General features: G+C 39.0%; 1 protein-coding gene across 9 annotated transcripts; it reads right to left on the bottom strand.

Moving 5' to 3' along the window:
* Positions 1–4840: 4840 nt before the first annotated feature.
* Positions 4841–104202, bottom strand: klhl5 (kelch-like family member 5). 9 transcript variants are annotated; one of them, XM_051701931.1, is made up of 13 exons: positions 104089–104202; positions 96599–96713; positions 88658–88757; positions 62719–62901; positions 48506–48642; positions 48009–48205; positions 35562–35774; positions 21611–21797; positions 18950–19174; positions 18501–18663; positions 18152–18364; positions 11376–11547; positions 4841–10797 (listed from the first exon to the last, which is right to left on the bottom strand). In XM_051701931.1, exons 2-13 carry the CDS (start codon positions 96630–96632, stop codon positions 10741–10743), a joined length of 1881 nt encoding a protein of 626 aa, XP_051557891.1. In that variant the 5' UTR covers positions 96633–96713; positions 104089–104202; the 3' UTR covers positions 4841–10740. The 9 variants fall into 9 exon arrangements, 8 of the variants coding, with proteins under 8 accessions (XP_051557891.1, XP_051557894.1, XP_051557892.1 ...); XM_051701934.1 differs by lacking the exon at positions 104089–104202 and adding an exon at positions 90243–90316; XR_007897660.1 differs by lacking the exons at positions 88658–88757; positions 96599–96713; positions 104089–104202 and adding an exon at positions 79401–80220 and having other exon boundaries at positions 4841–9364; positions 10601–10797.
* Positions 104203–109785: the final 5583 nt, after the last annotated feature.

Here is a 109785-nt window from a genome sequence, read left to right as displayed (position 1 = left end):
TCATAACGATGTGTTTAGGGGCTGGGAATGTATCATACCATAATAAAGACCGACATGGGGAAAAATTTTTTATAATGGCGCGCAAGTCTCCGTGAGCAATTGCACAGGAAACAAATGGGAAATTAGTGGAAAACGTGTAAAGAGACTAAGTACAGAACAGAAAACCTCATTACAGCGAATTTCACAGACATAACTAAGTAAACAAAGCAGATTATGCAGCTCTGCTCATGGATTTCCGTGGATCATGGATCTTTTTTATAAAGATTTTATGTCATTAACCTAGCAAACTTGGGCAAATTCTGTGATTATTTCATCCTCAAAAGTGCTCATTGTATCAATGCGGAACCTTGTGAACACAACTTGGCTTCCAGGCAGACTGATGAAAAGCCCTGTGTGCGTCTACTTGCGGAAGTTCCATCAAACCAGCCAATCAGATTTGTGCTGAGTGGTTTAAGCGTTTTCCAGTTTTATGTGCTATGTGTATCAGATGTAGCGCACGGAGTGTGGGTGGTCCATGGATGTGCCATCTGAGGCTGAGGCTAAATGAAGCGCTACCTAAGCTGCATCTGGTTGTAACTAACCTGGCTGAACTGGCCCCTGACACTGAAGCTAACCACTACTATCCCTTCTTGCAGATACCTGATATCATATACCCTAAGGGCGTGTGTTATTCGTGGACGATTCCCGATACTATGTGAATGGAAAGGCCAAACTTCTACTCATGCCAAACACAGAGCCACAGTGTTTACTATGAATGGCTTACTTAGATGTCTCTGCACATTAAAGGTATAGTTCACTCAAAAATATATGTATATGACTTTCTTCTGCAGAAAAAAACTAAGGTTTTTAGAAGAATATCTCAGCTCTTTTGGTCCTTTAAATGCAAGTGAGCCAATTTTGATTAAACTTCTGTGTGACCATTTTGAATGATTATGAAAATAATTGCAAATATTTTGAGAAATAAACTGTGAAACATTAATAAAGATTTGTTATTTGATTATTTATGTTTATGTTGTTTTATATTACTCATTACTAATTTATTAAATCACTAATTTACATGCAGGTTTTTAATTATTCATTTAACTTTTAACATGGGTGGTCTTAATTTGATTTTCTTTTCAAATTATATAGTGATATATAGAGTTAAAATGATGTAATGATATAGTCACAATATGACAAGAGAGATTTGCTGTTGAGCTTAAAGGACCAACATTCAGCCATAAAAATTGGTTTGGACACAGCACAGTAGTACTGTATTGGGCACAACTGAACTGCCTTTTATTGGTGTGCAATACACCTTTATACACTTACACTTATTATATAAATTGGTTTTTGACTTAAATAAAACCAGTTAATTTAAAATTTACAGCAAGAAGCACCTTTTTAGGTTTTCCTCACAACACAAAATTTATTTTGCAGTGTAGCAGAGTTTCTGCTGTGCTGGCCGTATGGAGAACTGAAGGTGACTGAATAACATAAGATTACATCAATCGCTGTGGTCCGCTGACAGCTGGGTTTGGGTGCAGTTGTCTCCACTATATATTAAAGATAGCACAACAAAAAGAAAGGATTATGTATGTAATGGATCAGAGATTGCATTGCAGGAGTGCATAGTTGTGCTCAACAATCAGCATATATTCACTTGCAGGTATTTGTTGTGATTGCCATCTTTAAAATTACGTTGTCACAACATTTACATTAATTAATTACAATAACTATAGCCACTGTGATTGTGCTTATTAAGGATTTCATTGTATCTGGTACGTTGTACTGTGTACATTTGACTATGTGTGAAATACAAGAGCCCCCAAAAGAATTTGGACAATTTTACCACTCTAAGAAATGTATGAAATGCATTATATTACCAAAGAAAAAGTATGTGAACCCTTTAGAATTACCTGCATTTATGTATAAATTTGTCTTAAAGTCTGGTTTGATCTTCAAAATGAACAAACACAATCTGTTTTATCTAATATCAAGCAAATTATTATATTGTTCATTTACTTATTAATACATCATGTAAACATTCATAGTGTAGGTTGGAAAAAGTATGTGAACCCCTAGGCTAATGACATCAATAAAAGTTGGCAAATCTGGCATCCAGTTAATGAAACGAGAATTGAGGTGTGGGTTAGAGCTACTTTGAATTATAAAAAGCACTCAAACATTTTGAGTTTGCTAGTCATAAGAAGCATCTGCAGATGTGGACCATACCTTGCAAAAAAAAAAAGAGATCTCAGAAGACCTGCAATCAAGAATTGTTGCTTTGCATAAAGCTGGAAAGGGTTACAAAGTTATCTCGAAGAGCTTAGATATTCATCTGTCCACATATAAACAAACTGTCTATAAATGGAGACCATTTAGTACTGTGGCTACTCTCCCTAGAAGTGGCCGTCAAGTCAAGATGACTCAAAGGGCACACAGCTGAACGCTCAATGAGGTAAAAAAAAAAAAAAAGAACTCTAGAGTGACAGCTAAAGACTTGAAAGAATTATTGGAACTTGTTAACATCTCTGTTCATGAGTCTATTATATGGAAAACAGTAAACTGGCATGGTGTCCATGGCAGGACGCCATGAAGGAAGCCGCTGTTTTCCAACAAAAACATTGTGCGTGCCTAAAGTTTGCCAAAGACACTCTACAACGCCTCTGGGAACATTTTTGTGGACTGATGAAACTAAGGTTGAATTGTTTGGGAAGAACACGAAGCACTGCGTATGGTGTAAAAAGGGCACTGCATACAACATGAAAACATCCCAACGCTGAAGTACAGTGGAGGGAGCATAATGATTTGAGGCTGCTTTGCTGCTTTGGGGCTGCTTGCATTCCCAAGTTTATCAAGATATCCTACAGGATAATGTCAGGGTGGCTTAGCTGAAGCTAGGGAGAAGTTGTGTGATGCAGCAGGACAATGACCCTAAACATCGAAGTAAATCCACTACAGAATGGCTTCAAAAAAAGAAATTCCACCTTTTGGAGTGGCCCAGTCAGAGCCCAGATCTTAACCCAATAGAGATTCTGTGGAATGATCTCAAGAGAGCCATTCACACCAGACATCCTAAGAATATGTCTGAGCTGAAGCAGTTCTGTAAGGAAGAATGGTCCAAAATTCCTTCTCAGCGTTGTGCAGGTCTAATCCGCAGCTACCGGAAACGCTTGGTTGAGGCTATTGCTGCCAAAGGAGGATCAACAAGTTATAAATCCAAGGGTTCACTTACTTTTTCCACAGCACTGTGAATGTTTAATGGATGTGTTCAGTAAAGTCATGAAAGATTATAATTGTTTGTGTTGTTAGCCTGATGAAGATGAGATCACATTTTATGACCAATTAATGCAGAAAACTAGCTAATTCCAAAGGGTTCACATACATTTTCTTGCCACTGTATTTAATTAAGTGATATTTATAGTAAAGATAGGTATCACAGCTATCAAACAAACAAACAAAATAAATCTAAAAAAAAGATTGTAAGTTTTCATTTTATGAAACTTTTATGAAACAATAGTGTTCAAAATTAATATAACAAGTACTATTTCGACACATTCTGGTTGTCAAACATATTGGAACCTGTCCAGTTATTGTGATGAACTACACCTTTCTTTACTTTGCCTGGGCAGAACGTCAATAGCTGATTCTGCTAAAGCTGCCAATAGGAATTTCTTGATTTTAAGTAATGTGATGTTCAATATTCTGGAAATCAAAATTAATGTCCTGTTCATACATTCACAGACCACACGTGGGCAGTATAAACCCCCAAATAAATCCCAATGCTGAAGAACTGATGAAGACAAGGTGCAACAGAAAGGGCTTGAATCAACAGTGATAAATTGGCCTAGTGTGTGTTGGGCTTGTAAAGTTATGAGGCAGGAAATCTGCTTATTAATATATCATAAATGTTATAAGATATTTTTAAATAATGCATAATTTTTTTTTTATTATGTCTTATAAGTAATACATAAAAATACTTGGTGAAAATAAAATAAGTTCTGTATAATTTGTTCCGAACATTTTAATTTGTTGTATCAAGAACATTAAAAATGATAAACTTGCATTTCAACCAAATGTGGGAATCGTGTATGTTTAAAGTGCATTTCAAATAAGACATGGCCCTGTTACATCAGCACAATGTTACACTGCTTCAGCCAATGTCCTTATAATAGCCAACATGAGTCACAATCTGTTTTATATGCAAACTAGCAAAAACATTACTGCGCATAGCTGCCCAACAAAGAAATATGACATAAGGCACTAGGCCACTAGGAATCATTCCATGAATAATTCTTCCATTCCTCCCTGCAGCTTCCAACTGATTTCTTATCTGTAAAATCATACAGAGTGTAATAAATAATAAATTAATGAAAAATCTTGTCTTCCTCACCTTATCTTTAACTCCTTTCTGGAGTAACAGAAAGTAACTAAAGATAAGTTAAAGTTAGGCTAGTCAGAGAATGATATATGAGCGCATGACCTCTGAAGCTGCAAGGTCAGGTGCTTGTCAGGCACAATGGCGAGGCAGCCCAGTTTTCTCTGTCAGGCCTAATTTAGTTCCTCAGTACCTCAAACACAGTGATAACTTATGGGTTGTTTGGCCATTGTCCCAGCAGACCTGCCACCAGCTCACACAGTGTTTGCTGATTCACATTCAGGCACACACACAGACTCACTCATGCTAAATCACTCTCACATGCACATGCATGCTCACTCACACAAATGTTTTTTTTTATTTATTATTATAGTGGGAACTACCATTGACTTCATTTAGTTTTTGGGGATATCTTGGTGCTTACAATGTTGGCAAAGCCTGACACACATACACACAATAAATGCTCAACGTAAAAAGACATTTAGATTTGTAGACTTTAATGACCAAAAATACTCATAAATCAAACAACAGACTGTGGAATGTACAAGAACATTTTTTAGGGGACAGCAATTCATTTTATAATAGTAATAAAAAAATCACTTCTGCCTCCCATCATCATACAGTATAGGTAGCAACCTCTGCTGAAAGTACAACATGTATATGACAATATGCATAACACTTCAGAGTGATTTCCCCCAGTGGTCAGCCACTTTTTTAACAGACACATTTTCCAGTATTTAAGATACAAAAGATGACATATAAAACAGTAGTGCATTCATTACACAAGATGTCACATTCATAACATTCAGATGTAATACAGCTTCATGAAGATATAAATATTCTAATCACATACTGTATGTCAAATCATAAACACCGATCAGCCACAACATTAAAACCACCTGCCTAATATTGTGTTAATCCCCCTCGTGCCACCAAAACAGCACCAACACAATATTAGGCAGGTGGTTTTAATGTTGTGGCTGATCGGTGTACATACTGTATATATATGTATGTGTATGTATATACCCAGACATAATTATAAATAAAAGGCATTCTCTTGTAATGATGCACAATGAAGATAAACTGCTGTGTAACATTTTTTTACAAACTGTTTACATTTTCCACAAGATTTCATTTAACACTGTAATGAATAAGTATATGCTCTATTGTACATTTTACACATCCACATGTGATTGTTGTCTTTTTCAAAGCTGTTGTCTCCTCTTATGTTATATGCTTTGCTTCTTCTATATTTATGATTGGCACAATGTATGGTGCCCAGTACAAATAAAATACACCTATGATTATCAAATCATGTATGAATATGTTGAAAGTTTGAAACAGAGCACACACTGAAATGTGTACCAAAATATGTTACATTGACCTATATAATTTTTTACAGGTGTAACCTGGAAATTATTGGATATAAACTTGCTTTTACAATTCGGTCCCCCAAGAAACCAAACGGAAGAAGTGATATTTCATACCCAAATCTTTCATTTGCTCATCTCATAACGCTTAAAATGTCATAGCTACACTGGCATGACCCAACCCAATGGACAGACATTACAACATAATGATAAAATATGATAGTAAGGCAACAGTATGGTGTTACAATGTTGTTATATTTCCATTTATATCTACTTAATGAAAAGAATCTAGTGAAAATATCCTATTGAAAATGTTATGTGGTGCTCTCTCTCCCTCTCTTTTCTACACCTTTAGTTTTTCCTGATCTCTACTGTTCTGTCACTACATTCTGTTTTTCTCCATACACTCTTTCTTCCATTTAAAACACTGAAATACATTTTGGGAGTTAAAAGAGAACTGGATATATGGATCAAAATCCCAAATCTATTTTCTGTGACTTTTGAAGCTGTACTTTGTACTTAGCATGGGGTTTAAGATTATGGCAGTAACACACACACACACAAACATACACAACATGATGTTCTCTCTCTACAAGCACTTCGATACACACCTGAATAAAAAGATCAAAGGGAGAAAGATATGGAAAATGAGACAGGTGAATAGAGACATTGCAGTAGTCAGGCAAAATTAATGCATGCAGTGAAGCAATCAAAAGGGTTTGTTAAATTCAGTTGTCTGCATCTAAATTCTCTTCTCTGATTCTGTATCTCACAGTAAATAAAAATGATTTGTCTCACCGTCAAACAAAATTTTCAAAGTAAAAGTGGAGGTAGGGTTACAAGAGATTCATTAAATTATATTTGAGTTGCATCCCTAATTTTCTTGTCTCATCCTGTTGGAACTAGCTGTTTATGCATTGTGTATTTTTCCATATACTTGCGGGTCATTGAAATAGAGATGTATTTTGGGATTTATCCACTCTACGCCTTAGTTCCATTTTCCTGCTCTTGGGCAGAATTTATTTCCATTAAATGGCTAGTGACCCAGAATATCCTCAGTTATTTTGAAGATGAATTAGAATAGAAACAATATGAATAGGACATCAAAGGGGAAACACAAGAACAATTTACAATTAACTTTTTCTAAATCTGGCAAAATCTCAACTCAACAGAGGAACCGCTACAGAAACAGTGCACTGTTAACTTCCTCCACTGCTGAGTACTGGATGTTTTTCCAAGTTCAAAAAATAGAAACAATGATTCAGAGGTTTTGAATATGCATTAGACCTATGATGTTCTTTTTCTGAGCTTGAAGCGCACTGTGAATAATGAAAGATTGTGTTGCTCCCTTGTATGTGTAATTATAATTTTCACATGCAATATTGCTGATGTACTCTGACTGTCTTTGTGCAGATAAAATACAAATAAATCGAAGACATGCACGCTTATAATGCACTGATAATGTCAAAGTGAATTTCTACTCTTAGCATAAATCTCAGTGGAATTTCTACTCTCACTTCTAATTTTTTTCTTCCATCCAAAGTTTTTGCCCAAGTTGTTATCTCTAGAAGCTCATTGTTCTATTTGTCTCTCCATTACTGATCAGTTTTGCAACCTCTCTAAAGATTTTATGTGATTTTGGTAGAAAGACTAATCAAGATGTTTCTTGATTAGAGTTTAGTACAGATTTGTTATCTTAAACTCTGTTATCTCCCCATGTTCATCTCTCTCTCTACAAATCACACTATAATTGTGATAGGGAGCATGCAAAGGAGAAAATTATATGTCACTCATTGCAAACCGTTTCTAAGGGTGCTTTCACAGTAGAACTTTTAATGTGGACCTGAGTGCTATTCACATTAGAATTTGGTTTGTTTGGTGTGAAAGCGTTTTCCCAAACCAAACTCTGACAACAAAGGGACTCGGATCTACTCTGATGAGCCAAAACATTATGACCGTTATGTGCCTTGTATGCTGTTGGTCCTCCGCGTACCACCAAAACAGCACCGACCCACCGAGGCATGGACTCTACAAGACCCCTGAAGGTGTCCTGTGGTATCTGGCACCAAGACATTAGCAGCAGATTCTTCAAGTCCTGTAAGGTGTGAGGTGGAGCCACCATGGATCAGACATTTTGGTCCAGCACATCCCACAAATGCTCAATCAGATTGAGATCTGGGGAATTTGGAGACCAGGGCAACACCTTAAACTCTTCATCATGTTCCTCAAACCATTCCCGAACAATGTGTGCAGAGTGGCAGGGTGCATTATCCTGCTGAAAGAGGCCACTGCCATCAGGGAATACCATTGCCATGAAGGGGAGTACCTGGACTGAAAAGATGTTTAGGTAGGTGGCACGTGTCAAATTGTCATCCATGTGAATGGCCGGACCCAGGGTTTCCCAGAAGAACATTGCCCAGAGCATCACACTCCCTTCACTGGTTTGTCATCTATACACAGTACATCCTGGTGCGATCACTTCCCAAGGTAAACAGCACACACGTACACGGCTGCACATGTGAGGTAAAAGAAAACGGGACTCATCGGACCACTTCTTCCACTGCTCCCAGTTTCGACGCCCAGGTGCCCATTTTAGGCACTTTCAACGGTGGACAGGGGTCATCATGTGCACTCTGACAGGTCTGTGGCTATGCAGCCCTATACGCAGCAGGGTGCGATTCACAGTTTTGTGACATATTCCTCCCATAACCATTATTGAAATTTTCTATGACTTGTACAGTAGATCTTCTGTCGGTTCTGACCAGATGGGACAGCCTTCGTTGCCCTTTCGCCGGTTTGTGGTTTGTCCCTCCTCGGACCACTGTCAGTAGGTACTCACCACTGCTGACTGGAAGCACCCCACAAACCTTGCAGTTTCAAATATGCTTTGACTCAGTTGTCTGGCCATAACAATTTGGCCCTTGTCAAAGTCACTCAGGTCTTTACTCCAGCACATTTCTCCTGCAATGAACACATTGACTACAAGAACTGATTGTTTGCTTACCATCTAATCTACCCAGACCTTGATATGTGGTCTTGTTAGGAGATGATCAGTGTTATTTGCTTCACCTGTGAGGGGTCATAATGTGTTGGCTCATCAGTGTATATTAAAAGCTTACTTAGGCGCTAATGGCATTATCACAGTTCGTTTGTAAAATTTGTTTTGAAATCTGGTGCCTTTCCTCCCTTAGTTTGGTTTGTTCAGGCATATATGAACATAGCAATCGCACTTGGATCCATACCAAAACAATCGGTCTGAGACCACCTCAATGTGGTAGTTTCTGTCCGATTTTAAATGTACTCTGGAATGGTACGCTTGTGTTGAGAATGCAAACCCAGCAACAAACATCCCTATAATAAACCATGAGTATACCTGATGGATCTTTGGAGAAGAGATATGTGGGTCAACACATCACTGTAATTCATAATATAAACCTAAATGCACATAAAGGCAGCATAAAAGTAATCTATGAGACTCCAGTGGTTAAATCCATGTCTTCAGAAGCATTTTGATAAGTGTAGGTAAATAACAGTCAATATTTAAGTCCTTTTTACTATCAACCTCCACTTTGACTTTCACACTCTTCATCTTTTGTTTTTGCTGCTTTGCATTCTTCGTGCATATCGCCACCTGCTGGGAAAGGAGGAGAATTCATGGTAAAAACTTAAACATTGATTAAACATTTCTAACCCACACTATCATATTGCTTCTAAAGATATAGATATAACCACTGGACTCTTATGGATTACTTTTATGCTGCCTTTATGTCCATTTTGGAGCTTTGATACCCATTTAGTTGCATTGTGAGGAACTACAGAGCAGAAATATTCTTCTAAAAATCTCAGTTTGTGTTCAGCAGAAGAATGAAAGTCATACACACCTGGGATGGCATAAGGGTGAGTAAATGATTAGAGATTTTTCATTTCTGGGTGAACTATTCCTTTAAGAATGCTTGCTTTTAAAATAGGAGGGAGGAAATGCACACACTTTTTCCTGTTCTCTCTCTCACACTCACACTTCCCCCTGAGCCACTAAACTGCACTCAGGCTATTCTTAGACGACAGATAATTTCTAGAGAGAACATTTGGCTGCACATATTCCAGTTATAGCACAACACACACTCATATTCATACCCTGAAGCAACATTAACACAGTAACAGTATACAGTCACCAGTCCTGTTTTAGAGTATGGTTATGTTCACACACAGTTTGGTTATGAGCAAGACTGACAACAAAAAAAGTAATGTCTCATAAATGACTCATGCACTATATTCCAAGTCTTCTGAAGCAATATGAGAACAAAATTTAAGTTGTTGCTCACTTTCAAATCAAGTAAAAAATGTGTTCCATGGAGCAACATGAGGGTGAGTACTGTAAACAATGACAGAATTTAAATTTTTGGGTGAAATATTCCTTTAAGATTTAACAGATGAATTTGCACCTCGATTGGACTTGTTTAATACATAATGTTGTCAACTGTTATGGTGTTATGGAAGTTGCCATCTTTAATATTTTCTTAGGTCACTGTCATTATGGTTACAGTACATGCGTTATTCACTGCTTTTAGGAAAATAGGAAAAGGGATTGACTTCCTTTACTCGTTTATACAGACATATTCTAGACACTCCTATAACTTGTGTGTACTGGACAATTTGAAAGTCACACCTGTTAATAAATACCAAACATTCCAATCTTAAACACTGTGTGAACGTAGCCAAAGACGAGAAAAGATGGGGTTAAATGGAGGGATTACAGATGAATGAATGGCCATTAAAATTGTTCAACCCTCTCAGCCACAGAAAAGGAGGAAGTCTAGTTCTTAATGTGCATAGCCATAAAATAGACAGATTTTAATAGATAAATACATACTAGGAGACCACAGTTTAGTACTCTGATATTCTCAGCTCTGGTCAGCAGATGTTCAGATCTGTCCATATACACTACATCAAAAGCACTGTAGGTTAATTCCGGGATGGTCACCATGGAGATGATTGACAGCAGGAGGCATTTCAAAGCTTCACGACAACCACGCAGGCTCCAGCTCGACCTAAACACAATGGTGCCACCTAGAGCAGAAATGCAAAATGCAATTAGAGAGAATGCATTCTGCTTCACACACACTTCTTCTTGGCAATGTATTTATTGAATTGATTTTCTCAATGATGAGTCAATTTCTCTCTGTCAACACACACACACTGCTTTATTTCCTACTCTCCCTCTCTCTCTCTCTCTCTCACACACACACACAACACACACACACTTAATATATACACAAACATACATTAATGCACACACCCTGTAGCTTGTTTTTTTTATGAGTGAAACAATATGAGCTCTCTTCATGTGGGAGAAGAAACATCGCCTAAAAACATAATGAGAAATGAAGCCCTGGAGAAATCAGCCGGTTGCCATAGCGAAAGGTAATAACAGACGCTACGATGCAGAGAGTAGCTGTGCTCCTGTCAAAATGATGGAGGCCCTGCATTTCCATAATGAACAAATAGCACCATAAACAAACAGCGCTGGAAGGAACGAGGCAGAATCACAACCGTAACAGAAAATGGAGATGTTATTTGCAAGTATGACTCGAATGGAGGAAGATATGAATGAATAACGTAAGCAAGCAGATACTATGTGTGTTTACCTGTGTCCACTCATTGGTTTGGGGGTCGTAGGCCTCCACAGTGTTCAGGTACACCTGGCCATCATAACCACCCACGGCATAGAGACGGTCCCCTAAAAGACACACCCCTACCGCATCCCTGCTAAGGCTCATGGGAGCTACTGCTGTCCACATGTCCGTCTTTGGGTCGTACCTGAAAGAGAAGGTTGAGTAAACAGATCAACAAAGTAAGTTTAATGCCTACAAACAACGTATGTTTGTGAATGAATCTAAATATTTAAAGGTGAATTTGTAATTTCTGGAGCAAATATCATCAACAAACTAAATTAAAAAAAGAATGCTTGTTTTTGTGTTACTCCACCACTACTCCTGTCTTTGACCACTGGTTGAGCCATTGTTGCTGTATTGGCTGCTCAGGATGCTCAATGTTTTTGATAGCACCAAAGTGCCATAGAGTTAACTTTTCAGGGATATTAAGCTACAAACAGCTTACTTAATAGATGCTGTAAATTTAACTGGGACGGGAGAAAGTAATTTAACCAAGTATTTTAAATAATTACATTAATAAATTTTAAAGGGGTCATATATTATAAAAACAGTCATATATTTGTAAACCATAATAATTTTTCACCCTCATTCTGACCCTCTTTCAGAAACACTCAGATTTGGTGCTTTTTGTCCTTTGAGACTTGACAGTACACTCCCACTCTTGATTGACCTGCTCTCTACTAGCCATCTCACTGCTCACCGCAACTGGGTGGGCTACGGAAGTGATAAGGTAAAGTAAGCATTGATGTGTTGGTGTGGAGTCGGTCAGATGCAAATGTCTACCACAGTGTGACATCACAATGTGGAGGAAGTAGAGAATGAGTTATTTTGGCAGCTTGGTTTAAATAAATGCTCTTTTTGCAGAGAAGAGGAAGTTTTGAGTTCTGAAACTTATGTACAATGGCCTTAAGTATATGTCAAAAAAATGTCAGACCCCTTTAATACGAAAAACATAATATCAAATGCTAAAGCTAACAGAGGTAAAATCAGACACGTTGATCAATAAATATTAACTAAATTAACATTTCCAAAAGCAAATACCAGTGCTTGAAAGGCAAACGTATGGTGTTAAAGTTTTACGTAAGGTTTAGGTTTCGAATTTAGGCTTTTTGGTTCTGTGTGAGATGGAGAATCAGAGCCACACTAAATGTGCTGTTGTCATGAAACTCAGCATGCATCATGTTTTCTATTTACTGTGCATGAGAATAAACATAACATAGCATTTATTCCTTCTTTGCAGTGTAGAGGCAGCTATAGATAAACAATTTAAGTCAATGGGAGATTTTCAAACTTTAATCTTAAAAAAAAAATTTAAGTATAAAATTAATTAAAACCAAAATTATCTAATACTGTTTAAGGTTAAGGCAAAAGGTATAAGTTCATCCAGAAAATGAAAATTCTGTCATAATTTACTCACCCTTATGTTGTTCCAACCCCATATGACTTTCTTGCTTACGCAGAACACAAAGGAGAAGTAGCGCTAAAGAACGTACATTTTAGAGTGAACATGCAAGCAACTGTGAATGAGTGCTCGTGAAATGCTTTTCACTGAAAAATTACTTGAATTTTGGGTTTGTTTCTCACCAAGACCTATCGTATGCCTTCAGAAAACATGTAATATGAGAAATGAGTCACATGGAATACTTCTATTATACTATTGTGTTCCTTTTTAAGCTATAAATGCCATTAAATTCAAAATTGGACTATTAATTTAAATTTCTCCTTTTGTGCCCCGCAGAAGAAAGTCATACAGTGTTGGAATGAGTAAAACATGACAAAATTCAAATTTCTGGGGAAACTATTCCTTTAATTGTTTGGGCTGAATTAATTATGAAGGAAAACATTTTGGAAGGAGGAGAAGGTGGAGAAGATGACGTGTATGTGTAAGATCTACAGGTAGAAAACATGTAACATTGTCTCCATTCTGTGCAGTCAAACACTCACAGAGTAAACGCTGACTGACTAGACAAGTGCAGGGTGCAGGAAATGTTAAACAGACAGACAGACAGACTGACAGCTCTTTTAAACAAAGATACAACAGGGGCAGAGACCGACAGCATGAGAGACAACTTGTTCACACAGCAGCAGAATATGGTTGTCAGTTCTGCATGGAGTGTTAAATATAGTAATGTTCATACACAAGCCGGTTAGTTTTGTAAAATTATAACCACAGTATACAACAAAAGTGACCTTGTGTTTTCAGGAATTATAGCTAACAACTGAGAATGAGTTTGGCTGATATGTGTTGTACAGAAAGAACCAAACTCAACTACTAGTTATTTGTTGTGTAAATTTGTTGGCACAACCGTCTTGAGTTATTCTTTGATGTCAATCACTGCTGTTAACCTCTCCCAGGTTATGAAATGTAGCATGGCTTTCCATTCAAAAGTAGCAGTGTATTCTGCCTAAATGCATTTGCACACAGAACAGCTCATAAAATCCTAGAAAAGCTTTTATCTGGTCAGTTATTTGGAATATTACTGAGACAAAAAAGCCACATTGCTTTCTTCACATTGCCATGTAATCGAAATTGGTGTTCTATCTTTTATTTTGTTTAAATGGTTTCTCTGAATATTTCATGAAAATACAAGATCTTTTTTTCTTTTTGATGTATGATTTGTATATTGTCTTTAGTAAAAAAGATTTGATGTCATGTGGTGCTCAGCTGGTGTGATGAAGGGATAATTGGCACCTCCTACATGAGCTTCATGCAACATGAAGTACGTGTTGCCCAAATCAATATAGTCAAACACGTAACACACTGGCAATTTTCAAAAGTCCAACTAAGGTAACATGATAATTTACTAATATGTGTCAAATATCTGAACTAAACTGATTCTGATTTGGTTCCTTCTGATCTCTAAAACCACTACAAAACTGGGCAAGAGTACATTGTTTCCATCTGGTCTCATTGAAACTTTGATAATCATTAATGAATGGATAATCTTGTTGAGTTCCTCTTGCCATCGGGATTAATCATTTTGATTATTATAATCTGATTGGAAAAGATTTTTCAGTTTGGAATATAACGGCTTCAATTAGCCACAAATACTCTGATCAGGGGCGGATTATGACTAGCAAGGGACCCGGGGCCAATTTTCATTTAGATTTAATTATCTTTTAAAGCTGAGATCCACGCAATCCATTTTTGTCTATTTATTTAAGTCTCTTTTACATAGCCGTGGGAAGTAGGGGTGCTGCAGCACCCCCTGTTAAATACTGTCAAACCGTCGTATTCTGTGTTAATCTTGTGAATGAAAGTAATGATGAAAATGTTAAGGGCTATTTTTGTTATTTCCGTTATTTCAAGTCATTAACATCATCAAACACTTTAAATAAAATAGAAAAATAGAAAAACCTAAAAAATAGGTTCTTACAACATCTATGCATGGGTTTGGTGAAACTCGGCAAAAAGTTCCGGCAGTTCTGGCTTGCGCTGCCATATCTTTTCTAAATCATCAGTGTTCCATTCAGAAGTGATAATCCCTATACCCTATTTAAAACAATTTAAAACTTTAAGACAAGGCTTTGGCAACTCAGCATTATATTTAGTCTCAACAAACTACACATCTAGTTAAATCAGTACACAAAATAAAATATCAAAATCGTATTTTTCCAAGTCTAATTAATTTTTAGTAATGTAGGGCAAACATGCAGTTATAGCAATGAATAGTCTATAGTTTGTGTATCTTAAAAGGGCACCATGGGCTTTTCAGAGATGCCAAATGTTTCAGAGTTTGGCCATGACAACTTCCTCTCCTTGCTCTATAGAAATGTATGACATTACAATTCAGCACCTCAAATGCAATATGTTTATTTATTTTTTTAAATCAATTATCGTGTTTTTATACACCAAACACTATACTGATGTTTGAAAAAAGTTAAACTGTAAAACCTATTTTTTTTTTTTTATAGAAAGATCACATTATAATAACAAACCTGAGATATGTATAAAACCCACGAGATCTAAATAACGACAGAGCAAGCTGCATATGTAAAATAAATCAGACTTCAAATATATCAAGTGGTGCCTATGGAAAAGGAACCATATCTCCGTCAAGACTAAAATACGTCTTTTCCGGACACTGATCCTGCCAATTCTTCTATATGGCTCCGACACGTGGACCCTGCTCAGGTCAGACCTCAACAAGCTCTAGGTCTTGCAAATGTGATGCCTGCAGCAGATCCTGGGAGTTTCCCTTCGGGGCCGACTTGAAAAGGAGACCATCCGTATAGGATGTGATGAACAAACGACGATTGAAGAGGTGACTTGAAACACCAGCGAATCAACACCCATGACGACAAGGCCATCGGCATGGATCGACAAATATAGGAAGACATTATGAATGAGGCTCGAAGTCCAGTGGCACCCACAGCAGCATACGGACTCCAGAGGCAACCCCGGCACGTCACCAGCTAGGGATCAAAGAAGAAGAAGAATGCCGCTGCTCTGTTGACACACTTAACACACACAGGCTGGTGAGGTGGTCGCAGCTATTTTCAGCCCTCAGAGCTCGCAGCTTTTTTCATATTTGAGTGCTACTCACGAACAACATCTCAGATGTAGATGCTCAATAGTTTGGTTCACTTTTAATATACATTTAGAATGGCACCGGAGGAGTATTTTACCAGAATTTGAATAAGAAGCAAATTAAACTACTGTGAACTAGCCTACATACAGACACTTACAGGACTTCCTGGAGTGTTCTGACCATCAAAATATTGTTAAAGGCGCACGACTGAATACATTACTTTTGTATTTTAAAAATCTAAAAGTCAATAATAATAATAATAATAATTTATTATATTATCATTATTATATGTTTACAAATTACAACCATATTTAAGTTGAATGGGTTCCAAAAAATAAGAGTCTGAATGAAAATTGGACTTAAATCTTTCAACTAAATTAAACAAAAAACCGATCTGAATCCTTTAAAGTCCAGATACAAGTTGAAAAAATTGTGCAAAGAAAACTGGCTTCTTTTCTACTGAAGACTTAGACTGGAATTACTGTTCATTTTAGTATACTAAAATTATACCAGTTAACAATATAGTTTTTCTTAATAGGCTATACATTTATATTGAAATAATGTGTAGTTAGAGGTTTGTGTTTCTTTTAATATAAAAGAGTACCCCCAATTAGTTTCACACAATGAGGTACAGATATACTAAATTGATTATGAAAACAACAACACTGGTATCGGATCGGGATTGGTATTGGCCGATACTGAGATTTCAGATATCGAAATCTGATCGGAAGAGAAAAAGTGGTATCAGTATATCCCTAGTTTTAACTCCATAATTAGTAAAACCAAAGTGGCTAGACCACAGACCTACCTCCTCTATGCAGCTTTCCACACATATTACTATTCTATTTTTTTCTTTTGCATTTTTCTAGACAGTTTAAATGGGTGTTTGGATGACACTAAATATATTTTGCTTGCCAAATGATGACAGGACATATGTTCTCCTTTGGTTTTGAGGCCTACACTGAATAAAATATTTTCTAAGAGTATTTTTGTCTTTTTTGCCATTAAAAATATCTAAACATTCTGAAAACAAGATCAATTAACTTGAGAAGCAAAATGACATAAGATATTTTGTCATGTTTTCAGAGAATTCTAACAATATTTAGTAACGTTTATGCTTATAAGACAAACTATTTGCCAATGGGTAAAGACAAAATAAAAAAAACTTGATTTAAATGTAAAACAAGTTTATTTTTCTCACCCCATTGGCAATTTTATTTTTCTTGTTTTAAGCATTAACCCCACCAAATTTAAGTCTACAATCTCTGAAATGTAGACTTAACATCTAATGTCATTTTGCATCTCAAGTAAATTTATCTTGTTTTAAAAATGTTTAGATATTTTTATTGGAAAACAAGACAAAAATACTATAATAATGATATAATAATATAATAAAATGAAAGATATAATGATTTATTAATTTATTTATTTTGCAGTGAAACCTTACCATGCAACTTATAGGCAACTTATATCCTGTTATTTGCCACTTACACATCATGCTAGGAACATAAACGTTGAGCCTGGACTACAGTACTTAAAAAACAGATTTAACCGTTTTCTCTAGGAATGTCCTTATATTTTGTGCTAAAACCAACTGTAACAGGGTTCACACGATGGGCGAGGAGGAGGTGGGAACCGGCAGAACAGTCAACGTAACTTTAATGGCATAAATCAACTTAAACAAACACAAACAAACAAACACACACACACAGTGGCCGCGTGTGTCTCTTTCTCTCTGGAACTGGTGCCTTCGGCTTATCTTTATCCCCCTACCGGCTGATTAGGACAATTCAGCACCAGGCGTGCATCCTCACAGCCCGGCCACGCCCTCCTCCTCATCACACCAACTGACTCTTTTTTTTTCTTTTTATATGCTCTCTCTTCACAAGGGAGGGATTCCCTGATATTAGTGGTACATTATTAACTGGCTGAAATTATTAACTTGCAGTTACTTCAGATGCAAACATACCATATAACACATTAGATTTTCACATTTTCATACACGTTGTTTGCAGTTCAGAGTAATAAGTAACTTTTACCTATCCAAAATAAAAGAGACCAACAAAACTTGTCTGATGCTGCTCAGCTCCCCACATTGAAAATATTTAAAATGGTAAGTAATATCATACATTTTTTTTTTACATATTTTTTTCCCTGAGGTCCACTTATAATGTTAGTCAAGGTTTTTTTATGCTAAAATGGTCATAATCCTCTTACCTTTCCACACAGTCTGACAGTCGTGATGCCAAGCTTGAGGCTGGGGCATCATGGCCACCAATAGCGTACAGGAAACCATTCCACGTTGCTACACCAACACCGCCTCTGCGTTTAGACATGTGTGCACAGCTACTCCATTTGTTGGTATGAGGGTCGAAACACTCCACTGATTTCAGACATGAACTTCCATCCCTGCCACCTACTGCATACAGCCTTAAAGAGAGAGACACAGTCAAAGAGAATAAATAATATTATTGAATACACAGACAGAAGGTATTTTAAGGGCAAAACAGAGTGGTCTTTTCAAATACAACTCACACAGACAGCCAGGATTTAAGTCAAAACTTACTTGCTGTTTAAGACTGCAACTCCCACAGTGCTTCGAGGCGTTGCCATGGATGCAACAAAGCTCCATTGGCGAGCTTGAGGGTCCCAGCGCTCTACCGTACTGAGATAACTCCATCCGTCATGACCTCCCACTGCATACATGGGGCCTTCTAACACGGCAACACCTACACAAATATAAATGGTCAGCTTTCATAATGATGAGAAAAATGGCAGAAATTAAACCAATGTGAGCACCTGTAAAATACAGCTGTTACAAACTATTTTTAAAGGTAAAGTGTGTATTTGTTTTGTTAAAATACTTTATTTAATGTGGAAAGACAACTATAAGTAAACATCATTTGCGATAGTTTGACCTTGAGTGTCTCAAGCAATCAATGAGATACAGCATATGTTTAAGGTGAATGACAAAAAAGTACTAAAGGTCAAAGGTCAGAGGATGCTATTCCTCACCAAGGCCATGTCTGTGTGTGGACATGGGCGGCATGACACTCCAGCTCTTGCTGCGGGGATTGTAACACTCCACCGTGTTGAGGGTCTTCAGACCATCTCGTCCCCCCACCACATACAAACGGTTGTCCAGGACCGCTACGCCAAACTGCAGCCTCCTCCCACTCATGACAGCCACCTGCCGCCAGGTGTCTCTCCGTAAACAGTACTGCTCAATACTGGTGGCCCCTTAAAACATCAATTACAGTAGTGACTGGCCCAGTAGTGACTGGCTAAAGGCTTTTTCCTACAGACCGTAAATAACTGCCACAAATACGAGCTGCACAAGACTTTAATCGAAACAATACATTTCAATGAACACTGGAGATGCAATTCGTCAAGTAATTCATTTGTTTAAACAAATGAAGAAAAAAGTGAAGCAAAAAGAATAGATATAAAAAACAATTGTTAACAGAATGGGAATGTTTTCAACATATATTTATAGCATAAATATTAAAATAGCACCATTTTATTACAACAGCTGTAATATTAATTACAGCCTACATCAGGCATAACACAGCCTCTATTATAGCCTACATCACTCTATCACTATCATTGTATTGAAAAATCTATTGGCACATTATTGCAGAATTGTCAGATCTGTTATATCTTGCATGTGAATGACCGGAGATGTCTTTAGCTTCACTCTTGGAGTAAATAAAAACATTAGACGATAATTGATTTCTCTTTTTCGTTTTGTTAGTGTGAACAAACCTTAAAGTACAGTTACAAAAAAACACTGCAAACACAGAAGACCATTTGAGTTAGAAAGAAATAAAATAATAAATTTTGTGAGGTTAATGTTAAAAATAAGTGGAAAAAAATCTGACAACAGAACAAGACTAAATGCACGTCTATACAAAACACGATATCTGAATACAAGTCTTAATATCAAATTAGCTTCTTATGTGAATTTATCTTGTAAGAACCCTTAGATATTTTTTCTAGAAAAGTTACTGAATAAGAACATAGCACATGGCTCTGTATTTTAATTTTTTTATTTGAGTAAGAAATAGCAAATCTTCAAGCTGTTCTGCGGACCTGCCGGCGGGTCTGTGGGGAGGCGCTATTTGGCAAGCCGTTTCAACACTTACCACCCTGAAGTCCCTGTATGCATAAGTTAGGCACATGCAGTATTATTTGAAAGCTTAGAATCTGAACCCCATCACTTTTGCATTTATTTACATAAAATAACAAAATAAGGCCGGAAAAAATGTGTCGCAAATTGGCCCCACCTAGAGGTTTTAAAAATGAATATAAATGTCCTTCACATAGCACTTAAATAGACAAGTCGTATATATTAAATGAAAGCTCTCAATCTCAGGAATGTTTTTTTTTTTTTTTTTTTTTTGCCATAATACCACAGTTTTTTATTTTACATTTTTTTACAAATATCACAAAGTTAAATTTTATTTCGTTAAGGCATAAAATGCAAATGTATCTTTTCTTTGCTGACCACTGATCTGCAAGCCCCAAAAAGCCTCAAAGTTTATATCAAATCTTAACTTGGGTTGTTATCTTTAAAATTAGATAAAGAAATTACTTGTTTGTTAACTTGCTTGGGTGAATAATCCAGTGTTGTGTCAAAAAAAATGTACAACAAAATATGAAATGTGGTAGAAAAAGTATGAGAAACAAATCATCAGCCAAATAGGATCTCATCTATAGAAGGTAAAATGTTACACATCATTGTAAAGCTGGGACTCTCTGCTTTCCAATGACAGACAACTCAAGCCAAGATATTCAACAAAACAGTGTGGAAGCTCTCAGCACTTCAAAAAAAGGCTTGTTGTCTATGGGTGAGCGTTTAAATTTGTTAGAGCAGCACCTACATTTCAGATCAATATAATGTGATGGAAGGTGATAAAGGAAACATTCTTTTTTCTAGTACTTCCTACCATCCAATGGAATAAAATAAGACCTTTTGCTTGAAAACTGAGGACACAGAACTGAAATGGCATGCTTTTAAACTTTAGACATTAAAAAAATATTTTTTGTTTAAAAAAAAAAAAAAAAATGTCTATCATAAAATTGTAAACATATACAATATTATTAATTATTTCAATAATTTCTTAAAATGTAGGGGGTTACCTGTAAAATTAGACAATTTTTATGAAATTAGTCCAATGTATGTGTGAACAGGGAGTTTTTAAATTTGAGCGTGAAACATTTCAGGCGGCAGCCCAAAAACCCTGCAGAGCTTAAGAGTTGAATAATAAGAGAGGGTATAACAGGAAGTATTAAGCACTAAAGGCTAAATTGTGGAAGTCCCCATTCCCATTTTCCTTTTCTAGTTTCCTCTGGACAACCACAACAAAACAACTAGTTTTGCCTTCTAAAAAATATAATTGCATGCAATGAATAAGCATTTTAAGCTCTTCTACTAGCTCTTCACAAAACCTTGTAAACACAGCCCAAAAAATCTGTCTTAAGAACTAAAAAATGTCTTTCCCAGCATCCAATGCACTAATGAAAAGAGACAGAGATTGACAGTAATAAAGAGAATGAGACAGAATATTGGGACTGGGAGACTAGAACATTTTTGTTGAAGATTTTGTTGTCCGATTACATTAAGCATAGGCAGACAGAACTATAGCACTACATCAAAAGATACATTAGAAATACCTTTTGTAGCGTCCATGCCACCCACAGCAAAAAGCGCTCCTACAGTGGCCTTGCGCGGCCGTGTCCTCGGGCTCTGGAGGAGCGGCCTTCTCTCTGGCAACAAATGATACTTCATGGCCTCCATCACCAACCGCTGACACTCCACACTGTCCCGTAACAATGGATTTGCCTCCATATCTGCCAAAAACTGCATGAACAAAAAATGTTAACTAACACGAACCCATAAGCACTCATACTATATACCATATCAATATCTGCCAAAAACTAGACATTATTAAAATCTACACATGCCTTGGGATAGGTATTCACCCCCGTTATTTCTTTCTCAGTCAGCTTTGTTGCCACGTCAAATTATAGCATATTTGACTGTTTCTTTTTTTCCCCCATAAGTAATTTTTTTTAATGAAAAATGAAGAAAAGTATTCAGAAGGTGAAGGGTGTAATTTCTGTGGCATTAGCATCATCAAATGGAATTGCAAAAATAATGATGGTTTTCAAACAGGTTCCCTCAACACTCCCCTCATCAACCATTAGTTGGTTACACCACCCCACCCCAATCATGCCATAGGTTGAGCCAATTTTAGCTATGTCGGGCTGGTCGGGATGCTGAATCGAACAGAGCTGTTTCGAAAGCTCCACAGAGCCACAGTGTTTGCACTTTTCGGGGTAATCAACCTATGAAAAGTTGTCTCTATAATAAGCTGGGATAGGAGAAAGAATTTTAACTTTGGATAAACAAATTACACATAACCTAAACTATACAGTAATTATTGAACTCTTTGTTTAAACAGCTTAAATTGGGTGAAATAGTCTATTATCTTCAAATCCACTACTACATACTAAATATCACTGACACTGTGAGGTCTCACAACTAAAACAGCAGATCAGATCTATCATGCTGTTATTCAGAACAAGGAGCATCTCTGTGGAATCTTAGGATGAACACTGTAAAAAAAAAAGTATTGTTGAGCAAACTTTAAAAAACATCAAGGCAACATTATGCAGTAAAATTCATGATTTATAATGAGTTCTCTCAACAACCATCTTAGTAATTGTCCTCAGTAACATTGCTTTGTTTAGTCAATGTGAATTTGTTTGTTCACTAAATGCAAAAATTCTTGTTGAGAGAACCACTAATTTCTTGTTCAGCCAACTTTTAATTCACAATGCAAGAACTGTCATTTTGTCACCAATTCAATTATTTTTACATGAAGATAATCTTTGCCTCTGAAGAGAGGTATGTCTTGCAAAGCAAGGTTGTACATACAACTGTTTGATAGACACACAATAGACCTAAAACCTTAACACACAAACCTCAATAACGGTGACAATCAACAAACCTCGATAAGTTAAAAAATGCGCTCCTAAGGGCCCAAACATACTTCATGCAAGTACACAAATGCAGATGCGAGCGATTCGCCAACGCATGGCCAACGCGTGGTCCTGTTGTATATACATCACATGCGGTCTTGCGTTGCTCTGGCGGTTACAAATCTTGGACCACAAGGGGGCGAATTAGTTTTTTTTAGGTGCCATGAAACTGGATGTGGTGGAGTCAACATGTTGACAGTTGAGGAGTGTGCTTTTGTATTTGCTAAAAAGACGACAGAATAATATGTTTGTATTATCTAACTTGTTTGGCAAGACTCTGCTCAAATTGTTGCTCTGCTATGACAGTTGCTGATTGAAAAAAGAAAACTCACTGTAGCGCCCTTTGCGGCAACGCTGAGAATACAGCGTGTACTTGCTTTAGGTTATGGATTGCGCTCTAACACATTTCACAATGCAACAATGCGTGAAATCAAGCTTGCGTAGCAAGCTGCGTCTGTGTTCACGTACTTATGTGGAGTATGTCTGGGCCTTAACATAACCACACAACAACTGGCTTACAGTGGCAACAAAAAACAACAATAACAGCATAAAGTCAACAAACAGCAAAAAAATAAGCATATAACACTAACCTCATAATTTATTCACGTTGCAATGCATGCTGGGAACTCCAATACCAAAATTGTTGGCAAAATTGTTTAACATGAAAATATTCGTTCAGACAACTCTGTTAGGCTAGTTGGGACAACATTTGGGGGAAAACTGTTGATCTAATTTGTGTTTACATATGACTTTAGATATTTTAAAACGTTTTAAATATTTAGTGTAATTTTTTTACATAATTCTTTGTGTTACATTACTCTACTATTATTTAAAACAAATAGTCACCACTGCTGCAATAGGATTAAAATACAGCGGCTGAGTTTGTGACAGTTAATTTGGTATCTTTTTCTCGTTTTACTGCCATCATCCACTACTCTCTATTTCTTTCCTCTTCTGGAAAGTCGTGGAAATGTAATAGTTTTTTTTTTTTTTTTTAGTTTTTTTTATTTTTTTTTTATTGTTGAAGCAAATGAGAAGGCAAAAGTAATATTTGCTCAGGTCTCCATTTGGGCTATAGAAGTTTACCCCATTGTCATTGGTGGTTACTCTTTTGTTAGGAGTAAAAAGGAGAAATTATAGCAAACCTTTGAAACTTACTTGGAGCATCCATTATATCAAAAAAGGGAAACAACCCAGACACTACTAAGATTAGGCTGTCTAACCAAACTGAGCAACCAGACAAGAATGGTAATTCTAAGAGACATGACCAGAAGACAGCCACAACACTGACAGTGTTGGAGAGTTATTTGGCTACAATAGAAGACACAGTCCAGACATTAACAATCTCATTACATGTTTGGCTTCTGCAAGAGAGAGGCAAAATGAAAACCTACATGAAGTGCTGGATTCTGCTAGAAGCCATGTGACAAAACCTGAAACCGTCTGAAGAAAATGTGGTCTATATCTGGCATAAACCATAAAGGTAAACTTATTACCAGCCATCAAACATGGTGGTGGCAACCTCACTGTGGGGCTGCTCTTCAGCAAGAGGAATTGGACAGCTTCTTTGCACTAAGGGCAGTATGGAAAGAGACTAATACAGTCAAATCACTGAGGAGAACTTGTTTCAGTCATGAGAGATCTGTGCTTAGGGTGAAGATGAATTTTCCAGCAGTTTAATGGAACAAAGCACACAGCAAAATCTATGAAGGGATTATCTGAAACATGAAGGTTAATTTTTTGTAATGGCTCAGCCAGAGCCCAGGCTTGAATCTAATTTCAAATCTGTGGTATGACAGAAGTCCAGATACACTCCATCTAATTAGGTACAGTTAGAGCAAATTTACATTGATCTAAATCTGCAAAGCTCAAAGAAACACACCAGAAAAGAATAATGGACTATGTAAATTGGGGGTGGAATACTGGAGAAATTAAAGTTCTTGAATAAAGCATATTTTTGCTTAAATTTTTGTGTTATTTATAACAGAAAGTACTGTGGCAGTACCATGGTACAGTGATGGTATGAAATGGTACCATGGTACAATACCATGGTACATTCTAAATTATTACTACATTCAAATACCATGGCATTTACATGATACTCCATGGTAGAGGTAGACTGATATATGGGTTTTACTGAATAATCGGTGCCGATAGTTGCTTTTTGGAACTATCGGTTAGCAGCAAAAATCAATGCCGATAGTAGGAAAAACTATTTTTTATTCCACTGTGTTCCTCTGTGGCCAGCGCTGGAGAATTTTGCCGTTAAAGCGGCTTGGTTCTACAGTAAAGCAGTGCCCTCTAGAGATGAAACAAAAACAATCATGTGTATCTAAATCTTTTATCATGAACAATATTCATCCATATTTTTGTCCTCATTCAATGCATATTCTGTTAGTTTTATTAGATAATGAAGTGTTATAAATTGAAGCGACAGCATGCAAAGAAATATGTGACTATATGGAAGCATGCCCTGTCAACTTTTGCATCATGTCTCTTACTTTATATCTGCCAGACTGACAAAGTCAACGGTAACTCAGATAACCACTCTGTATAATTGTGGTGAGAAGAATAGCATCTCAGAATGCTATTCTGAGATGCGGGATGGTGCTGGTTTGGCGGCATGAGGGGGACCTACACAATATTAGGCAGGTGGTTTTAATGTTATGGCTGATCTGTGTATACATACAGTTGAAGTCAGAAGTTTACATACACTTAGGTTGAAGTCATTAAAATGTCCTGGTTACTTGCGTAACCTCCGTTCCCTGATGGAGGGAACGAGACGTTGTGTCGATGTAGTGACACTAGGGGTCACTCTTGGGAGCCAGAGACACCTCTGGTCTTTGATAAAAGGCCAATGAAAATTGGCGAGTGGTATTTGCATACCACTCCCCTGGACATACGGGTATAAAAGGAGCTGGTATGCAATCACTCATTCAGGTATTTCAGCGGGTAGTTCAGCGTTGTGGCAGGAGGGACACAAATTCTCGTTCCCTCCAACAGGGAACGGAAGATATGCAAGTAACCAGAACGTTCCCTATCTGTCACTCACTCGACGTTGTGTCGATGTAGTGACACTAGGAGTCCCTATAAAAAAAGGCCGCAACAGGCTGAACTGTGTTACATGAAATGGCGGTGTGTGACGGGCAGACCACTGTGTGCCTCGTAGCCAGCGCACCAGGCTGACACATAACCTCCCCCAACACTGTTATGAGTGTCGAACGGCCCTTTGGGACAAGTTGACTACCCAAAAGATAGAGACGGGCTAGCCCAGTCATGGCCTCTTAAAGGACTGCTTCCCTAAGGACTTACCGTCCACTGTGTCATGGTGTGCCACTATAGCGGCTACATATACCTTCAAGGTGGAAGGGGACAGCCTCCCTTCCAATCTCTCCTGCAGGAAGGAAAGCACCAATCCAAATGCACATCTCTGGGGGTCTTCCTGTCGGGAAGAACACCACTTAGCGAACAGACGCCACTTAAAGGCATACAGGCGCCTCATAGAGGGGGCCCTAGCCTGAGTGATCATGTCTACCACCGCGGGTGGTAGACCGCTTAGGTCTTCCGCGTCCCATCCAGGGGCAAGACATGGAGATTCCAGAGGCCTGGTCGCGGGTGCCAGATGGTGCCCCGTCCCTGAGAAAGAAGGTCCTTCCTCAGGGGAATTCGCCAGGGGGGATGTCACGAGGAGCATGAGGTCCGAGAACCACGTCTGGGTGGGCCAGTAGGGTGCTACCAGGATGACCTGCTCCTCGTCCTCCCTGACCTTGCACAGGATCTGTGCAAGTAGGCTCACTGGGGGAAACGCATATTTGCGCAGTCCAGGGGGCCAGCTGTGTGCCAGCGCGTCTATCCTGAGAGGTGCCTCGGTCATGGCGTACCAGAGCAGGCAGTGGGAGGATTCTTGGGAGGCGAACTACCTGTGCCGGTCCGAATTGACTCCAGATCAGCTGGACCACCTGAGGGTGGAGTCTCCACTCTCCCCTGAGGGTAACCTGCCATGACAGCGCATCTGCTGCAGTGTTGAGGTCGCCCGGGATGTGAGTGGCTCGCAGCAACCGTGACTCCAAAGGAGGAGGTGGCGGGCGAGTTGTGACATACAACGGGAGCGCAGACCACCTTGATGGTTGAAATATGCTACCGTTGCCGTGTTGTCTGTCCGAAACTAACACGTGCTTGCCCTGGATCAATGGCCGGAACCTCCGCAGGGCAAGCAGAATTGCCAGCAACTCGAGGCAGTTGATGTGCCAACGCAGCCATGGGCCCATCCATAAGCCGGCGGCTGCTTGCCCATTGCAAACAGCGCCCCAGCCCATCTTGGAGGCCTCTGTCATGAACACGACCTAGAGACCTGCTCTAGGGGAACGCCTGCCCGTAGAAAGAGGCGGTGACAGATCGGCATGATCACCACGCGATGTGTCCCGCGGCGCCATCTCGGGACTCGAGTCTGAAGCCAGTGATGAAGCGGTCTCATATGCATCAACCCGAGCGGAGTGGCCACCGCTGAGGATGCCCCAGGAGCCTCTGTAAGAGTTTCAGTGGAACCGCTGTTTTCTGTTTGAACACCTTCAAACAGGTCAGCACCAACTGTGCACACTCATTCGTGATGAGTCCAACTCCAAACCGAGAAAAGAGATGCTCTGAACCGGGAGGAGCTTGCTCTTTTCCCAGTTGACCTGAAGCCCTAGTCGGCTGAGGTGCGAGAGCACCAGGTCCCTGTGTGCACACAACATATCCCGAGAGTGAGCTAAGATTAGCTAATCATCGAGATAGTTAAGAATGCGAATGCCCACCTCCCTTAACGGGGCAAGAGCTGCCTCTGCGACCTTCGTGAAGACACGAGGGGACAAGGACAGACCGAAAGGGAGGACCTTGTACTGATACGCCTGACCCTCGAATGCAAACCGCAGGAAGGGTCTGTGTCGAGGTAGAATCAAGACATGGAAGTACGCGTCCTTCAGGTCTACTGCCGCGAACCAATCTTGATGCCGGACACTCGCCAGAATGCGTTTTTGCGTCAGCATTTTCAACGGGAGTCTGTGTAAAGCCTGGTTTAGTACTCGCAGGTCCAAGATTGGCTGCAACCCACCGCCTTTTTTCGGTACAATGAAGTAGGGGCTGTAAAACCCCTTCTTCATCTCAGCCGGAGGGACAGGTTCTATTGCATCCTTCCGTAAGAGGGTAGCGATTTCTGCGCAAGGTAGCAGCATTTTCATCCTTCACCGAGGTGAAGTGGATGCCACTGAACCTGGGCGGACGCCTGGCAAACTGAAATCGCGAACTGGCAAACTGTCACATCGGGGGCGGATTTGTGCCACAGCTGGGCACGAAGGGGCGGGGAGACCGCCGCTGGATCGCTAACCCTGCAAGGATGAAAAGGTGAACGGTGGTCGTGAAGACAGCCGTGCGCACCAGTTATGTGACCCAGGGAATGAGGAAACCGCTCTTTTGCTGAACTGTTGGGTACCGCAGTCATTTAGGCATGCGGCGAAATTAAATGAAACAGCAACAAAAGATTCTCCTCCCAGCCCTCCACTGGGGGATTTGAGTGGTCTGTTTACCAGCTCCAAGGTGGGTTTCGTCGTCGCTGGGTTGCCCGTCTCAGGGACGCTTCGAAGCCACGACCGCAACGTTGCCATGGTCATGTTCTCGCAATGAGTACATGATCCATCCACGAACGCTGCCTCCGCGTGGGTCACACCCAGACACGAAAGACAGTGATCGTGACCGTCCGAAGTTGAGAGGAAACGACCGCAACCAGGAATAACACACAAACGGAAAGGCATCTTTAAAAAGATGCATCTTTAAAAAGAAGTTCCGTGTGTGCCGCTCTTTTAGAGAAATATACTCTTTTAGAAAAATATACTCTCTTTTTTCTGCCGAAGCGCCCAGGGGCATTCTCTTCAGTGCACCAGTGCAGAGGAGGGAGAAGCCGCTGAAATGCGCCGTTAGATCCAGCAGAGGTGAATGAACAGTCAGGTCAGTAAACATCGACCGTTCGGCTCCGAAGAGAAAATCTGAATGAGTGGTTGCATACCAGCTCCTTTTATACCCGTATGTCCGGGGGAGTGGTATGCAAATACCACTTGCCAATTTTCACTGGCCTTTTATCAAAGACCAGAGGTGTCTCGGGCTCCCAAGAGTGACCCCTAGTGTCACTACATTGACACAACGTCGAGTGAGTGACAGATAGGGAACTAGTTTTTTAACCACTCCACAGATTTCATATTAGCAAACTATAGTTTTGGCAAGTCATTTAGGACATCTACTTTGTGCATGACATGAGTAATATTTCCAACAATTTTTAACAGACAGAATGTTTCACTTTTAATTGACTATATCACAATTCCAGTGGGTCATACATTTACAAACACTAAGTTAACTGTGCCTTTAAGCAGCTAGGAAAATTCCAAAAAATTATGTCAAGCCTAATTAAGCTTCTGATAGCAGGTGTACTGAATTGGAGGTGTATTTTATGGCCTACCTTCAAACTCAGTGCCTCTTTGCTTGACATCATGGGAAAATCAAAAGAAATCAGCCAAGACCTCAGAAAAACATTTGTGGACCTCCACAAGTCTGGTTCATCCTTGGGAGCAATTTACAAACACCTGAAGGTACCACGTTCATCTGTACAAACAATAGTACTAAAGTATAAACACCATAGGACCATGCAGCCATCATACCGCTCAGGAAGGAGACGCATTTTGTCTCCTAGAGATTAATGTAGTTTTGTGCGAAAAGAGCAAATCAATCCCAGAACAACAGCAAAGGACCTTGTGAAGATGCTGGAGGAAACAGGCAGACAAGTATCTATATCCACAGTAAAATGTGTCCTATATTGACATAACCTGAAAGGCTGCTTATCAAGGAAGAAGCCACTGCTCCAAAACCACCATAAAAAGCCAGACTACAGTTTGCAAGTGCACATGGGAACAAAGATCTTTTTGGAGAAATGTCCTCTGGTCTGATGAAACTAAATTTTAACTGTTTGGCCATAATGACCAATGTTATGTTTGGAGGAAAAAGGGTGAGGTTGCAAACCGTAGAACACCATTCCAACCGTGAAGCATTGGGGTGGCAGCATCATGTTGTGGGGGTGCTTTGCTGCAGGAGGGACTGGTGCACTTCACAAAATAGATGGCATCACGAGGAAGGAAAATTATGTGGATATATTGAAGCAACATATCAAGACATCAGCCAGGAAGTTAAAGTTTGGTCGCAAAAGGGTCTTCCAAATGGAAAATGACCCCAAGCATACCTCCAAAGTTGTGGCAAAATGGCTTCAGGATAACAAAGTCAAGTATTGAGTACATATACAGTAAATGAACATACTTTCCAGAAGGCCAACAATTCACTAAAAATGTTTTTTTTAAATTGGTCTTATGATGTATTCTAATTTTTTGAGATAGTGAATTGGTGGGTTTTTGTTAAATGTGAGCCAAAATCGTCACAATTAAAAGAACCAAAGACTTAAACTACTTCAGTCTGTGTGCATTGAATTTATTTAATACACGAGTTTCACAATTTGAGTTGAATTACTGAAATAAATGAACTTTTCCACGACATTCTAATTTATTGAGATGCACCTGTATATATATATATATATATATATATATATATATATATATATATATATATATATATATATATATATATATATATATATAGTAAATATATAAACCCTTCTGTGGGGTGATATATATAGGCTATAAAAAGCTTAATTTGGTGAATACTTAATTATAGAGCATTGTAAAAAGTCAAGTCTCCATCATTTTAAAATAAGAGTCTCTTGTGTGTTCTGGGTGTGTTTATAGTTAAAAGTCCCACGTTATGAACCAAATCTTCAATTTTTTTCTTTATTTTTTTTTCTTGCTAAAACCAGCATTTTGGTTGAACAATAAACTGTATCTGGGATTTTATTCATTTTGGAGCCTTCACTTGTAGCCTCTATGTCTGTACACATCATAGTAAGGAAAGACTTTTTAATCAGTTATCGGCCTTTTCCACCAACTTGGTTATCGGTTCTGGCAAAATCCAGTATTGGTCGACCTCTAAATCCAAGGTACTTCCCAGAAGATCATGGCAAATGACAAAAAGGGCAAATACTTTTTTAAGGTACTGCAAGTTAGCAATGAGCTGTAAATTCCTCGATAACTCTCCAATTTGCCTCAAAACCAAATTGAAATATAACCTAGTTCTGGCACACAACAGCCAGAGAATAAATTTCCTATAACATAAGTCCATTTTTTTTTCTTTAAGATTTATATTCACAAAGAGATGCACAATACAGTGGGTCCCAAACCAAACCATTCACCTATTATACTTAAAGAAACACTTCACTTTGATAACCTGACAGTACAGATTCCTTCCCAGCTTTACAGCTGCTCAGAAGAGGATGAAGAGAAGAAACAAGCTTGAGATGAAACATCTGACAAAAGGTCCTACCTCCATTCCCATTTTAAAGCAGGGAATCCCATTGGGAGACATTGTTTGTGTCCCTCTGGGCGTCTAAATAGAATGCAGACTCTTATGTGGGTTACAACTCCAGAGCAAACATGCTTTTAAAGAAGCTAAAACAGCCACATGCACACACAACCCAATTTCCTGCTACAAGTTCTATAAAAACCAAATCATTACTACCTTATACATAAACATCACAGGGACATTCTTTATTCTCCTTCCTTTTTTGTCTCTCTTTCTCTTGTAATCCTTTCCAAATGACACCTTTTGTAGCTGTGTTAACGAGTCTTCGCCCCATGGGTATGGAATGATCTGTAAGTTACCGTTACTCTAGAATCATTTATCTTTTAAATATTTTTAAAAGTCTTTTAAAATCTGCACTGAAGGAATCATGTTGCTGTTTTTCATAATCTTTGAATGGTATGGCTTGTATTACTTTTTTATTATTTTTATGTACTATTTGTTGTTTAAAATGTGTAATTATGCTTTTTTATGTGAAATTGTTGGTGCAGCCATCTTGACCAGGACTCCCTGGAAGAAGAGATCTCGTATCTCAATGGGACCTTCCTGGTTAAATTAAGGGTAAATAAATTAAAATAAAAAAAAAAATAAAAAATAAAATAAAAAATAAACAAATCACACTCACACTCTCATCTGCCCTGTTTATCTCCTCTATTGGCTGGCTGGTAAATGGAGAGCTTCTTAATTAGAGGGTGTGTGGATATTCATGGCAATAACAGTGTAATGAATTTTGATGCAGTGCTATAGCCCCATAGAGATGCCCTGTACGATAGCACACATCCACATGTGTCAACAGTATCAGTACTTTTCTATCAAGTTAGTACTAAACTGAATGATCAAACAAATGACCAAAAAGCACTTCTTGGTGAGACATTAATGTAAACACATTTAGGTCTGCCTCAAGTGAATGTAATCAGGCAGGAAAACTCTGCATAATCTCAGTAAATCTGAAAAAACAAGCACGTCCATACATGCAGACACCCACACAACATATTCTGTATTAAAACAAAGCATTTCCATTAAGTATTTATTTTATACAGTGCTGCTGGAGGTATGAATCTGTGTGTGTGCACCAGCATACAGTACCATCTCATTAAATCCATAATCGCATCCATCACCGTGCTGGGAAAAGTGTTTTCTAGTTAGAGCTCCAATAATCCCCTCTTAAAACAGCACCTCCACCTCCTCTGTCTCTCCTTTCACCTCCCACACAGTGTTCATCCATCACCCCATACCTCCTTATCTACACTCTTCCCTTTCTTTTTCTCTTCTTTATGCTAAAAACAAAAGCTAATCATTTCCACCTCTCTCATAAAAGTGTCCATGTCACATAGAGTGAAGAAGTGCATCTGTTACTGGCCAAGATCGATCATCTCAACTGAATGTGAATACTGAGGAAATGTGCTGGGGAGAAATTAATGTGCCGGAGTTGAGACAGTGTGACCGTGGCTTAGAAAGAGTCTTTTTTTCCCTACTGGAAAGCATGGAACAACCTGTGATTTACATTTAGATGGAACGGAACAAACTCAGCTGGCCAGTCACGAGTGAGAAAATGTTCGTCTGGAATTATTAAAATAGTTCTCTTTCTTCATTATAGAAAAAGGGGTAAAAAGAGAGATAGAATGGTAGAGAGAGAAAAACAGAGGGGATGGAGTTCAGTGGAATTCATCATGCATTGAAATGAAGAGAAAAAAAGAGCAAAGAGAAAAGAAAGCTCTGAGGGAAAAAGGCTTAATTAAACTGCACATCCATGTGAATATCATGCCTTGTGTCAGACTGAGAGCATTGCACTGCAGTATTTAAAGGTGAAGTCTGTCCTTTTTTCAATGTTAAAATACTGCCTCCTATGCCAGCTTAATATGCAGAGACATATGCATGTATAGAACAGATGAACGGGGTCAGAGGAGAGGTTTTTATGCAGTTGTAGAAGCCAACAAAAACTTTAAGTGGAGTGTGTGTGTGCATGTGTTTGTGTGTGTGTGAGAAAAAGTGAGACAGGAAGTGATAAGGGAAAGAGGGAGACACAACAACATCCTTATCACACTCTCCAGGCTCCAAACGCATCCCATCATAAAGTACACATCCTTATAGCCTAGCAGAACAACACTGACCTTCACACACACACACACAAACCAGGGTCCTCATTTATAAAGACGTTTGTAAAATGATCTTAAATGTGAACGTTTTTGAAATGTAAACAATTTCCTAAATGTTCCTACGAACTATTTATAAAACGTCCGTACGCATGAAAAACATTCCTAAATGCATCACACTTTATAAATCGCAATTCATCTTTAAAACATGCGCATCTGAACGAGCACAAGGACTCCACCTACAGCACGTGCACAAATATCCTTATATGGTGAGACAGAATACAATAAAATTGCATGCACAAGTTATCGTTCGTTCATTCATTCATTCATACAGAATGTTCTTGTGTGGTTGGCAAGGTTTAAGGTTTTCTAAAAAAGTGAGTGCAGCTACCAGTGTCAGCCCATATAATGCAGCCAATTCAACAACTCATCATCAGTTATTCATTTTCATTTTCAATAATAAATCCATTCTTCAATCAATGTCCATATTCTTGCTAAACCAGTTCCAAAAAGAGGTTTACATGCTTGTTTACATATAATAAAATACACATAATCTAGATGGCAGTCGTGTTCTGTATAAACTACATGCATTCTTTTCCCGCTGTTCTCTTCTGCTCACTCTTGCCACTGATTATCCTGCATTTTCATCAAATTATATGTTTTTATTTATGTCCCCAACAACATCAGACAAAAGGCTGAATGATGAATTGATAAAAACAAATTAAAAAAATTAAAATGAGATGGTATATTGATTTGTTTAACTATATCTCTCCTCCTCCTCGCTCCAAGAATATGTCTGACATATATTACATACCGTATATTTCACCTGTCTGTTATCTCGTAGGTCTCAAAATTAATTTCATATGGAAACATGCAGATAGGGCTAAATAAATATTATTTTACAGAGGATATCCAAAATAAAACATTTACATTAGGCACACTAATGTAAATAAGACCACATTCTGACTCATATCAGAATATTCTTTATGTAAACTTGCACACTCATTTGTAATATATTCAGTCTACAAAAAAAAAAAAAAAAAGTCAGAGCGCACTGGCACACCAGATCATAAACACAAAAAACATTTGTAGGCATGCTTGTCATTTGACATATGCAAAACGTCAGTTTCGGCCTTTATAAATCCCGATTTGTTCCTCACTTTTGACATAGGATCAAATCAACAGAATTTTAGGATCAAATCTGATCGTACGAATGTTTTATAAATGATGCCCCTGTGTCATTATAAAGTCCGAAACATTCCCAGGTCACATTTCACCCACAATTCAAAAGATTAAAATAAAATATAAAATTTTCCAAAAATGAAGCCTATTTTGGACTATTAAGATTTTTTGCATTGTGACATTACTTTCATGACAATCAAGCACATTTCTCCTCAAACTCTCATTACTTTTTAACTTTTTTGTAATTCCCATTAATCTGAATAGTGATTCTCATTAGATTGTCAATACTGTCCAAGAGAAATCACAACTCTGAACATGACAACTGTATAAATGTCCCATTCTGTCATAAGCCCATGGACCACCCTAGAAAATACAGTTTTATAGCCTTTTTGACTATTTATTACACTGTAGCATTATTGTTAGTTTTTATTGGTGATTTGACATAGGTTTTTGAAACATAAGCTTGGCAGTAGTTTTGAAGATGTCTGACTTTCCCCATTCAATTACACAAAAGCTGTACTAGCATGACATAAAAATAGCTTCCTGGGGATTTTATTAAGATGGCTGCAAAAGCTGAAAAGCTGTTCAGCATTCTACTGCAGAACTTCAACCATGAAGCACTAGACCATGAATCACTGTGACTGAATTCCTGAATTACTAGCCTTACTGACTACTGAATTAACTGATTAGCTGATACCAGGATTAATGCAGATGAATGAATTTCTGATGTTGATTTATGGGTAGACATATCAAGTAACAGCACAGCAGAAGACTGAATGGCTGGCTGACTAATGGATGGGTGGGTGGATGGATGGTTGACTGACCTGTGGTTTAAGCAGGGGTAGGCGGATGTGAGAGAGGAGAGCAGGCAACTGTGATTGACGGGTGGGCGCATCATGCTGGACCCAGCTGAGGAGGGCCGTTACCACAGTTTCCTCTTCTGGCACATTCATGTCATCAGAAGCTAACAGCTTCTCCACCTCACATGCAGGCAAGAGCAAAAACTCCTGATGCCTCATGACCTCCATAAAGTGCTCCTAGAGAGAGAGAGAGGTTTGAAGTTTAAAGGAATATTCCGGGTTTAATACAAATGAAGCTCAATCGACAATATTTGTGGCATAATGTTGATTACCATACAAATTAATTTCAACTTGCTCCTTACTCATTTTATAAAAAAATAAAAAAATAAATAAATAAATAAATAAAAGTAAATCTGGATTATAGTTAGGCTCTTACAATGGAAGTGAATGTCGTGGTTACTTTCGTAACCTCCGTTCCCAGACGGAGGGAACGAGAGGATGTGTCGATGTAGTGACACTTGGGGTCACTCTTGGGAGCCCCAAACACCTCTGCTTTTTTGAAAAAAGGCCAATGAGAATTGGTGAGTGGAATTTGCATGCCACTCCCCCAGACATACGGGTATAAAAGGAGCTGGTATGCAACCACTCATTCAGGTTTTGTGCTGAGGAGCCGAGACCAGGTCCCGGCCAATTCAGCGGGTAGTTCAGCATTGTGGCTAGAGGGACACAATGTCTCGTTCCCTCCATCGAAAGTAATGGTTACGAAAGTAACCATGACATTCTCTATCTGTCAATCACTCTCCGTTGTGTCGATGTAGTGACACTAGGGGTCCCTATACAAAATGCCACAACTATCTGAACAGTGTTATGTGAAGTGGCGGTGTGTGACGGGCAGACTGCTGTGTGCCTCGTAGCCAGAGCACCAGGCCATCACGTAGCCTCCCCCAACGCTAAGTGTCTACGTCGGGGGGTGTCACTCCCAAGGGGAAGACACCGCGGAGACCACACCCCGCCTAAAAAGGGGGGAATACATCACATGGTCTTAGCGAGTCTTGTCGGAAGTATGTCATGTGGAGAGTCACATGGTAGGTCCTACCCAAGGGGGGAGGAGTTTCTACAAGCATGGCGACCGGAGCAGAGTGCCCTCTGCTCAAGGAAGACATAGTTTACCAAGAGGAAAACAATTTTATGGACGATATAACACATGGGGTTACCTATGGGGAACCACCGCATGCGGAGCACCTACCTCAGTACAGAGCCTTACCAGCGCACTTACTGAGCCGGCAGCGAGTTTCTCCGCAAACTCGACTGCCACAGGGCTAAGGAGGAAGTCATCCAGGGATCACAGTCTGTGAACACTACTGGGAGTCAAGAGCGCATGTCTTCCCCACAAGGGAGGGGAAAGGCACTATGTGCAAGTGGTACACCCGGCCAGCTGTCCCGGAACTTACCTGCTTCTGCCTGCCACTACACGGGATGAAACCGACTCAACCCGGAGATTGTAGAACCTTGCAAAGGTGTTGGGTGTTGCCCAGCCTGCTGCTCAAAGAGGCGCCACTGGCCAGGGCCCAGGAGGCCGCCACACTCCTGGTAGAGTGGGCTCGTAACCCCACAGGGGGTGACATGTCCTGAGCTTGATATGCCATAGCGATGGCGTCACCCAGTGGGCGATCCTCTGTTTGGAGACAGCGCTTCCTTTCCGCTGTCCACCAAAGCAGACAAAGAGCTGCTCTGAGCTTCTAAAGCTCTGCTTGCGATCCAAATAGATGCGTAAAGCTCGCACCGGACACTGTAGCGCCAAGGTTGGGTCTGCCTCCTCCTGGGGCAGTGCTTGCAGGTTCACCACCTGATCCCTAAAATGGGTCGACGGAACCTTGGGCACATAGCCCGATCGGGGTCTCAGGATCACGTGAGAGTAACCCGGACCGAACTCCAGGCATGATTCGCTGACAGAGAATGCCTGCAGTTCCCCTATCCTCTTGATGGAAGTGAGCGCAGTCAGGAGGGCAGTCTTGAAAGAGAGCGCCTTAAGCTCAGCTGACTCCAAGAGCTCAAAGGGAGCTCCCCGTAGACCCTGAAGGACTACAGAGAGGTCCCGCGGGGGAACAAGGTGCGGTCTAGAGGGGTTCAACCTCCTAGAGCCTCTCAGGAACCTGATGATCAAGTCGTGCTTCCCCAAGTACTTACCATCTACTGTATCGTAATGAGTCGAAATAGCGGCTACATACACCTTCAAGGTTGAGGGTGACAGCCGCCCCTGAAACCTCTCCTGCAGGAAGAAAAGCATCGATCTGACTGCGAATCTCTGGGGGTCTTCCGGTCGGGAAGAACACCACTTAGCGAACAGACGCCACTTCAAGGCATACAGGCGCCTCGTAGAGGGAGCCCTAGCCTGAGTGATCGTGTCTACCACTGCGGGCTGTAAGCCACTTAAGTCCTCCATGTCCCATCCAAGGGCCAGACGTGGAGATTCCAGAGGTCTGGTCGCGGGTGCCAGATGGTGCCCCATCCCTGAGAAAGAAGGTCCTTCCTCAGGGGAATTCGCAGGGGATGCTGTCGCAAGGAGTGTGAGATCCAAGAACCATGTCTGGGCGGGCCAGTAGGGTGTTACTAGGATGACCTGCTCCCCATCCTCCCTAACCTTGCACAGGGTCTGTGCCAGTAGGCTCACTGGGGGAAACGTGTATTTGCTTAGTCCAGGGGGCCAGCTGTGTGCCAGTGCATCTATATCGAGGGGTGCCTCGGTCAGGGCGTATCAGAGCGGGCAGTGGGAGGATTCCCGGGAAGCAAACAGGTCTACCTGTGCTCGACTGAATTGACTCCAAATCAGCTGGACCACCTGAGGGTGGAGTCTCCACTCTCCTCTGAGGGTAACCTGACGTGACAGTGCATCCACTGCGGTGTTGAGGTCTCCTGGAATGTGAGTGGCTCGTAGCGACTTGAGGCGCTGCTGACTCCAGAGGAGACGGTGGGCGAGTTGTGACATGCAATGGGAGCGTAGACTGCCTTGGTGGTTGATGTAAGCTACCATCACTGTGTTGTCCATCCAGACCAAAACGTGCTTGCCCTGGATCAACGGCCGAAACCTCCACAAGGCGAGCAGTACTGCCAACAACTCTAGGCAGTTGATGTGCCAACGCAGCCGCGGGCCAGTCCAAGAGCCGGCGGCTTGTGCCCATTGCATACGGCGCCCCAGCCCGTCTTGGAGGCATCTGTTGTAACCACGACATGCCTGGAGACCTGCTCTAGGGGAACCCCTGCCCATAAAAATGCAAGGTTGGTCCACGGGCTGAAGAGCCGGCGACAGATGTGTCCCGCAGCGCCATGCCCATCTTGGGACTCGAGTCTGAACCAGTGCTGAAGCGGTCTCATATGCATTAACCCGAGCGGTGTGGCCACTGCTGAGGATGCCATATGGCCCAGGACGCCTTCAGACAGTTCAGCACCGACTGTGCACGCTCGTTTATGAGGCGCACTGTCATCAAGACTGAGTCCAACTCCAGACCGAGAAAAGAGATGCTCTGAACCAGGGAGAGCTTGCTCTTTTCTCAGTTGACCCGAAGCCCCAGTCGGCTGAGGTGCCGGTGCACGAGGTCCCTGTGTGTGACTCTCGAGAGTGAGCTAGGATTAGCCAATCGTCGAGATAGTTGAGGATGCGGACAGGCTGAAGGGGAGGACCTTGTACTGGTACGCCTGGCCTAAGAAGGCAAACCACAGGAAGGGTCTGTGTCGAGGTAAGACCAAGACATGAAAGTACGCGTCCTTCAGGTCTACCGCCGCGAACCAATCTAGATGTCGGACACTCGCTATGCATTTTTTTTAATCAGCATCTTGAACGGGAAAGCCCGGTTCAGTACTCGCAGGTCCAGGATTGGTCGCAACCCACCAACTTTCTTTGGTACGATGAAGTAAGGTCTGTAGAACCTTTTCTTCATCTCGGCTGGAGGGACAGGCTCTATCGCGCCCTTGCGCAGATAGGTAGCGATCTCCGCCTGCAAGATAGCGGCATTCTCGAGGTGAAGCGGACGCCGCCGAACATGGGCGGGCACCTGGCGAACTGAATCGCGTAGCTGAGTCGGACGGTCCAGGCTGTGCTGAGTCCAGGGACATCGAAGCATTTACCTGGCTCCTGCTGCCCACCATAAGATTGGTCGAGCAGGGGGGAGGAGGAATCTCGTCCCCGTAGTCCACTGGAACCAATCCCGTGTGGGCGTGTTTGTGCCACAGCTGGGCACATAGGGGCAGGGGGTCCGCCGCTGGAGTGCCATACCTGCCAAAATGGGACAGTGGACAGTGGTCGTGATGACGGCCTTGCGCACCGGATATGTGACCCAGGAGACAAGGGAACCATTCTTTTGTCAGGCTTTTGGGTGTCGCAGCCTCCTGGACATGCGGCGACAAAAGATTCTCCTCCCGGCTCTCCACCGGGGGATGGAGTGGTCTGTCGACCAGCCCCAGTGAAGTGGATCTCCTCGCCCCTGGGTCACCCGTTTTGGGGTTGCTTCGAAGCCTTCCTCGGGTTCTTAGTGGCCGGCCGCAAGAAGGGTGGCATCTGCTTCCTGCGGAAGTCTCCACGCCAGAGCCGGGCCACAGGGGTGGGCTGTGGCAGAGCCGGTGTTGTTGCTGCAGGAGGACACCCTTGGTGACGAGCAGACAGGGTGCGGGGTCTTAAGCCGCGCCGGGGCAGGATATGTTGTAAAACCTCCGTCTGCTTCTTCACCGCCGAGAACTGCTGGGCAAAGTCTTCGACGGCGTTGCCAAACAGGCCAACCTGGGAAATGGGGGCGTCAAGGAACTGTGCCTTGTCCGCTTCTCCCATCTCGACTAAGTTGAGCCAAAGGTGGCGCTCCTGGACCACCAGGGTGGACACTGCCTGCCCGAGAGGCCGCACCGTGACCTCCGTTGCCCAGAGAGCGATGGCGGTCGCCGAGCGCAGTTCCTGCATCAACCCCGGGTCAGAACTACCTTTGTGCGGTTCTTTTAGCGCCTTGGCTTGGTGTACTTGCAGGAGAGCCATGGCGTGCAGGGCGGAGGCGGCTTGTCCAGCGGCACCGTAGGCTCCAGCCATCAGGAACGATGTAAACCTACAGGCCCTAGATGGGAGTCTTGGGCACCCATGCCAGGTGGTGGCGCTCTGCGGACACAAGCGCACCGCGAGCACCTTGTCCACCTGGGGATCACCGAATACCGCTGGCCACTCCGCCATCGAGGGTAGCGAGAGCGGGGGAGCTGAAAGACCGGGACCGGGCAGTAAATGGTGCCTCCCACGATCTTGTCAGCTCCTCATGCACTTCCGGGAAGAAAGGAACGGCCGTGCCCAGGAACCGATCGTCAAGCCGTGAGGGTTCAGGGGAGAGTGGAGGGTTCCACTCTAGCCCAATGCTTGCGGCCGCCTGGGAAAGCACGTCTGTCATTTCCGTGTCGGCGTGAGGCTGGGCGACCATTCCCGAAGGAGGAAGCCGAGCCAAAGCCTCTGCGTCAGACTGGACGAGCCCGCTCTCTGATGATGCGCTCGTTAACTCATTGTCTTACGGAGCTCCGAACGAGAAATCGAACTCACGCTGAGACGAGCCGCCGGTCTCGTGCGAGAGCCCGATCGGGGCAAGAGAGCGTGCTGGGGAATGGGAGGTCTGTGGGGGGATACCCAGCGGAGGTGGTCCCATTGATGTCCCCAAATCGCCCCCAGTGCTAACCGACGCAGCCTCAGACCTGTAGGTAGAAGGACCGGTGCGGGGAGCCGCTGGGGTGGCTTGCTTTCTTACAAAAGCAAGCCGCGACCGCAACGTTGCCATGGTCATGTTCTCGCGATGACGACATGACTCATCCACGAACGATGTCTCCGCATGGGCAGTGCCCAGACACATAAGACAGCGATCGTGGCCGTCGGAAGCGGAGAAATAACGACCGCAACCAGGAATAACACACAAACGGAAAGGCATCTTTAAAAAGACGTGTCTTTAAAAAGACATTCCGTGCTGCTCTTTCAGAAAGAAAATATACTCTTTTAGAATATATTCTTTTAAATGTTCTGCCAAAGCGCCCAGGGGTGTTCTCTGCAAACCACAGATGCAGAGGGGGAGAAGCTGCTGAAATGCACCGTAAGATCCAGCAGAGAGAGGTGAATAAACTCGGCGGATGAATTCAGCTCAATGAATAGAACCGCTCAGCTCCGAAGAGAAAATCTGAATGAGTGGTTGCACACCAGCTCCTTTTATACCCGTATGTCCGGGGGAGTGGCATGCAAATTCCACTCGCCAATTTTCATTGGCCTTTTTAAAAAAAAGCATGGGTGTTTGGGGCTCCCAAGAGTGACCCCTAGTGTCACTACATTGACACAACGTTGAGTGGGTGACAGATAGGGAACATTTAAATATTCATTGTTTTAAATGCAAAACCTAACCAATATATGTGTTAACATGATTTTAGTGTGACAAAATCAAGTACTAAACATTTCTGTGAAGTTATATCCAATTTTACAACTTAAATTGCTATGACAACAAATGAAAATACACAAGTTTTAACACAAGAATGCTTTACAAAATTATAAGCTTCACATTTCTGCATTTAAACCCTCCAAAAATTGGCCCCATTCACTTCCATTGTAAGTGCCTCACTGTGACATCAACATTATGCCACAAATGCTGTCAACTGAGCTTAACTTGTATTCAACCTGGAATATTCCTTTAATAATTGCTTTGCTACATTTCACATACATACTGTAAATCTCCAATACTCAAATCTTGCAATGTTTTCCAATACAATAACAATAAAATACGAAAAACAATAAATTAAATGAACATTTCAGAACCAGCTGATCATCATTAAATGCACATAAAGCCTCTTTAACACACCATATTTCACAAAAACCCATAACTTTATTTGTAATCACTTGAAAAAAATTTCAGGATCTGTAGTATCTAATTGCAGACCTTTATTCTTCCTTGTCTCCCACATCACGAGTTTTGTCATTCCTAACAGATAATTTAAATAATCTACTACATAATCTACTGGGATCTAATCTATACTACAGTCCCCCAATAAATACTTTCTATTAGAACTCATCAAATCATCCAAATCAACTACTACAGATATTTTAATCTTCCTCAACTTATTTCCCACCAATTCTACATTTGCCGCCCATTGCTGTGCCACATGCCTGAACACATGTAGCTTTTACTCCACAAAAAAATCCTGCATTGTAGATCACCTGGTTTATTCTCCACAGGACGTTTATACAGGGTCCTCCATCTGTTCTCTCACAAGGAGGTCTGGACACAATTATTCTGGCTACCTCAAGGCTTTTTTTGTCTCCTGAATACATCACGATATAAGACTTTGATTGTGGTAAGGTATATTGAGAGAGAGAGTGAGTGTGTTAAAGTTAAGGTTTGACTAATGGCCTTTCAACATTGCAAGGTCTTTACGAACAAAATACAGTTAATATGTGTCTATTCTGAAGACGAAAATACACAGTGAACGTGCACTTTCTTGTAAATTGAATTGACAGACAGAATCAGCCAAGAAAATAATTGTAAACATAAATGTAAATGGTGGATTAGTGGCATGCAATGTTTAGCTCAGGCGCTTGGGCTTGTTTAGCTACGGTAAGAAAATGTATGGCAGCGCAGCTCTGTATGATAACAAAATCCAAATACCGCACACTACAGGAAATATTTTCAAATGAAGCCAAAGCACGATCAACCATAGCATGTCACTAAGCAACTTGCACACAGACTTTTTATACTATTTATATTTATAGGGTGAATATGGCTAAAGTGGGACAAAGGGTAAAGTTTGGCAGTTAAGCTTGATTCACATTTAGCCATATGTATTTCCATAAATGGTTAAAAATCATTACTAAACTAATCTTTGAGAAGTAAACAATTAACTTTTTGAGATTTTAGGTTGATTATGTAACACCGGGATGAGTGGCAGAGCTCATTTTACGATCACCAGTGGGAAAAGCAATGGTAAAAAAATGACATAGAAATTTGAGGTAAATCGTGTTAAGGTTATAAAAAAGTTAAGGTTGTTTGTAAATGTTACATATAATCATTTATGATTTGAAAATGTATCAGAAAATGTAAAAAGTTATTCCAAATAGTTTCTATTTTCTATAGAATCATTTTTTGCTCTGTCCCACTTTACCAGAGGCATATGGGCAAAGTGGGACAGTTTGATTCTTGTAAAGTGGTACAGCACATCAAGACATTTCAAAAAGGAGTTAGGACCTTACACATCAATAATAATGATTAAATGGCAGTTTAGTGAAGTGTCCCACTTTGACATCTGGGATTTGGTTTAAAGAGGGCCTTCAAAGATTTTTCTTCCCAGTATTCAGTACTTTTTCATTTTTGGTTTTGACTAAGGTAAGAGACAGCCTACGCTTTCCATCAAGGTATAATATCAGGTTATATGGTTTTATATACACTTACTGAACACTTTATTAGGAACACCTGGGGCCGGTTGCATAAAACTGTTTTAGACTAGTCTTACTAGTTAGTCGTCTAAAATGTTGGTCTTAATTTTTTCAGTCAGTTGCATAAAAACTTAGATCAGTCTAATTTAAGACCAAAATGTAAGACAGCACACCCCCAGGCTAACTTTTGCTTACATTCCATGTTGCCATGGAAAATAACTGTCAGCTGAGCCAGTAGTGGCTGAAAGGGGCTTGAGTTGAGACTTTGTAGAAGACTTTGACTTCAACAATGGTAAAAAAAAATGTCATGTGTTTTTTTTTTAATCATTTTGGTTAAAATTACTAAATTTGTTCATTAGAATAAATTTTGAAGCACTGTAGTCCTCTAATAAGCAAATATTTTCAGCGAATGAAACTGTATTGAGCGGCCATTTTTCAAGCTGTTCGGTGTCTTATTTTTCCCACAATGCTATGCAAATTAGACTGTCTTACTTAAGACAACTGTGAGCTTGTTTTATGCAACAGGCTTTTTATGGCATCTTTAGCTAGTCAAACTAATTGTTAGATGCAGTCTTAAGTTAATGGCTATGTTTATGCAACCGGCCCCTGTACACCTACTTGTTCATGCGATTATCTAATCAGCCCATCGTGTGGCAATGCATAAAATCAAAATCATGCAGATACAAGTAAGGAACTTCAGTTATTTTCCTATCAACCATCAGAATAGGGAAAAATTTTTATCTCTGTGAAATTACGACCATGGCATGATTGTTGGTGCCAGATGGGCTGGTTTGAGTATTTCTGTAACTGCTGATTACTGGGATTTTTACACACAACAGTCTCTAGAGTTTACTTATAATGGTGTCAAAAACAAAAAAACATCCAGTGAGCCTTGTTGATGAGAGAGGTCAACGGTAAATTGCCAGACTGGTTCGAGCTGACAGAAAGGCTATGGTAACTCATATAATCACTCTGTATAATTGTAGTGAGCAGAATAGCATCTCAGTATGCACAACATGTTGAATCTTGAGGCAAATGGGCTACAACAGCAGAAGACCACGTCGAGCAATTTATTAGGGCCATAGAGTTCCTAATAAAGAGCTCAGTGAGTGTACACTGAATCACAATTAAAAGTGCCAAGAGAAGTAAAATTTCCAAAAGTGTCCCATTTTGCCCATATTAACCCAACTAAATATCCACACTCTTGGAACACCGCTTGTCTAATCAGATTAGAGGGCCATCCATAACTAACTGTTGTATAATACAGAATTCCATTACAATACATTTACCATACAGCTAAAACATTTAGATTTTAGAGTCAGAACTATTTGCATATTCTACATATTAACTGTACGATACAATAAGACCAGAATATACAATTACTGACAGACTACACAGCATAATCATACATCACAGAAAGAGAGAAGAGAGACTGTTGGTACAAAGTGGACATCATCACATTGCTGAGGGAGAGGGGAAAATGAAATAAAAAACAAGGTCAGGAAAGACAGATAGGAAACAGAAACAATGATGGAAAATCAAGCAAGTTTTCAATGCAGTCTCCATGACAACCCCCCTGTAGTGAACTGTGGGCGGGCTATTAGGGGTTATATTTTCTTGAATGAGTCTCCCTCAGGAGCAGTAGAACATCAAACGCTGAGCGGAAAATTTGTGAAGAGGAACGGCAGCATGTCCAATTAAACACACTCGCCTCATTCAGAGAACTTTTTCACCATCACTGCCTTCACGGCTGTGCAAATCGTCTCAATCACTCACTCACAAACACACATCTACAGATATAAACACAGATGGCCAGATGAACACAGATGCCTATAGATGAACAGAAATGCCCAAACACTGATGCAGACAGCCACATAGACAAGGAATAGAATGCTGCACCCAATTCACAAAAGGATTTATGCAAATCAGGCCAAGGTGCAAACATTCCCATTTGCAGGGCACAATTTCAGTTCTTGTGGGGTCAGATCGGAGTGCTTGATTGTGGATGATGCAGCAGATTACCACGATTTGACATCCTATGCTGGGACTGTCCAGCCTCACTTCACCACTGCAGTCCAGACACCCTTAATCGGCTCATTAAAATGCAAATGGCGCAATTGGTGTAGTGCGCTTGAATACATTGTGCATCTAGATATATGCCTGGTTATTATAACACTCTTCTCCATCATTTGATGAATTACTGCTGCCATGATCAATAGAAAATGAACACAAACATCTCTTTTAAATAAAATTTAATCTACCGCCTGCTTTATGTGGCTGGTAGTGTGTTGTTAGTTGTAGCAAGCAAATTGCACTAACTTCTATCTAAAATAACCCTAATTTACACAGAAAGGATGTGTATTTGTGCTAAAAAGAATGACAATTACTTAATTTAAATACTTATGGCACAAGGTTAACATCTGGTTAAACTGTATTGAGGGTGATTACTGAACAATAAGATGGTTTACGTGCTGAAATACTGTTCAGTGAAGTGGCAGAGCTGTTTAGTGAATTCACCCAATTTTTTTTTGTGCGTTTATTTGAACTTTAAGCATATCATATGAGGTTGTGTGCACAACACAACAGAGGTCTCTAATTCACATGCGTGTGTGTTACTGGAAAGTTTTGGCTCTGTGAACTGCAGAAGATAAATCCTTCAGGATAAGTTTGGTTGGGAGGAAGACAAACAAAGGAAGAATGAAAGAAAAGAGCTAAAAAAAAATGAGGCTGGGGGGGGGGGGGGGGTGTTCATTGAAGATAAAAAACAAAGGGGTTTAGTGTTCTCTAAACTTTCATGGTGGGGAGTAAAACTCATTCTCGCACATCACTTGTGCTAATTAAGGAATAGCTCACGCAAAAAAGAAAATTCTTTAATCACCGTCATGTCGTCCGAAACAAACCTAATGGGTTCTTGTGCATCTCGTGATCATGCCATCATGTCGCAACATAATTTGTTCTTGCAACATGACATCATGATTCATGATGTTTGGTCACTAGACATGCAAGAATCATTGAGGTTTGATGTTATCAATGTAGACGCCATACATACAGTTGACTTAAATTACTGTCTGTTCATCATACAAAGTGACTGTATTCCTTTAAAAGACTTGGTATATGATGCACAAGTGTTATGGACCACTTTTATGACACTTTTAGGTGCTTTATTAAGCATTCAAATAAGTCACTATTTGGTATGTGCACGAGTAATAAATAATTGAGTGCCTGTTCTGCACCAGCGAGTCGAATATTACAAACACTTGAATACTGCAATTAGATTTTTCTTTGCCCATTTACCATCTGTGCCTCCAGTGAGAGGATCTGCTTTTTGGTGGAAAGAAACTGTAAAGTGGTACAAGAAACATGGAAGCTTATCAGACCAGTATGTATGTATGTGCGTTAATTCTCTTACCACGGGTAGAGCGTATTTTATAAAAAAAAGCCAACTTTCCCCACTTTTTCTGAACAATAACATGATAAAATTTGGCCTTTATGTAGACTCAAAGTTTATAAATGTGCAATACCCTAATGCCGTCAACATTGGTTTCTTTGTTTCTAAGCTTTGGTTAAGTGTTTTTTTACTTTTAAATCTTTTTTATTAATTTTATTAGTAATGCATATTGTTAATTTAAAAAACAATTCCGCCAAAAGAAAAGCATAGTTTGTTTAAGTTAGTTATTTTGAAACCATTCTTGGTAACGTTTGTTAATACAACAAAATATAAGTTTCATGTACATGTAATACTTGTCATTTTTAACTTCCATTTTCATTTACAAATAATCGATTACTCATTTTTTATGGGTTAGTGTACTCAACTACAAAATTACTTGAAAATGCCCATCCCTAGTACTATGTACTGCCATTGCACTGAATTCAGCCAACTAGGACATTCATTCAATCTGTTCCACGGAAGTAAGTCATACTGGTTTGGAGCCACATTAGTAAATAATGTAACAGAATATTTATTTATGGGTGAACTATTCCTTTAAGGGATCATATAACTACTCTTAAGTGTGTGTGTGTGTGTGTGTGTGTGTGTGTGTGTTTGTGCTCACCATAGTGTAGTTATGTGCCACCTTATGGAGGTCCAGACAGCCCTGAGCATCTGCAAAGGATCGAATGCCCAAACAGTTGGAGGGATGAAGCTGTTTCATCAGGTAACTGCAGCAGGCCTGCACCACTGCAGACAGCTGCAGGAGACAGGACGCTGACAACAAACTCTCTATAGTGTCCTCTCTTAACTCCAAACGGCCTGCAGAATAAGAGAAAGAGAGAGAGAGAGAGAGAGAGAGAGAGAGAGAGAGAGAGAGAATAAGGTTAATTCTTACAGGTGCACTGTGTAATTTATGCACCACTAGTGGCACCAATCGGAATTGCAAAAACAATGACTATTTTCAAACAGGTTTCCCAAATACTCTGCCACTTTCAGTGGTTGAAAAACAGATAGTGTTTTTTAGGTGAAATGTTTACTGCATGAAAGGTTAAGTATATGTGTATAACAAATATTCTCTAACAAATTCTTAAACACAACTTTTCCCAGAAAAACTCATACCTGTGTAAGCATACTGTACTAAGATCCATAATGCATCTGGGTCAACACCCTCCATTTTGACCTCCTCTTGTTTTGCCTCTCGGACATCACTGGTGAACATGGCCGCAAAGTAATCAGACACTGATGAGAGAACCAGTCTAAGAGAGAAAGAGAGACAAAGAGAGACTCAGATGCTATTGTATCGCAGTGAGTGCCCACATGTTCTCTTTTTTAAAAATATATATATATATATATAAGATATATAGATATATATATATATATATATATATATATATATATATATATATATATATATATATATATATATATATATATTTTTTTTTTTTACATACACACACACACATATATATACAGTTGTGCTCAAACGTTTGCATACCCTGGCAGAAATTGTGAAATTTTGGCATTCATTTTGAAAATATGACTGATCATGCAAAAAAACTGGCTTTTATTTAAGGATAGTGATCATATGAAGCCATTTATTATCACATAGTTGTTTGGCTCATTTTTAAATCATAATAATAACAGAAATCACTCAAATGGCCCTGATCAAAAGTTTACATACCCTTGAATGTTTGGCCTTGTTACAGACACACAAGGCGACACACACAGGTTTAAATGGCAATTAAAGGTTAATTTCCCACACCTATGACTTTTTAAATTGCAATTAGTGTCTGTGTATAAACAGTCAATGAGTTTGTTAGCTCTCATGTGGATGCACTGAGCAGGCTAGATACTGAGCCATGGGGAGCAGAAAAGAACTGTCAAAAGACCTGCGTAACAAGGTAATGGAACTTTATAAAGATGGAAAAGGATATAAAAAGATATCCAAAGCCTTGAAAATGCCAGTCAGTACTGTTCAATCACTTATTAAGAAGTGGAAAATTCGGGGATCTCTTGATACCAAGCCAAGGTCAGGTAGACCAAGAAAGATTTCAGCCACAACTGCCAGAAGAATTGTTCGGGATACAAAGAAAAACCCACAGGTAACCTCAGGAGAAATACAGGCTGCTCTGGAAAAGTGTGTGGTGTGGTTGTTTCAAGGAGCACAATACAACGATACTTGAACAAAATTGAGCTGCATGGTCGAGTTACCAGAAAGAAGCCTTTACTGCGCCAATGCCACAAAAAAGCCTGGTTACAATATACCCGACAACACCTTGACACGCCTCACAGCTTCTGGCACACTGTAATTTGGAGTGACGAAACCAAAATAGAGCTTTATGGTCACAACCATAAGCGCTATGTTTGGAGAGGGGTCAACAAGGCCTATAGTGAAAAGAATACCATCCCCACTGTGAAGCATGGTGGTGGCTCACTGATGTTTTGGGGGTGTGTGAGCTCTAAAGGTACGGGGAATCTTGTGAAAATTGATGGCAAGATGAATGCAGCATGTTATCAGAAAATACTGGCAGACAATTTGCATTCTTCTGCACAAAAGCTGTGCATGGGACGCTCTTGGACTTTCCAGCATGACAGTGACCCTAAGCACAAGGCCAAGTTGACCCTCCAGTGGTTACAGCAGAAAAAGTTGAAGGCTCTGGAGTGGCCATCACTGTCTCCTGACCTTAATATCATCGAGCCACTCTGGGGAGATCTCAAACGTGCAGTTCATGCAAAACAACCAAAGACTTTGCATGACCTGGAGGCATTTTGCTAAGACGAATGGGCAGCTATAACACCTGCAAGAATTTGGGGCCTCATAGACAACTATTACAAAAGACTGCACGCTGTCATTAATGCTATAGGGGGCAATACACAGTATTAAGAACTAAGGGTATGCAGACTTTTGAACAGGGGTCATTTATTTTTTTTATTTTTTTTTTTGCCATGTTTTGTTTAATGATTGTGCCATTCTGTTATAACCTACAGTTGAATATGAATCCCATAAGAAATAAAAGAAATGTGTTTTGCCTGCTCACTCATGTTTTCTTTAAAAATGGTACATATATTTCCAATTCTCCAAGGGTATGCAAAATTAGTGTACACAGTCCAAAGCTCTGTGTAACTATACGCACACACATCCAGTTTCCAGTATCATCCTGCACTGAAATGCACATTGCCGGAAACGCATCTAAACAGTCAAAGATGTCCATCTAGCACGTTTTCATACACCAACATTTAAAAATAGCACAGATGGGCAAATGAACGTGTCCATGAGGTGGCAGCTGAATGACAGAGAATGGACTGTCCTTTTCAGAGCTGTAACTTGACACCACGTCTTTTAAAAGTGGCCCGAAATATGTATCAAGTGGTCAAAGACGTCTGTCTGTGCATGTTTAAATACTAAAATAATTGAAAATAGTCCAGATGGGTCCTCTTTGGTGTTCAGGAATAGTTAGGCCACAGGCCTTGTTTGTCCTTCTCTCAGTTTACAAACTGAAGCACCAGTGGGTGGGGCCAAGGGTGCATTGATGAAAATGTAGGTGTTGATGTTTTTGTGATGTAGAGGTGGTCATGAATTAATGTACCCCTAGTGACGTAGGGAAGTCACAGAGTTAGAGAACGAGGCGTTTTTGCTTGATTTCAATAAATGCTTTTATTGCATTGGGGATTAAGTTTTGAGTTCTGAAATGTTTTTATAGTAGAAAGACCTTTTACATATATTTCAAAATATCAAGGAAAATTTGATTCCTCATGACATGACCCCTTTAAATGTTCTAAATTACCTGTTTTCACAGCTTAGTTTCCATTAATGGTCTGGGTGGACTGTGGAGGGATTCTTTTGTTGTGAACAATAGAATATGTCTACATAGCACATTCAACACTTGTATTTTAAAGGAAAATCTTGTTTCGATATGTCCTAGCTCAAAGAGTTGGTGACTTTCGTCTTTCTCTATATCTATATAATTTCAGTATACCAAGAATTCAGGCCTCCACACACAAATAATGCACACCCACAGAAGGATGTTGAAGTTTTTTTTAGTTTGAAGTTTCTTATGAAATATGAATCTTCATAAATATGAAATAATGAAGAAATGTGTTTTGCCTGCTCACTCATGTTTTTTTTAAAATGGTACATATATTACCAGTTCTCCAAGGGTATGCAAACTTTTGAGCACAACTGTATGTATGTGTGTATATATATATATATATTAGTCGCAGAATGATCCGCCCCTCCGGCTCGTCATCATCGCCCCGCCTCTTAGGGCCGAGAGCGAGAAGAGGTGCATAATTAATAAGCCTCGTTCTGACAGCGGTGAATGAAGCACGCCTAATGTGAATAATGCTTCATCGCAGCTGTCTTTAAAATGCAGAGCACACATCTTCTCAGGCAGCCGGCTTCAAATCTCCATGTGTGCACACACTGGCTTACTCGCACACCCAGGACCAGAGCTGGGAGGGTTCAGATGAGATGATGCGCCACCGGACCCGCTCCTCGGACCCCCCGGGCCGATTTGATGAGTCGCCAGGGGAGTACTGCACACGTCGCGGCCGATGGGCTAGAGGCCGGGCCGCCTTCCCCTCTCACCTGCCGCGGGCCTGGGAAGACAGGCCGCCAAGGACACAGCCGCCCCTCACGCTGTGGACCCTGGAGGGAGCGTGTGCGGCCGACGGACCCAGCTCATGCCTGGGCCATTCCATGGACACAAACCTGCCCTTCACGGAGCCCCGTCTCACCGCAAGGATGCCAGATTGTTATGAACACTATTCCCCCTGGACACTTTATTATCCCCCTTTATAGACTTGTTATTTTGATTATTATTTACAATAAACGCCTCTCCAAGGCTTGACGCCACACCCACTGTGTCTGTCTCTTGTTCACCCCGCCACGATATATATATATATATATATATATATATATATATATATATATATATATATATATATATATATATATATATATTCTGGATCACTGAACAGACACTGCTGTGTGCTACAGGTAAAGCATGGTGGAAGGTTGGAAAGAAAATGGAGAAAATAGTGACACAAACACACAGAGTAAGAGACAGGATTTGTGGATCCGTTAACTGAAGCATGGTAAAAATGAGGATTTCCTATTCAAATCCAGCTCCAAAGATATTTACATGCACACACTCTGTCAAAGCTTGAGGCTTTAAATCTATTAGACTAATAGTCAAAATGCTTATTACTGTATCAAAGAATTACGTTTGAGTCTTTTCAACTTGAAAGAAATACAAACTATATGGGGGTTTGTTTCTGTTAACCTTTTATTAAGTTACTATGTGATTTGTGGTAAAGTGTTCTGGTTGTGTTTGCTAAGGTTAAAGTTTGATAAGTCGTGAGATTTAATTCAAGTATACCGGATTAGCAACTGACAGTTACTAAACCTCATAAACCCTACACTCATATTTGAACTGAAGAAAAAGGATAATCACAGAAGAAATGGCAACACTGGAATGATCCCTCATCCCTCACAGTGATACTTTGTTTTGATTGTACTGGCAGAAAAAAGATCTACCTGAATTCTTCCCATATACTACAATGATATTAGTATTGTGTGGGCTCACAAACAATCTGCACAATTTTTAAATTTTTTTGTTTGTTTGTTTTTTTCACAGATTGAAATGGGGGTGAATCTGTGAAATTCTGCAAAATGGATTAAAATATGGTCAAATGTGTTAAACAGAGATCAGTCATGACAACTCTCAGAAAGATTTAGCATGAGGACACACGGCCGGCCCTGAATCAGGCTAATCAGCTGGGAGGGGGATAAAGACTAGCCGGAGGCGCCAGTTCGAGAGAGATGCACGCGGCCGCATTGCATGTGTGTCTGTGTTTGTTTTATGTTGAGTTTTATCATTAAGCTTTACGTTGACTGTTTAGCTGGTTCCCGCCTCCTCCTTGCCCAACTTACCTCGGTACAGACATGTTACCATGATAATTTGATGTTTTTTGAAAATGTACCATGCAAGTACAATTGACCCTTCACTAAGCCCGCCCTAAAAGCGAATCTGACTAATCCTATCCTAGCAAATGTTGCCGTGCATCATTACTCTGACATGTTTAATTTTTCCAACGTGAGTCTATGGGAGTAATGTGTGTTTGAGTAGTTTCAGGTGGAATTAAATAAAAATAATCCAAAATAAAAGAAGAAGGAAAAAAAAGCAGTTTCTGGTTCACTTGTTATAGTGACACAAGGAACCTAGAGAGGATACACACTGTGTTTTAAAAAACAAATCTTTAAATATATCTGGAGCAGAGCATGCTATGGATTAAACTGTGTCAGCCCTCATTCCCAAATGAACATGTATAACATCAGCAAGGAAACCTACATTTGCTCCAAGGTAAATTAAAGCTAATAATTTAACATTAATTATTTAACATATTGATTTAGGTCTTAATAATGATGATTGTATAAGAGTTCACAGCATCAAAGTGTGTGTGTTTTGAGATGTTCTAAGCAGTTCTGTTCACTTGCACTAATGTTATCAGGTGTGTATCTCCATCAAATTATGCTTTTCTCTTTTAAGTGACTGTGATAATAGTTTACCTCAATTCTGATTGACAGTCTACAATTTTCAATCAGATTACTATGTAATTTAACAAATTATATAACAAAAAAATGACAGATAAATATGCTTTACAATGTCACTCTTCATTCCAGCCCACATAAGAATATTATCAATTTAGTTTATGAGATTATTTAGCCAGAAACGCACCATTCACAGCAATCTCCCATTCATTCCTTTGCGAAGTTCTGCAAAGCTTGTCAGAGTGAGCAGTGGTAACCAAGTGGGGCGGAGCTTAGCGTAGGGTCAATTGTATTCTTTGAAGTACCTTTGTACAATGTAAATTCCATGGTACTTTTAAACATACCATGTTGCTAACTGATTATCATGATCATCATTTTTATCATCAAGTATCAGTGATACTATCACTTTACTATGGTACCACCACAGTATGTAAGGTATTATTGGTAGCTAAAAGAAACTCTTTAGAAATAATATGAAAAAAGAAATAAAAATGAAGGGGTGGGGTGGGTTATGAGCTTTCTGCAGAATTCTGAAGATGCAGATTCCAAGTGTGCATATTATGTTACAATGTATTTTTGTTTTGTATACTATACTTTTCATGTAGAGCGGGTACTTTCAAATGTTGTGCTGGAAAACAAGTATATATGAAAATGGAAGGACAGGCCATATGGAGCACCAGGACTATTTAACAGAGGGTCAGTTCAATTTTGGGCCGGCTGTTGAAGCCAAATTTATATACAACATAAATATACACAGATTACATTTCTGGCATCATCAGGCCGGCCTGCAGATGATTAAGGCATTGTTCTGTAGAGCAGAACTGGACGCAGGCTCGCAGACGAGACTACACTTATTCAGTGCACATTCAGAGCAGTTGTAAAAACTGTGTCCCTTTTAAATTCATCCCGCCCCTCTCACTAAAAATTAATTGTATCCAAGCAGGTAATTAATTCTGAGCAGCTCCCTATGCTATACTTCCCTCCCTGCCACTGGCAATCCCATTCTGCTGCAATCTGTCTGCACATGACTCTCCTCACCTGCAAGTCAAACATGTTGGGGGATAGATGTTATATATTAATATCACAGTACAGTACAGGTAAAAGTTGCTCAAGTCAGTAAAAACATAATATGAATGGAATCAAGTACCTGCTGCATTTTTTATTTTTTTTAAGTGAAATGCAAGCATCTAGGAATTGAACCCGGGTCTCTGTCTCTCACGCCAACAAAACTACATTTGGTAAGAAGCCTAATTCAGTTTTATTCAGAGTCAAAAGATTAGAGTCTCTAGTTTCATCCGATATGCATTTTTTAAATTTGAGTGATTTATCGCGAAACGCCACACTGCTAAACACAATGTACACTAATGTGTACTTAGCAAATTATTTCTTTAGAAATCCTTTATTTACTGTGCATTTTCACATTGACAATCATTGGTTACTACTAAAGGCTGAAAATTGTTGCTTTTAGAGCCTTTATATGGAGTTAGGATGAAAATAAGTTGCATTTCAAACTGCTCTGAAACCAGTGCAAACAGACAGCACACTGGAGGTTAAGTCATTCACTAAATAGGGAGCAAGAGAGCATCCTATAGCTCTCTATGCAGCTAAGTGCATTCACTCCTAAAATCCAACCAAAAGTTCAGTTTCAGGCTACAGATGATGTTTGGACCACTCAACATGTTTGGCAGACATGGGACAATGGTAATCTGTACAGAGATTCAGAATTTATAATGTATAATTTTATTTTAAAATGGTTGGCAGTGATTTGAGGATGCTGGCCATTACCTTGAATCAGAATTAACTATGCAAATTTCTGATGTAATGTCTGTAACGTCTCAAAAACATGAATTACCAACACTTCCAGAAACATAATAAACAATTTGATAAAAGAAAAAAAAAAAAATATATATATATATATATATATATATACTTTCTAGCTTGGTTTTATTAAAAAAATTCACAACTTACTCCCACTGTCCACATATGTTGCCATCAATTTTTATGAAAACTATTTACTCTAGAAATAATTTTGTTTTGCATGTTTATTAGGTGCTACTTGTTACAAATCAAAAAGGGAAATGGGAAATCCACACAGCAGTCACACTAGGGTCTCAGGAGGTTAAGACGCATCAAAGCACAATAAAAATAAAAATATATCAATTAGATAATACAGCAGGCCATAGTTTGTATTATATGCATATTTAATAAGAGTGGAGGATTGTAAGCTCTTGATCATAATGGGGCATAAAGGTCCTGGGCAGTAGTTCCAGTACATCCCTGTATATGATTAACAAAGGACAAGTAACAAGAGCAGAAAACAGAGAGAGAGGAAGCACAAATTGGAGTTCATAAGAGAAAGAGATGAGATAAAAAGATGAGTGTGAGATGGAGTGAAAGCACATTAGTGACTGTGAGACTTGTTTAGCAGTAGGAGTAACATGTAGCATTTGTCCTCTGTCACTCTCTTTCTGTTTTATTTATTTTTTTATTACAGAACAGATTGGATTCTCTTTATACACACTCAAATGCACACGTTTGTTTTTCTAACATGTTGGTGGGGACTTTCCATTGACTTGTTTTGTTTTCATACTGAGCTAATGATATGTTATATCCTCTACCCCTAAGCCGAACCTTCACACAAAATCTTTTTGCATTTTTAGATTTTGACTAAAACATTATCTAGTACGTAAATATAGCTTTTCTTCAGGTTTTCAAACGTAGCTGATATAAGGTTTTCCTATCCTATTTGGTCCCCGCAATGTCGGCCAAACCTGATTGGGTTTGGGGTTAGGCGACAGCAAATATCATTAGCCCAAAAGAAGTCGTCAACAATGTGTGTGTGTGTGTGTGTGTACATGTGCATCATTATAAATGAATCACCAGCAAAACCTTCCATCTGCCTGAGGCATCTCTGCAATCAGCAAAACTATACCATCAACAAACACATGAAAACAAAACAAAGGAGAGAATGAATGGGTCAGAGAAAAATAGAAGAATGGAATGCCAAGGTGCTGTCATATTAACTTACATAAGAAACTTCAAACTAAAAAAAACTTAAACATCCTTCTGTGGGTGTGCATTATTTGTGTGTGGAGGCCTGAATTCTTGGTATACTGAAATTATATAGATATAGAGAAAGACAAAAGACACCAACTCTTTGAGCTGGGACATATCAAAACGAGATTTTCCTTTAAAATACAAGTGTTGAATGTGCTATGTAGACATATTCTATTGTTCACAACAAAAGAATCCCTCCACAGTCCACCCAGACCATTAATGGAAACTAAGCTGTGAAAACAGGTAATTTTGAACATTTAAAGGGGTCATGTCATGAGGAATCAAATTTTCCTTGATATTTTGAGATATATAAAAGGTCTTTCTACTATATAAACATTTCAGAACTCAAAACTTAATCCCCAATGCAATAAAAGCATTTATTGAAATCAAACTGCAAAAACGCCTCGTTCTCTAATTCCGTGACTTCCCTACGTCACTAGGGGTACATTAATTCATGACCACCTCTACATCTCAAAAACATTAACGCCTACTTTTTCCTCAACGCACCCTTGGCCCCACCCACTGGGGCTTCAGTTTGTAAACTGAGAGAAGGACAAACAAGGCCTGTGGCCTAACTATTCCTGAACACTAAAGAGGACCCATCTGGACTATTTTCAATTATTTTAGTATTTAAACATGCACAGACAGACGTCTTTGACCACTTGATACATATCTCGGGCCACTTTTAAAAGACATGGTGTCAAGTTACAACTCTGAAGAGGACAATCCATTCTCTGTCATTCAGCTGCCACCTCATGGACACGTTCTTTCGCCCATCTGTGCTATTTTTAAATGTTGGTGTATGAAAACGTGCTAGATGGACATCTTTGACCGTTTAGATGCATTTCCGGCGATGTGCATTTCAGTGCAGGATGATACTGGAAACTGGATGTGTGTGCGTGTAGTTTACACCGAGCTTTGAACTATGTACTGTATGTACGTCATGTGGATGTATATTCACACCGGGCGCATCCGTTGACACAACGGCTTGAGGCTGTCTACACCGGGCGCGTTGACATGAACTTTCGAAACCGTTTGTGTTGTTGGCAGTAGCAGTGCCAGCACGTACAGTGCAAAATGTAACGGGACATCTGTTTACTGTTGGCGCGACACGCCGCACCGCGCCACAAAGCACGCTTCCATGGTAGACAGCATCATTGATTATAATGGGTTCTATTGCTTTTGACGTGATGAACAGTTTAATACATTCAGATGCAATGTATTGGATGTGAGTTATGTGCAGGGTTGGGAGGGTTACTTCTGAAATGTATTCCACTACAGATTACAGAATACATGCTGTAAAATGTAATTTGTAACGTATTTCATTAGATTACTCAAGTTCAGTAACATATTCTAAATACTTTGGATTACTTCTTCAGCACTGGTAGATTTTTTCACTTGTTTTGACTATAAAAACTCTGCCAGTACAGTAAGATAAACATGTTAAAGACACATGTTGAAAATACATTCTCTGAAAAACCTAAATATCATATGCTGTGTTGTTTCTAAAACAAGGTAAACTGATCTTGTTTTAAGGAAAACAATACAAAAATTATTATCAAGAATACGATTTTTGCCCTAATATCAAAGGTCTTACTAGAAAAAAAGAAATTATGATCCAACGTGAATTTTCTTGATAAAAAAATATGATTGTGCCTGATAACATGTGCATGTAAAATGGCTATAAATAGCATTTTAGCTTAGCATAAAGCTGACAATTTACACAAGGTTTATTTCCATTTCTTCTGCTCCAAACTTCCTTCAAACCTACTACTCTGTCTGCTTGTATGAATGTAACACATCATAAGAAAGTATTTCACCGCTGCTCAAACGCTCATTGGATCGCATCATTTATATGTATAAATGTTTTCTATCTGAAAGGACTAAATATTAAATGAAACAAATTAAAATTCAAAGTAATCTCTTCAGTAATCAAAATACTTTTTGAATGTAACTCTATTCTAATTACCAATGATTTAAATTGTAACTGTAGTGGAATACAATTACTTATATTTTGTATTTTAAATATGTATTCCCGTTACATGTATTCTGTTACTCCCCAACCCTGGTTGTGTAACCCATAAAATGTAGTTTTATAATGTTGTGGAGCTTGTTCATTCTCTTCAGATTGAGTTTATAAAATGGCTTATTTCGAGGGGCTGCAAGCTGTTAGCCAGTCATAACAGTGGGCATTTACATTGAAGTTTTAAGGAAGCGCTTATGCCAAAACCGAGCGTTTCAGTCAGAGGGCCAGAGACTGGGTGGAAAATGATTATATTTTACTAAATTATGACTCTTTTAATGCAAAAAAACGTTACTAACATTATTAGTGGACCTCAGGGAAGATAATAAAAAAAAAGAAGAAGAGTATTTCATGACCCCTTTAAGTCACGCTTATAATGTCAGAATGGGATTGCATTGAATACACAAATGTCGATGGCCATTATGGCCAAACAATTCCATTTTTGTTTCATTAGACCAGAGGGCATTTCTCCAAAAAGTAAGATCTTTGTCCCCATGTGCATTTGCAGACTGTAGTCTGGCTTTTTTATGGTGGATTTGGAGCAGTGGCTGCTTTCTTGCTGAGCAGCCTTTCAGGTTATGTCGATATAGATACTTGTCTACCTGTTTCCTGTTGTTCTGGGATTGATTTGCACATTTCGCACCAAACTACATTCATCTCTAGGAGACAGAATGCATCTCCTTCCTGAGCGGTATGATGGCTGCGTGGTCCCATGGTGTTTATACTTGCATACTATTGTTTGTACAGATGAACGTGGTAACTTCAGACATTTGGAAATTGCTCCCAAGGATGAACCAGACTTGTGGAGATCCACAATTTTTTTTATGAGGTCTTGGCTGATTTCTTTTGATTTTCCCATGATGTCAAGCAATGAGGCACTGACTTTGAAGGCAGGCCTTAAAATACATCCACAGGTACACCTCCAGTTCAGTACACCTCCTATCAGAAGCTAATTGGCTAATTGTCAAAAGGCTTGACATAATTTCTGGAATTTTACAAGCTGCTTAAAGGCACAGTTGACTTAGTGTATGAACATTTCTGACCCACTGGAATTGTGATATAGTCTATTAAAAGTAAAACAATCTGTCTGTAAACAATTGTTGGAAAAATTACTTGTGTCATGCACAAAGTAGATGTCCTAAATGACTTGCCAAAATGATAGTTTGCTAATATTAAATCTGTGGAGTGGTTAAAAAAAAATACTTTTAATGAGAGTTTTAATAACTTCAACCTAAGTGTATGTAAACTCCTGACTTCAAATGTGTATCTCTCTCTCTCTCTCTCTCTCTCTCTCTCTCTCTCTCTCTCTCTCTCTCTCTCTCTCTCTCTCTCTCTCTCTCTCTCTCTCTCTATATATATATATATATACCTTGTCTTTAATTTAATCTTACTTATTTTAGAGTGACAAAAATTATGGCATTATAGCTCAATCTGGAATAGGATCTGCATAAAGGTGCAGCTGACGTCTAGGCCAATTTTAAGTATGTTACTCAAAGTTATTCACTACAAATTACTCAGTACTTCTTTAATATTGTAATTAGATGACTGACTTTATTGATTACTTCATCATAATTACATTACTAATTACTTTGAAGTTACTTTCTTAAACTAGTAGAAGATATAGACATTTTGAATTTTCAAAAACAAAACATTTCTGCTCAACAAATTAAAAATGACTATATTTCCTCCTTGTTCATTGACTCATTAGGGAGTGCACACACTTCAGCTTTCAAAGAAAAGCAAACAGATGTACATACTAATGTAATTCATGTTTTAAATGTATTCTACGTGAATAATATTATTTTAGAAATTACAAAAGCACTTCAAAAGAGAGCATAAGGATACGTCAGCAGAAAGTGATAAAAGGCTGTATCAGTGGTGTTGTGTGGAATTGTGAATCCGGTGGAAAATTTGTGTCAGAAACTTTTCTCTGCACATAAGAACACTGGTAGGCAATTATAAGTGAATGAGACTCATTATCTTTTCAGAATTTGTTGAAATGTTTAATCACATTAAACAAGCAGAGTTTCTCAGTCTGTAAAAACAATGTCATGTAATTTCATCTTATTGACTTATTTAATTATAAAAGTCGTCAATAATTAAACATGTAGCTCAGTGAACAGAATAACTAAAAATCATCATATTCAGACCATTTGCAATAGAAAATAATCATTTCTTACACATCCTTCCAACGACTCTCTCAATATCATCAAGAGCAATGAACCGCATGCATTAAAGCTACACTATGTAATTTTTTTATTTTATTTTTTTAAATAGCAATGTTTTTAATGAGAGAGTGCAACAAAAATCCATCTTCCAAACCATGTCTTTAATTTACCCAAATACACTTTGATAAACCTATAATAATAATTATGAGCTGTCGGGACGGATTTCGCAGGAAATTGCATACATACGTCATTCGCCCGTGCGTGTTGACGTCATATCCGTACACAGAGAAAATAAGCTCCGGCTACTGTAGCGCGTGTATGGTGTGGGAGTAGCTGAAGCTGAAAGTTTGTCTCAATGAATGAGAAAAATTGACCATGGATCATTCAAAACGGCAAACCTCTGGGGAATCACCGGTTGTAAAAACAAAGAAACCCCAAACAGAGCACAGTCTACAAGCAAAAAGTAAACACGACAGAGTCCATAATAAAACCCGTATCAACACTGGTTTGGCTTTTCAGAGGCGGTGACAACTGAAAGGATTTAAAAGCGACCCAGAGATGGCTTTTTTCTTACTCAACAGGTAGGATATTTTATTGATATGGTTTATGTATAGTTGTGTAATCACACACACACACACATCTGTGTGTGTGTAGTGAAATACAATAATTATACTGTAATCGGTGCAGAACTTTTCACTTGCTAGCACACGTGTGTATTTTTCTTTATAGTGGCAATAATTATAGAAATAAATCCTTTAGTCCTAGGCTTGCCAAGGACATGTGAGTCTTGAAATGATGTTGACCACTGGTTGGTAACAATGACAATCTATAAATTAGTTACTACCACGGTCTATTTGGCCAGAATATCCTGCAGTTATAAAAACTTTACAACGTTTGACCTTATCAGACTAGCAATCGTTATGTCTAATGTTAACGAATGTATGCCTAACTTTTGTAACGTAATTTATTTCAAAACATCAATGTTTCCAATAAGTCAAAATAACAGCATAAGATATGGCTCAGATGACATGTTTTCGAATATCCGTCTTTTCCTTTCTTTCGTTATTTATTTGTCCATTCGCTCTGATAAGATGTCCTATCCAGTATACACCGGTGCCTTGAGCCACATTCATCTGCACAGAGTAGAGCTGAAGTACGACTTATGTCATTACCAAAACAATGTTATTCCGAAATATTTTTAACCGCTAGAGGGCCAAAAGTTATATAGTGTAGCTTTAAATACAAAAAACTTGTCCAAATATAAGGGCCCATTTATTGTGGGGCCACTAAATATTGGTCAACTTTTTTTTTCTCTCTCATTTTCTATGTAGCATACACACACATACAGTGATCAAAGAACTATTTACAAGTGAAAAGATACACAGCCACCAGAGCTTGGGTCAGACTAACAAAAGCAAACTCTTAAATTGCCTGTTAAATAGATCTCACCCTTTGTGAGTTATGCCTGTTTGTTTTAAGGCCTGTTTGTGTGACTCTTCTGAAATATGAGTGTACTGCTGCTTTTCGTTACCTGTGAGCAGGTATTCTGCGGTCCCCGGCGAGTAGCACAACGTCACAGAGCTTCCTGGTCCTCAGGTAGGCCTCCATGCGTCTGAAGGTGTGTTCAGCGTGACTGTGTGCCTGGAAGTGTTCATCTGACACACACGGCTCCATCGACGCACATGAGGACAATGTCGCACTGCTGTTGGATGTCCTGAAAACATACATGAAAAAAATTTGAATAAACAAATATATATATATTGCACATTTTAACTGAACTGGGTCAATCTGACTTGAAATGAAGAGAATCTGAGTTTATGCTAAATTTGAGTACAATAGAAAGCAACAGTGACCAGCCACTTTTTCAGTGGCATTTGTCCTGCGATGGAAGTATTTTTCCATTCATTTTCTCCATATGGTTTTCAAAACATTTAAAAAAAAAATTCAAGAGTTTTAAGTAGGGATGGGTAAAAATGTAATCGCAATCTTGATTTGAAGGATCCTGATAGTAATTATTTAAATGAATGTTCCAGGTTCAATACAAGTTAAGATAAATTGACAGCATTTGTTGCATAAGGTTGATTACCACAAAAATGTATTTCAACTCGTTCCTCCTTTTCTTTTATAAAATCAAAAATCGAAGTTACAGTGAGGCACTTGCAATGGAAGTGAATGGGGACAATAAAAGTGAATGTGGCCAAATTTGAAGCTTATAATTTTATAAAAGCACTTGCATGAATTCTTCTGTTAAAATTTGTGCACTGTATTATTTGAGCTGTAAAGTTGTTTAAATTGTAATTTTTACAGTCTTTTTTGGGATTGTTGACATTACATCATTATGGTAACGAAGTTGTAAAATTGGCTATAACTTTACACAGAATAGGTTTATAAGGGATTTTATCACATTAAAATCATGTTTACACATACACTGATCAGCCACAACATTAAAACCACCTGCCTAATATTGTGTAGGTCCCCGTCATACCGCCAAAACAGCGCCAACCCAACATCTTCTCACCACAATTGTACAGAGTGGTTATCTGAGTTACCGTAGACTTAGTCAGTTCGAACCAGTCTGGCCATTCTCTGTTGACCTCTCTCATCAACAAGGCATTTCCATCTGCAGAACTGCCGGTCACTTTTTTTTTTTTTTTTTTTTTGGTCACCATTCTGAGTAAATTCTAGAGACTGTTGTGCGTGAAAATCCCAGGAGATCAGCAGAATGCTATTCTGAGATGCGGTTTGGTGCTTTTTTGGCGGCAAGAGGGGGAACTACACAATATTAGGCAGGTGGTTTTAATGTTGTGGCTGATCGGTGTATATCCTTTATGTCTTGTGGTTATACTTTTGAAAAAGTATTTTTACATTAAGAATTCACTTCCATTGTAAGTGCCTCACTGAAGGAGGAGGAGGAATGAGTCGAAATTAATTTCCGTGGTAATCAATATTATGCCACAAATGCTTTCAATTGAGCTTAATTTGTATTGAACCCGGAACATTCCTTTAAATCCCCATATTAATGTGACCACATTTTGTGCTACATGACTAAGAATATCCGTGGTTAGCAATTGGCTGATCAATTGACGTTTAAGCACTTGTTTTACATATCAAAATTTATACTTCTAAATAGTACACTATGCATGTAAATAATAAACATGTACAGTTGAAGTCAGAAGTTTACATACATCTAATACATTTAAACTCAGTTTTTCACAATTCCTGACATTTAATCGTAGAAAACATTCCCTGGCTTAGGTCAGTTAGGATCACTACTTTATTTTAAGAATGTGAAATAATAGTAGAGAGAATGATTTATTTCAGCTTTTATTTCTTTCATCACATTCCCAGTGGGTCAGAAGTTTATACACACTTTGTTAGTATTTGGTAGCATTGCCTTTAAATTGTTTAACTTGAATCAGATGTTTTGGGTAGCCTTCCACAAGCTTCTCACAATAAGTTCCTGGAATTTTGGCCCATTCCTACAGACAGAACTGGTGTAACTGAGTCAGGTTTGTATGTCTCCTTGCTCGCACATGCCTTTTCAGTTCTGCCCACAAATTTTCTATCGTATTGAGGTCAGGGCTTTGTGATGGCCACTCCAATACCTTGACTTTGTTGTCATTAAGCCATTTTGCCACAACTTTGGAGGTATGCTTGGGGTCATTGTCCATTTGGAAGACCCATTTGTGACAGAGTTTTAACTTCCTGGCTGATGTCTTGAGATGTTGCTTCAATATATCCACATAATTTTCCTTCCTCATGATGCCATCTATTTTGAGAAGTGTACCAGTCCCTACTGCAGCAAAGCACTCCCACAACATGATACTACCACCCCCATGATTCACGGTTGGGATGGTGTTCATCAGCTTGAAAGCCTCACCCTTTTTCCTCCAAACATAACGATGGTCATTATGGCAAAACAGTTCAATTTTTGTTTCATCAGACTAGAGGACATTTCTCCAAAAAATAAGAGCTTTGTCCCCATGTGCACTTGCAAACTGTAGTCTGGCTTTTTTATGGTGGTTTTGGAGCAGTGGCTTCTTACTTGCTGAGCAGCCTTTCAGGTTATGTCGATATAGGACTCGTTTTACTGTGGATATAGATATTTGTCTACTTGTTTGCTCCAGCATCTTCACAAGGTCCTTTGCTGTTGTTCTGGGATTGATTTGCACTTTTCACACCAAACTACGTTCATCTCTAGGAGACAGAATGCGTCTCCTTCCTGTGGTCCCATGGTGTGTATACTTAAGTATTATTGTTTGTAGAGATGAATGTGGTACCTTCAGGCATTTGGAAATTGATCCCAAGGATGAACCAGACTTGGGGAGATCCACAAAAAAAAAAAAACATTTCTGAGGTCTTGGCTGATTTCTTTTGATTTTCCCATGATGTCAAGCAAAGAGGTATTGTGTTTGAAGGTAGACCTTAAAATACATCCACAGGTACACCTCCAATTCAGTACACCTCCTATTAGAAGCTAATTGGCTAATTGTCAAAAGGCTTGACATCATTTCTGGAACTTTACAAGCTGCTTAAAGGCACAGTTGACTTAGTGTATGTAAACTTCTGACCCACTGGAATTGTGATATAGTCAATTAAATGTGAAACAATCTGTCTGTAAACAATTGTTGGAAAAATTACTTGTGTCATGCACAAAGTCGATGACCTAAACGATTTGGCAAAACTATAGTTTGCTAATATTAAATCTGTGGAGTGGTTAAAAAATGAGTTTTAATGACTTCAGCCTAAGTGTATGTAAACTTCTGACTTCAACTGTAACAATACATACATATACAGTATATATGCAATATAATATATGCAATTTCAAGACATCATATTTATTAATGGAATAGACCTCCATGGAATGTGTACATTTTTAAAAAGCTAAAATGTGACCAAAATGATGAAAAACTAATAATAAAATAATAAATTAATTAAATAATATTTTCGTAATGTACAAAGTTAGAAGGTCTCCTGTATAAATAACAGTATAAGCTGAGTGATAATTTCTTACGTAAGCAAAATGGACATTATAACTGAAGTATATCCAAATGAATTGGAATCTAATCAAATCAGAATTGAATTGAGAACTTGTAAATTGGAATCGAACCGGTAAATCTGTATTAGGGTTGCAACGGTATGAGATTTTCACGGTACGATAACCATCTCACAAAATATCACGGTTTCACGGTATCACAGTATACGGTATTACACAATTATTATTATCAATAATATTTTACAATGAACTTTAGAGTTTTTTTTTTACGTTTTATTATAACTGAAACTTGAAACCATTTTTTTTTTTTAATGGAAGTATGTGTAAAAAAAAGTCTCCCATTTGAAAATAAATAAAATAAATAGAATAAATAAGAAAGCTAACAGAATTATAATAATAAACCAAATTATAAACATGATTAAAAAAAATAGCATGTAACTATAACATGTTATATAACTAAAGCATGTTAGTTTACATGTTAGCATAGCATGTTAAATTAACTACTAAATGAAAAATAACATCAGCTGTGTGAGCTTTTAAAGTAATGTCCTATGATTATTAACAATTAACATATATTGTAGGTGCACGACAGCGCAGCCAGACTGCTCCTGTCTGTGGTTCTCAAATGGTTTTCCTTCGGGACCCAGATTTTACATTGGAAATCAAGTGGCGACCCACCATAGTAAAAAGGTAACCTGTATTTAATGTATCCTGGGTCACATATCCTTTTATGTTGCATTGTTTTGTTCATGGTTTTCAAGTACATGGTCATGCATCAAGTGACATTATTTTTGCTGTTGACATCAACAACAAAAGCGACAGGAAGTTTTCTCTCCCCCCTTTTAAAAATTGAAGAGAATATTTACTTATATGAGCCCATTATTATCACATCTGTTTCCTAATTTCAAAAATAATTCAAACAGAACATACATATTACACAGGAGGAAAGGCTCCTCATTACCATGGTTAGGTCAGTGTAGCTAGTCTTAAATAGTAGTAATAATAATAACAAATTATATTATTTATGAAAAAATAAGTACTAGCTGAAACACATCTTGAAACTTTAACCACAACTGCCACTATTGATATAAAATGAGGTCTAATAGATTCTACCTTTAGATTAGTTCATACGAAACTATAACATTTTGTCCAAATATAACAGTTACTTTTACCCATGTAAAAATGTGAAACAATTTTGTAAAGGTGATGATGTGTAATGAATTTTTATTTAATTTTTATTTTTTTAGCGCATAGCACAGTGTTGCTCTTTTACTCCTCAGTGCTGTTTGGCATGTCAGGGCTACCTACTGTTTGAGAGGTTCAGCTTGACTTCCTCTGTAACGCTTTATACTAGAAAAGTCTCACTAGAATTGAAATTGGTCACATCAGTTTTGAGGTCTGCGCTCCGCAATATCGAGGGAAGCACGGTTGCTGCACGCGTGCACCAGAGAGAAGAGCAGATCATGATCACGAGCTGGTTCCGTTACACTCGTGCGAAAGTGCAGATGAGAAGCCTTTAGCTGATTGCGAGATTATCATTAAATCTGCCTCGGCAGTCCTAAATAGGCTATCACTTGGGCGGCCGCCGAAATATCTTCAATGGGAGAACCATGGCATTGCTCTTTCCCTGCTGTCCACGACCCAGTCCGAATAGACCTGCGACCCACCAGTTGAGAAACACTGCTCTAACTCACACACACACTCACTTACGTCAGACCCCCTCGCCTCGCTTCTCTCTGACATTTTCTCCACTGCATGTGTGTGTGTGTGGCGCAAGTTGACAAGTCTGACAGGCAGTCGAGGAGGAAAGGAGATGCGCACGCGCAGGTGAGACTCTCCATCCGGTTGCATTTTTTTTCTCAATACTGTAGATAAGCAAATGTACATGGTATGATAACCGTCAATTTTCATACCGTGGTATACCGTGAAACCGGTATATCGCTGCAACCCTAATCTGTATCAATGAATACCCAGGCCTAGTTTTAAGCCATAAACCAAACAAACCAGCTCCAATATGAATCGCAACATTACTCTGAGCTGAAGCATAAAAGTAGGAAAATCATGAAATCATGAAAAAAAGACAAAAGGTAAAAATCATGAAAAAAAGACAAAAGGTACAAGACTGTATTTAAATTCTAATCCCATGAAGCATCAGGAATGATGTAATCAAATAAAAAACAACAATACAATATAAAATGATTGACATTTAGTCAGTAATTATAATTAAAATAAACAATATATTCAAAGTTTATTGCAAACTATTCAGATATTTAAGGACTAGTTCACCCAAAAATAGAAATTCTCTAATCTTTTACTCACCCTCGTGCCATATCAGATGTGCATTACTTTCTTTCTTCTGCAGAACTCAAGTTAAGATTTTTAGAAGAATATTAAAGCTTTGTTGGTCCATTCAATGCAGGTGAATGGGTGCCAAAATTGTGCTACAAAAAGCACATAAAGGCAGCATAAATGTAATCCATAAAACTCCAGTGGTTAAACCCATATCTTCAGAAGTGATATAATAGGTGTGGGAGAGAAACAGATCAATATTTAAGTAAAAAAAAGTCTAGAAATTCTTCTTCCTGGCCAGAAAGGGGCATATGCATGAAGAATGTGACTAACCAAAAACACAAAAAAAAGAATGTGAAAGTAAAAGTTAAAGTGGAGATAAACTGAGCAGGGAGGAGAATTTATAGTATACTAAAATATTGACCTGTTTCTCACCCACACCATTCAAATAGCTTGTAAAGACATTGATTTAACCACTGGAGTCTTATGGATTACTTTTATGCTGACCTATGTGACTTTTGGAGCTTCACAATGTTGGCACTCATTCACTTGCATTGTATGGACCAACGGAGCTGAAATACTCTTCTAAAAATCTTAATTTTTGTTCTGCAGAAGAAAGAAAGTCATACACATCTGGGATGGCATAAGGGTGAGTAAATGATGAGAGAATTTTCATTTTTGGGTGAACTATCCCTTTAAAAAACATATAGTTTGATAGTGTACTTCATAGAGATTTTGATTACATCACTCACAATACTTCATAGGAGAGGGTGGTCGCCTCTGAGCTCATTTGCTGCAAATTCCATTTTCATGGTAGCAGCAACTTCTCTGATTGGTGGATCTCTCTTCAGGATTGTGGGTAGCGTAGTTCACTAGGAATTTGAATTCATTATTTTTTTTTTTTACTTTAAATCACCACTATAGAAGCAGATACTGTATCATAGATTAACAATCTCAGAGCTCATGGTAGGTCTGTCTTGAAAGGTTTATACATCATTGTTAAAGGTCAATTTGTCTATGGATGAATTGAAATAGATTTTCACTTCTAGAAATCTACTCGTGTTCAATAGTGAAGAACAGATAGTCTCAAAATATCAAAATAATTTTAAACCAAGGCATAAGCTTTCCTAGCAAAATTAGGGCTACACACACAATTACACACACATGTGCACGATCAATGAATGGATAAATATAGAGGGCTTTAGAGAGCTGTTAGTAATTAGTTTTGATGATGAAGCTGGCCATGAAATACACAAAGCAATTTAGGCTGTTCCCAAACGGCTGTCATCTCCACTGTCTCTCTCTCTCCCTTTAACACTTGCTTCCTGTCATTCCTGTCTCTCTCTCTCTTGCTCTCTTTTTTTCTGCCTTTCCAATCCCCATTTCCCATGTTCACACTTATCTTTTCTTTCTCTTTTTTCTGCCTCTCTTAATGGTTCTATTGGAAACACATACAGTAGTTGAAATTCTGTCTACAATCACAGTCACTGAGCTTCTGACTCATCCAGGATCCATGAAAATAAATAACGCTTGCTGTAATTAATCACAATAGCCAGCAAGTGAGCCTGTGGAGAAGGCAATATTTAACTTAAACTGTGCTGTTATGAAGACGAATGTAACAGTAAAATCTAACTGAAACGATTCAAGCGGTATTAAAGTTAACGCATTGCTAAAGGAATGACACTAGTTAATAGTGAAATGTGACTTTTTTTATGTTAAAGAGACAACTATTAGAGAGCCATTCGCAGGTTGATTTCACTCCCAAAAAAATACACTGTGTCGCTAACAAAATATTGCTCTATTTGTTTAAGTATCCCAAACAGCCCGACACAGCAAATGGTGTGGGTTTTGGGCGGGACTATCTATTTTTCTGACCAACAGCAGGTGGATGGAGTGTTTGGCAAACCTGATTAAAAAAAAATATATTATTTTTGCAATTCCATTTGGTGCTACTAGTGGCACAGAAATTGCACAGTTCACCTTTAATGGCAGATGTTACATTTTTAGGAGCTTTCACACAGAGCTTTTAATCACACCATTTGAAGAGAAGACAGATGGTGAGATGATGAGAGTAAGTGTGAGTTGATTTGAACTCTCAGCTCAAAATCTCTTAAAAGCAATTAAAGACTTGCAGTCAAATGAGTGCAGAGACCAAGTCTTTCTACTACCCTGCAGAAAGTGTGAGACAGATAGCATATTAGCTGAAGACTAATAGAAAGAGATGAGTTAGCAAAACAGAGAGAGAGAGAGAGAGAGAGAGAGAGAGAGAGAGAGAGAGAATTGCTTTAAATTAAAGGATAGTTCACCCAAAAATGAAAATTCTAATACAATTTACCCTCATGCCATCACAGATATGCTTGACTTTCATTCTTCTGCTGAACACAAAGCTTTTTAGAAGAATATCTCAGCTATGTGGGTCCTCATAATGCAATTGAATGGGTGCCAAAATTCTGAAGGTTCAAAAGGCATATTAAGGCAGCACAAAAGTAATCCATAAGTGGTTAAATCTATATCTTCAGAAGATATATGATCATTGTGGGTGAGAAACAGATCGATATTTAAGTCCTTTTTTAAGATCAATCCCCACTTTCACTCTTACAGTCTTATTCTTTTATTTTTAGTGATTCACATTCTTCGTGTATATCGCCACATACTGCACAGAGAGGAGAATTTAGTAGTATTAGGACTTATTATAAGGACTTATTGAGCTGTTTCTCACCCACACCTATCATATCACTTCTGAAAACATTGATTTAACTACTGGAGTCATATGGATTACTTTATGCTGCCTTTATATGCTTTTTGGACCTTCAAAGTTCTAGTACCCATTCACTTGCATTGTATGGACCTATAGAGCGGAGATATTCTTCTAAAAATCTCTGTTTGTGTTCAGCAGAAGAAAGAAAGTCATACATATCTAGAATGCATTAGAGTGAGTAAATGATTAAATTATTTAAATTTTGAGTGAACTATCCCTTAAATGTGAAAAGTGTCTCAGAAAATCTTATAAAAATAGTCTTATGGCTGTTGCTTTATGCAGTCAGCTACAATTTCTTTGCCCACCTGCCTTAAAAGTCTTAAAATATAATGCTTAATTTCCCAAGGAATTTCAGGGGTTGCTACACCCCAGCAAGTATGGAACAACATAGGGTGAATAATGACAGAAGTTTCATTTTTGGGTGAACTATTTCAATATTGCAGGAATTTTTACAGTACTAGAGGAAGACAGGAGGAAGAGTACAGATACAGAGAAAAACTATGGAGATTCCTCTGTTTAGTGCTTAATGTGTTAAGTTAAGGGTAGCAGGTTTCCATCCTCCGGCTTTTTTCAGTGCCAAAATTATTTAGTCTCATATGAAAACAGAGACTAGAGTCAACATAAAACACACACGCTTACATACACTCAAGCAAATTCACAATCCTCCAAACACGACCCGCTTAAGTAAACATCACACACACACCTACACACACAGACACATAGGAGAGAGGCAGCAAGTTATCTCCAAAAGCCAGATAAACACCTGCCAGCTCCTGAACATCCCCAGTGGGGACTCATCCCTTCATATCTGCACTCTTTTTCTTACTCCTTCAGTTTCCTTTTCTCAGAATATCCTCCTTATTTTCGGTCATCCTGTTCACACAGTCAATGTTTGGGATTGACATCTGTATTAACTGGTACAGTATGACTCTCAAATTGTCCAGTTCATACAACAGCTTACAGGGGCAGCTCAAATTCTGTCTGTTTGAACGAATAACTGCCAAATCAATCCCTTTTTCTCTTCTCGCCATAGCCGTGATAATAATGCCTATAACCACAGTGTCAATGATTAAGTAAATATAAAAAGGGATTCACAATGCAAATCACATTTTTTTTTTAACTAATTAATCACACAGTTTTCTGGGATAATGCACGGTTAATCATGGTACATTAAAAGAAACATTAAAATATAATCATAAATATATTTGCTTTATACTTTGTCTTAAAGAACTTGCAAATTGGTTAGTTGTACTATATTTTATGTTAAATATGTTAAAATGTTTTTTGTTTTTTTGCGAAAAGAGTTAGACAGTTTATCTTTGATAAAAGTATATGTATACATGCCATAAAATCAGTGGACATGATGTAATTCAAAGTTGAGCAAAATCTTCAGCCATTTTTCAGTGGACTTTTTTAATAATAGAATCAAATGGCCAAATTCTATTTATTTCAAGCTCAATTGGTTTATTGGTGTACATCGTCAATGCATTATAAAACAATATACAGTATATACAGATATAAAACTAATTGAATGCTAAAGTTTAATTTGCTGAAGGTTAAAATATTAAATAATATAAACTATTATTTTCTCTGACATGCGTCTCAAGTAATAGGCTAAATTTTGAAGCTTGCACTGCTCCACACAATCAGTTTCTGTGCTGGGATGTGCAGTCGAATCAAGCGTGTACCTCCTGGAAATGTATATATATGTGAATTTTAGCCACAGGAAGTGGGGAAAAACATGAATGAAGTTTTAGGAAGTGAAAAAAATGGATACTGCATTAATTGTGTAAAAAAAAAAGAATTTACATGTTAAACAGTCAACTATTAACCACAAAAATTAATGCATTACATTTCCCAACTCCAATAAAAAGTAAATATTATAAAAATGGTGACTTGTATAACATTGAAAATGATTTTGTTCACACCAAGTATCTCCTCCTCGTCTCGTCACTGCATGTCATTAACCCTGCGTGTATGAACCCACAACAACCAAAAACATTTGCCATCACACAAATGTTAAAGTGTAACCGGGACGTTTTGTTTTCACTGTCTAAAGCCATGTCTACATTTTTGAATGACGTGCGTACATCACAACTAGCATTTAATCGTCACGCACACTTCAGGAACTGCTCTAAATGGTCCAACTCTGCGGTATGGGTTGGTGACGGCCTCAGTTCATTTGGAGAGCTCACATAATGCTTTACTGTGCTGGAAAAAGACACTCAACTTCATGATTGGCATTTCTCATTTGGATGCGATTAGGAATTTAAGTGCTCAACAATCGCAGTTCTCAGACCCTGTTTTCACCTGGTATTTTGATATGTTTTGGGTGATCCAATCACATGTGGTCACCCCTAAATACAGGTCTAAACGGGGTCTAAAATGTTTTGTGATCGGATGTGGTCAAAAACGTAATTTTAAACTTTGTCTTTCTCTCCATCATTTTATAAGTACTCTGCTCGCTTTTATAAACCTCCTGTCAAAAACTCTGACATTCAGGCCTTGAATATGAAAAGTTAAAATATGCATATTCATGTCTGATCACTTGAGCTGAGGTTAAAGGGAAGAGAGGTGGCTTCCATGCTTTATTGAGCTCCTCTGAAATCCGCTGTCATTTCAGAATAGATTTGAGCTGGGATTAAGACCCATTCTGGTTCTGATTCCTAGATCAGATTTAAGCCATATCAGAATGGAAGGAGTGAATATATCAAATGGAGAGGGAGAGAGAGGGATTTAGCATTTTAGTAAAGTCTGGGGAACATTAATTATGGAAACGCACACACTTATATCAAACAGCATCTTACAAGACTGTGTCTTATTCTACAAATGGATTTACATAACTGCACACATATATTGAAAAATGTATGCAGAGGAAGAGCAGCGTGCAAAGGAAACATTAGAAATGTAGCAGAAAAAAGAAAAGAAGAAAGAAAAAGAGGTGAAAGCAGAGGAAAGGGGGAAGATGAGGAGGAGGAAATGTCGTGAGGGTGTCATGAGGGAAATTAAAGACAAAGTCCAAAATATCAATTAAAATCCCAACCAGCTAATCCAATCATAACACATATATATGGAACAAGTTCTAACCTGTCTGAAAGTGCATTCTGGAAATAAAAATAGCCATTGTAAGTCCTTCTTAAATCCTGATGTTGTTCAGTTTTGCCCACAGCTAATTGGTTTTTAGGTCCTTTTGTCCAAAAAAGCCCAGTAGCTTGATTTTTTAGCTCTCTAGACAAGAAAGTTTGATACACAGCATTGTTTCCAGTGTTCAAGTTGAGGCCCGGACCCCAAGAGTTAAGGCCTCATGAGAGTTCAAGGCCCCATAAGAACAAAAAACTTTTGATGAATAATTGTCTTGATTTTTGTTTTCTTTTATCCAATTTGTTTTAGTGTTCTGAAATTTATTTTCAGTCTGAAAGTTGAAAACACAGCCAAGTGCACCATGCAGTGATGTGAAAACACACACCAAAAAAAATACAAATTGGCCTATGATTTAACAAAAATATTTTTGTTTGTTTTGAATGTGCATACAAAAAAAAAACATCTCTTGCACTGGCCTTATTGAGTGTTCTGGACATAAAAATCTAAAACATACTGTATGTACACTATAAATTAAAGACTAAAATAAAACCCCATCTCTTCTCATTTTAGACATAAAAATGCAGAATAACCACAAAATAAAGGATTCCTCCACACTCTTCTAGTGTGCGTGTAACCATATAAGTAGACGCCTGAGCTAGAGGCACAGAGAAAGACAGAGAGAGAGAGTCCTACTTTATATGCTCAACAGCTATCAAATGCTTTTCCCCATTATCTAAAGATCATAATTGCAGTTTTAAGTCAGCTAGACGGTTTTCTTCATCTCCCTCTCTCTCACGCCATCACTCCCTCTCTCTTTCTTCTAAGTCATAAACAGCCCGGGGGCCTGGAGGCTTATGGAGTCATACATGAATCCTCAAATGATCTCTACCTATTTGTGGTTTTACTACTAAAACTTGTGTTTGAAATAACAAAGATGTGCCAGTCAAACGCACAGGGTTGTATATGTGGTTTTTGAATGTTATGACAATATGGCAACACCAATTCTCGCTAATGACCATTTAAATGATTCATAGTATGTGAGTATGTGTGGATGTTTTATTCGTGCTAAATATCAAGGAAGAGAAAGACAGAAACTGAGTGTAAAGAGAGAGCATCTTTTTTATTACAGGTAAAGATTCTCACGGTTTTCAGGTTCAGTTTCTTTTGAGTGTTTTTTGTGGTTATCTCTTCCTGGTATGAACTGTTCTGCACTGGGTGAGCAGAAGCATTAGGTTCAATCTGCAGTCTCCAAGGTGATGACTGACTAAGTGGCTTTCAGAGCTACACCACACTGAAAGACCCACATCCTTGTCTCTTTTCTATTAGCACACAAACACACACCTAGTCTCTCTAAAACACACCCACACACATAGCCAGAGTATGACATCCACATTACAATCAAATCACACACACAAACAAAGTGCATTAAATTATTATACGTTATTTTTACTAAAAGGGGGTATTTACACTTGATAGCTATCAGATCATTAAAAGAACAAAAGTAAATGCCCTCCAAGATGCATTCAAGACAGATAGAATCTGAGATGCATACAAGTTGTAATGGCCAAATACAAATGCATCTGGTTGTTCAAGCCACATCTGTAAACTTTTCTCCTCCCAAACGGAACTACATCAGCATATGGAAGTTTGGGAACCCACAGACGAAAAGAAAATGCCACCTATGTAGTGCGGGAATAGTCCAGTAGATTGGATTAATGTCTATTTTGTGGAGACACATTTATGTAGTGTAAATGGAATATGCATACCCAATCAGACAGCAATTAAGTGACTATATTGTAATATGCACCTTATCAAGAAGGAAAAGGAATGAATCATAAAACCCAATAATGGGTGTCAAATCTAAGACACAGACACACTTGCACACAAACACACACTGTCTTTTCTGTCCCGTGGCGAATTAACAGGCTACGATTGCACAGCCTATGCAAAGGTGACTTGGTGTGCAGTAACTTTTCTGCAATCCCATAAATTATTGCAACACCTCATTCAGAAACAAGGATTGTTTTCTCATCCTTTTCTCTTTCTTTCATATTTATAACTCACAGCTCTTCCCATCTCTTCATCATGCTGAATTTGTGTGAAGGACAATTACACACAATTTATGTATTCAGTTGAAGTCAGAAGTTTACATACAACTTAGCCAAATACACTTAAACTCAGTTTTTCACAATTCCTGACATTTAATTGTAGAAAACCTTCCCTGTTTTAGGTCAGTTAGGATCACTACTTTAGAATGTGAAATTTCAGAATAATAGTGAGAGAATTATTTATTTCAGCTTTTATTTCTTTCATTACATTCCCAGTGGGTCAGAAGTTTACATACACTTTGTTAGTATTTGGTAGCATTGCCTTTAAATTATTTAACTTGTGTCAAACGTTTTGGATAGCCTTCCACAAGCTTCTCACGATAAATTTCTGGAATTCTGGCCAATTCTTACAGACAGAGCTGGTGTAACTGAGACAGGTTTGTAGGCCTCCTTGCTCGCACACACTTTTTCAGTTCTGCCCACAAATGTTCTATCGGATTGAGATCAGGGGTTTGTGATGGCCACTCAGATACCTTGACTTTGTCATCCTTAAGCCATTTTGCCACAACTTTAGGCGTATACTTGGGGTCATTGTACATTAGGAAGACCCATTTGCGACCGAGCTTTAACTTCCTGGCTGACGTCATGAGATGTTGCTTCGATATATCCACATAATTGTCCTTCCTCATGATGCCATCTATTTTGTGAAGTGCACCAGTCCCTCCTGCAGCAAAGGACCCCCACAACATGATGCTGCCACCCCCATGCTTCACGGTTGGGATGGTGTTCTTTGGCTTGCAAGCCTCACCCTTTTTCCTCCAAACATAACGATGGTCATTATGGCCAAACAGTTCAATTTTTGTTTCATTAGACCAGAGGAAATTTCTCCAAAAAGTAACATCTTTGTCCCCATGTGCACTTGCAAACTGTAGTCTGGCTTTTTTATGGTGGTTTTGGAGCAGTGGATTCTTCCTTGCTAAGCAGCCTTTCAGGTTATGTCAATAAAGGACTCATTTTACTGTGGATATAGATACTTGTCTACCTGATTCCTCAAACATCTTCACCAGGTCCTTTGCTGTTGTTCTGGGATTGATTTGCACTTTTCACACCAAACTATGTTCATCTCTAGGAGACAAAATGTGTCTCCTTCCTGAGCGGTATGATAAGCTGCGTGATCCCATGGTGTTTATACTTGCATACTATTGTTTGTACAGATGAACGTGGTACCTTCAGCCATTTGGAAACTGCTCCCAAGGATGAACCAGACTTGTGGAAGTCCACAATTTTTTTTCTGAGGTCTTGGCTGATTCATTTTGATTTTCCCATGATGTCAAGCAAAGAGGCACTGAGTTTGAAGGTAGGCCTTAAAATACATCAACAGGTACACCTCCAATTCAGTACACCTTCTATCAGAAGCTAATTGGCTAATTGTCAAAAGGCTTGACATCATTTTCTGGAATTTTCCAAGCTGATTACAGGCACAGTTAACTTAGTGTATGTAAATGTATGACCCACTGGAATTGTGATATAGTCATTTAAAAGTTAAACAATCTGTCTGTAAACAATTGTTGGAAAAATTACTTGTGTCATGCACAAAGTAGATGTCCAAAACAACTTGCCAAAAATATAGTTTGCTAATATTAAATCTGTGGAGTGGTTAAAAAATTATTTTTAATGACTTCAACCTAAGTTTATGTAAACTCCTGACTTCAACTGTACATCACCAGGAGACTAACGTGTCTAGCGGACCTTACATCATAATCATACTACTGCATGTCAAAGCACTACTACATCAAAGGCGAGACAGATAATGGCTTTGCGTGCCATTATGATGCAACAAAAGGAACATGAATTAAAATCTTTCTGTCACACTTAAGTAATGCCACACCTCACGCGTCATAACAGTAATACAGAGCAGACGAGGAAGAGACATAATAAAATGTATAACCAGTGTTAGGTGTAATCAGATTACAAAGTAATTAGTTACTAAAATCTAATTACTTTTTAGTTCAAAAAGTAGTGTACTGCTTTACATTTTAAATTCTTGTATTCAGATTAGAGTTACTGACTTTCAATTAAAGTACACTTTTAAGTATACATTTACATGGGTTACACACACAGTATTTAAAAAATATATAATTTTTTGGGAGGAAAAACAACTTTTCTGTGGAAAAATTGAAGTAATTAGTAATGTGATTACTTCAAGTAAATAAAATGAATCTGATTACAGTTTTTAGAGAAGTAGGCCTAAATAGTAGCCTACTGTAAATTGTAGCGGATTACTTGTTTGGAGTAATTTACCCAACACTGTCCGCTGGTGTCAAATGAATTCTGATTAATGCATGAATTATTATTAGAGAGCCATGTACAAAAATCTTGATATTATGCTTTAAAAAGGTTCCGTGAATCCATTTCCTAAATCTACAACATCAACTATAAAACCACAATCGATTCAAGGCACAGATGATATAGACTCTTATTAAAAAATTACACTAAATAACCTTGTAACAGAAAATTGCATTTCGATCCAAGGGTTAAGAAAAATACTACTAAGGAATGCGCTAAAAAAAAAAAAAAAAAAAAAGAAAGAAAGAAAAAAAAATCTAGATGCAGCGAAAAGAAACCAACAGAGCGCAATGTCTCAATGTGTCAAACTTCTTTTCAATTTTACACGGCGTCTTAAAACGCACCGCTCCTGCGCCAGACGGGACATCAGCGAGACCCGGCGCAACGGTCAAAGACGTCCGTCTAGTCTAGCGTTTACATAGAAAAACTTACAAAAACGCGTTCTGTGTGAACGGCCCCTTAAGGGTTAAAAGTGTCTTACAGTTAGTATCTGTTATTGTCATCCAATTAATTATTTGAAAATATCACATTCAATATTTATTACAGACTACGTTATGAATCAATAGAGTTTACTGTAACAGTTTTCATCGGAGAACAGCTGACGATATGCATCTGGTGTGAAGTGGTAGCCAATCAGTTCAATACAAGCGCCCTGCTGTGCTCGACTGTTACCAGACCAGAATGCTTTCCCATACCTGCAGGAGCTCGAGTCAGACTCCACGTTGTGGTTGTTGTTCTCATCGTCTCCAGGGCCAGGAGCGTCTGATACACGCGTGGACTGCTGCTGCTGCTGTTGCTGCTGTTGCTGTTGCTGGAGCGGATCCAGGCTCTCGCTGGAGCGCGAGTGGGCAGGGAAGACCCAAGGCACCGGCGGAGGACTCCGGCACTCCTGTTGGCTCATTGACCGAGGACACGCGGAGGCGCCCACCACCACCACCGCTGAGTGCCCGCTGCTCGGACCCGAATCCCCAAACTTTCGGTTGTTGTTGATGTTGGAGGAAGAGTTGCCATTACTTGAGCTGGCACCGGCGGCAGCATTGGAGCTACTGCAGCCGCCGAGAGAGGGCTGATCCCCGCTGAAGGATGAGGGGCCCCCGGTGCCCCGACTGCTGCTGAAAAGATCACCCGAAGGCTGGTTACCGGGAGAAGGAGGAGATGTGGGGTGGCCGAACCATCGCCAACGGATGCGCAATATCTGTTTAACGTCAAAGTCTTTCCTGGAATTCGACATTCCCGAGACTCCGGTAACGGGAGACGCGGGGACGGAACAACGAGCCTAGTAATCCGTGATTGTCTTGGTAACGGAACACGGCGAAGATCACGGAGACGCCGAACAGAGTGAAAGCAAGGAATACACCTCTCTCTCTCTCTCTCTCTCTCTCTCTCTCTCTCTCTCTTCACAGTCATAAACCTTGCTGTGCTGTAAAACCTCTAATGGCACTATTCGTGCATGAATAGAATAGAGAGATATTAAAGAAAAAAGAGAGAAATATGTAGTCTTACAACTTTCATCCAAGTGGCAATTTAATAAATGCTTTGTAATGTCACAAGTATCAACAATGTATCTCAACACAAAACATGGTAATCGGAAAAAGATGTGTGTACCAAAATTTTTTTGTTGAATCTATTATGATAATGGTGCAGAAGATGGATTATTCCTGTTATTCCTCATCAATGACTCAATACTGTTTAAAAACAGCAATGCCTTGTCATCTGTAATAATGGAGACTTAAAGGGGAAAGAAAATCTGTAATGCATCTATTTATAAAAATAGTTCCAGAGGAAATTAACACCTAAGCCTACAAAAATCCACCCACCTACCCACAATTTTTTTTTTTTTTTTCAGGTAAACCAATACAATTGAAAAGCATTGCTTGACATCACCAATCATAACCCCACCCCTCAATGTAGATAACCTTTATTTTCCACAAATCAGAATTTTAAAAATATCATGACAAATACTCTGCTTTTCCCTTTTTTAAGCTCTGATTCCTTGACCTTTCTACTTAGAACTCACTTAGCCAATGGAAATACAAACCAGACAACCACTCTGCACAATCCATATCACACATTAAAGCTCAATATCCCTTACCAACCCAGTGCTGTCCCTTACACACACATTAGTCAATACCACAGTACAGTACACTTCCATGGCAGGAGACTGTGAGCGAAAAACAATGAGAAAGAGAAACTGTACTATCAAGTGTGAAGACTTATTTAGTTTATCGTAAAAGTGACTACAACAAAGAGAAAGGGCCTTGGACAAAAAGTTTAGAGTCCGTCAACAGTACTACTCCTCTATACACGGTCCCACACAACACTGAAAAGAGAAAGAAAGTAAACAGAGGAAGCAAGGGAGGAGTTTTGGTTCTATAGCTTAAGTATTCCCCTGGCCATAAACCTGTCTTTAATTTACGCTCTGTCCAAGAATGGATGTGACGCCAACCATCCATGACAGTTTGGTCTGTGTGTGTGTTATGTGTGTGTATGTGTATGTGTATATGTATATGTGTGTGTGTGTGTGTGTGTGTGTGCAAAAGAAAGAGTGAGAGAGAAAGGGAAAGTATGAGAGGCAGAAAGAAATAGAGATGTTAAATCACAGCAGGATCTGCCTGGAATTTGGGCTCAATTCAGGCCACGTAAACCACAACAGAAACATGACATTTCTGACTGCTTTCGTAACATTATTCACAGATGTTGGCTTTAAGGGCACATAAAATAAACGCCGCCAGGCCCACGTGCCCAAAGTGCCACAAACAAGAAAAACATCAGTAAACTGGTGGAGCAAAGACCAAGATTCTTTCATTTTATAATTCTGCCCCAGAAAATCACTGGTTCCGAGTTGAATCATTCTCATTGGGCCAACCAAATATAAAACCACATACTGCAAAGGAGGCAGATTTTAGTGCATCTTACACATAATGCTTGCCAAATATAGCTTTTGCCTGAAATAAGCACGTTCCCCCCAAAATGAAACTTCTGTCATTATTTTCTCACCCTCATGTCATTCTAACCCATATGTCTTGCTTCTGTGGAACACAAAAGGAGATGCTTTGAAGAATATTCATGCTGTTATTTTATATACATTGAAAACATACTCTTTTAGTGACCTGGAGCCTTCTAGCTCCAAAAAGGATCAAAAAGCACTATAAAAGTAGTCCATATCAGGGTTTTTCCCTGGGTCAAAAACGATCTTAGATGATGGCTGACATACACTTCATATTATATGCTACATAATTACATAGATGATCCAAAACTCATATATCCAATGTAAACATGAAATGCAACTATGCTTTAGGAACATTTTGAATTCAACAGATTTTTTTTTTGCCTTCAGGATGCAGTGAGAAATCAAACTAAAAATTAAAAAGCTCCAGGTGAAGGTAAATATGACACCAAAAAAATGTATTATCATAAAAATAAATAATAAAAAATAATTTCATTATAATAGTAATAATAGGGACTAAAAACAACAAAAAAAATTCATTTCGGTTCGTTCTGAGCAGAAACATTATTTTTCGTTCCGGTTCAAAAGTTCTGCAGCCTCCTTTCCAAATGGCTACCAGTTAGAACAAAATAAAAAAAGGTTAATAACATTTTTTTAAATGACAGTGCTCTGCACTAAGGGGTGTATGAAATACAAACTGTAGTGTTGCCAGATCTCGCAAGAGAAACAAGCAACCTGGTCTGGAAAAACATGCCCAAAATAAGCCACTTGCCTCACCAAAATAAGCTAAAAAAAAGCAATTCAATTATTTCCGGTGTGGTGGATTTTTCTGCATAGAAATCATAACAAGCATGCATTTAATTAACAGTTAAGTATAATTTTTATTACAGAGCTGCTTCAATACCCGGCAGCATCAAATCTGTATTAATGCATCATATCTGACAATAATTCAGTGAATACTTGGAAACAACTGAAACATTTACTTTTCATATAATGTTTTCCTTGTATCTGGTTTAGCTGTGCATGTATACTGCAAGTGGTATTTAAACATAGTTGTTAAAAAGGTCTTCATTCACAGAATGCGACATCCACAATGGGCAATTAGGCAAAGAAATGTGTGATGCAGCTGTTTCCTTCAGGATTAAAGCATTTGTTTCATTTTTCAGGCAACATGAAGTGGTGTAGTTCCAAATATATAGTGTGATAAACCCTTTGGCCTTTGGTTTCATGAAGAAATTATCGGAACAAAACTAACTGGTTATAACTGGTTACCAGCATTTAAAAATTAAGTTTTCACTCCAGAACAAATGAAAATCTCTTTGTTCTGGTGTTCGGTTACATTCTGTTAAAGAAAATTCAGTTTTCGATTTTCATTTTTGTTCCTTGAACCATTTTTAGTCCCTGATAGTAATTCAGTATTATCTTGTATTATAATAAAATTTAACTGGGCTCCAAAAAAAATAAAAGAGTGAATTTGTTCACAAAATTACAATTACAATTAAAATTCTCTCATCATTTATTCACCCTCATGCCATCCCAGATGTGTATGACTTACTTTCTTCTGCTGAACACAAATTTATATTTTTAGAAGAATATCTCAACTCTGTTGGTCCTTTCAATGCAAGTGAATGGTGGCCAAAAAGCACATAAAGGCAGCATAAAAGTAATCCATAAGACTCCAGTGGTTAAATCTTCAGAAGCGATATGATAGGTGTGGGTGAGAAACATAAAAATGTAAGTCCTTTTTTTAAATATAAATCTACACTTTCACTTTTGAAAGTCACATGCGGCTGTTTAGTTTCACTCTCACATCTGAAAGTGAAAGTTAAAGTGGAGATTTATAGTATAAAATAAATTAAATATTGATCTTTTCTTACCCACACCTGTCATATCAATTTTGATTATATGGATTTAACCACTGGAGTCTTATGGATTCTTTTATGCTGCTTTGCTCTGCTTTTTGGACCTTCAGATTTCTGGCCACCATTCACTTGCATTGAAAGGACCAACAGAGCTGAGATATTCTTCTAAAAATCTTTGTTTTTGTTCTGCAGAAGAAAGAAAGTCATACACATCTGGGATGGCATGAGGGTGAGTAAATGATGAGAGAATTTTCATTTTTGGGTGAACTATCCTTTAATACCATTTCTGAGTAAGTACATATTTATTGAGATATATATCGAATAGTGTCAATAACCTGAAAAATATCTAGATATAATTTTTGTAGCCATATCGCCCAGCCCTACTTGTAACTGATCATGATGTGCCAAGTTTGAGAGCAATTAGATTTGTGAGCTACACGAGAGGAAAAGATTTTCATGTTTTTTCACAACGACATGAGTAAATGGTGAGTAAATGTTGATAGAATTGTCATGTTTGGGTGAACTATTCCTTTAAAGGAATATATTTGTGCCAATTGTGTAAGTGGATGGAGTCTAATACAAGGAGTGGTCCCAGAGTGCTCAGTTCTTTGACAGTAGTGAGAGAAAACACAGTTCTCAGGACAGTAGTCAAAGTAGCTTTGGATAGAGTGCTGCAATAGCCTGTGGTGACCCTGTGATGGTCAAAGCTTTATGTCACACTGATTCAGATCAGGAGAAAGCAAGTCTAACAGGAGTTCTAACCTCTATATATGTTCTGTCATAAATATGAACACACACACACCCATACAGACACCCCGTTGTCACAAAGTTTTATGGGTTGTGCAACTGCACATTGTATCATGGAATGATGAGAAGGATGATTAAACAATTTATTCTTTATGGACCCTACTCATTTTTTCAAGGTTAATCCAATCTTTCTCTCCTCTCTTCCTATCTCTCCTTCACTCCAATGTTAATTTCATTTCATTATTCATCTTGCCTGCATGTAAATCAAAACTACCCAGCAAATATATCACACAAACGGGCCTATGGAGGAGGTGCTGCACAGACTAATTAAACTGTTGCATGACTCAGCATTTCTTAAAATAGGCAGTGTAAAAAAATGCATTACCATAGTGAGGACAAACATGTATGCATGCAACATCCACAGGTGAGATGTGGGCAGTAAACATACACAAAAACACTCTTTATGAGTGGTTTTCCTGGATCAAGCATGTCCTCTGTTGGAAAGAAGTGGATAGCAATAGTCCAAAACATATACTTTACCCAAGCTCGATTTTGTGCGTTGCTACATTCCGAAAAGTTTCAGATGGCAATTCAACGCAAGTACACATCGCGTTTTCAACATTGCCGCAAGGGGCACTATAGCCGCCATTAGTGTGAACTGCCTGCTTGTACAGTGAGTTTCACTTTCAAGTCAACTACTGTAATGACAAAACAACAGTTTGAAGAGAATATTGCTAAACACAAATAATTTCAAGTCAATATGTTTAACCCTTTAAGCGAAGGTGTTTTTAAAGGGGTCATGGCATGAGGAATAAAATTCTTATTGGACAACTGTTTACTGCCACGCCACAATGTGCCGCAACTGACGCTTCCATGGTTTTGATGCAACACGACTCTCACATCCAGTGTAGACAGGGTGTGAGTGTTAACTGTTGTGCTTGAAATGAACAGTTTAATATATTCGGATGCAATGTTGAATGTGCGTTAGTGGTCTGCAACCCGACAAGGGCCCGACGGGACCCGAGAACCCGACGGGTTTCGGGCCAGGTTTGGGTCACATTTTCAAGTAGGATTTCGGGTTCGGGTCGGGTTTGTAATTAATGAAAAAAATACCAAACTTGTTTCGCGCACACGCTCTGTCTCACAGACATGCACGAATGGACGAGTTAGGGGCCATTCACCCCAAACGTCTGTTCTGTTTTCCCATTGTTTTCCTACATAAACACATGATGGACGAATGTCTTTGACTGTTGCACCGAGTCTTGCTGTTTGTTCAGCGTCTCGTATAGGACCCACACTTTTTAAACACCGTGTCAATTTAAAAAGAACTTCAAATTTTCCAAAACGCATGTCAAGACACCTGCACTCTGTTTCATTCTTTGCACTGTGTCTAGATTGCTTTTAGTGCAGGTGTCACAAAGATTCAAGGTTCTGAACAAGTTCAGGCTGCATAGTGGGGACTGTTGCATTGTTTCATATTATTCCATTTTGTTCTGCACCAAGCAAAGTTTCAGCACATAAACAGTAATTCAATGCTTTTTTTTCCCTTCTGCTCTAACGTACTGAGGGGTTGTGGTGCCTTGTTAAAACTGTGTATGTTTACTGTTTCAATACTGCTACGAATGATGCCTATATGCTTATATAAAATACAGCCCACTGCATCAGTATTACTTGGAGAAGAAATTATAAAGATAGTGAGCAATATCGGGTTCAGGCTTATAATCTGACGGTATTGTTCGTGCCGGGTAGGATCGGGACACACGGTCTCAGGTACGGGTCGGGTTGGGGTTTCATTTTAAGCCCCATGCAGACCTCTAATGTGCGTAAAGTGTAAACCCTGACATTTAGTTTTATAATGTTTTTGTGCTAATTCAGTTTCTTCCTATTGAGTTTCAAAAATGGCTCTGTTCGAGGGGCTGCACGATGTTAGCCAATCAGAACAGTGGCCGTTTACGCTGAAGTTTTAAGGAGGCGCTTATGCCAAAACCAAGCGTTTCAGACAGAGGGCCAGAGGCAGGGTGCCAAATGATCATAGATTACAAAATTTTGACTTAATGCAAAAAAACTTTACTAACATTATCAGTGGACCTCAGGGACGATAACAAAACTATAAACAGAGCAGTTCATGACCCCTTTAAAGATTTTCTGTTTCAGTGGCTTGCCCAAAATTAAAGGCTTATAACTTAAAATAAAAGAAAAGAAAAAAATAAATAAACAATCAATTGTTTGGTATCATTTTAAAGAAACCCTGTTTTTACTTTCAAATTTTTTAATGGTATAGAGTATGATAGATTATGAGACTCTAAGCCTAAGAAACACAAAACATTCACAAAAAAACTTGAGCCAAAATTTTATTTCTCATTTTTCTGACTTGACATTATATATCTCAGGGTGTAAATAAATTAGGTTCAAAAGCCTTTGTTTTGTACCCAATCATGTCACCTGTAACTGAGTAAAATTTTGTGTTGATACGACAAAGCAATCAAATATTATAGCATAACCTCTCTGCCCATATTTGGATGACCTCCACCTCTGGTTGCAGCAATCTAAATCCTAATACAATTGGTTTAGCATTCCATGATGCTAAACAACGTACTACATATTTTCCGATGAAGTAATCTGATCCAGGAAAGCTAATACATTTTTAGTCAGATAGCACATTATGTGCTTTTTGCACATTGTGCTTCATGTGGATTACCTAATGATCTATGCATCCGATTACATTGTGTGTGGGTTTTAACGAGAATTTCCTCCTCTAAGTAATGGTATGAGATATATTATGTTTAGTTTATTTTTCTTGAAGTTATAAGTGAAAACGTGGCTTGCAACACCTATAAGCAACACCTGTTTACATGTAACATGTATGTCAAAGACATGTACTTAGCTATTACTCGCTATATTTTTTATGTTTTAAAACAAATAGACTGGGTGTATTCTACTCTTTGAGAGCTTTCCAACGACATATGACACATGGCTATTTGATCAGTGTCCCCTGACCGCCACAGTAACACAAAAACGCACGTTAGTATGTTCATTCGGACCAGACGTTAGCAATGCATTGCCAAGCTCTCAGGTCTGCATTTGCATATTTGTGTAAAGTATGTTTCTGGCCTTTGAGAAAGAATGCAAAGAGAGAGTGAAAAGGTGAGGCAGAAATGGAGAGGAAAATAAATATATATGTAAAATGGAAAACAGCACTAACATATTACATAAGGCCTATTTCTAGCTAGATGTTTAATGAAACACATTTGCATTTACATGCAGTGATAATCACACTGGACACCAAATAAAATGAACTGGGCCTCACACAAGACACCAAAGTATGTGGCGATTTCTGATCTCACATCACTTAAGGTGTGTTTGTGTGTGTATGTCTACAGGTGGGAGATTGATCATCTGGTGACCTGGTGCAGTCAGAACAACTTGGAGCTCAATGCTGTGAAGAGAGTGGAGATGGTCATAGATTTCAGGAAGAACCCAGGCCCACCCACCCCCATCATCCTGTGTAACTCTCCAGTTGACACTGTGGAGTCCTTCCGCTTCCTGGGAACCATCATCTCCCAGGACCTCAAGTGTGAGCTGAACATCAGCTCTCTAATTAAAAAAAGCACAGCAGAGGATGTACTTCCTGTGGCAGCTGAAGAAGTTCAACCTGCCGAAGACAATGATGGTGCACTTCTACACCTCCATCATTGAGTCCATCCTCTCCTCCTACATCACCATCTGGTATGCTGCTGCCACTGCCAAGGACAAAAGCAGACTACAGCGTGTCATTCGTTCTGCTGAGAAGGTGATTTGCTGCAATCTGCCATCTCTCCAGGACCTGTATGCCTCCAGGACCCTGAGGAGGGCAGAAAAGATTGTGGCCGACCCCTCCCACCCAGGACACAATCTCTTTGAGACACTCCCCTCCGGCAGAAGGCTACGGTCCATCAGGACCAAAACCTCACGCCACAGGAAGTTTCTTCCCGTCTGCAGCTGACCTCATAAACAAGGCCTAGGAGCCCTGACACTGTCTCTTAACCCACCTCCATAGACACTACATGTTACATTAACATTGTTTCCACATCTGTCTTGCGTCAACTTAAAGAACATTTATCTGGTCTATTGCACTTTTATTATACTCAAACTGTGAACTTTTCTGTGAACTGTGAACAACTGTGAACAGTGAACATTTGCACATTCTATGGTTCATATTCTGCACATATTTTGCACATCCCTGCACAAAATGCACATACCTTGCACAACTGTACAGCTCCTTTATTATAACCAGTCAGTTTACTTTTTCTATATATATATATTGTGTCTTAAATATAGTTTATTATTTATCAAACTTTGTTTATTGATATTGTATGCATCAAACACCAAGGCAAATTCCTTGTATGTGAAAACTTACTTGGCAATAAAGTCAATTCTGATTCTGATTCTTATTCTGATGAGTGTCAGATGGCCCCTCCCTCCATCCTCAGGGCACCAGCTAAGAAATGTCACCTTAACTGTATAAGAATGAGACACAATCCACTGCCATTATATTGAAAAGACGGAACGTGATATTCATTAAAGCATCTCCTTCTATGTTCCGCAAAGGAAAGAAAATCATACAGGTTTGGAACAACATGAGGGTGAGTAAATTATGACAAAATTGTCATTTTTGGGTGAACTATTCCTTTAAGCCTTTCAACTGGTCTCTAATATGAGTGTATTTGTGGCATTTAACTAAGCATTTGAACATGTCATACTTGTGACAAGAGGCTGATGAAATTTATACATGTCCCCCCGCTACATTTTTCTTCCACCCCTGCACAGAGCTATGTAAACAGCTGTCATTCAAAAACCAACCCAGAGGCACATTCAACATGGCTCCTTAAATTGGTTGTGGGATTTGACTGGACAAGCACGTAATTACCCAAGCTTAATGTTTTCTGTCCTTCTCCATCTCTTTCTTTCCCCTCTTCATTCATCATTCTCTGATCTACTGGACTGTGTTTGCTCAGTTGGGCAAATAATTCTTGCTCTGTCAACATTTTCACTGTCCCCACCATCAAAAAAAAAAAAAAAATTCTATATATATATATGTTATATTTGGCAACAATTTTTTATGTGTTTCAGAAATAAATATATTTTTTATTAAATGTTAAGGTTTCTTTATAAAAAACAACAACATACAATTAAATACAATAAAATGACAGTGTCAACACAGCAATGGCCCAATATGGCAAGTGACAGTTCTGTCAACTGGCACGAAACGCAGGCCATCCTTATTGTTAAGCCCTGATTATACTCTCAATTTCAATAATTATTGGCAAAAGTGATAAGGTGTTAAGTAAGATGGGGCAATCTTTAAACACACATACACAGGTAAGGGCCAAACCTTATTCTACAGCTGCAAGGCAAAAGAATAAGAAGGTAATCTACTCTAAAAGAAACTACAAGAAACACAAAGGATTTAATTTCACCCTCGAGATTACACTCCTTTTCCTTGTCTTTCCTTTTTCTGTCTTGTGTTGTATTAATGTCCCCTGGGGTTAACAACATTTAATGTCTCAAAATCATATTGAGCACCTCTAAAGTTCCAGTCTAATTATATTGATATACATACAACACTATAATCCATAAAAAATAGCTAAATAATAGGTCACCCAAAAATGAAACTGCCAGCGGTTACTAACCTTCATGTTGTTCCAAACTCTTCCAAAGTTTTCCATACAATAAAACCATACAGCAAGCATAGGCTGTCAAGCTCCTAAAAAGGACAATAACAACATGAACATTCTTTAAAAAACTCTATTTTCGGTCTTTCATCACACACATACATTCAGTTTACTGAAATCTAGAGTGAAAGCCGGAGCTATAATTTGAGATCTCTCACCAGGTTATGCTATGAAACAGATTTCCCCATTTCAAGTAGGCGATATCCATCATTTAAACACATTTACTAGGACACACATACACAAATAACACCTACTTACAATCTGACATACCATGTAATCTTATCCTTGAAACCCAAAGTGGAATTGAGCTGAGAGGTTAGACGTCACATTGATTTGATTCATGCCTACATCAGCCATGGGAGGAAATGCATTTGCAAGAAGAGAATTAAACCACACACACACACATCTTACATAACACATTTCCCCTAAATAATAGATTTTTATTGTCACAACTTCATACATGCAGCATAACGATTATGTGTGCTGTTGTGTACATATTCTGCATTTCAAAAAGCCACACAAACATCTTACTGTTCAGAGTGTGTCTGTTTCCAAAAAGCATTCTTCCTGCTCTGGTGCATTCTGTTTTCTCTCCTGTCACTGGCTGAAATGATCATACAAATCCAGACACAAACACACTCACAAACACACACACAATCCATTCCCTCTAAACTCATCAGCCAAAATATTACCAGGCTCATTTTGCACATTTTCATCCTCTGCTCATCCTTGTTTTTACTGATTCTCATATGTCTATCCACTAATTTCTCTCTCTCTGTCTCAGGCTGAACAGGAAGCAGTGCAGGAATTGGATGCAGATAGAGGTGATACGGGGGCAAGCCAGCAGGGTTTAGATGTCAAAGAAGATGAACAGAATGGATGGAGGCATGGATTTAAAGATAAAAAGGAAAAAATCCCTCCTGAAATAAACCCCTGCAGGCTCAAGGTTAAGACACTGGACACATCTGGCTGGCAGACCCCATCTGGAAACTGGAGGGTGACCGATATATCAGTTTTGCTGATTAATCAGCACCGATAACAGATTTCTGGAACTACCGGTTATTGGCAAAAATCCACACCGATAGTTTTTCCCCGTTACGTCATGTTCTGGAGCAGCTGGCAAAGGTCAACTGTCATTATACAGTATGAGAGCGGCATCTAGAGGTGAAATAAAACTTAATTTCACTAATGCCTTGTGGTGTTTGTTTTGACACGTTCAGATGCAGATTTAAAACATCAACAACGAAAAGGTATGTATACAGTACACCACAGTACACGTTGTCATATCATTATAAAGTAATTAATTTGTTGACTAGATGCTGTAGAGAACAGCAGTATATTTGCCGACAAGGCTGAGAGGACGCTAACATTAAAGCTAACCTCGTGCGGTTAGAGCAATGTAACAAAAATACACGCAAGTCCTACCCAAATGTTTAAATGTCACGATTGTTACCATCTATTACCATCTATTTGCATTAGATTATATCCAGCTGGTCACATTTATGCATTTGTTAGCCAGCTAAGTTGCATATTTAAAGCTAGTGACATGAGAAAGCAAATTAATATCTTCATGCAGCCGAGAGAAACGTATAAACAAATCAGAAACGCTGATTGCACGCCCCATGGAGTCCTTCCCGCTGACCGACATCATCAAGTCCCTCACCGACCTACATCAGACCCACCAACAGGCTCTGCTTGAGCTCCACCAAGATCAGGAACACTGCTTCCATGAGGTCCTTAGAGCACAGGCAGAGGACCCGCAGGCTATTCGGAGCCTCCTCAAACAGGAGAAAGCCCCAGCAGTGACTCCGGACAACAGCAGCCCCCTGCCCCCACCCCCACTGATGAAGATGGGGCCGGAAGATGACGCTGAAGCCTTCCTGGACTTGTTCGAGTGCACCGCTGAAATCTGGGGCTGGCTGCATGCTCAGTGGGCGGCCCGGCTCATCCCTTTTCTGTCCAGGGAAGCCCAGCTTGCAGCACAACAACTGCCGGTGGCTAATCTCCTGGTCTACAGCGACCTGAAGAAGACCATCCAACAACGATACCACACGATGAAGCTGGAAGGAGCCAGCCGCCCGTTCGCCTTCTCTCAGCGGCTCCGTGATGCCTGCTGGAAGTGGCTGCTGGCGGGGGACCACGACATCGTGGGAGTGGTCGACCAAGAGGTGCTGGAACAGCTGATCCGCCGGCTTCCAGAAGGGATGGCGGAATGGGTCCTGTGCCATCACCCAGCGTCGCTGGAGGAAACGGTCCAGCTGGTGGAGGACCATATGGTGGCGTGCCCAAGGGCGGAAGAGTCCTCTCCCTCTCTCTCTCCTCCCCCTGTGTTTTCTCCCATCTCTTCCCACTCCCCCCTCCCCTCTCAGTTCCTCGCTTGCGCTGGTTTATCCCTTTTCCGGTGACTTCAGTGCCTTCCCACTCTCCCCCTCAGGCGGATGTACCCGCCCCCTCAAGTGCGGGCGTAGTGCCTGGGCCAGCCTGCTGGCATTGTCCAGAACACTTCCGGGATCAGTGTCCTGTGATGGAGCTGGGAACTGTAGTCTGGATCCCCGACGCTCCACAGGCTGGCCCCGATCGGGCTGGAGGGTACAGGATACCGGTAAGAGTCAAGGGGAGTACACACCAAACCTTGGTGGACACGGGTTGTAATCAGACCACTATCCACAAATGCTTGGTTCAACACGAGGCTTTGGACACAACTAAAAGGGTTAGGGTGAAGTGTGTACATGGGAACATTCACAGCTACCCTGTGGTGACCCTCGTTATTAAATTTCAGGGAAAAAAGCATAGAGTGGAGGCCGCGGTTAGTTCCCACCTCACCCATCCAATGATTTTGGTGACTAATTGGCCTGAATTCAGAAATGTATTAAAGGGAATATGCACAGATGGGTCATGCACAAAAGCGACGAGATGTGAAAAGAGCATTGCTCTGGCAGGGAAGACGGAGCCAAGGCCGTCTTCATCAGCTCCACATCAGGACGACGCTGCAGCCCCTCCCATCCTCAGGGGATTTCCCGAAGGGGATTTCCCTTTGGAGCAGTCACGAGATGAAACACTCAAGCATGCCTTCGACCAAGTGAGAGTGATCGATGGTCAACAACTCCAGCCAAATGTCGCACTTTCATATCCCTATTTCACAATTATAAACAAGCTGTTGTATAGAGTGACGCGGGACGCTCAAACAAAGGAAGATACAACCCAGCTCTTAATACCGTGGAGCCGTCGGGAAATGGTGTTCCAGGCGGCTCATTATAATCCCGTGGCGGGTCATCTTGGGGAAAGAAAAACACTGAACTGTCTAATAGCCCATTTTTATTGGCCAGGCATTGGCGGCGATGTTCGCAGGTGGTGTGCAGCTTGCTGTGAATGTCAGCTGGTGAACCCACCGGCCACCACAAAAGCGCATTGTGCCCCCTTCCACTGATCGAGGTCCCCTTCTAGAGAATTGGCATGGACCTCGTAGGGCCATTAGAGCGGTCAACATGCAGACATCGATTTGTATTGGTCCTAGTGGGCTATGCAACGCGATATCCGGAAGCAGTGCCTCTACGCAGAATCTCAGCACGTAGTGTTGCGGAGACACTCTTCAAAATAATCTTTTCGAAAGAAATCCTCACCGATCAGGGCACAACCTTTATGTCACGGACACTACACAAGCTTTACGAATTATTGGGCATTAAGTAAATTCGCACCAGCGTTAACCATCCACAAACAGATGGCCTGGTGTTGCGATTTAATAAAACCCTTAAAAACATGATTCGTAAGTTCGTGCACGAGGATGCTAGAAATTGGGACAAATGGCTCGATCCCCTGTTATTCGCAGTACGAGAGGTCCCGCAAGCCTCCACTGGGTTTTCCCCATTCGAGCTGCTGTATGGGCGGCGCCCATGCAGCATGCTTGATGTCATACATGAAGCTTGGGAGGAGGGACCTTCAGCAAGTAAGAATGAAATTCAATACGTCCTTGATCTTAGAGCAAAACTACACACCTTGGGGCAACTAACACAGGAGAATTTGCTCCAAGTTCAAGAACAACAGAGCCAACTGTATAACAGGGGAACTCGGCTGCGGGAATTTGCACCGGGAGATAAGGTACTCGTATTACTCCCCGCATCGAGCTCCAAATTACTCACCAAGTGGAAAGGAACCTTTGAGGTCACACGACGAGTGGGGGAACTTGATTATGAGGTAAAGAGAACCGATAGAGGGGGTGCATGTCAAATTTATCACCTAAACCAGCAGCAAGCTCTCCTTGAGGGAAACAAAGTACAGCACCGTGGAACAGAAGTGTCTGGCCATAAAGCGGGCGGTCCTCACTCTCTGTTACTACCTGCTGGGGCGGGCCTTCACCCTCTGCTCAGATCATGCCCCACTCCAATGGCTCCACCGCATGAAGGATACCAATGCGCGGATCACCCAGTGGTATCTGGCTCTCCAGCCCTTTAAATTCAAGGTGGTCCACAGACCAGGGCGCAGATGGCTGTCGCCAACTTCCTTTCCAGAAATGGGGGGGGGGGGGGGGTAGTGGTAGACAGGCCGGATGGCTCACCGGCGTGAGTCGGGCGGTGGGGATATGTGGCAGCGGGGGCGTTGTTGAGCGTCCGTCTGGAGAGAGAGAAAGCAGTAAGGGCGCTTACACCTGAGCTAAATAATGTCTAACACCTGTCTCTAATTCCAGTGAGAATGGGGAGAGCGGCATATAAGCGGCCACACCACCAGCAGATGGAGAGAGAGTCAGGGACGAGAGACCTTATTGTGAAGCTGATGAGTTATTGTTGTGAAACTGTTGAATTATTATTGAGAAGCTGTAAAGCACTGGAGTATATTAATTAAAGCCTTACTTGTGAAGAAACCGCTCTCCTGTGTCCTCCTGCTGTGAAGGTCCTTTTACAACCATGTTACAAGGAATATGGTAATTCAGACATGGCATCATGGTAATATCATGTTTTTTAGACATGGTATTCTTGTTATCCATGGTATTCTACCTTGCATTAAAAACCATGGTACATGGAATATAGTAATTCCAACAGTGGCATTACCATGGTATTCTTGGTATTCAGGGTATTTTAACTTGGAGTAACTACCATGTTACATGAAATATGCTGATTTAGGCATGGCATCATGGTAATACCATGCTTTTGGACATGTGCCATGGTAATACTATGCTATTCTTGATATTCTTGGTATTCTATGAGTAAATACCATAATGTGCGGAACTCAGTGGTAATGCAGTGCCATGGTATATAAAGTAACATATCATCTGATACCATCACTGTACCATCACAGTTTTTTGTAAGGTTTAAATGGGAATGTTTGCGTGTAAAAGTGTGTGTGCGTGTATTTGTGTGTTTGCTAGGCATATATGTTTCCTAGGAGACAGATTTGTACTTGATAAGAAACAAAGATTTCATCGATTATGTTTTATGGTATTGATATATTGTACACACAGGAGCAGAATTGGACATGCACACATACACATTCATACACCAAAGATAAATGTTTAAGGTCAGGAGATCTTTGCACCGTTTACTTTCATTCAAAGTGGTGATAAATCCTGAATTACTGAATTTTTAAAATCACTTTCTCTCTAACATATACAAATAAATACATTATATCCTTGTCCCCAGTCTGGCTGCACTTGAGTCAAGTCACTCTCACACATGCACTTTTCTTTTTTGAGTCTCCTCATATCGTTTAAGGATCATAAATAGTGCTGCTACCCCACACTGTAAATAAACATATCATTCAGGTTTCCCCTATTCTACTGTCCATGAGGGAAACATACATGCACAAAACAGTACAAAAAGAGAGAGAGAAAGAGAACTGGTACACCTGGGGTCTGACCTGCATACACACCGATGCACCAGCGTCACTACCACGCTGAGCACAATTGACAAACTTGTGTGTGTGTGTAAGAGTGAGAGAGAGAGAAAGAGAGAGAGAGGTAAGTGCTGACTTAGCAGTCCAATTTCTCTGCCCTTTTAATTTCCATTCCTCAATGTCTCCAACCTACTTTCTCTATTCATCTTTTTCATTTTCCATTAGTTCACCTCTCTGTTGCTTGCTTGCTTGCTCTCTCTCTCTCTCTCTCTCTCTTTTTCCATCAGTCTTTATAACTGCAGAATACTGAATTCTAGATATTTGCTCTGTTCCCAAACCAAGTGAGCTGCCTAATGAGGCAGCAGTTAAAGGCATCATAGGTGTGCACCTGACACGTAGGCTGTTTTTCTGCCTTCCATACTTTAAGGCAAAATCTGAGAAAAATGTTTATTATAAATAAACATATTTCATTCAATACTTAAAAAAAAAAAGATACAAATTGTTCAGTGTAATAAAAAAAATGCACTGAGTATTTTGATGTTTTTTGAGAAAATCACAGCATTAGCGATAGCAGGCGATGTCGCTATCAATTAGGTGATCGGGTCTTCTACCTGTAAGGTGGGACTTCCATTCCTACAAATGCCATGTTTAGCGTAACAATTCATCCCATTCATTATACCAATGACCCATCATCCTATACTGTTTCCGCTCCCTTGCAGAGCGCAATTTCTGTGCAGTGCAGAGTTGCACAGGTTTTGGAACAGAGCTATTCTTTTCCACTGTATGCATGTCTTTTAATGTACCTGCTAGTGTGTCTCCAAAACAGGAAGACAGCATGTATATGTTGTCAACGCTCAGGATGGATTGATGGAGGAATGGTTGAATGAAGACAGCTTAATTGGGAGCTTACACGTCTCTCTACAGGGAAAAGAGGAAGACAAAAATAAATAAATTAAAGGTAGTACAAGAAAAAAAAAACTGGCAACATACTGTCACAGTGTCATCTGAAGTCTCAGAAAAGGCCTTCACAAGCTCACCCTGTGAATATTCATGCTCTGTTCATTCCCCATATGTTCACATGCAGCAAAAATGTAGTGACAGTTTCTGCACTTGTTCAAACACACATTCACTCTGAGGTCAAAATTCAGTGGTGTGTGGTTGGCCTAAATGACAGTAAGAGGCAAATTTTGACACACACTTCTATAATTCCTTTCCAAAGACAAGATTAGCTGACAAACATTTATTGGCAAAAAGATCTGCAAAAAAGGGGAGTGGGAGGGAGAAAGGAGGGGCAGAACTTCAACGGTGTACCACTAACTTTCTGTTTGTGTGTGGACAGACCGAGCCTTAGACCATCTGTGTGTGTGAGAAGCCAATTTTCCGCCCCTGGACCTTTACAACTAGCACAGAGAGAGCTCTGGCAAGAAAAGAAGGATTTCAGTGCCAAGAAAATCCCTTTCCTCTTCGAGTCTGCCATTCAGTCTCCATCTGCGTTGACAGGGGCTGGTGTGTGAAGACAGCCCTCTGCCACCTTTTATCATCTGTCCCTTATCTGCGTTTCAGTCCACAATCCGCTGCGACATGCCAATTAACAAAATTAACATACAAACCACAATAAAATGATCCATAATACTTCAATTACTCTACTCTGTAAGCACTTGTGATTGATAAGCTATATATGAGCAAAACTCTAAAAACATTATAAAGTATGTTGTATGTGGTCTTGGAAAATTAGCACTTTATTAGGAACACTATGGTCCTAATAAAGTGCCTGACGTGGTCTTCTGCTGTTGTAGCCCAAGCGCGTCAAGGTTTGATGTGTTGTGCATTCTGAGATGCTACTCTGCTCTCCACAATTGTACAGAGTGTTTATTTGAGTTACCGTAGCCTTTTTCTGTCCCCCCCGAACCAGTCTGTCCATTCTCCTTTGACCTCTCTCTTTTGGCACCATTCGGAGTGAACTCTAGAGACTGTTGTGTGTGAAATTCCCAAGAGATCAGCAGATATAGATATACTCAAACCAGCCCATTTGGCACCAACAATCATGCCACGGTCGAAATCACTGAGATCACATTTTCCCCCATTCTGGTGATTGATGTGAACATTGACTGAAAATCCGACCCGTATCTGCATGAGTTTATGCATTGCACTGCTGCCACACGATTGGCTCATTAGACAATTACATGAATAAGTAGGTGTACAGGTGTTCCTAATAAAGTGCTTAGTGCTTAGCTTATTCTGACATTCATGTATAGTAATTTTATTAAAAATAATTAAAAGAAAAATATTTGGGCACTTTTTCGGCCCACAATCAGTGTTGCCAACTTAGCGACTTTTCAGACCCCTTTAGCGACTTATTTTCTAAAAAGCACCTAGCGACAAATCTAGCGACTTTTTGGACAAATCTTAGCTATTTTCCATAAAAGAGTCTCCAGTACTGCCGTGCGAGCGTGAGGTCTTGCTTTCCCGCCGCAGGCATACCTCTCTCTGTCTACTCCGTTCAGTGAGTGGCAGACAGAGGAGCAGCACATTCAGTTCACCGCACGGCAGCTGACACAGACGTGAATGAGCTGCACATGTGCAAACAAAGTTGCCAAGGACCAATCAATAATCTGTATGGTTTGCTTCTCCTTTGTTTTAATTTAAACAATTTAATTTTACCATTATTTTTCTTGCTTATCACTCACTGTTACACAGACGGAGGCTGTGCGCTGTGTGAGAGAAAAAATAAGACATTCTGCCGCTTCTAACTTTCTTTCTGAGTGATCATTTTACATGTAAATATAGCCGAAATCACAGCAAAGCCAATGTCTTTAACTTATGCTATAAAATCAGGATTTTAGCAGTGCAGAACAGCAGCTTGGAAATTGCTTGGAAGTGACTACTGGTTCAAATGTAGTCTTAATGGGCGGCATTTAAGTCACTATTTCATACTCGTTCCACTGTCTGACAACAGAAACAGAACAAATATGTACATGAGAACAGCTTTATTGTGAATTTGGCTGTATTAAAATACAGTATGTGAGCACAGAAAGTAGGAGAGAAGCAAACAGATGTAAAGGGCTGACACGAGGCAGAATGCAAATACGATGTGATGACATCATGAATATGCTAATTAACGCATGACGTCATCTAGCGACATTTAGCAACTTTTTTAGCAGGCTTTAGCTACAGAGGACAGTGGGGAATTAACAGGGAATTATGGGAATAAGAGGGGGTTAGGATCGGGAAATGACCCGAGCAGGACTCAAATTCAGTTCACCATACAATATTTTTGAGCACATCCACTACCCACCAGGCTGCAGCTTTTTTGCCACCTTTTTATTGATATGAATAGTGGAAAGAAGACAAAAACTAATGGGCTACAAGAAACTGGGGGTAACAGTATCAGGAAATGTCACAAACCAATGTGTCAGAGCATGCATTAACCGCAAGGCAACAGCTCTGAGAATATTTGTAAGTTCCAGCAAAAATAATGGCTGTGTTTCCAGACATGAACCTTATAAGGATGAAATCCATAAGAATATTTCATAAAGAAAGAGACTCACAATATCTGGTTGTCCTGTGTAATACAGTCCATGCTATGAAATTAGGGTATATTGAACTATTCTCTGCTGTATTGACCCGGCTTTAGTTTTGATGACTGAACAAATGCAGAAGGGGCAACACACCAACATTCCTTCACAAAGGTCACCTTTAAGCTCGCTGAATTGATTATAGAGAGAGTGAGAAAGAGAGACAGAGAATGAATATGAATCCAGAGGATGGAATACATCCACTACTGCAGTGACCTACTGAATAAAACAACTCAGACAAATGGTGTCTGCCTGAGGTAAAAATGCATACAATCTTTCAAACACTAAGATTGGTTATTTGGGAGCAGGTGAACTTGGGTGTATAATGCCTTAGTTATGCAAAATATTGCCGTAAATGCTATGTTTGAACGACAAGCACTGAAATAGGCTGTTAGGTACCATTTTGTATGTAACGCCGCAGAGCGGAGCCTGTTGGGACAGATTAGTCATGAGGTGTCATGGAGGAAAACATGAACCATAATAGCTGCACATCTGTTCAGTGTTAGTGGCAGTCATACTGGGGGAATGGATCAGCAGTAAGCTGGGTGAGCTGGGACTGGTAGTTTGAGTTATGAGCAGGCCCTGCCACATTTCGGCATGCCCAGCTCCACAGGAGGGCCAGGGTGGGCCTGGCCTACCCAATCATGAGCCTGGCCCAAACAATTACTATTTAATATAATATTTTGATATAGCCATTTCAGTAATAAGAGCATAATCATATACATTTTTAATCCATGATCCAAAATGCTATAGACTTTAAATGTTTCAGAGGTTTTCCATAAACATATACAAAGACATGATGCCATTATGTAATAATCCAGCAGTCCATCTTTGGACAGAACTTCCAAGGCTGAATTCACTTCAATCCATTATTCATCTGCTATGACTTATTAATGTCTCTTTTCAAAGAGAGAAGTAGAGAGAAATCAACACATCCTGACGAGTTCAGAGAATGGACAATTTAAGGCAGGCACAAATTATATAAAAAAAATAAATAAAAATAAAAATGTTGGTGATCAAGAATAATAGTATCTTTCCTACTTCTATAACCTCACTATGACTGGGTGGGTCAAGTCTGTCAACACTGAATAGGCACTGTTGATGTGTAACTGTGACCTTCATCTGTCTGAGGTCAGGAAATTTCAGATGTTCGTAGCTGTAGAACTTTTTTTTTGACTAGAGGAATTTTTTAGTTCTGATATCATTTTGCTTATCATGAGCTTTTATGCAGAATCTCACAGCACAATCCAAAATACAACACTGGAGTTATTTTTGTCAAATGAAGGGCTGTAAAACAGAGCATCACAGATGTAAGGTATTAAATATAAGATAATGATTATTGATTTCTTTTAATTAGTAGTAGTAGTAGTAGTTGTTGTAGTATAACAGTGAATATAACATAGCCTAACAATACTGTATATAGTAGTGATATATTTCTGTCGAACTTCTTTCCATTTAAATGGAGCTTTTATTTTGGTGGAAGCTTTTATCTTGGAGTGAAGCTCTTTCCATTTCAGTGTGTTTTTGATGATAGCTTCTATCCAGAAAAGCAGGTTGATATGTGACCTAGTGTGATTATTAAAACACAAAAGGTTGCTATTTCATTAAACAAATATGTAGTCTGTATGTGCTGTGTGCTACATAGTGAATAAGTGCTCTGTCGCTGTCATCTGCCACAAACAGACTGTGCGATGCTCATGATGGTGTTTTAGGGTGCTTTCACACTTGGTTCAATTGCTTGGACCGAAGCCGAGTTCGTTTCCTCCCCCCTCCCCCCGCTGGTCTCTGTTCACATAATATTTTTTGGGTCCGAATCGCGGTCCGATTACGTCATCAACGTGAGAACAAGCGGCAGCTGTTTACCACTGTATCTAGGTAACAACTCGAGAAGAGGTCACTGTGTTATGTGAAGTATTAAAGTTTGTCTATTTGGATTTACCACAAAAACTTGCCATGCACAGGACAAAACTTGTGTTTGTCTCCCGCAGATGCACTGAATGTGCAATGATGTGATGAATATTAGCGTTTGTCTGCCACGAGCCCGCGGATGCATTGCAAGTGATGTGAAGAATGTGAACTGCTCTATGAAGGTGGTGTATTTGGACACAAGCAGGTAGGAGAAATCCATTATGCCATAATAATTTAGATCGGGAGCCTGCAAAGACCCAAATTAACGTCATCACAAGCGGTTCAATTCTGCGATTTGGTACGATTGTGTTCATATCAGCAGCGAACTGTACTGGAGTTCACATGAACCGTACCTCTGACCACCTTTTCAAGTGGACTCGGGTGCGCACCCGAATTCGGAAAACAGCGTTTACATTATCCAAACGAACCGAACTTTGATGTCATTCGACCCTGGGCGTGCACCAAAAGTGCTAGGGTGAAAGCACCCTTAGAGCTCCTTGGCATGAGCAGCTGGCTTCACATTTACATTCAAACATTCTTAAAACAAGATCTATTTACTTTTAACTGAGCAGCACATACAAACTACAGTATATTTATTTCATTAAACCGCAGCCTTTGTGGTTTAATAATCACACTAGATCATAACATGATTTTATTTGTACACTGAATGTTTACGCAATGACATTCATACGTCAGATGGTTTCGGTTTTTGGTATCAGAGCATTTTTACGAGCACAAGTACATGAAAGACCAATATCTCCAAAACGGCTGGTAAAGATTCCAATCAAATAACACATTTTAATAAATTGTGCTGCTTTAGCTCAGATCATGTTAAAAACTATAGTTTTCAGGCTGGACCAACTAATGTTAATGTGCACTCTCACGTTGACTGACAGGCCATTTCTCTATCAAAAAGCTGAATGGCTGTTTTACCTGAAAGGTGGGACTTCCTTTTCTACATCTGCCATATTGGGTTTACCAATTTCTCTCATTCATTTAAATACAAGTGATCTGGTTCAACTAAACTGTCTCTGGTACAGTAATATTCAGTGCGGTCATGTGATCTCAACATGGTGGCACCCATGAGGGGGGATCCAACTTAACAATAAAACAGCCTTTTCTAGACCACTGATATGGAGTCTTAATTAAGTACACATAATATTAAACATATTTATCAAATGTATAACTTTCTTTTTTTCTTATTTTTTCTTTTAAATGGAAATAATTATTTGATGCACCTTTACATAATCTTAAATAATCTCTAATCTTACTATGCATCTGTAGAAATATTCACTTACTGAAACTAATAGATAGCAACTAAATGAACCACTAAATCCCTGCTTGATTGTACATCAGTATTTACGCTTGACTTGAGTATGATAAAATGCCTACAAGATCTGTGGTGTTATTTCTCTGTCACTAAACATTATAGTGTGTGTGTCAAGGTTGTCACCACATATTCGAGATTATTACATTTCTCAACAAAAACTCCATGTCAGTCAACCACTAATCTAAAAAAATGGGGTGGACCATATCTGTGGTGGTTACGGCCCTGTTATGTGTGTGTATTTGTTTTGTTTGTATGCATTTTACACTTTGGATTGTACATAAGACGAGAAACGTCATTGATTAAATGAGAGGAGGTAAAAAAAAAAAAAATTTAAAAACAAAAAAAAAAAACAGAATAAACAAATAAATGCAAGGACATGCTGCATATTTCTCCTTTCAAGTGCTTCTCTGTTCTATATTTAGTGCTGGGTCATAGTCAGACACTAATTAAAAATACAAGAACAAGGCTCTGGAAACATGGGCTTCTGTGGGTGTGTATGCATCTCTTTTCTCTCTCCCATCTCCAACTCCAATCCATCTATTAGTCTCAGTGAAATGCAACATCTACTGTATGCCCACCAGGGCTGGTACTAGGATGAGATTTTTTTTAACTTTTAGGGTGGGCAATAGGATCTCTCGTTTTGCCATCTGACCATAGAGGGGGCGTCGGAAGTTTCTGGGGGGCACAAGGAAAATGCCCCCACCCCAAACCCACACCCAGCCTTGGTGCCCACACATTTTAATGTGGATGACACTAACACATGACCTCTTATTGCCAGAACCCCCTGTGATGTTTTGCCCCTTTAACATCTATTTATAACATCTATCATCAAGAAAATGTCTCCAATAAATCCACAGATTAAGAAAAAGCATAACACAGAGATTGTCTTGTCATGTCTTGATGATTCAAAGGATTTACAATAGATGAACCTTTTTTTCCTTTATAAGAAACATTTCTATGAAACTCTAAAAATAGCTCAAATGCATTTAAGCTCTTGGCATTTTAATTTATCACTGACGTCTATGCACGTATCCAGGTTTCACGGTTGAGCTTTACCCCTGACACCTGCGCGAGACTCTGGAGTTTATGAACAACTTCTAATTCATATATTTTCTAATGACCCACGTTTTTAACATAGCAAAACGATTTCGTTTCATCCTTTTTGGACATTTAACAGATCAACCTTTAGTCTGCACTCTCTTCGCCATAACAGCTGGACAGAAAGGAATGAATAACCGTGCAAGTGAAACAACATTTAGTTTATGAAAAGATCTTTTTAATATCACAACCTTCGGTGCTCGCAGGCCAGTCTGAACCGCGTGCTTTCCTGCTCAATGAGTCCGCAATTTTTAAAGCGTTTATGGGCTGATTCATTTCCCTTTTACCGTCTGCGAACATGTAGCTGCATGAATTACTTATGTTACAGCAACATCAACCAAAAATAACCTCACATCACAGTGCGTGAAATGAACTCTCTTACCTGTCTGTTTAATAGCTGCTGTTATCGCTTATTTCAGGTGTAAATTACTCATTTAGCAGTTGAACAGAAACGAGCTCTTTAAACTCTGACTATAATCCCGTGATTAACTTTTGGGTGGAAAAGGCGTGGAGTAAGACATGAGTGTGTGGCTTCGGTTTTAAAAAAAAAGTTCATGATGCAACTTGAAAATAATAATAATAGTAATCTTAAATCGCATTTGGAATGATGCACGTAACACTTCGTAACTTTTTTGAAGGGGATGTTTAATTCGTATTCATTTATGATGTCCATCTTAAAGCATCCAAAGATGCACGTGTCATGCCCCCATAAAACTGTATACTTATTTATTTTTTTGCAGTAAAACTCTTCGGGTCTTTGGCTTTAGACTGTATATCATCAATAATAAATTTTATAATCTTTATTACACTTTTGGGTGTGAAAGACACCTCCACCTGGTATTCTTTTTTCTTTTTTCTTTTTTCTTTTTTTTGTTGCATTAAACATTACTTGTCACAGTTATCCCAAATGCAGTGATCCTTTTTGCCCTTGCTGAGATCAGTCATGAGCCAACCCACCCACCCCCCACTATACTGTATACTCAGGGTTGGAGAGTAACGAAATACATGTAACGGGAATATGTATTTAAAATACAAAATATAAGTAACTGTATTCCACTACAGTTACAATTTAAATAATTGGTATTTAGAATACAGTTACATTCAAAAAGTATTTTGATTACTGAAGAGATTACTTTGCGTTTTATTGTCATTTGTTTCATTTAATATTTAGTCCTTTCAGATGGAAAACATTTATACATATAAATGATGCGATCCAAAGTGCATTTGAACAGCGGTGAAACACTTTCTTATGATGTGTTACATTCAAGCAGACAGAGAAGTAAGTTTGAAGTAAGTTTGGAGTAGAAGAAATAGAAATAAACTCTGTGTAAATTGTCAGCTTTACGCTAAGCTAAAATGCTATTTCTAGCCATTTTACATGCACATGTTATCAGGCACGATCATATTTTTTTTATCAAGAAAATTTACGTTGGATCATAATTTCTTTTTTTCTAGTAAGACCTTTAATATTAGGGCAAAAATCATATTTTTGATAATTTTTGTATTGTTTTCCTGTAAAAATATCTAAAAATCCTTAAAACAAGATCAGTTAGATTAATCTTGTTTTAGAAACAACACTGCATAAGATATTTAGGTTTTTCAGAGAATGTATTTTTAACGTGTATTTTGTCTTACTGTACTGGCAGAGTTTTTATAGTCAAAACAAGTAAAAAAATCTACCAGTGCTGAAGAAGTAATCCAAAGTATTTAGAATACGTTACTGACCTTGAGTAATCTAATGGAATATGTTACAAATTACATTTTACAGCATGTATTCTGTAATCTGTAGTGGAATACATTTCGAAAGTAACCCTCCCAACCCTTACAGTGTGCTATTTTTGCTGTTATAATCACTGTGCACTATGCTAAATGTAGTTAAACTAAAAATGGGTTTGTGCTGTGATGGTCTCATTTTTTCGTTTCTTTTTTCTTTTAAGTTCTTTAAGTCTATAAGTATATTATTTGATCTATTAAGTTATTCAAAATGTTATCAAAATGTTCAGCCTTTCTGCATTCAAAGTTATAATGATTTTTTTTTTTTCTAAGGCTTTAAGAGAAAAATGTTGTGATGTAACCATCCAGAACAATTTGAAAGGTCTAATTTAAAAATGACATTCTTGACATTTTTGCATTAGTAGTTTGGAATAATATTTTATTAATATTTCTTAAAAAGAAAACAAATCACCAAATCAAAGTTAGGTGGTGTAACCAACATGCAGGTAACTATTCTGTTAAGAAAACCATAAAACAATATTTTGTAATTTTTATGAAAATGCACATTTTGTTCAAGTTAAATGGAGTTTTATATATATATATATATATATATATATATATATATATATATATACACATACATACATACATACAGGGGTGTAAAATGTACTCAGAATTTATACTTAAGTGAAAGTAAAAAAATGTTCACATTAAATTGAACTTAACTATTAAAAAAGTAAAAGGTAACTTTTTTCCTAGCTAGAATGAAATCAAGAGAGGAGATTGTGTGAGAGAGGATGCATTCGCCACCTGGTCATAAAATCATGTTAAAACAACTACATTTTTTCAAAATGATTTTTATGTGGTCTTATGTACGTAACATAGCAATTTCCTGGTGGAACGAACACTACAGGCACTAAAACAACAATTACTTTTATTCTCTTTCACTCAAATCATGAGTAAAACGGCAGATTATCAGTTCATAAACACTTTTCACTCTGTTCCTCACACAATGCTATCTTATGACATATAAACACTTTTACTGTAGCGCTTGACTCATTTTAACATTTGCATTAAATAACCATCTACATTTACAAGTTAGTTTAAGTGTGATCAAATTGCAACTGATTCATGTGTCTCATATGCAATACAAAGGACACAGTCCTGAACGAGTCCTGAGGAGCACGCGAGTCGACATGTGAGCTGAAAGTGTCATAGAAGCAACACAAAATGACGTGGTTGCTTCAGAAATTGTATTTTCATGTCACATTTGCTTTTTATGACACTATCGGTTAGGTTTAGGTTTAGGGTAGAGAGGTAGGTTTTGTTGATCTCAATAGAATATTAACCTTAAAAACCTCATCTGTTCCACTTTTAGCACCACACAATGGACGTCACTTCGGAACTGCTCTGAGATGTGTAATGAACCACATAATTTGATTTAGCAAAAACGTTGTCACAGTCACGCAATGTTTGTTGCATGGGAAAAGGCACCAAACCTTGCTGTTGAGCAGATGGATGAATTCAATAAAATTTGTAATATATTTTTGTATTTACACAGATTCAATTATTTTTCTTTTTAATATTATTATCACTATCATTGCTGGTTTTATAGTTATAATTATAATTAATATTTGCCTAACAACAACAACAACAATAATAATTCAGCAAATAGGAAGTAAAAATTCATAGATATGATTTAAATATGAAGGCAAATGTATATGACATATGCACATTTAATTACAAAAGCCTTTTGTTTTATATATATATATATATATATATATATATATATATATATATATATATATATATATATATATAATGCATAAGGTCAGTGTTTCTCATTTTGTGCTCATAGTTTTGAATTAATACATCACATTCAGATTTTAATGTATCCGAAGCTCAAATCAGATATGAAATTCCGCCTCTACAGATGCCAAGTGAAACTTCATTTAAAATGTCTGACCTCTGGTCTGTCTGTCGTTAATCGAATGCAGTGAAAAGGCGGCTTCAGTCCAATAAGTCAAAAGACAATGATCTTCAAAGATGTAATGAGTACTTTTCAAGTTTAAATAAAAGTGCAAGGAGTAAAAAGGGGAAAAAAAATGTCATTGGAAATGTATTTAAGTACAAGTACAAGTATTCTGTTTAAATTGTACTCGAGTACAAAGCCAATCCAAAAAATTATGAGTAATGTCAAATGGTTCAAAATGTACTAAAACATATGGTAACACTTTACAATAAGGTTCAATTCGTTAACATTAGTTAATGCATTAGGTATCATAAACAATATGATATCACTACATCATAAACATATCAATATATTTTTTACATCATTTATTAATTTTTATTAATGTTAGTTAATAAAAATACTACTGTTAATTTTTAGTTCATGTTAGTTCATAGTGTAGTAACTAATGTTAATATATACAACTTTTGATTCAAGAATGTATACTATATGTGGAAATTAACATTAACTAAGATTAATAAATGCTTAAAACATATTGTTCATTGTTATTTCATGTTAACTAATGTTGTTAACTAATGTTAGCAAATGGAACCTTATTGTAAAGTGTTACCAGAAATATTTTTGATTATCTTGACCTTTACAGTGCTATTGTCATCTATCCATCCACCATTTTTAGCTTCTAGTGAAAATATGTTTTTTTTTATTTTTTATGAGCAGATTGCTTACCCTATTTCTTATCAGCTAAAGTGTTGCATTGAAAAAGTGACCCGTTAGGTCACAAACATTTTTAATGAGAGAGCGAGTGGGCACAATCCAGTGAAACTGACACGGAAGAACTATAAAGATGTGGAGGGTTCGTCTGGAAGCTGTGTGCGGGCAACCTGCCACCCCATAGAGCGCTTCTGTCCAAGGGGACTATACCTATATCGCCAATGCCATCTTCCGCCACTGCCCACTGGTATCCAAATTAGACACCAAAAGAGACACTGCACTAATGAGCATGAATAGCTTGATTGACATAATGCCAAGATCAAGACTGTTTATAGTTTTGATATAGTTTAGAATATTTTTTATAAGTATTGGAAATGTAGAAACAGGCCTAAGCGCTCTTAGCCCCTCACATTCATCTTACCTATTCATCTTACTACTACACTGGTAAACTGGAAACTGGTAACACTGTGACTTCTCTGAACACTTTCCCTCTGCTAAAATCTTAATCTTAAAGTTAGAGTCTCTATAGTCTTTGAACAAAACTTCAGGAACACGCATAATTCTTTAGACACAGCAGTTGAGATGAAACACTATTAAAAAAGTGAAGGAGAGATACACTCACCGAGCACTTTATTGGGAAAACCTTTTCACCTTCTTATTCATGAGATTATCTATTCAGCCAATCATGTGGCAGCAGTGCAATGCATAAAATCATGCAGATACTGGTTAGGAGCATCAATTAATGTTCACATCAACCATTTGAATGGGGCGAAAATTTGATCTCAGTGATTTTGACCGTGGCATGATTGCTGGTGCCAGACGGGCTGGTTTGAGTATTTCTGTAACTACTGATCTCCTGGGACTTTCATGCACAACAGTCTCTAAAGTTTACTCAGAATGGTGCCAAAAGCAAAAAACTTCCAGTGAGCGGCAGTTCTGCGGACGGAAACGCCTTGTTGATGAGAGAGGTCAACAGAGAATGGCCAGACTGGTTCGAGCTGACAGAAAGGCTACGGTGACTCAGATAAAAACTCTGTACAATTATAGTGAGCAGAATAGAATCTCAGAATGCACAATACATTGAACCTTGAGGCAGATGGGCTACAACAGCAGAAGACCATTTCTGGCACTTTATTAGGACCTTAGTGTTACTAATAAAGTGTTCATTGAGTGTATATCCATGTGATGTGAATAAGTAAAAGTCGTGATCTCTTATGAATCTGTTGTGTGTGCGTGTGTGTGTGTGTGTGTCTCACAGAACATGAGTTTCTCCTATGTAGGTCACAAGAGTCAACTTTGCATAAAACCTACATATAACAGTAAGTACGATAATAAGACACATGCCAAGTCATATTTCATTGAGACTTGTTAAGCTGGTAAAGCTCCAGAGGGATAGACTGAAAGCCATTATCATCTAATTTCCTCTCTGAGAGCAACCCTAAAATCATATCCTAAATACTATTACTATAAAAAAAATAACATCAAATATTGATTATTGAAGCTTTCAGATTATTTTTTTTCTTTTGAAACTACCATTCAAGACAAGATTTCAAGGGATTGTTTATCCAAAAATGAAGATTCATTATAATTTCACTTATATTGTTTTTTTATTCGTACGACAAAAGTGAATGGTGATTGACACTGTTATTCTGCCTAACATCTCCTTTTGTATTCCAGAGAAGGAAG

This window comes from Myxocyprinus asiaticus, chromosome 7, assembly GCF_019703515.2.
Source record: "Myxocyprinus asiaticus isolate MX2 ecotype Aquarium Trade chromosome 7, UBuf_Myxa_2, whole genome shotgun sequence".
In the NCBI taxonomy this organism is placed as follows: Eukaryota; Metazoa; Chordata; class Actinopteri; order Cypriniformes; family Catostomidae; genus Myxocyprinus; species Myxocyprinus asiaticus.
This window is presented reverse-complemented; position numbering and strand designations above follow the sequence as displayed.

Bases quoted from the DNA above. Each gene is read 5' to 3' on its own strand.
- klhl5 (XM_051701928.1), bottom strand. From the start codon at position 79,936: ATGTCGAATTCCAGGAAAGACTTTGACGTTAAACAGATATTGCGCATC. The intron at 18,664-18,949 runs GTGAGGAATAGC...ATATTTGTGTAG, and splicing joins CACACACAGACATGGCCTTG to GTGTTGCCGTGTTAGAAGGC. The intron at 10,798-11,375 runs GTAAACACACAT...TTTCTGCTCTAG, and splicing joins AAACCAATGAGTGGACACAG to GTGGCACCATTGTGTTTAGG.